The 144,179-nt window shown below is 39.5% G+C and overlaps 6 protein-coding genes across 7 annotated transcripts in view; 3 read left to right on the top strand and 3 right to left on the bottom strand.

Annotated features, from left to right (window-relative positions):
- The window catches only part of ndufs1 (NADH:ubiquinone oxidoreductase core subunit S1), a 14,833-nt gene extending 1,670 nt beyond the window's left edge, over nucleotides 1-13,163 (top strand). The window contains exons 2-19 of the mRNA XM_053637473.1: nucleotides 3,196-3,278; nucleotides 3,558-3,649; nucleotides 3,765-3,872; nucleotides 4,996-5,072; nucleotides 5,159-5,240; nucleotides 5,358-5,488; nucleotides 6,256-6,441; nucleotides 6,552-6,686; nucleotides 6,856-6,970; nucleotides 7,130-7,275; nucleotides 7,406-7,534; nucleotides 7,758-7,887; nucleotides 9,340-9,500; nucleotides 9,851-10,005; nucleotides 10,732-10,907; nucleotides 11,661-11,795; nucleotides 12,390-12,462; nucleotides 12,936-13,163. Coding sequence (XP_053493448.1) covers nucleotides 3,200-3,278; nucleotides 3,558-3,649; nucleotides 3,765-3,872; nucleotides 4,996-5,072; nucleotides 5,159-5,240; nucleotides 5,358-5,488; nucleotides 6,256-6,441; nucleotides 6,552-6,686; nucleotides 6,856-6,970; nucleotides 7,130-7,275; nucleotides 7,406-7,534; nucleotides 7,758-7,887; nucleotides 9,340-9,500; nucleotides 9,851-10,005; nucleotides 10,732-10,907; nucleotides 11,661-11,795; nucleotides 12,390-12,462; nucleotides 12,936-13,027 — 2,202 coding nt within the window. The 5' untranslated portion in view covers nucleotides 3,196-3,199 and the 3' untranslated portion in view covers nucleotides 13,028-13,163. The remainder of the gene's footprint in view (nucleotides 1-3,195; nucleotides 3,279-3,557; nucleotides 3,650-3,764; nucleotides 3,873-4,995; nucleotides 5,073-5,158; nucleotides 5,241-5,357; nucleotides 5,489-6,255; nucleotides 6,442-6,551; nucleotides 6,687-6,855; nucleotides 6,971-7,129; nucleotides 7,276-7,405; nucleotides 7,535-7,757; nucleotides 7,888-9,339; nucleotides 9,501-9,850; nucleotides 10,006-10,731; nucleotides 10,908-11,660; nucleotides 11,796-12,389; nucleotides 12,463-12,935) is intronic.
- A 109-nt stretch (nucleotides 13,164-13,272) lies between these two features.
- ino80db (INO80 complex subunit Db) lies at nucleotides 13,273-23,533 on the top strand. The gene is made up of 10 exons (XM_053638059.1): nucleotides 13,273-14,302; nucleotides 15,770-16,016; nucleotides 16,104-16,774; nucleotides 16,852-16,942; nucleotides 17,896-18,114; nucleotides 18,303-18,400; nucleotides 18,997-19,130; nucleotides 20,941-21,173; nucleotides 21,253-21,410; nucleotides 21,598-23,533. Exons 2-10 carry the CDS (start codon nucleotides 15,799-15,801, stop codon nucleotides 22,305-22,307), a joined length of 2,532 nt encoding a protein of 843 aa, XP_053494034.1. The 5' UTR covers nucleotides 13,273-14,302; nucleotides 15,770-15,798; the 3' UTR covers nucleotides 22,308-23,533.
- A 14,644-nt stretch (nucleotides 23,534-38,177) lies between these two features.
- On the bottom strand, nucleotides 38,178-63,348 carry kcnj3b (potassium inwardly rectifying channel subfamily J member 3b). The gene is made up of 3 exons (XM_053638382.1): nucleotides 62,009-63,348; nucleotides 58,228-58,444; nucleotides 38,178-40,394 (listed from the first exon to the last, which is right to left on the bottom strand). Exons 1-3 carry the CDS (start codon nucleotides 62,675-62,677, stop codon nucleotides 39,679-39,681), a joined length of 1,602 nt encoding a protein of 533 aa, XP_053494357.1. The 5' UTR covers nucleotides 62,678-63,348; the 3' UTR covers nucleotides 38,178-39,678.
- Nucleotides 63,349-86,441: 23,093 nt separating this feature from the next.
- On the top strand, nucleotides 86,442-86,753 carry rprmb (reprimo, TP53 dependent G2 arrest mediator candidate b). Its single transcript, XM_053638058.1, has one exon. The coding sequence runs from the start codon at nucleotides 86,442-86,444 to the stop codon at nucleotides 86,751-86,753; it is 312 nt and encodes a 103-aa protein (XP_053494033.1).
- A 3,397-nt stretch (nucleotides 86,754-90,150) lies between these two features.
- arl6ip6 (ADP-ribosylation factor-like 6 interacting protein 6) lies at nucleotides 90,151-104,923 on the bottom strand. The gene is made up of 4 exons (XM_053638428.1): nucleotides 104,368-104,923; nucleotides 96,734-96,787; nucleotides 96,142-96,274; nucleotides 90,151-91,840 (listed from the first exon to the last, which is right to left on the bottom strand). Exons 1-4 carry the CDS (start codon nucleotides 104,636-104,638, stop codon nucleotides 91,747-91,749), a joined length of 552 nt encoding a protein of 183 aa, XP_053494403.1. The 5' UTR covers nucleotides 104,639-104,923; the 3' UTR covers nucleotides 90,151-91,746.
- Nucleotides 104,924-109,259: 4,336 nt separating this feature from the next.
- Nucleotides 109,260-140,120, bottom strand: fmnl2b (formin-like 2b). Of its 2 annotated transcripts, XM_053638267.1 has the most exons (26): nucleotides 139,940-140,120; nucleotides 136,052-136,135; nucleotides 132,836-132,916; nucleotides 131,680-131,756; nucleotides 129,556-129,639; nucleotides 129,304-129,453; nucleotides 129,055-129,163; nucleotides 128,870-128,946; nucleotides 127,597-127,690; nucleotides 127,366-127,440; nucleotides 127,172-127,282; nucleotides 126,509-126,658; nucleotides 125,590-125,691; nucleotides 125,072-125,429; nucleotides 124,653-124,838; nucleotides 123,215-123,339; nucleotides 121,831-122,033; nucleotides 121,291-121,525; nucleotides 120,334-120,402; nucleotides 120,164-120,244; nucleotides 118,940-119,069; nucleotides 117,351-117,514; nucleotides 115,399-115,500; nucleotides 114,860-114,961; nucleotides 114,488-114,611; nucleotides 109,260-110,526 (listed from the first exon to the last, which is right to left on the bottom strand). In XM_053638267.1, the coding sequence occupies exons 1-26, from the start codon at nucleotides 140,054-140,056 to the stop codon at nucleotides 110,420-110,422; spliced, it is 3,297 nt and encodes a 1,098-aa protein (XP_053494242.1). In that variant the 5' UTR covers nucleotides 140,057-140,120; the 3' UTR covers nucleotides 109,260-110,419. The 2 variants fall into 2 exon arrangements, with proteins under 2 accessions (XP_053494242.1, XP_053494241.1); XM_053638266.1 differs by lacking the exon at nucleotides 109,260-110,526 and having other exon boundaries at nucleotides 113,222-114,611.
- Between the last annotated feature and the right edge of the window lie 4,059 nt (nucleotides 140,121-144,179).

The following is a 144,179-nucleotide window of genomic DNA, read 5'->3' as shown; positions in this document are numbered from 1 at the left end:
TCCCAATTCTGCACTAAAAGTATGTGCTCCCTTTTGTAAAGGAAAAGTGCATGCTTTTGAGTGCTTAGGAAAAGAGTATGCAAGTACTAAGACATACAGTTGCAATCAAAATGATTCAACCCTCATTGCAAATCAGGTTTATTGTCAAAATGTACAGACTTTCAGCTGTTTGCAATGAATAAATCAAACAAAAGCAATTGAAATAGTTCAACACAACGAATGCTTCAAGTGGTTTCCACAAATTCAACTGAAAAGGCAGCTTATAATGACTTCTCCAGTCTCAAAATTATTCAACCCCTTCATGGCAAGCATCTTTAGTACTTAATAGAGCACACTTTTGCTGTTATGACCTGCTGCAAACGAGAAGCTTAGCCAGACACCAGCTTCTGGCAGCGTTCCTGAGGAATCTTAACCCGTTCCTCGTGAGCAATGGCCTCCAGGTCAGTAATATTCTTGGGTTTGCGTGCTGCAACCGCCGCCTTCAAATCCCACCAGAGATTTTCTATGGGGTTCAAGTCAGGTGACTGTGATGGCCCTGTATAGTCTTCCCGGACTTCTTCTGCAACCAAGCCTTGATGGAATTTGAGGTATGCTTGGGATCGTTGTCCTGTTGGAAGATCCAATGACACCCAAGCTTCAGCTTCCTCACAGACGGCATGACGTTTTCTCCTAGGATTTCCTGATACTTCAATGAATCCATCTTGCCTTCCACATGCTGCAGGTTTCCAGTGCATCATTTTGAGACTGGAGAAGTCATTATAAGTTGCATTTTCAGTTGAATTTGGGGAAACCACTTGAAGCATTCATTGTGTTGAACTATTTCAAATTCTTTTGTTTGATTTGTTCGTTGCAAACAGCTGAAAGTCTGTACATTTTGACAATAAACCTGATTTGCAATGGGGGTTGAATAATTTTGATCACAACTGTAAGCTGCATTCACTCCATGTCGCGTCGCAATTGCCGTAATTACGAGATTCCTACTCGTAAAAAGCATTCACGTCCTCGTAGAGCTCAGTTACAACTTGTAAACTAGGAATTTTCTGAGAGCTCCGACTTGTACCACATGACCTCCGCAACGTCATGTGGAAACACTCAAAATGGCGGCGGCTTCAGCGGTAAAATGTAGTTATCTCGTAATATTTTGTATAATTGACTATTATTAATGTTTCAGTAATGCAAGATTAATGTGAAAATAAACGAAAGACATACAATACAGTTTCATGTAGCTAGCACAGAATTGGATAATCATTTAATGTATAATTCGGAGTCCGAGGATGTGAGCAGCTCCGAGTAGACCGTCCAGGTTGTCGTCTGGTAATAACGGTAACATTTCCACATGGCGTGAACGCAGCCATACCAACACACCATGTAACGGAAGAGAACCTAGTCGCCTAGTTACGTACACTCACAGTAAACAAACTCCTCGCCGTGTTTCAGCTTTTCTTCATTCATTATATCATTTATGCCATTTAATTCGTCATTCCCTTGATTTATTTTTCATTTCACCTCTCTAAAATGCGTCCCCGACGTTACACTCCTCCGCCATGTATGCAGGTTGAATTCGGTGTAGCAAACCATCACAAAACTCCTCCTCCTTCACGCAAGGAGTTGTGGGCAATGTTAGCTGAAAGTGTCCATGAAGTGACGCTTCAAAAATCTATTGGAAATAGTCGACCATCGGGGGTACCTTTGGGACACTCATTTCAACATACTTCTTAGGACTCGGGAACCACTAATTCTTATCTCGGGTGCTATTTAGGATGGATCGTAGGCGAATTGGGACGCAGCGCACGCGCATTCATTAACACACGTTTACAGCATTCATTCATTCACTCTTAGTAACTGCTTGGTCAGGGTCTCGGTGGATTACGTTAGACTGCAAGTTTACATTTTGAGAAATAGAACCAACGATATTTACTTGAGCATGTCACAGGCAGGTGCAAACAAATATAACTACGTGAACAAGATTTAAAAAAAAAAAAAAAAACAGTCCTGCATACATCTGTAGTTGAGACTAGTTATGACTTCGAGTGATGTAGCTGAGGTTGAGGAACTGTCAGAGCCACAATTCACACATCATACTGACAGTGCTGGCATTTCTGCGTTTTTTTCTAGTGTTAGTAGAGGGAATTGTAGTAGGGTTCATATTAAAGAAAAAATAAATAGTTTCCAGTTTAGGCTGTTTAGGGTGTTGTCCGATGTTGTCCTTCAAACATCGTGTAAATTGAAGACTATGAAAAAGGGATTAAATGTATCTATGGGTTATACTATACATAAAAAAAAAAGAATATTATATTTAGAAAACTAAAAAAGAACCGATTGTCCACAAGCTTTAAACAGAAGTTAAATCACTTTTAAAAATGCTAAAAAAGAAAAACAAAAGCACAAACTAGGTGTTCAGTGGAAAGAGGCTGAATGTTCTGCAGTAACACACCTTCACTCATCTGAACACAGTAACATGTTCCTTTTATTCTGTAAACGGATGACACTTCTTATATTTCTATACAACTGCATGTTCTAACCCCATTACAGTTACTGCTCTCATAAAAACACACTTGTTTCTAAATATAGCATCAAACAACATATTAGATCAAAATGAATATTTTACTCGGCGTATTTGCGCTTCCTTTCTATTGCGCTGTTTCACTGACGCGTGCGCGTGGACTCGCGCTCATTCAGTGACGTTTAACGGAGACTCGCTCGCTGTCAGGACGAGGCTTTATGTGAAATAGAAATACTGGCGTGAATTTCGAACGTTTACAGATAAGGATATAAAGGTAAACATGTCACTTCTGCACTGAAGAAAACACGTCTGGAACACATTAAACGGATTAATCTGTCGCAGCATCCGACACGACAAGCCACGTTAATACACTTACGAGTTTGTTTGAAGCGCTTAATATAAAACACTCATGTTTTGGACGACCTGGATCGTGCAGTTTTCCCTGAGCAGCAGCTCGCTCTGTGATCTCCGCTGTTTTACAGATGTGTTTTTCAAATGCGTTGTGAATTGACATAACTGACGGTGGTTATCCACAGCGACGTCACAGACACGACTAATCCATAATGAAATTCGTTGTCGATTATTTTACTTATTCATTATTATCGATTAGTTGTTGCAGCCTTAGTTACATTCCTAATGTGTACTACTATACATGCTGATGATTTTTAAAATTTTTCTTTATTTCTCGACAGCGTCATGTTGCGTTTGCCAGCAGTTGGTCGGGCCCTGGCTGGGGCAGCCCACTGTAAAGGGAACCTCACCACCCCTAGCAATGGTAAAACTACACACATCTCTGACAACATGCACAAAGTATGTTTAAAAAAAAAAAAAAAAGCTGATAAGCTCAACGGCTGAAAAACAAAATGAATGTTTCTATGTGTGAGCTTAAAGCTTTGCATCACATCTTAGTTTCTATATCCTATGCAATTTCTTTGCTTCCTTTGCCAATCCTTTTCCTTTCCGTATTCTCTTCAAAGCTGACTCAGAATTTGACACAGAACAGAAGCGCTTTATTGTTGTGAGATGAATTATGTCGTGCTTTTGTTGATCACAGTAAGGACATCAGTCCGGGCCTCGAGTAACCTGGTCGAGGTGTTTGTAGATGGCAAGCCTGTGATGGTGGAACCCGGGACGACTGTACTTCAGGTGAGAAGCATCACTGACCTGTAGCGTTCACTGATGGGCGCTAGTTGGCCATTTCACGCGTAAACATTTAATAGGTGACCTGAAACGTATTAAACCGCTCGTTGTTTTCACTCAGGCCTGTGAGAAAGTTGGAGTGCAGATTCCTCGTTTCTGTTACCACGAGCGTCTGTCTGTGGCAGGAAACTGCCGTATGTGTTTGGTGGAGATCGAACGAGCACCAAAGGTATCATTTTCTTAGAGTAACCTCATAACTCTAACAGATGCAGTGTGTGTGTGTGTGATTTATATATCTATCTATATATATATATATGTATATATATATATATATATATATATATATATATATAAGCTATCAAACTGGACAGCAAGCACATCAACTACAGAACAACATCGTCCACCGTCTTGTTTGTTTTGAGTCGAATGGGTCACATGACCCGAAAATACGTCACTGTTTTGTTTTGTTTTTTTGTTTTTTTTAAAAAAATATCTCAGTTTTCTCAGGTCCACGCTACAACGTGAGAACAGCGTTTTCAAACGTATCCGCTTGGGAGAGCGTTTTCGAAAAGCCCAGTGCTTGGCGTGGACGGAAGGCCAAAACGTAGAGAAAAAGATGCGCTTTCAAATTTATCCAGATTAATGAATACAGGCTCAGTTTTTACCCGTGTTTAAACGGGAATAGGTCAGATTTAACTGATGTTAGATTTAATTAAAGCTTTATTTATGAACATAGGTGAGCCAAACGTTCCATCCTGAACAAAAATAATAAATATTTCTTATGAACAAGACTCCAAAAGAATTGAATCATACACCTGAAAACAGCGAATAGAATTATCTCGTGTTTTAGGGACGACGTGAAATCATGCCTGTACAATAACCTCAAAAACATGAGCTTCTTATACGCAGATCTGCTTATTACACAACTGTACGACGAAGAAGCTGATAAAGATCCACATATGAGCATTTTGATTCATATCTTCTATCTAATGTCGTTGTCATTACCTACATTTAGTAGGTTATTTAGTAGTGATTTATTAAGATTTATTTGATATACTCCACTTATTCTACGTAATGATAATATCGACTCGTATTATTTAACTATAAACATTTTTCAGGTTGTTAAAACAGTGCAATCAAGTTTACACACACTCTGACCAGATGTGAGTTTGAACAAACAGATGATGATGATGAAGCAGGTGGAATATGCGCTTGGTCGTGCTTTTTATTAGATTATCACTATTACAAAAATATTATACTATTATCAGAGCAGCTCTTGTTCTAAGCTCCAGGTGAAGTATGATCGTTGTAAAGATTACTTTCTTTAAAACATCTCTGTTCTTTACTTCTAGCCGGTTGCCGCATGTGCGATGCCCGTCATGAAAGGCTGGAACATACTGACGAACTCTGAAAAGACGCGAAAGGCCAGGTATTCTTTCACCTGTAGCTTTACAGCCATGTTTGTTAGTTCTTGCTGAATCATTCGACTGATTTAATTATTTCGTTTTTTGTTAGAGAGGGAGTCATGGAGTTCCTTCTTGCGAATCACCCTCTTGACTGTCCAATCTGTGATCAAGGAGGAGAGTGTGACTTGCAGGTGGGAAGACTTTTTAATGGTCACCCCTCTCTCTCTCTCTTTTATTTTTATTTATTTATTTTTTGTAGTAGTAGTGAATCTTTCCCCTAATGGTTGAAAACTGGCCTTCCATTGTAGGATCAGTCAATGATGTTTGGCTCGGACCGAAGTCGATTCACGGAGGGGAAGAGAGCAGTGGAAGACAAAAACATTGGTCCTCTTATCAAAACGATCATGACGCGTTGTATTCAGTGCACTCGCTGTGTCCGGTGAGTGACCAGAGTTCCAGTGTCATATACCTTTTACTTATTTTATTCTGTTTTGTGCAAGTGAAACTTTAAGGCATATAGATGTACTGAATTTATGTTCCTGAGATTGATTTGATCAAACCCAGAGTCTCATTTATCAACCATTTAGTAAAATTGGGTGTAAATGTTTTCATAAGCCCAATCACGCAGGAGTTTTTACCAAAACATTTTTACAAACGTTTCGATATTGCTGATTGATTTGATTTTTTATTTATTTTCCTTCGTACTCTTGTATTTTGATAAATTGGCATTACCTAGTGTGTTGATGGCACAGCTGATGTTCGTTTAGTGACACCCACAAAACTGGACAAAAGGCAAGGCTGGTCACAGTGGATAGCTTCCAAAGTAAAAATCTTTTTAGCCCATCAGGTCACATGTTAAGGGTATGTGAGAAAAATAAACATTGAGGACAGAGTTTTGATGGAAAAAAATTAGCAAATGTGAGGAGACATTCACCGGTAACTCAAGTATGACTGCATTCACTGGAGTCGCATCGGCAGGTCCTTCTCTCGAGTTTCTGAATTAGATTTTTTTTTAATTTACTCATAATGATTAATCTATGTAGTAAGCTTGGATAGGTAGTTAACTGATATAAGCTAGGACTGGTAAGAATGTTATGATTATAGTGTGCAAGTAGCTGCTTTTTACTCATATAGATTAGGTTTACAAAGAAAACGGATTTCCATTGCCGGATACCCGAGTAATCACGAAAATATTGTTTGTCGCAGCTTCGCCAGTGAGATCGCCGGTGTGGAGGATCTAGGAACCACAGGACGTGGAAACAGCATGCAGATTGGCACTTATGTAGAGAAAATGTTCATGTCGGAGCTGTCCGGGAACGTGATCGACGTGTGTCCTGTTGGAGCGCTGACCTCAAAACCCTACGCTTTCACATCCCGACCCTGGGAGACAAGGTAGTTTAGAAAGACCAGATTAGAAACGGAAGGCAGATAAGAATGTTTAGTAAGCCTCCTATAAAGAGCAGCACCTGGTGATTTATTGTGTGTATTATTTCTGTTAACAGGAAGACCGAATCTATTGATGTGCTTGATGCGGTGTGTTCTAATATCGTGGTGAGCACGAGAGGTGGAGAGGTAATGAGGGTCCTGCCTCGCCTTAATGAAGACATCAACGAGGAGTGGATCTCGGACAAAACCAGGTCAACTTTCCAACAGACTCAAAAATATGAAATTCCTCGATTCTTCTATTTAATTCTGTAAACTTTTATGAGGAGCATACACCTAAGTGTAACACTTGCTTGTAATTTAGTTCCCACTTTTTTCCTCTTTTTTTAATGTTTATTTTTAAAACACTGTTCCTTCTTTCAGGTTTGCCTATGATGGACTGAAGAGGCAGCGCCTGACCCAACCCATGATCAAGGATGCCAGCGGTCAGCTGGTGCCCACTTCCTGGGAGGATGTTCTTACACGTGTAGCTGGCGTGGTAATTATCGTATATAGTTTTGGAGATTTAGTTTTAATGTTGTGCTAAATATTTGCGTGCAGCGTAGGTGATTGTTTATTTAAACTATGTATATGTATATACCCTTGTTTTGTTTTGTATTTTTCGTTACATTTTGTATGCATTTGAATGGATTTGCAGCTCCAGGGAGTCCAGGGCTCTGAGATTGCAGCTATTGCTGGTGGGTTGGTAGATGCAGAGTCTCTGGTAGCCTTGAAAGACCTGCTGAACAAACTGGACAGTGAAGTCCTCTGCACTGAGGAGATCTTCCCTATGGCTGGTGCTGGGTGAGTTCCTTTAGTTAATCTGAAGGGATAAACTCCTGTTATCCAACTCTGGTTGGACACATGTTATTATTTATGAGCCCTTTAGGTGATATGTGAATGAATTACACTCTGAACTCTGTCCCTCACCCAGAACCGACCTGCGCTCTAATTACCTGCTGAACACCCGTATAGCTGGCATCGAAGAGTGCGATCTGCTGCTTCTGATTGGAACAAACCCACGCTATGAGGCTAGCCTCTTCAACGCACGAATCCGGAAGAGGTGCCTGTCTGTCAGCATGGCACTATTTGCTATAATTCATTTTAATGTATTTGAGTCTTTTCATTCTTGGTTCAGCGCTGGCATGGGTTTTATACAAACTACCAAGCCATTTTTACCTCATAACCTTTTTAATTTTATTTTTATAACTCCTCTTGGTGTGCCAAGAATTCTGGAGCTGGTCTAATGTGTAACATTTTAAAGTAATGTTTTTATCTCTTCCTAGTTGGCTCCATAATGAGTTGCAAGTCTCTTTGGTGGGTCATCCAGTGGATCTTAGCTACTCTTACAATCACCTGGGTGATTCCACTCAGGTGCTGCAGGAGATCGCTGCCGGAACGCACCCATACTGCCAGGTAACTCCACCTTTCTTCTTACTGCCATTGTAAATAGTATATCTGTTTTGGTGAACATCTAGTTGATCAGGGTTTCTATCACTTTTTTTTTATTTATTCTAGCTTAACATATTACCTGAATTCTACCAACAATGCTGGTGCTATACCCCTTTTTCACTGCTAAGGTGCTGACTCTGGTTCCAGCAATTGGTTAATATAAGAAATGGCCAGATCTGGGGGTTTGATCGTGCACAGTGTGGAAATAACAACCATGAATGCATTCACAAGTACTACCTGTAGCTTTCTAAAAGCACATCCTTCATACTAAATGAGTCTATACATGCACAAGCATATCAAAAATTATGCATAAGAAAAAAAAAATATGCAAAAATTATGCATAAGATGGCAGATGCAAGATTTACTTGCTTTCAACTATTTAATGCAAGTGCCTCTGCTTTGCAAAAAAGTTTAGCATTAGTAGAACAAGTCCTACTTAGTTTGGTGCAAATGCACGGGAAAGGTGGTTTCTTTCTCGGACCATGTTTGCTATTTTAAAAAAATCGATAACCGTGGCGCTCATTCATTCATTTATTCATTTATGCAGCTTCACTGGACAGTAGAGGTTTGGACGATTTGGATCGATGCATCAATTTAAAAGGCAAAGATTGAAATTAAGTGAAAGCAAACATTCACTGATTCTCAAGAGCCAAGGGGGGTGGAAAAGTTTGAACATGATGATTGGTGTAAATTATTACTTTGTCTTCTGGGAAACATGTAACAAAAATAATAACAATTTACACTGATCACCCTGTTCAAAAGTTTACATCCCCCTAGGTCTTATTGTATCGTGTTGCTGCCTTGAGCATCACTGAATGTTTGCACCTTTATGTAATAGTCGTGTACGAGTCCCTCAGTTGTCCTCAGTGTGAAAAGATGGATCTCAACATCATATAGTCACTGTTGGAAAGGAGTCAAATATGCAGAAGATGCTGAAAAAGTAAAGAATGTGCAGGACCTGGAGGATTTTTCTGAAGAACAGTGGGCAGTTTAACTGCTCAGGACAAACACGGGACTCATGAACAACTATCACAAAAGCATAAAAACAGTCGTTGATCGTCCAGGTAACAACACAGTATTAAGAATCGAGAGTATGTAAACTTTTGAACTGGTTCATTTGTGTAAATTCAGTTATTGTGTCTTGTGGACTATATGTAAACATTTATGTGAAATAGCTTATTCAGGGCAGCACTAAATAAACAACAAAATGTACTTTTTTATGTTCCCTCGTTGTTATTATTATTAATAATAATTATTATTTTTAAATTATTAACATTTTGCAGATTCTGCAAAATATGTAAACTTATTACCTCAACTGTATCAGGATTAGGCAACACTTTGGTGTTGAAAAAGGACTAACTATAAGATTCATCCATGATGGCACTTAATCCTGATAAAACTGTCTCCTGGTGTTAGGTGCTGGCCCAGGCCAAGCGGCCAGTAGTGGTGGTTGGAAGCTCTTGCCTCCAGAGGGCAGATGGTGCTGCCATCTTGAGTGCTGTATCTACAATTGCTCAGAATGCCCGTGTCAGCAGTGGGGTTGATGAGGGATGGAAGATCCTCAATGTGCTGCACAGGTTTGTCTAGTTTCATGTCTGTCTAGCTTTTTGTAAAGTAACTGCCTTGTGTGCGACAACCTCTGTGCCAAGTGCATGTTCAGACATTGGAGATCGATTAGATAGAATGTGCCTAGTCAGTGTATTAGCGAGACGACTGCTCATTAATATCATAAATCATCAATTATAATCGTAGAACAGTTTAGTTTTCCTAAAAGAGATTTTTTTATTGTTAAGTCAACTGTTCAATCAAAGGTAATCTGAATAGAAAATTAACCAAGTGTCTAGAAATGAACTGTTTTTCAAACTTGGACATTAATATCTGTAGGCTGATTTAATGCAGAGGTGTGTGTGTGTGTGTGTCTCTGTAGAGTGGCCAGTCAGGTGGCAGCACTGGATCTGGGTTATAAGCCTGGTGTAGAGGCAATCAGGAAGAACCCCCCCAAAGTGCTGTTCCTGCTGGGAGCTGATGCCGGCTGCATTACTAAAGCAGATCTGCCCAAAGGCACCTTCATTATCTATCAAGGTGAATCTTTCTAGTCTTTCACATGTTACCTCACCAGGGCAGAGTTGTCCAAAAAGACTCACCATTACAGTGAGGGGAAACAAGATCCCCCCCCCCCTTTTTTTTTTTTTTTTTTTTGTATTTGTTACTTCATATACCTCCAGTCCATATATTCACGCAGGTCTTTTGACTTTGTATGTATAAGTATGAACTAAAATTGATCTATTCATAAGCATAAATACAGTTATGTTTAAAAAAAAAACAACAAAATTGATAGTATTGACATTTATATTTTATACGTTTTATGTATGTAAAGGTTACATAAAATAGATCAAGTTCCTGATGTAAATGCTACAAAAAAAATTTATCAGGCAAATTGCACTTACTGTCATTATTAAGACTTAAACATCCCTGCCAATACAATTCGACAGAGTTTAATAATATGCAGGTGGAAAGTTCATTGAACCACACTAATATTGGACATTTGTGGAGTCTGAATTATTTTTTTTTTCTCCATTAATTTCAGTTGCAGTCTTTTTAAATAAATACAATGTTCATGCTTATGAATACTTTATTCTTTTTGTTCCTAATTACAAGTACAAAGTGAAAAACCACTGTAAATTTGAAGAGGATATACTATAGAGGATAATTAACTGACTAAATTATACAGTTCTTGTGTACTTTACATTCACTGCATTCCCAGGGCAATGAGCGTCACACAGCCAACACCTCTCTCTCCTGATGCAGGTCACCATGGTGATGTAGGAGCCACCATGGCAGACGTCATCCTGCCTGGTGCAGCATACACTGAGAAGAATGGCACATACGTAAACACAGAGGGGCGTGCCCAACAAACCAGGGTGGCGGTTACCCCACCTGGTTTAGCTCGCGATGACTGGAAGATCCTTCGAGCGATCTCCGAGGTGTGTGTGCACATGATTTAATATACAGTGTATACTTATTAGTCTGTTTGCAGAGTCTGAACCAGAGAGAAGTAGATACTTTTGGTTTGGTTTAGTTTCACACTGCACATAATTAAACAAACCATAAAGCGCAAAAAAAAAAGTTGTCTGAGGGAAACAAAGATTTGCCAAGTGCATGCAGAAATCACAAAAACTACCCAAGGACGGAGAACATGGAACCGGCACTCAATAAATCACAAGATTGAATAAATAACTATTTAAAAACATACTTTATGTATCGCATCTTGCATTTTTCTATTCATCTTTCCAAATATCCAGAACACATGCAGCTACTGCTCTGCCGTTTGGCTCAGTCTGTCCCTTGTGGCTCAGTTTAGCAGCTCATATCTACAAGAAAATGCTGCAAACAACCCAAAATACACAATATGTTTGAATCAACCCATTTACAGGAAGTGAACCAGAGTCTAATTGCTTTCTCACTGCAATTGATTCACTATACTTTGCTTAGAACTGGACTAAAGGCACCTCATTCAGAGAGACTTGGACTGGCTTTGGGCCACACTAGAGTGCAAATATTGTATTCTCACCTACAAAAGCGAACTGCACCAGGTGGGAAAACACACCGGGTTTCGACTCAAACAGACTAAAAAGCACCCTTCGTGACTTTATGAATGGCAGACCTTCCATTCCATATAAATTTAGTTTTATGTTGGATTTTTTCCCAATTTGTACGGTCTGTTTTGTGTGCGCTAGCTGGCCGGAGTCACTCTGTCCTACGAGACATTAGACGAGGTGAGGAACAGACTGGCAGAGGTGGCCCCCAACCTGGTGCGTTATGATGATGTAGAGGAAGCAAACTACTTCAAACAGGCTAATGAGCTTGCTAAGGTTGGTGTATTTTCTTTTCTTTTTTTTCCCCACTTTGGTTTCTCTCCTTCATTGGGTTTGAATGTATGAGCAGTCTTTTTTTTTGGGATAGTGTTTGTGAGAAACCTGTAAAATGTGCTCTTCCCTTCAGGGGTGGACCAGTCATAAATCCACTTGCTAGCCCACTGGGCAAGTGAAAACTAATTAAGAAGTCTAAATGATGGGGGAGTAAAAAAAAATTATAGCGTAACAATGTAAAAGTATGGCGTACAGGTTACATAGTACAGCACAAGTATCGTGTGCTATAGTTACACCACCAAATTGTCACACCACTGTGAACTGCATGTTGCTTAAATAAACATACCAAATTACATTTATTTATTTTTTAAAAATTTTTTTTCCTTTCTTTCTTTCTCGTGTTGCTGAATGAGAGAGGAAAAAATGCTGGTGTTCAGTAGCCTATGGAGCTTACTCGTCCACCAGGCAACTATCAATTAAAAAAACAAACAAAAAAAACGCGCGCACACAACTAATATCCTAGACTACCGATTTGTCCACCCCTTCCCTTATATTCATCATTGACAGGTATTTAGATGATCTATCTTCTGTTCCCAGGCTGTGAATCAGTCCCTGCTTGCAGAGCCTCTTGTTCCTCCTCAGCTTTCAGTGAAAGATTTCTACATGACAGGTAATCAGTAACTCATTTTCTATAGTGTAGTGTAAACTTTATATACAGTATCTCTCAAAAGTGAGTACACCCCTCACATTTTTGTAAATATTTGATTATATCTTTTCATGTGACAACACTGAAGAAATGACATTTTGCTACAATGTAAAGTAGTGAGTGTACAGCTTGTATAACAGTGTAAATTTGCTGTCCCCTCAAAATAACTCAACACACAGCCATTAATGTCTAAACCGTTGGCAACAAAAGTGAGTACACCCACTTTTGTGAGATACTGTGTGTGTGTGTGTGTGTGTGTGTGTGTGTGTGTGTGTGTGTGTGTGTGTGTGTATATATATATATTTATTTATTTTACAAAGACTAAGACTTTGATGGTATGTCTGTGTGTATAATTCAACAGTTTACTTGAATAGCACTGTGCTTGAACTATAATCTGACAATATTAAAGTATATATATTTTTTTCTTTTCTTCATAGACTCCATCAGCAGGGCCTCCCAGACAATGGCAAAGTGTGTAAAGGCTGTGACCGAGGGAGCGGCAGCAGTAGAGGAGCCCGCTATCTGTTAAAACCCGAACGAATTTAACGTCCGACCCTTCTATTTAAACGCTCTACATGTTGTCCACGTTTAGTTCCCACGCTGAGATCGAGGGAGAACTGCTTTGTTATCAAAAGCTCGTAATGAATAAAGTTATATGATGTACACTTCGTCCTCATGTACACTGTCTGCACGGGTATAAGCACATGAATTCAAATCACATCAAAGTTAAGGGAAACCGCGATGTGGTTTGTGTTACACGTATTGTTTTATTTGTCTTTCACCTTCTAATGTTGTGTATGAGCGCTCAGTTCTCTACTTATAATATTTTAGATGTGACTTGACCTTTTTATTTTTTGTTTTAGTTGCAGTCAGACTACGTAAAGAGAAATATGAATATTACTTGTAGCACTTTATTGTGTAAAGATGGCGTTATATAAAAGGTTGATATAGGGGGCATCCTCTCTTACACTTTCCTTCTATGTTGAAGCATGCACTTGCTTAGATGACTTGGACTTCATTTTTATTATCCGCATGGTATACTAGTATGATGGGAGAGTTGTTAGGGGACAGTGTTGTCATGGTTACTTGAGATTTGTGTCGCATTGGCTTTAAAGTCAAGTTCAGGATTTGACTTGAAGCCTGAATGAGACGTGCGTGATGATGATGATGATGAGGAGGCTGCCGGGGAAGACTTGAGGGAGATCCCGTTCAAGTTTTAAATCAATGACCAGGGCAGTCACTGCGAGTAAAAGTCAACATGTGTGCACACTTCTAACACCATCACCCTACTGTCTTCATTCAGGTTTCAGCTCTGAGAAACGAAGTGGCTTTAAAATAAAGCCGAACACACAAAGTTGAATTCCAAAATGGTTGCGGAGGTTGTTGTTGCACTGCCGCCTGTTGTCATGTCCCCCCGGTGCCTGTAGTAGTGCTGTAAGAAGCCTCAATCTGGCGACCAAACCAACACCCTGTGCTCCATGTATACGCGCACTTTTAATCAAAATAACCGACATCCAAACGCGAGCGACTTTCACCCAACGGTGCTTGCGAGAACGAAATCAGGACCATCGCCGGATATCCGCGGAGAATACGCCTCGGGATTAATCCGGTCATCCGTAATAGCCGTCGATAGTGGGTGAGAAAGCGAGCCTTGTCGGGCTAACGCTAACACTAGCGGGCTAAGCTAAAACCGGAAGCGAGCAGCTGGCGCAGCACGGGAGTCGGAGTGAGTCGGAAGGCCGCGCGAGTGCGAGGCGGAGCGGGTTGCCTGCTACGCGACTCGGGAGGATTCCGTAGGCCCACGGTAACTCCGAATTTCGCTTTAACAAACATTTAAAACGGAAACATGCTGGAAGAAAACCTCGGTTGGTTGGATCAACACGACAATAATCCTCCCCCCCCCCAAAAAAAAAATAAAATATAAAAATAAAACGTTCGTATGCTCTTCCGTTTGAGATTTTTTTTAAAGACTTTTTTTTTTATTGCTTCACGCCACCATTTTTGCGCATTAAAAACAACAACTCACGCCACATACAAGAGCATATAGGCTACCACTTATTAATGTACCACGAATACAGTTTGTTAATACAATGTTTTTGTTATTGATATCCATCCAACTCCAGCTAGCTAAGCTAATCAGCTCGTTTCCCGTCCTTCATCCACAGCAAAATGATCAAACGGTGACCGCGCGCGCTACTTTTAAGCGTCTCTCCTAATCCTGGCCTCTTAAGTAACTGATAACGCGACCCAAGTGTGAGATAGAGCAGGAGGCGGGAAGTTTTGGCCACCGTCCCCTTGCACGTTTAAACTCGCTTTGCATGTCAAACCTACCGTGCTTTACTCTTTAACATTTTAGGATGTAGTCCTTCATCTGTTTAAAGCACCTGCTTGACCGAGCGATTATAATGTGTAGCTTTAAACGGAACCGCGAATGATCACAAGTACAATTTCAAAAGATTCATTAATTTTTTATAAAAAAAAAAAAAAAACTAATGCTTTTAAAATTGCATCATGCATTTGATTCTCATTTCACATTCCATACCCATCTTGATCATTACTATAACTCCACACTGGCGAAAACACACCTTATGTTTAAACCCTAGGCTTGGTTTGGGAAAGGAAAATGCTCTAAATACAAGCACACAGAACTTCTCAATGTTTATTAGCCTTTAATTAGATACACAAAACTGACTAGGATTATCACACGCACACACAACATGGAGTGGGTGATGTTTGATGAATTATTATTATTAAGATTAAAAAGACAACAAAAACAACAACTCTTTGACACTTTCCCCTCAGTGATCTAATCAGAAACAGTGTGATGGAGATAAATCGTGAAGATTTTTTAAAACATTTTTTATCCAAAGTGGATTACAGAGCGTTCCGAGAGTTCTGCTCAGGTTATTTGAGTTCCTGTTGATGGCGATAGCTTCCTCAAATAGTTGTCCTGATTAGTACTTACACAGTTTATAATAAAGACTATAACGTAGTAAACTGTACCCTTCCTGGTCACTGGAGTGGTACCGTCATTAGTGTTTATCTATTAGTGTACCCGTTGACGTAACAATGACATAAGGTACATAATTGGACCTTTTAACGACTTTTTAGAGTAATATTTTACATGCATTTCATAGACACAATATACTAAAGGTACTGTTTAGTACCCTTTGTTCTGACAGAGTAGTGTATTGTATAGTCTTTATGTGAAAACAGAATACTCGGGCTTGTGCTTTACATGAAAAGTTCTAACCAGATGTTTTTCTGCCAGCTGATGTTTCGGAGTGTTTCAGCCCTGGGATGTATGAAGGGAAACACATTCACTATTCGGAGGTGGACCACAAGCCTCTATGTTCATACAGCCCAAAGCTCTGCAAACAGCGCCGGCTTAACGGCTATGCTTTCTGCATTCGTCATGTTTTGGAGGACCGGAGTGCCCCTTTCAGGCAGTGTGAATATGTAGCCAAGTACAACAGCCAACGCTGCACCAACCCCATCCCCAAGACCCAAGACCGCAAGTAAGTGTGTGTTACATATTATGTAAATGTACCAAAACGAACACGTATTATTAAATACACTTACGTCCATTTTTTTAAAAAAATTAGATTTTGCAGCAGTCACCTGCAAGTTATGGGTGTCCTGCCAAAGAAAGAGAGAAAGAAGAAGCAAGACACTCTTGAATCTCTGGCCCTCAACATCACTGTGCCCTCTCTAGCTCTGAAAGCTCCTAGTGACCTGGACCACTTACTCCCATCTTCACCCTCCTCACTCACTCGCCTGCTCCCGTTGGACCCTTATGCCTTCTTCAAGGTTGATAAAGTGAAGAAAGAAGGCCCTAAGTTGGGGAAGAAAATCACAAACCGTTCATTTAATCCTAAACATAAAGATCACGCCACAGCCCCAGCCGTCTCCCCACATTCCGTCACCCTTCTTTCTCAACAGGCTGTAGGACCTCCCCAAGCTCCTTTAGTATCCATATCCCCTCTTATATCCATCTCACAACATCCAAAACCTAAATCAGGGCCAATATGCACAACATCTCCTGCTCAGGCTGGTCCTCGCACCGTGACCACCACCAATCCCAAGCCAGAGATCCGTCCAGAGCTGGCTCTCACCAAGAGAGTTGTTCCTCCAACTCCAAGCAGTGCAAACATGTGTATGGGCCCAGCAAAGGATTCAGGAGCACCAGTACAACATCAGGCTCCATGTTTGTTGCAGCTTCACAGGCTGATGGAGCAACAGAGAAGAAAGCATGAAGATCTTAGGCCTCATTTCGGTGTGTAACTACTGATTTGTACCCTTCAGTAGATGATTTAAGATGCCTTTAAGCTTTACTAACAGTTTCTATTGCAGAGCTGGACTGGTCCGAGGACAGCGGAGAAGAAGAAGAGAGCCAACTGGAGAAAACGACATTATCTAAGTATCAGAGCCCACAGGACAAAAGGTATGGATAAAATAATCCACCTCATTCATGTCCATTACACCATGACTGTATTTTACCTGCACCTTCTCGATCACTGCTAACAGATGTGTCAACAAAGTGGGCGGAAACATATTTGCCCAAATGCACATGTAAGGTAGTGAGCGTTTCACTCTGTGTAATCACGTGACATCACTTGTCACTGATAGGCTGCAGGAAGAGGTTACAGTCTGGGTTAGAAAGAAATCAGCCCCAGCCACAGTGGCAATGATTTTATGCCAGTCAAAGAAATAACCCTTTTCTATATTTTTGTATGACGCTTGATAGATCTGTGCAATATCACGATGTCACATATGTTTACACTGATTATATTATGTTACCAACCCTGCTAGCCTTTACACATTTCGTGTCGGCGCGCTGCGATCTAACATCGGAGTCCGCCGGTACGAGCTGTCACTCAGTAAGTTGGAATAGAACAGGAGATAAGCCAACCAGCATATAAATCACAAGTTGTTTTTTTTTAAATTCTCTGATATTGACTGACACCACCTGGAAGCCCCGCCCCCTTCCCTTCATCTCACATTAGTGCTTGAAATTAGCCCTAACACCCTCGCTTTCTGTCATGATAAAAGGAGAATTTGTATGTAAAGACTATGTAATGTCGAAGCACCTAAAAATTCACCATCCAGCTGAGTTTTCTAGGCTCCTGGATGATCATCGTTTAATCATCGTTCCTAGACGATTAAATCATTTTTAAAATGGCAAATCGTGAGCAGGGAAAAATCAATATCTCATAAGCCTAAAGGTTAAGTTTTTGACATATTAAGGATTTTATTTATTTATTTATTTATTTATTTATTTATTTATTTTTTGAAGCCTTCTTGAAACAGCTTGTTTGTATTGTAGAAAGCACTATACTCATCTCACCCCTGAGACAAGCTAATCTGAATCTAATCTCTGTTTGTTTTGCACAACAGTTGTATTGGTTCTGGTTCCCGTGGGGAGCGGCTGGCAGGGCTTTGCAGCTATTTGAGACAAAGGCACAGACAAATGCGTAGGGAAGAAAGAGGCTTCGGGAGAGAGAGAAAGTCCCAGCACGCTCTCCGCAAAGCTTTGCTTCAGGCTGCCACACACGACCCTGATCACACTGCTCAATTAATCCAGCAGCGTCATACTGAAATTTCAGTAACCTCAAGGTAAATACACAGCCAAGAGCACTAGACCACCGTGCTCCCCGCCTCTTGGTTATTTTGAAATGTTTAATGATATTATGTGAAGATGACTGGGCTTACTACTAGTATACACACATTAAATATGTGACTCATCTTCTGTGTCAGTGAAGATAAACACGTTGCTAATTGCATGTGTCTGTTTTGCTATACAGTACTGCAGGCAGCTCAGACTCAGGACTGTGTGTGGCCCAGGTTAACGAAAAAGGCTGCACTAACCACTCCTTGCCTTTCACCAGACTCTGCCTCCAACGTATCCTTTCAATAATGTCCTCGCAGCAACGTCTAATGGTGGACAGAAGGGGCTGTCGTTGTAGATCAAGCACTAATTTAACTAAAGAATGAGCTTTGCCAGGTGACCAACAAGACAAGGAATACGTTCCCTTTACTTCAGCCAGGGAGAGAATGTGACAAGCCAGAAAAGGAGGATGGAGCGGCATGTGTAAACAAAAACATTGCACATCTGTCAGCGTATGTACAAGAAATCATAATTATTGATCACAGAGAACGATTTGCCGGTCGGAAGAAATAATAATAATATCTGTCGCCACCTGTTGGCTGCACAGCTGTAAGTGTAGTACATTTATTTGTGTTTATTTTATTGAAATGTAGGACTCTAATCTAGTCATGTACACACCCATTCACTCTCGTGCTCATACTGGCATATTCCAGAGCCATTCTGCAACCAAACAGCTCCACATTTGTATACTGCCATTTACAACAAATACAAGGCCATGGGCCATGCCTATCACTTGGGACAGCCCTGAGCTGATGTATTCATCCCACAGTGTATTACAGTGTTATTGTACTGTGTTGCACACTGTGTTGGTCCTTAATGGTGTTGCTCAGATATCCTGCAGAACAGTTCACAGCAGCTGTTCTCGAGCTGCACTGCACGTTTTGCAGATGGGGCACAGTGTTCCGTCCCAGTCTTCGACATCACACATCAGACACCACTCTGTCAGGAGCATGCCAAGAAAATGGTGTTTGTTTGTTTTTTTGTTTTTTTTTTTCTTTCCAAAATAGCTCTGATTATCTGCTAAGTACAATTGGATCAGACTATCAGAGACCATATGGTGTTTCTAAATCAATTTAAAGGGGCAGTTTGTGATTAAAAAAAAAAATAATAATAATAATAATCAGATAAATTAGACGCACTGACAATTGCAGCCGTACCTTCCTATGGATCTTGCTTGTTTTTTCATTTTTTTCATTTCACGCTTTTCTCTATATTTCTTTGTCCCAGAATTTAGCTCCACCTTCACCTGAAGCAGCGCTGATTAGTTTTGGTCCCTTTTCTCTAAGAAGAGATCAGACCTTGTATATTTTTGACCAGAAATGTTTTGATCAAATGAGTTTGTTATACAATGGCAATGTCTTGGGATAACCCTTGTGACAAATTCCTACATGTAATTGTGTGGCTCCTAGTGGTATTTTAATCAATTAATCAGAGGTGGTGGAGTCAGTAGTTTAGAAAGGGAAGGTGAATCTGATTGGTCAGAAGGTGCTGCTTAATTTTCTTTAACAGCACAGCTTTGACAGTAGTGCCGGCTGTACTTCAAATTACAGGCTTATCCATCCATCCATCCATCTTCTATACCGCTTATCCTTTTCAGGGTCACGGGGAAACCTGGAGCCTATCCCAGGGAGCATCGGGCACAAGGCGGGGTACACCCTGGACAGGGTGCCAATCCATCGCAGGGCACAATCACATACACATTCACACACCCGTTCGTACACTTTGGACACGCCAATCAGCCTACCATGCATGTCTTTGGACTGGGGGAGGAAACCGGAGTACCCGGAGGAAACCCCCGCAGCACGGGGAGAACATGCAAACACCGCACACACAGAGCAGCGGCGGGAATCGAACCTCTAACCCTGGAAGTGTGAGGCAAACGTGCTAACCACTAAGCCACCGTGCGCCCTCACAGGCTTATATTAATGCTAGTAATAACGTTATAATATCTGTAGTAACTTCTCATTCACAGGGACTTGTGTAGTGGACTCCACATAGTCTAAGGCTAAGAATAAATGGAAAAAAACGTGTTGTTATTTAACAACAAAAAAACTTCTAATAGTTCCTATAGTTAGGAGATGTTTATTTGACATTTATGGAAGGAGTCTCCAGTTTCAGTGCTTTGTAACAGTAGGTTTTCTGCCACGGGAGAGTCTTCCAGTCAGCTTTCAGGGTTCTCGGAAAAAAAGAAAGGCTGGTGAGGGAATTTATAGCTGCAATGATGTAAATAACAACAGGAAATAAGTTGTCTTTCCTATTTTATAACATTAAATGTAACTATAAATGGTTTTTTAAAAAAAACCGCTCATTAATGAAGGAACAATTGTTAGTACTGGTGAAATTGCTGTGGTGGTATAAGAACGAATCATTTCAGAACATTCTACTGTTGGGAAATAATCGCTGTTGTACCACACCACCCCTTCATTAATTATTTGCCCATAATAGCCCCCCTGTTGTGTTTAACTTCAGGTTTTCCTCCAAACTGCTCCTTTTATGCTACTTGTTTAACGTTTGGGTCCAGAAAGGGATCAGAATTATTCAACACTGTAGTACTTATTACCCTCGGATCATTCGTTCATTCAAATCATGACTGTGACCAGGATGCAGTGGTTACTGAAGAGGAATGAATGAATTATTGTGTTTAAGCACATACTGTAGTTAGTGAATAGTTTTAAGTAAGCAAATCCTCAGCTATGTCTTTTAGTATACAGGATGTTTACAGCATGGGTGAAGTATATGTGCGTCACATGTGTATTCTCTGGCACACGGAGCAGGATAACTTCCTTCGTGGAGACGTGAGCCGCAGAACGTACCATCACCAGCAGCAGCTGCAGCAACGCCGGCGGCTGAAAAAGGCCAAACTTCCATCCCTGAGCAAAAAACACAAGAAGAAGGGCAGAAGAGGAGCAGTGCGCCGACCTCAGAAACCCATCCCCCCTGCACTGCCCCAGGGTATCCTGGGAATGCCCTCTGTCCTGTGCCTACCATCACAACCCACTGGGATGAGGTAAGATTCTTTGTGAGTTTGTGTGTCAGTGTTCGTATGTTTGGTGTGTACCTCATTGCCTGAATTTTTATATTGACAGGAGTCCCTTGACCCCGGATCTGAGTGCCGATGAGCTTCCGGACGACATCACTAGTGACATCAGTGACATTCCTCATGACCTGGAGCTTAATCAGGAAGATTTCTCAGATGTTCTGTCCCGATTCCCAGATGACCTGCAAGACTTTGATCTGTTTGAAGGTAGCAAAACTTTAAAAAAATAAAATAAATAAATACATGCCTTAAAAGAATTCTTTGGTCGTGAGTTTAGATCAGCAGTCTCACATAGCAGTGTCAGAAATGTTTTGATTAAAATCTCCGAGTGTGACCATGGCTGCAGTGCCCAGTTAGCTTTTTCACCATAATAACGATATGTGTTTGATCACAGGTAAACAAAGTGAGCTCTTACCTACGTCAGAGGAAGCTGAGGAGCTGGTGCGGGTCCTGCAGGACATGGGGTCCTACCCGGAATCCCTGGCATGCCTGAGCAGTATAGCCGAGTTCGGTCCGGTGGAGGGATCAGACTGCCGTGGTATGGAGGGCGGCGTCATGGACCTGCTCGGTGCTCGTCTATCAGCCGAGACCCTGTCCAGTCTGGAGCTAGACCCTAGCCTGCTTCCTACCACAGAGGACACCTTCCCCCCTTACCCACGTTCCCCCCCTTCTTCCATAATTCACCTGAGGGACAGTGTGCGCGCACAGAGGCGTTACTTATCACACATTGATGACTCCAAAGATGATCTGGTGGACGAGGACGTGTCCCACGGCTCCTGGGGCGTCCTCGCTTTGCCTCTCAGCGACTCGACTCAACTCCACAATCTCATCACCTCAGACGGACTGCTCATGTCCACAGCGTTGTCCACGCCACCGACTCCCATGCCAACAGCCCCTTACCAACCCACCACCACACTTTCCGCCCTACCTGAGAGCAGCCTGACCATCCCCGTCACTTCCTCTTCCTCTTCCTCTCCCCGACTAGACTTCCTGTTCCCAGGGCAGCTCAAACACACACTTCCCTCTCTGTTCAGCCACTGCGGAATTCCTGCTGACCTGCAGCCTCATCACAGCGCTCCAGCGCCCACTATGGACCAGACCTGAGCGGCCATCTGGAACATTTACAAGTGCACATCTCTTAGTATTCAGGGAAGGTTTTCATTTTATAACTTGCATGGGTTCTTCAGTTTAACTACTTCTATCTTCCCATATCCGGATGGGTAATTTTTTTGGTCACTTGCACACCCCAGAGCAATAAGGAAACCCCACAAGCAAGAGTATATGGCACGCTTATTTTCTACAACAGATAAATTAGATGGATTTTAGCCATGGATGCACACCACTTGTATTCTTATATATGCATATTTAATATATTTATAGAGTAGTGATGTGCACAGCTAGTTTATTGATGAGTCCAAACGTGTGGTTTACTGGTGGAAATGTGGTTACTCGTCTAGAAATAATATGGAATGGTTATATGATGGAAGAAAACAACGGCACGGAAGATGTCCCAGATGTATCAGTTGTCCCCTCTTGTCCTGTAATGATTAAAGTGGTTATATTGGCGGCTGGTGTTCGTGCTTTTCGTAGCTGTTCTGCTGTTGGGTTCTGCTTTTTAGTGTCAAGTGCCATGAAAGCTATGTAAACCTTTCATAATCAGTGTGCTGCAAATCAATAGTGTCCTTTAAAGAAGAGCTATAGATATGCTTAAAATGTCTTTGTTATGAACATCTCATCAACATCCTGTATATGTAATGTAACACCGATGCCAGGAATCCATATTTTTCTGGCTCTCATGTTCGCAATCCATTTTTCGGAAGACGTTTTTTTTTGTCGATCATGTTAGTGTCATGCGGATCGTGGATAAAAGCTTGGTAATGCTTGCATCATCTCAAGGCCTGTGTAATAATGGATTGTATTAATTATCTTCACACCAATCGCCTGTTCTCACATCACATGAATTGTCAGTCGAAGGCAAGTTGGTGTCTGATGAGAACAGCGAAAAAGTGTGTGTTGATTCGAGTAGGCCTGCCAGTGTATCCGATAATGCTGCTTTCATCAGTGTCAATAACAGTATATTATTCCTGCGTAAACAGAAGAAGCTGGGATCGGTCATTTTTATGTACTTGTATTCACTGAATGTATTGAACGATGGAAGGATTTGTTTATTATAACCAATAGAATTTTATCGCCCCCTCTGCTTTGTGTCTTGACTTGTCTACTTTTTTGTTACTAAAGTGTGTGGATGTGGATGTTGGTAAACACAGATGTATCAGATTTTTTTGTTTGTTTTATCAGAAATGCATAAATTAAATCTGCTATGACTATTAGACAGTGTCTGTTTTGTTGTTGTTGTTGTTGTTGTTGTTGTTGTCAAGCAATGCGCAGTGGCATGGTTTATATAGTATACTTATAGAATGAAATCATGGATAGTTTGTTTAATGCTATTCCTAAAAATAAATCAGTCTATTTTCAGATCGTTAGAACCAGCAAAAAACTCACTCCAAAAGAAGTTAATTATATGTAAAATATCCAAGTATTAATGAGAAAACATGGGTATAATTTAGACTAGAACATCAGCTAGTCCAAAAATATTAAATATTTGCATCCATGTTGAAGTTGTGCATATTATATATATTTTTAAGTTACACCTTTAGGAGTATTAGACGTTCCATCTAGCACCTGGAAGTGCTCTTGAGCTTGTTCCTCTGGGGGAACCTGTATGTACATTTCCACTTATAATTGTTTTGCCCCGAGCTCAACTCCCACATTGTGCTTACTACTAATAGTTCAAACAAACAAACAAAAATTCTTTCCGCAAATATCAAGGTGCAAAATTATTCAACCCCCAAGGTTAGTATTTTGTGGAGCATCCTTTTACACTTTCTAACCACCAATAAACTTTTCCAATAGGTGCTCACAAACTTCTGACGCCTCTCTATTGGAAACTTTGCCCATTCCTCATGTGCAAAAGCTTCTAGATTGTTAATGGGAATTGGTTTCTGTGCATTCATAGCTTTCTTTAAACCCCACCAAAGATTTTCAACAGGATTTCATTCCGGGTACTAACATGGCCACTCAGTGAAATTCCAGGATGAGCGCTGAACCAAGTCTCGCTGGAAAGTCCAATGATGAGATGTTCTTTTTGTCACAAGCCTTGCCTTCCTTACGTCAGACATACCACTGATCCATGGGTCAAAACAGTTCCGGTTTCATCACTCGATAAACTCCACGTGCCTATCCGAAATCCTTCATCCATATTCAAGTCGACATTTTATGCGCTTGTTGGTAAGAGTGGAGTGTGGCGAGGTGCCCAGGCATGAAGTCCTTGCCTTGTTTCCTGTTCTTCTTATACTTATAAGTGTTCACTGATACTTTAGTTCTTGCCATCATCAGGCCATACTGAAAGCCTTTGGCATTCATTTCTCGGCTGTTCTGTTCAAATGTCTGATTCCACTTGGTGACATTTTGCCCTTTCTTCCACTCCCAGGTAGGTTTCCTGCTGAAAGCATGAATTTTCAACTTGCATATGATGCTGCCAGCTGTGTGTGTTGGAACTTTAAGTGTCATATAGTGTTCATATAGATGTGGTAGGACACGAGTGAAAAATGAAGTATCTTATGACTGGTCAATAAATGCATTTTGAGTCAAAGTAACAGCAAAAAAAAAAAGTTGTGCTAACTGTGTAAAGAGTTTTGGGAAAACACGAATAGCCTGATCATGACTAAAGCTTGTTAGCCATTTTAAAACCTTTTTTTAAAAATCACCACACAAATACCTGCTTTAAATGAGTTTTAGTTAGCCCATCTTAGCTCCTTCTTCTTCTTCTTCTTCTTCTTTTTATTGTCTATTTATTTATTTATTCATTCATTTGTTTGTTTATTTATTTATTTATTTTAAAAGAAATCTTGAGCTGGTATTAAACATGTGACCGGCACGGGACGGGAATGGATGAGGTCAGGGTTGGGGTTGTTTGTGATTTGCATATTCATATAAATCTGGATTTATATGAAATCTGGAGATTAAACGTTGGTCATAACCTGCTGCCCTTTTCTGTTGTCCAGCATTTGTTTATTTATTTATTTTACACATCATTTACACAACCCTACTTAATAATGTACCTGTACCATTATGGAAATCATTTGCAGCAATTGTGGTATAATTTGCAACAAATTTGCTATGGAAATTGAAAGGGCTAGGACACGCCTACCTTGTCGGGCATATGTGTACCCTAAGGGCCTGTCTTTATCCAACATCACCCTTTCTCATTATAAATAAGTGTGCAGAATTACATTTCTTCAGGTTCTTGATGTCAGATGTACCCAAACTTTAATACCCTTGTCGCAGGGAATACCCATCACATTTCACACATGTTTAGGGCAAGGCTACATTCACAGAATATTTCATATGTTCCTTGGTGCAAAATGAATGGCCATGCAATGGCTTTTCTTTACTGGATTCATAGTTGCTCTATCTTTTATAATATACAAGGGATTCATCAGAATATCAACACTGCTGTATAATAATGCATGCAACATGAGCTAGATGTGATTCATTAAAGGAAAACTCCACCACGAGACACATTAAGAATGATTATTCTTAAATATTTGTGATGCGCTTAGTGATTCCCTTCAGAAGTTAGCGTTTGTCTGCGGCTTGGACGTCACAGGAGGACATTGCTAGTGCAGTTACAGTGGCGTTCAGTAGAAGAAAATGGTCTCGTACACAAGGAATGACAGACAGATTTCACGGTTAGCTCTTATATTCCAGCAGCTTCAATGGCATATTAATGATAAATCTATTAAGTAGCAGAGAACGTTTCAGGATGTGACGCAGCTTTATGACATAGTCGTGCTGAGTTACAGCAGAGACTGGGCTCGGCTAGTTAGCGGTCTGTGACACGACCCGCACAATGGCGTTCAAGTGTACAGGGTGTACAGACCAGGAGGCAAGAGAGCTGGACTTAGTAAAAAACTAAAGTGATGCTGCATCTCTGTAGGTAGAGATGAATTCCCACTTGCGCCACTATCAGCAGGTGGTCGAACCGAATTTTGGATAATGTAAGAAGAGACAACAGATCAACTTGCTGATGAAAGAAGTTTAAACTTTAAAGCACACCTATTATGGTTTTGTCACAAAAACGACTCGTTAAATGATCCGTTCTAAAAGATTCATTCTAAACTCCTCCTTTCAGAAAGCATACTCTGCTCTGATTGGTCAGATGTCCCCGTCTGTCGTGATTGGTCTACCGCTGTCAGCGGGCAGCCGATGAAGTCCAGAGGCGGGGCTTTTTGTTACAAACCTACGTAGGTTTGTACAGGAAGTAAGTCTGGAATCACTAACGAGTCGTTTCAGCTGTTCAGAATCGGTTCCTTCTTTTGGGAGTCCATAACTCTGTTTGTTGTGCGCTTTGATTTTTGAAACTTTGCAGATGTTTTACTTTCACAAACAGCTACATAACACACTCCATGAAAGGTAATATCTGAAAAACCATAATAGGTGCACTTTGAGTCAATCTATTGCACAATTGAGGATCAGAGATTCATTATAACTATTGATATGCGAGTCATTCTGAGTGGAGTTTTCCTTTATTCCTGCATGAATTGAATAGGTGTAATAGACCTGTCTAGACTGTCAGACCTGTGCGTCAGCTGGGGTGGCAAGGCTTATTTCAGGGGTGGCAGCTGTCATCGTATGCATCTAAGTGGCCACGCCCCTGAATTTAACTCCGATGAGAAAAACTGTCTCCTGTTAAACAACCTGACGTGAACTAGCTGTTATGCATTGCACACACAGCAGGGGGCGCCAGAGTATTGCGCGTGCACGAATTGAACAGGACTCGTACCTATGAATAAGTCAACTTCTGGTGTCCTTAACAGACAGAGCCACGCAGAACATGATGTAGAACCCGAGCTGAACTCCCACACCGAATCCACGCGTGTGTGGGAGTGATGAAGGCTCGCTTTCCCGTGAGTAATAATGCGATATAAGCAGCGGGAACTTCGATGATGGCGGTAATGATGCAAAGCTGCTTTCCGTCATTAGAGCGCGCGCGGGGGTGTGAGAGCGCTCACTGACTGGCTCAGGCGTTGCCTAGCAACGCTCTTTCGCGCTGTACTCTCTCTCTCTCTCTCGTGCGCGCGCGCGCTCAGAGCTGCGCCGCGGGTGCTATTTTGGTGCCGCGCGCTCCGCCTGCTGAAACATTCATGGCGCGGCCATTTCCATTTCTATCCTCTCAAACCAGCAGCCTCTTTAACGGCTTGTGTTCGGTTCAGGAGAGGAAAAGCAGCCCAGTGACTCTTGTACCGCCTTCACCAACCACTGAACGGCTGATAAATGGCGCGCTGAGTCCCGGGGGACAGGAGAAGTTAATCACGCGCTCCCCTCCAGAGACTCACTGATTCACTGTAATATAATGAGTAATGAGTGTAATGATGACAGGACAACCGACAACATGTCCATGATGTGTGTGTGTGAGTGTGAGTGTGTGAGAGTGTGTGTGAGAGAGAGTCTTTAAAATGATAGAATGATAGGACAAATTTCACCTTTTAATGGTGACATTTTCTTTCTTTCTTCCGAGAAAAATATCAGCTTTTATTTGAAGAAATGTGGTGTGCATGTATGTGTATGAGAGAGAGAGAGGGAGAGAGAGAGAGCGTGTGTGCATGTGTGTGTGTGTGTGTGTATGAGAGAGAGAGAGATTTTTTTTTTATTGGGACCACAAGCCTTCAAAATGATAGGACAAATTTGAATGTTGATATTTTCTCTTTTTTTATTTCTTTCTTTCCTTCTTTCTTACTTTCGAGAAAATTCAGCTTTTGAAGAAATGTGTTGTGTGTGTGTGTGTGTGTGTGTGTGTGAGAGAGAGAGAGATTTATCTTTTTATGGGGACCTCAAGTCTTCAAAATTATAAGACAAATTTTAATGTTGACATTTCTTTTCTTTCTTTCTTTCTTTCTTTCTTTCGAGAAAAATTCAGCTTTTGAAGAACTGTGGTGTGTGTGTGTGTGTGTGTGTGTGTGTGAGAGAGAGAGAGAGAGAGAGAGAGAGAGAGAGAGAGAGAGAACGACAAGGAAATAAATGCATTGGCGTGTGGGTCTGTGTGAGAGTGACATTTTGCATCACCAATGTTTGTTTTTCTTTTTCTTCTTTTCTTTAAAGAGAAACTACAGCCTTTATTTTATGAAATGTGGTTTGTCTGTGTGTGTGTGTGTGTGTGTGTGTGTGTGTGTGTGTGAGAGAGAGAGAGACAGAGAGACAGAGAGAGAAACAGAGACTGTATGAATTTATGTGCAAGGACATTTTTTTAGCTATGTATCTGATTGTGTGTGAGGGAGAATATGAGAAAGTCAAAGAGATTGAAATGAACCGTGTGTGTAGGAGGGTCATGTTTTTAGATCTTGGTCAGGACCAAGGATACGAATATCCTAACAGTACTGACCTTGTGGGGACATTTGGCTGGAAAACTGCCTTTAAAAGAAAAGAAAAGAAAAAAAAAAAACACAAAATCTGCAGCAAAATAGTTCTTTTTAGTTATTGAGTTCATGATTATGGTTTAATGTAGTTGAAGGCATAGTATTAATTAATTGCTATATTAATAATTGTCAGTGGAAGGTCCTTACATGGATAGTAAGACAAATGTGTGTGTGTGTGTGTGTGTGTGTGTGTGTGTGTGTGTGTGTGTTATAGGGAACAAATAAGAATATGTGCCAGTTTTGACCTTTTAATCTAGTGGTGACATTTGGCTGGTCTTTCTTTCATTCTTTCTTTAAGAAATATGGTGTATGTGCATGAAAGAGAGCGAGAGAGAGCGAGAGAGAGAGAGAGAGAGAATGAGAGAGAGAGCTAGACTGAGAGAAACATGTAAATGTATGCATTGTGTATTTTTGTGGAAGGAGGATTGCATCGGTATGGTGTGTGTGAAGGAGAGTATACGTAAGAGAGTGAAAGCAATTGCATGTGTGTGTGCTCGTGTGTGTGTGTGTGTGTTGTGGAGAGTCTGTGTGTGTGAGTTAAAGTGAGAGAGAGAGAGAGAGAGAGAGAGAGAGAGAGTGCCTTTCTCAGTTTCACTTATTAGCACTAAAGACTGTATGCGAGACCATAAGAGACCATTCCCTTTCCACCCTATAGACAGCCTGAAATCAATTATTTTAAAAAATGTTTTTTTTTTTTAAACCTTCCTATGTAAAATGTTTATGTATTTGATCACATTATTCATGATTTATCAGTGCCAATCCATTTTTTAGTCTTTAATCAACATGAAATGACTTTTGATCCTCCTCAAATCTTCTTTTAACTTCCCTTTAGCCCTTGTGTGTGTGTGTGTGTGTGTGTGTGTGTGTGTGTGTGTGTGTGTGTTGAGTTTCCTCTGTGTTCTCTGGTTTCTTCCCCCCTGCCAAAAAATAAATCATGTCAGATCTTTTCCAACCTTTAATGTGCAGTTGCAAAGAATATTTGGAATTGACCTCATCAGACCATAACACATTTTGCCACATGGTTTGGGGTGATGTAGTTGGGCTTGGATGTTTTTTTGTGAGAAAGGGCTTCCGACTAGAATCCCTACCCCATAACCCAGAGATGTGAAGAATATGAGAGGTTGTTGTCACATGCAGAGAGTAATCAATACTCGTCAGATATTCCTGCAGCTCCTTTAATGTTGCTGTAGGTCTCCTGGCAGCCTCCCTGGTAAGTTTTTGTCTTGTCCTTTTGTAAATTAAGGAGGGACGTCCTGTTCTTGGTGATGTCACTGTGGTGCTCCATTTTCTCCACTTGTTGATGACGACCTTCACGGTGTTCTGTGGTACATCTAATGTTTTGGAAATTCTTTATACCCCTCTCCTGATCAATACCTTTCAACAGTGAGACCTTGTACAACTACAGGTTTTGTCAGCTCTTTGTGGACCAGAGCTTCAGCAGTCGGATGAAACCAAGATGATGTCAAGCAAATTCATTCTGAAGACAGCCACATCCCCAATTATAAAAGGGTGTTCACACTTATGCAACCAGGTTATTGTAACTTTTTTTTTTAATTTTTCCTATTCTTTCCTAAAATGCATGCATAACCTCTAGCTGTACTTTGCAGGGCCTTTAAAAGAGAAATCTCTCCTTTAATTTACTCTAATAAAAACAGCATTAATTCAGTTAAATTATTCATCCACACCGGAAATGATGCAGTTCACCCAGCTTATTTGTACAAGAGAGTTCATTTTGAAGCATTTATTTAAAAAAAAAAAAAAAATCAACACAGCTTTCCATGAGTAAGAGGTAATTCTTTCCAGAATATGTTTTTTTTTTTTTTTGTAAATTCCATCATGGTGCACACATTTATCTTATATAAAACCTGATATCTTATATATTATAATACATATAGTTTTATATATTTGGTTCTTTAAAATCAACTACTGATGTAGGAAGAATATTTACATCTTATGTGTTTATTCCATTCTGTTAGGGAGCACAGGTCTAACAGGATTGAACTGATGAGTTCTGATTAGTTGTGATATCAACAAAATTAGTCACTGTGGTAGAATAATGGTTGACCTTGAAGATCTTTATAAATAGCTGTATCTCACACATTAAAAGAAATCCATCTAGTTTTGCCTAACAGGATGGAACATACTGTACAGTAAATGAGGTGAACATGCAAGCATGATAAAACAACAACAACAATAATAATAATAATAAAAGCATGACAACTATGAATTGATTTGTCAAATTAAAAGTACTATATACTAACGGGGTGGAAATGAAAATTTGGAACAGTCAAAAACAGGAAATATAAAATGTGTAGTTAATACAATTAATACTAGTTATCAAAGAGGAGATCAGGCTATTTTATTCATTTTTACAGCACTGTATTGTTTTGATATATACCGTGCATCCGGAAAGTATTCACAGCGCTTCACTTTCCCCACATTTTGTTATGTTACAGCCTTATTCCAAAAGGGATTAAATTCATTATTTTCCTCAAAATTCTACAAACAATACCCCATAATGACGACGTGAAAGAAGTTTGTTTGAAATCTTTGCAAATTTATTAAAAATAAAAAACAAAAAAAGCACATGTACACAAGTATTCACAGCCTTTGCCATGACACTCAAAATTGAGCTCAGGTGCGTCCTGTTTCCACTGATCATCCTTGAGATGTTTCTACAACTCGATTGGAGTCCACCTGTGGTAAATTCAGTTGATTGGACATGATTTGGAAAGGCACACACCTGTCTATATAAGGTCCCACAGTTAACAATGCAACAAAGATTGAACTCTTTGGCCTGAATGGCAAGCGTCATGTCTGGAGGAAACCAGGCACCAGTCATCACCTGGCCAATACCATCCCTACAGTGAAGCATGGTGGTGGCAGCATCATGCTGTGGGGATGTTTTCAGCGGCAGGAACTGGGAGACTAGTCAGGATCGAGGGAAAGATGAATGCAGCAATGTACAGAGACATCCGTGATGAAAACCTGCTCCAGAGCGCTCTGGACCTGTGAATACTTATGTAAATGTGCTTTTTTTGTTTTTTTATTTTTAATAAATTTGCAAAGATTTTAAACAAACTTCTTTCACGTTGTCATTATGGAGTATTGTTTGTAGAATTTTGAGGAAAATAATGAATTTAATCCATTTTGGAATAAGGCTGTAACATGACAAAATGTGGGAAAAGTGAAGCGCTGTGAATACTTTCCGGATGCACTGTATATTACATGTCTTCTCTTAAAGCACCATATCTGAAACTTTTCATAAACCATACATCAATCAGGCATCCCTGAAAAGCGTTACTTGATATGTTTGTCAATTTAGGTGTCATTATGATATGCACATGTTAATTTCCTTTATAAACCTCAAAAATCACACTAACTAGAGTGGAAAAACATTAACCCGAATTGTTTCACTATAAGTTTTTCTCAATATCACTTTTTTTTTTTACATTCAGAGGCAAAAATCTCTGTTGCTATCTATCTATCTCCCTGATTCCTATATTATATCAAACTGTTGATTATTGTTGGATTAATCAACTGCTAAAGATTGATCGTGATGTCTACTGTTTACAAAAATTATCCTATTTATCTGTAATATCTTGCTAGTTTTTATATTAGCAACTAGCAAGACATTCACAAAACTTTTTTTTTTTCACCAAATGTTTAATAAAATAAGGGATTAGAAACATTACAGGAACAAAAAACAAAATGGAACAAAATGTTTTCAAAGAATGTAACTGAAAACAATGATAAAATCCCCTGACATTTTCACAGTGTGAACCCTATATTTTTTAACTGGTTAACAGCCTTATTTTTCTGTTCCAGGTTAATAAAAAAAAGTATAGTTTAAACCTTAACATTTTCCCAATTGACCTCATTTCCTGTCCAGAATTTGTCATGGTCTTCATGCCTGGTTACAAGAAAATATTATAGCCTGATAGCTGGTATAGGTTTTCAAAGATGGACCAATGGCAGGAAAATCCCTGTAAAAAGTATTTTCCCTACATTTCTGCAAGCATAAATAAATAAATAAATCACCATGCAAAGAAGAAGGATGCTCTGAAAATGTGAAACATGAGCACACACATATTTTTGATTAAATGCAGTGGTTTTATTTATACCCTAAGCTTCCGAAAAGCAGAGTAGGATATCATATATAAAGAACGTTATTATCATTCTAACCGGTTTCCAAATATAGCAGGATATACCTGCACAAAATATTGACGTGCATTATATGAGATGTACTGTATATTCAGGTAATCAATGCAATAAATAAATAAATAAATAAATAAATAAATAATCAGGTATCAAATAAAAATCATGTATAAAATGCTTGAAATAAAGAGCTAAGAGAAGAGAGCATGTGAATCCACCCTGTGGACTTCTTATTACTGTGGTGGATATTAAGTAAAATGTCAAGCATTTTTAAATCTGTAAAAAACCCCCCCACTAAAATAAATCTAAGATATTCACCCTTGATAGAATCCAATTATGTTAAGTCATGTGTTCAGCCATTTTCTGCCTGCAAAAACCAGGCATTTGAAATAATCACTTTTCCCATTTGATCAGAGATAAAGCCCAGAGCATAGCCTACTGAGGCAGCGAAGTAGGCAGAGCTGTGCCGCAAGAATTTGATTAGTTTCAACAGCAATTAGATAAAATGTCTTGATAACATGAAGCGCATGTTTTCCTAATCCTGTGTAAACAATGTACTCATTTACCACAAAGGCCAGCAGAGCGAATGTGTTATTTCTTTTCATTCATCTCTTTCATTCCATGTTTCATATATGAAAGGTCTTGTGCGTTTTTTTTTGTCTGAAAGTGTGTCTCAAATTCTGAGCACTCCTTGCCAAAGTATCATTTATGAATAAATAGCCTTTCAGCTGAGAAATGAACAGAAACATACCATAAAAATGTCCATAAAATGTCTGATTAAAGGACACACTGTAGTCAGGTTTTAAATCAGACGGTTATGCTTTTAAAGTAGTCATGAATAATTTACCAAATATTCACACACGGGCTGTTTTTTTTTTTTTTTTAAGTCTTAATTATGCCTAGGAAGCATCTGTAGCTTCATGAGCTATGGCTTAAAATAACATGCCTTTGTGTATGGTGGATTCAAAAACTGCAAAAACTAACTTAAAAACTTCCTTCTACTTAATTCTGATAAAACAGAAATACTTTTATTAGGCCCACGTGTAGCTAGAAGTAATCTTTCTGATCACATGGTTACTCTGGATGGTCTTTATGTTTCATCATGTACAGCAGTTAAAGACCTTGGAGTGATTATTGACTCCAGCCTATCATTTGATGCTCATGTAGATAATACTACTAGGATAGCCTTCTTTCATCTCAGAAATATTTCTAAAATAAGAAACATATTGTCACTACATGATGCGGAAATACTAGTTCATGCATTGGTCACCTCTAGATTAGATTACTGTAATGCCTTACTGTCTGGATGTTCCAGTAGGAATATAATAAGCTCCAGTTAGTCCAGAATGCAGCTGCTAGAGTCCTAACTAGAACTAGAAGGTACGACCATATCACACCGATATTATCAATACTGCATTGGCTCCCAGTAAAATCTCGCATTAACTATAAAATACTTTTATTAACCTATAAAGCACTAAATGGTCTCGCGCCACAATATCTAAGCGACCTTTTGGTTTTATATGATCCGCCACGCCTACTTAGATCAAAAGATGCAGGCTATTTGACGGTACCTCGAATAGTGAAGGCTACAGCAGGGGGAAGAGCTTTCTCTTATAGAGCCCCACAGTTATGGAACAGTCTTCCTATTAGTGTTCGGGACTCAGACACAGTCTCAGTGTTTAAGTCTAGGCTTAAAACGTATTTGTTTACTCAAGCCTACCCTGACTAGATTCTGTTCAATTACTTCGCAGTCATAATTATCTTTTTTCTCCCTCCCTCCTTTCGCCGAGCCCCACACGAATTTATGGAGATACTAGAGATCCAGATCCTTTCTGCCTCTGGATGGAGCTCAAATCTTCTTTAATTCCAGACTGCTGGGACTACGGCTGCTCCTAAGGCCATACAGACTTCATATAAATCCATAATGAACTTTTTCACACTAACTGTTGTTACCCAGATGAGGATGGGTTCCCTTCTGAGTCGGGTTCCTCTCAAGGTTTCTTCCTCTTAAAACATCTTAGGGAGTTTTTCCTTGCCACCGTCGCCACTCAGTGGCTTGCTCAGTTGGGATAAATTCACACCTTTAATATCTGTATACCATGTTGATATTTCTGTAAAGCTGCTTTGAGACAATGTCTATTGTAAAAAGCGCTATACAAATAAAATTGAATTGAATTGAATTAAATAAAGGATCTAAAATGGCTCCTGTGTGTGCGGGGTTTGTATGTTTTCCCCATGATTCGGGGGTTTCCTCCGGGTACTCCGGTTTCCTCCCCCAGTACAAAGACATGCGCTGTAGGCTCATTGGCCCGAGTGCCCCGTGTCCCCTGGGATAGGCTCCAGGCTCCCTGTGGCCCTGTATAGGATAAGCGGTACAGAAAAGGTATGGATGGATGGATGTGGGAACATTTTCCTAATCAGCAGGAAACTAGAAGGCAGCACCTGTTTGTGCAGAATTTTTGACTGTAAAATCCGTTTATCAAGCTGAACCGAGATTTATCTCTTGCTTTATTGTCTGTAATAAAGGAGGCAGCCATGTATGGTACGAAGTAACTCTTTCATAAAGGCTGCGATTTGATTTTCATCTGAAAGCAAAAATGCTCCATAAAGACCTCATTAACTGCCCATTGATAGTACATTAACGGAGTTGGCATGTCATGAAGTGAATAGACATTAAATTGGTAAAATTATGTACAAAATGGTTGATATTGTGCTGGAGGGAAAAGAGTGTTTCATTAGGTGTGAAAACTTTCCCTCAACAGGTCACAGAAATAAAGGTCATAGTGCTGTCTGACTTTCAGGCACATAACCAGTATCATTTTGTGACTAGGGCTGGGCGATATGATGATATAACATCAATATCGTGATAAATTATCTCACAATATGCTTTTCTGAGATATCGTGGATATTGTGATATCATATTATTCATTTTGTAAACGATTTCAACATTGACTAGATGCAGCTGACGTGCTATTAATATTTGTCATCTTTAAAATTGTAAAATGTTACAATTTTTATTTTTTGTTTTTGCAGATTTTTACAAACCTTTCTCCTTTACAATGTTAAAAATTTATTTATTTATTTGTTATCAATTAAAAGGATATTTTTAAAAAGTACAAAGTAGTCCTCAAGCTGTTTGTGTGTGTGTGTGTGTGTGTGTGTGTGTGTGTGTGTGTGTGTGTGTGTGTGTGTGTGTTAAAGCAACAGTACTGTATTGCTGGGAAATTGTTCTCAAACCTATATATCATGATACAGATCCTTTATCGTAGAAATGCCTGAAATTGAGAATCGTGATAGGATATTTTTTTTTCCCATATCACCCAGCCCTGCTTCTGACAAGATGATCGTGAGCTCCAGAATTATTGGCACCCCCGGTAAAGATGGGCAACAAATATGTATGCAAAATGTCTTTGTGTTTAACTAGCTTAATCTTGTACTTTAAATATGAGAGAAATCTAGCCTTTAATTGAAAGACAATGGTCAATAGTTATTTTCTGATTTCAATTACTTTTGAGGTAAAACTAGTACTACTAGCCATCCAGCTGGTCCTACTGCAAGAGGATAGTGATGACCACAGCAGAATTTTTTTTTATATACTTTTCCTCATTAAATAAGATTATGTTGAGGTGATCACCTAATCAGTACCTCAAATTAATTGGTCAAATTATTTGTTTTCCGGAGCTGTATGTATTTTCTGAATAAAACACATGTCACAATTACTGTCATGCCGAGGAATTCTTAACCAAAATTTAACTGAAGCACAATTTAATTTATATTTAACTGTTCTAAGTTCACCAGCCTGTTTAGGAACTCTGAAATGTATTTATTTATTAGTATAAATATGCTTTTCATTGCGAGATTAAGCTAATTAACCTAATGACATGTTTATAACCCTTTCTACCCTTCTTTACAGGAGGTGGGGGGTACCAGTAATTCTGGAGCTGACTGCATTTTCTCCCTCTGTAACTTTATCTGTCTCTCACACAGACACACCGAGACATTTTCATAATTAGCTCCCTGCAGATAAAGTTCAGGATATTGGCCTCCTGTGGAGAGGTAACGTGTTAATAAGTCTGGGGAATGGCACCATGAGATTATTTTAGTGCAGAAGAACTTTAAAGCGTTTATTTTCCCTTCTCAAAAATGCCTTAGAAAGATTTTTCATTCACTTGTCATCTGTTCTGCATCCAGTTTTTTGGAGAATGGTGTAAAAATGAACTCAAAGAACACGTCTTAGCTATTGGATTGCATGGACATTTGCTCTTTGGTTATGCAGTTTCTTAATAATAATAATAATAATAATAATAATAATAATAATAATAACACACTTAAGATAATTATGGTATTAGTCTAACTGAAGCATAAAGTCATATTCTATGTTGCATAGAATTCTGTTAGATGCTCGATAGTTAAATGTATTAGTCAGTAATCATTATGCGGTATCTAAAAATGTTTATATAACAGTTTTTGTCCACTTATAAACCTTACATACCCAACAAACTAGACCGGAAACACATTAAACCACAATGTATTTTCTACATTCAGAACCGAAAATCTCTGTTTTGAGATGACCTGCATTCATGAAATTTTTGATTATCCCAATCCCTAATTAGAAGGATATTACAGATGAATTTCCCAAAATGTTGATTGTTGTTAGATTTATATTGATTTACATATTAAAAATGGCATATATATATATATATATTAGAACAGTGCATGGTATTTTTCTTAACTAAACAAGAAAGAACCTTTCTGTAAAACTTTCAAGCAGTAGGTAAATATTTTAATATGAAGGATTATTCATGTAAACAGAGCTATCTGGTATAAATGGGCTAATAGGCCATTTAATCAATACATAAAATAAGGTTAAAATATTTGACATCTATATAATCTTATTTGCTGCTAAAAATGTTTTAATACTGTGTTAATATTTGAAAAATTTGTGTGAGCAAGAAAAGTAAAAATACATCGAATGGTATACTGTATAGTAGAGATTGGCTCGGATTTCTTTCTAGTCCAGATTGTCGAAGGCATGGACTAAAACATTAGGTGTAATAATCCTGAACGCGATGGATTACATTCTCAGTCACATCTCTTTACAATGTGAAGAGAAACTAGACTAGAAAGTAAACAGACTAAGCCAACATTGCCCAATCAAAGTACAAATTGCACGCAAGGACAGATTGCACAACCAAGTTTTATATGGCTTAAACAAAAGAGCTTCTCTTTTTACCATGCCTGCTATTCAAATGTATTCGAAAAACATGACTTAAGTCTTTCAATGAGCGTGTTCAATGATTGTGTTCCTATGCTACAACATTCAGTCATAAAAGTGTTAACACAGAGCTGATCGATAAGTGTAGGTAGTAGAATTGTTTTAGCTGTCCCATTCGATATTGTGACCAGCTGTCACTAATGTAAACAAGGTTGTTATTAATTAGTATTAATTATAACAATGCAATCCTGACACTCAATTGTGTTTCGAGTCACATGCTTATTAACACAGAGGGGCGACACAGTGAAAATATAAACAGCTTTATGAATAAATGAATAAATTAAATACAGTAATGATGTTGGTAAGCTAGTCACAATAACAATCTCTGACTAATACTCTCATTAAAAAGCATTCATTTAAAGAAGGTGTTAGATTAATGATTAAATGAGTAATTTGTGGTGTTTTGCTTCCATAGTTTCTCGATGTCTTCAAAGACACAAGATAAATCTTTTGATCTCCTACAAAAGTGCAGTACCTTATTAGAAGACATTCAAAGTTATGACATTTTGACTTGAAATATGAAAGGGAATTAACGGGCAAAAATTCTTTTAAACAATATTTAAGGAAAAGCTCTATCATTTGGAAAGCTGTCAATCATCCACCAGCTGCATTCAGACATGTACATTTATTCCAGTGTTTATAAACGCTGTAATTTGGCACATTCAGTTTTGCCAGAAGTAGATCTTAACATACTGCAACTGAAACGTTAACAGAACACAGGTACAAGATTGTTCAGTCAAAATAATCACGGAAATCCAAAGGATTATTGCTTCAGCTTTCAAACACAAAACCATAACAATGTCATTACAAGGTTAGAAGATATTTTTTTTTTAAAGATTTGTGAAAAACAAACACAATTTTAAACTCTAGACTCATATCCAAAAAGCAGCCCATCACGGTGAGTAAATACATCACACATCAATGTGCCCTGTCACACATCAAACAGAGAAACACTATCCTTAACAAAACATCATACAAGTTAAGGCTTATTGTTAGATTTGAGATCATATGTTTTTGGTTATGAATAGATATTGAACATGCAATAGAATAAACACGAGCCTGAGGCAATTTGTTTGATACCGAAATGTCAGAAGTGAATTCATTTCTTGGAAGTGACCAATTGATATCAAATACTAATCTGTGTGATTGTGTAATAGATGGAGAACGCCGGACTGGACGCAAAGAGCGAAGGATAAGTCAGGCATACAAGGAGTCACTGACTTCTTGAATTTCTTACCATACAGTAAATTGATGAATAGAGACCATCAAGAATATTTGAATATTTATGCTGCGAAACATCATAAACATAATAGTAAAAATTGGATAAGAATAGTGAATAATTGAAAAGCTGTGGACTATGAGGTTAATAATGTTTCTTATGTTTATGAATAATGTGTTGGATATGTGTCTTTATTTCATGCTCTTTGTGAAAAGAAAAAAAAAAAACATGCCAGATTGTGTTAAGCAATATTAGGTGAAAGTTATATTCATTTATAAATTGTTCCATATATAACATTATTGTCCAGTTTACAAAGGAGGTAAACAAAGTACTGAAAGCAAGTCGTGTTCATTTCAGACTTAACCCCGTGAATCTCTCAGAGTTCATCTTTCGCAGTTTGGGAGGCAGGTGGCCGTCCATTCGTCCTCCAATTCCGACCCCAACTCCTCCTATCCCTCCGGCCAATCGCTGCAGCTTCGGTGGGAGGTCCGTCACTGATTGGCTGATAGGGTCAACTCCGCCCCCTATCAGACCTAGCTTGGAAGGTAGCTTGTCCTCGACCGGGCTGAGCAGTGAGCTGATTGGTGGCAGCCTGTCCTCGGCTACACCGGGGGCTGAGCTGATTCGCTGAAGCCTGACGGGCAGCTCGCCCAGGTTGTACGTGATCTCAGAACTCATGCGCATCAACTTGCGTGGCATGCCGTCCCTTCCTGTAAGCTTCTGCAATTTAGCTGGAAGCTTGGTGCTGCCCAATGGGGCGGCCATGTTAATCGAGCCAGACTCTGCATCACTCTGAAGGGCTTCTAGACCATCCACAGTGCCGCTGCCTTCGGTCAGGCCTCCTGTGCTGTGGCAGAGTGAGGGGGCGGTGAGTGGTGAGGACAGCAGCAAGCTTTCCTCCTGCTCTTTGATGCTGTGTGGAGGCGTGGGCACCTCAAACGTAGCGTGGAACTGCGAGTAGTCCACCTTGAAGAAGCCCTCCTCCAGAGAGATGACTGGGTAAAAGCGGTGACCCCAGAGGACCTCATCCTCTGTGTATGATGTCCTTGCCTGGCAGGTCATGCCTGACACAAACCAACAAACATGCATGTAAACATAATAAATGGAGTGACACAGCACAGAGCTCCAGTAAAGACAAGTTTAGACTTTTAATTAAAAGTTTGCCAGTGTGTAGTTATAAATGTCAAATCTTCTCAAGTACAAATGTTCTCCTAGTAATTTATGCAATTTAATTTAACCACAGCTTGCCCATATACAGTCCCCTCCAAAACTATTAGAAGAGCAAGGCCAATCCACTTGTTCTTGCTGTAGACTGAAGACATTTGGGTTTGGGATCAAAAGATGAATATGAGAAGAGAGTTTAGAATTTCATCATTTATTTCTTGGAATTTATATGTAGGTGTGTTAAACAATATAGAACATAGCACATTTTGCATCAGGTCACCCAAATTTGTAGATGAGAAAAAATATTGTGACAAATGACTGACAGGCATTTCTTGTCAGTCCCAGGTGTGTCCCAGGTTGATTGTTTAAACAATAAATAGCTCTGAACAGCTACTCTTGGTTTTAGTCTTCAGTTTCACCTGTGAATACTGCATTTGTTGTTATAAAGGATAAGCCACCATGAAGATCAGAGAGCTGTCTATGAGAGTAAAGCAAGCCATTTTGAAGCTGAGAAAAGAGGGAAAATCAATCAGAGGCATTGCACAAACACTGGGCATAGCCAATACAACAATTTGGAATGTCCTGAAAAAGAAAGAAATGGGTCAGCTAAGGAAAACAACAACAACAACAACAGCTGATGACAGAAACATTATGAGAGCTATGAAGAAAACCCCCAAAACCACATGAAGTCACCAACAACCTCCACAGGTCAGGGGTGAAGGTTGCACAACCCACCATTCGAAGAAAACTTCAAGAGCAGAAATATAGAGGTCATAAAACAAGATGCAAACCACTCATCAGCAGTAAGAATCAGAAAGTCAGATCGAAATTGGCAAAGAAATACAGAGATAAGCCACAAAAGTTCTGGAACCAAGATTACCCAAAGTAATGGTTAAAGGCCAAAGTGTGGAGAAAGAAAGGATCTGCTTATGATCCAAAACATACAGGCTCATCTCTGAAACATGGTGGAGGTAGTGTCATGGCTTAGGAATGGATGCCTGCTTCTGGAACAATCTCATTACTTTTTATTGATGATGTAACTCATGATGGTAGCAGCAGAATGAATTCAGAAGTTTACAAATGCATCCAAATTAATCAGGAGTAACTTTACCATGCAGCAGGACAATGATCCAAAACACACTGCCAACTCAACAAAGGACTTTATCAGGGGAAAAAGTGGATGGTTTAAGACTGGGCAAGTCCATCACCAGAACTTAACCCAATTGAGCAGCATTTCACCTCCTGAAGAGGAGACTGAAGGGAGAAACCCTCCAAAAACAAACAACAACTGAAAGAGGCCGCGGTAAAAGCCTGGAGAACCAACACAAAAAAAATTTGGTGATGCCAATGAGTTGCAGGCTTGATGCAGTTATTGCAAACAAGGGATATGCAACCAAATATTAAGTGTTATTTACTTTAATTTACTTCAAGACTTGATCTGTTCCTATACTTTACCCGCCTAAAAATTGGGTTGTCTGATACAAAAGGTTATATGTTTTATGCTGTTTAACACATCTAGATGTAAATATCAGGAAATAAAGCCCAAATGTCTTTGGTGTATAGCACACACAAATGAATTGGCCTCACCATTCCAATAGTTTTGGAGGGGTCTGTAAAACGAACGAATAAACTGCAGAACACACTTAGTACTGTTTTTCTGTATTCTTCTACACTAGTATAATGTAATGATTTATAAACCTGCTGACAGCAGTGGCTCATGACCATAGATTTTGGTGGGGCAGGGTGACATTAATAACGACATGGCTTCAAACAAAAATAAGTCGAGATGCTCTCATACTTGACTTATGATTCAGGCTAAGATCTGATGAATTTTTAGAACAACCCTGTAGTAGGCAGTTGAGCGTTTGACAACACACAGTCATCCAGTGTGTAGCCTAGTAGCTTGCTGTAAGTGGTTTCATGAACCAGGGTTGCCAGGTTGCAGCAAAATTTCTAGCCCAACTACAGTACATCTCAAAAACCTCACAAAAGACCTTATAGTAGCTAAAAAAGTTCAGGCATTAGAAAACGGAGAGACATTTTTCTTCTATTTATCAGCCTTTGCGTGGGAAACAAGGTCACTGTGGTCCTCATGCATTTCTGATGTATGCACATTATCCACTTCATACCTCCCCTCCCTTCTCCCAATCTTTGCAATATACTGTATCGTACAATAGAAACGGTTGTGTACATCACAGACACACAGTCTGAACTTACACTTGGCCTTTGTTTGTGGAAATTTATTAGATGTATTTCCAATTATTTGCTCTAAAACAAGATCTTTGTAAAAACTGTAAGTCTAGTAACCCTGTAATTGACTGTCCTGTCTGCTGCTGTTCCTCCACTTAAAACGTTCATAGAGAGTAAGCATATGGCAGTGTATTTCCTGGCCTAGTGGGACTCTATTAGTGCTTTTTGAACTTACCATTTTTGACCACTAAATTTAAAGACAACTATATCATAATAAATGGGGAAATCAGCAATGCTTCCCCTTGATGACACAACATCTAAAAATGTGACCAAATCAATGGAACATTGGTTTAAATCTGTCAAAAAGCACCATAAAAAAATAAATTATATAAATTATATATATATATATATATATATATATATATATATATATATATATATATATATATATAAAATATTATACACTCACTATCTATTATATTAGGAACACTTGTACATGCATTTCTCTAATTAGCCATCATGTGGCAGCAGCGCAGTGCCCAATTCATGCAGACACAGGTCAAGCGCTTCAGGTAATGTTCCCATCAAACATCAGAATGCAGAAAAAGTTAGATCTCTGTGTGATCTCTGTGACTTTGATCATGGCATGGATATTGGTACCAGCCTGCTGATCTCCTGGGATTTTCATACACAACAGTCTCTAGAGTTTACTCAGAATGGTGCGAAAAATAAAAAACATTGAGTGGGTGATGGTTCTCTAGGTAGAAACACCAAGTTGATAAGAGGTTCACAGGAAAATGGCCAGATTGGTTCAAGCTGCCAGGTGGGATACAATAACTCAAATAATCCCTATTTACAAACGTGGTGAGCAAAAAAGCGTCACAGAATGCAAAACACATCAAAACTTGAGGTGGATGCAACAGCATACGACCACATCAGGTTCCACTCCAGTCAGCCAAGAACAAGAATCTGAGTCTATCATTTTTTACAATAATCTTCAACTGTCCAGTTTGGGTGAGTCTGTGCCAATGATAGCACAGTTATTGTTCAGTCTTGTTCTTGGCTGAGAGTAGTGGAACCTGACGTGGTCTTCTGCTGTTTTAGCCCATCCAATCTGCCCATTTTCCTGTGACCTCTCTTATCAAAATGGGGTTTCCACCCACAGAACACACCATTTAGCTTCCACTGTTATGCTGATGATACACAGTTGTATGTTTCAGCGAAGCCAGAGGACACACAGAAGCTTAGTAAAGTTGAGGATTGTGTAAAGGACATTAGACGTTGGATGTTAACTAACTTCCTTTTACTTAATTCTGATAAAACAGAAATACTTTTATTAGGACCACGTGTAGCTAGAAGTAATCTTTCTGATCACATGGTTACTCTGGATGGTCTTTCTGTTTCATCATGTACAGCAGTTAAAGACCTTGGAGTGATTATTGACTCCAGCCTATCATTTGATGCTCATGTAGATAATATAACTAGGATAGCTTTCTTTCATCTCAGAAATATTTCTAAGATAAGAAACATATTGTCACTACATGATGCGGGAATACTAGTTCATGCATTGGTCACCTCTAGATTAGATTACTGTAATGCCTTACTGTCTGGATGTTCCAGTAGGAATATAATAAGCTCCAGTTAGTCCAGAATGCAGCTGCTAGAGTCCTAACTAGAACTAGAAGATACGACCATATCACACCGATATTATCAGTACTGCATTGGCTCCCAGCGAAATCTCACATTGATTATAAAATACTATTATTAACCTATAAAGCACTAAACGGTCTCGCGCCACAATATCTAAGCGACCTTTTGGTTTTATATGATCCGCCACGCCTACTTAGATCAAAAGATGCAGGCTATTTGACGGTACCTCGAATAGCGAAGGCTACAGCAGGGGGAAGAGCCTTCGCTTATAGAGCCCCACAGTTATGGAACAGTCTTCCTATTAGTGTTTGGGACTCAGACACAGTCTCAGTGTTTAAGTCTAGGCTTAAAACGTATTTGTTTACTCAAGCCTACCCTGACTAGATTCTGTTCTACTACTTCGCAGTCATAATAATCTTTTTTCTCCCTCTCTCCTTTCGCCGAGCCCCACATGAATTTATGGAGATACTAGAGATCCAGATCCTTTCTGCCTCTGGATGGAGCTCAAATCTTCTCTAATTCCAGACTGCTGGGACTACGGCTGCTCCTAAGGCCATACAGACTTCATATAAATCCATAATGAACTTTTTCACACTATCTGTTGTTACCCAGATGAGGATGGGTTCCCTTCTGAGTCGGGTTCCTCTCAAGGTTTCTTCCTCTTAAAACATCTTAGGGAGTTTTTCCTTGCCACCGTCGCCACTCAGTGGCTTGCTCAGTTGGGATAAATTCACACCTTTAATATCTGTATACCGTGTTGATATTTCTGTAAAGCTGCTTTGAGACAATGTCTATTGTAAAAAGCGCTATACAAATAAAATTGAATTGAATTGAAAAAATTGAATTCTGAGTAAACTGAAGAGATTGTTGTGTATGAAATTCCCTGATGCCCCCTGATGTTTGATGTGAACATTAATTAAAACTCTTGACCTATATCTGCATGATTTTATCCGTTGTGCTGCTGCAACATGATTAGCTGTTTAGATAACTGCATGAATGTACAGGTGTTCCTAATAAAGTGGATGGTAAGTGTATACAGTAGAGCTCTGTCCAACCTGCTCCCAAGGAAATGCCACCATGGCCCACTATCCCGTGTTACCCAGAGGAGGATGGATTCCATTCTGACTCTGGTTCCTCTCGAGATTTTTTCAGGGACATCAGAGACTTTTTCCTAATTGCCTCTGACTTAGTCATTAGAGATTTAAATATTCTAAATTGAATTGAACTGCATAGAACATTTGTTAATATTAATCTTCAGTATGATACCATTCTTTGTTGCAAAGAACAAATTGGTCTGTTATTACAAACACACACACACACACACAGAGTTGCAATCAAAATTATTAAACCCCCAATGCAAATCAGGTTTACTGTCAAAATTCAGCTGTTTGCAATGAACAAATGAAACAAAAGCAATTGAGATAGTTCAACAGAACGAATGCTTCAAGTGGTTTCCCCAAATTCAATTGCTATATTGCCAAAATTTCAAAATTATTCAACCCCCTGAATAGAATCCCTCACAACAGCACAAATATGCAAAACGGGTGTTGTCTCAAGCACACGTGATGCATCTAATCAAGGGCTTCGTTAGTAGCACCAGGTGTGCTTGAGCTGGAACACATGAAATAGCTGAACTGGCTAGGGGTTTGTTGAGTGTACACTACCTGGACAGGGCATAAAAAGGAAGCTCTCAAGGGCTGCAACCAGATTTCTAAGAAGGCAGGTTGTGAAAAACCCACGAGGGACTGCAAAAGACCTGCAGCAAGACTTTGTGGCAACAGGCACTGAGGTTTCAGTGAACACAGTAAGGCGAATACTAAACTCAGGAGGTTTCCCTGCCAGAACTCCAAGACGTACACCACGACTGACCCAAAAGTACAAGAAAAGTCGGCTCAAAATCATATAAATAAGCCACAGAAGTTTTGGGATTCTGTTCTGTGGAGCGATGAAACAAAACTTTTTGGCACGATGGATGAGTGGTATGTCTGGAGGAAGAAGAATGAAGAAAGTACACTGTCCACAGTCAAGCATGGTGGTGGCTCGGTGATGCTCTGGGGCTGCTTTGCATCCTCTGGCACTGGAAACCTGCAACGTGTGGAAGGCAAGATGGATTCATTGAAGTATGAGCAAAGCCATCTGTGAGGAAGCTGAAGCTTGGGTGTCATTGAACCTTCCAACAGGACAGTGATCCCATTTTCAGTTGAAATTGGGGAAACCACTTGAAGCATTCATTGTGTTGAACAATGTCAATTGCTTTTGTTTGATTTGTTCATTGCAATATATATATATATATATATATATATATATATATATATATATATATATATATATATATATATATATATGCATGCACATGGGAGTAACATTTACTGTTGAGCAACACCCATGGGAACATCTGTTCACAGTCCATTTGGTTACATGAAAACAAAAGCTTTGTCAGAGGGAAACTCGTTAGATCTGTGGATCAGCCACATAAAGCAAAGACTATTAAAAGATTCATCATAGAAATCCAGAAACAAAACATTTCTGTACTTAATTAAACATGGAGCAAAAATTAAACAAAACAAAACAAAAAATGACACTGAGAATGTGCAGAAGAGGTGTAGTATGCAAAAGTTATCTCTTTTCATGAAAAGACCATTAATGGAATTCTATATTCCGAGCTGTGGTCTGGTCCCTTCATCAACATTTGCTTGTTCTTACGGTCAGACAGACGATGTAGGATCTATCGAGAATACACGAAGGTTCTCAGCAATCCAGACAGAGTCAGTGTTAGAACAAATCTAATGGGAGGGTATTAGGAGTCCCGCAGGGGAGTAAGGGCTGCTGTTTAATAAATGACTCAGTGAAGTAAAACTGCACTGACAAATGAGTTTTCTAGACCAACCAACACACAAACTACAAATTTGCACACCCTCTCGCTCTGCCTCTCCTTCTGCTATATTAACGGTGTGTGTTGTAGTGCAGCGAAGTAACAGGACATCACGCTGTGTGATATTGATAGGTTTTTAGCCTCTATCACCATCTTCCCCATCCAATCATAATCAGCCATATTATGACAGACAATATTTCAGATTATTTTTAATATCCGCCATTTTCTCCCCAATTTGGTCTTGCCAATTCTCAGCCACTAGCTAACTTTCCTCATCACAAAGCAGCTGGCAACTATGGAGAGTGGAGCAAACACATGCTTCCACTGAGACAAACAAAGCCAACGTCCGCGTCTTTTCAAACTGCTGCTCATGCTGTGTCACAGGGCAGCATAACCCACTCGGAGGAAAGCACTGTCCACCTTATTCTGCGTACATGAGCTCACAGACGCTCAGTGTCACTCTGATTGACAACTTACGGAGAGTACGCCATCCGTCCCACCCTGACAGCATGGACAATTTTGTTGCCTTGACTCCCGGCCATGGATAGCTGAGGCATCATTGGGATTTGACCTTGCAATCACCCAACAATAGGACGGACACTTTTCTGTCCAAACTACTTCTGAGAACAAAGCTGTAGATGGAAGAGGCACTGATGGAACAGCACAGTGGAATTATATCCTTCTGTCCATTTTTCTAGCAACTGCATGATCACAGTTAAAATGTTAGTGACAATGCAACTGCTAATTCAGAGCACTTTGTGCATAGTGGAGCAACACAATATCACTATCTGTGTCTAAATAATCTGTTTAGTGCTCCAAAGATGCATATCTGTATTTGGGTTTAAATCCAAAGTGGACATGACTTAAACCAGACGGTTGTTTAATTAAATATGAACCCTAATGCTATTCCCCTGGAAACACTGGAAGAAACCCAGAGGTAAAATCGCAGCACTATTAGCATGGTCAGTGAATTCTGCCCCGAGAGTTCCTCAGCTACATCACTCGAGTTCATAAAAACCCGTTTTTAGTCCCACTATACCTTTTTCTAACAAACTTTGGTTCTATTTCCCAAAATATAAACAAAATAGTAGCCTAATTTAAACCACCACGTGAAACGTTAATGAATGTCCCATAGGTTCCTAGTCCCAGTGCACATCTATAGACCTCGAGTATCAACCAGATGCCCTGAGAACCTTTCTGACCAGCCTTTTAAAAAACACACACAGAAGACTACATTAATCTGCTCAGTCCGAATAATACGAATATACCTTAACAGCCCTATTCCACTCAATATAAAATCCAAATGTAGCCTAAAAGATCAACAGAATTTAAAGGCATATCTGTCATTTTTAAATGATGTAAATTATATGGTATGGTATTAATACTAACCAGATCTCTGAACACCTATGGGAGATTTTTGAGAGACCACCATCATGAAAACACTAATTGAGGGAAAATCTTTTGGAAGAATGGTGTTCATCCCTTCAGTGCAGTTCCACAGATTTGTAGAATCTGTGCCAAAGCTCATTGACGCTGTTCTGGCAGCTCATGGTGACCCAACACCTTACTAACACACTATATTTTGATTTGACCTTTTATTTAAAAAAAAAAAAAAAAACTTACATAAGTAAACAAATATAACATCATGGCAAATAAAATATAACAAGATACCTGCTCTTAATAAACTGACATAGACCTACTGTGAACATTTGTAGATGTAGTATCAGCCTGCATGTGATCAGAGATTTGAGAAGATTTTACAGAAAGCACAAAAATGAATAGGCGTGAGGGGTAACCTTTATAAATCATGCCCAAAACAGAGGAAGAAAGAACAAACCGATTTTTTTCTTCAGTAGAATGGAAGAATTGACTCAGTGTTCACAATCAGTACCACACCCAGACAAGGAAATACTTATTGTAATGAAACAACAACCACGTCACTTTAAATTCACAATAGTAGTAAGTGAGAGCACCTGGATGTGTGTTAGAGGTTTGGGTGAGGAAGGGTTCTCTGATCTTGTGGCAGTGTTAAAAGATGTGAGCAGAAAGGGCTTTTGGATTGTTTGGGGATCACTGAATGGGGCTCTGAGCTGTTTAAAGTAGCCCTTAAAGCCATTTGGAGAGCAAGTCTGTCTACAGCCTGTTCCTGCTACACTGGAAAGCAAGCTCAGGATGGAAAAGACAGAGGATCATCTGAGTCCCTGCTGTCTTCTGTAGAGAACACACACCTCCAGGCTACATAAACTAGCTCAGACCATGATCTAACTATCACACACGCACACACGCACCAATCACCCAGTCTAGCCGATGCACTGTCTGTCTCTCACCCACACCGTGTGAGAAAGTTTACTGTCCGTGCTTGCCCATTGTAAAACCGACGAGAGTGCGAAATATTATTATTCAGCTCATGAAATATTAAACAGGCTTTCTGATGTTCACCTAAACAGTGCGACCGTGTGTGTGTGCATGGCAAGTGAGGTTCCAGACTGATTTTCCTCTAACGGTGCTTACATAATCACCCCATATTCACCCATCACAATGAAATTTCATTACAGCAATTGTTTGAGAAGCGGTTGAGCATATTACATTGTGTTCAGATTAAAAACAAACAAACCAAAACATCATATCACTACACTTCTCCAGATGACAGTTACGAGGGCAATTTATATTTCCAACAGAGATAATGTGTTTCTATGGTGACCGTCATTAAGCGCTCTGTTCGCTTAGCACAGAGGTGCTCTCGCTGACCTGTTTCTGTCATCTTTTTCTCGCTATGCTTCACCATCACTCGCTTTTTTCTCGCTTGCATTGTTTTGCTGTTGTGCTCATGCCAATCTTTTGCTCTCCCCTGAATCCTCTGAAGGGGGGTAGGCTCACTTTGGGTACTTTATGTCTCTTTTTAAAAAGCTAGATGTATCTATCATCATTACCACCATTATAATCATCATTATCTGTATTGCGCTATCATTCTGTGTCCATTCATCTAACCAGTGGTAGTCTGTTTCTCTTTCCCTAACTGTGTGTGTGTGTGTGTTAGTGTGTGTATGTGCGTGCTTACTTACACGGCACTACACTTTGCTATCGGCTGTAACAGACCATCCAGCTGATCTCAGTTTTACCAGCACACTCACTGACACAGGGGGCGAGACTTCAGGGGTTTGGAGGACAGAAGTAGCCATGTTCCTCCAATTTACCACAGTCTTGAAGGAGTGTAGGACAAAGCCAATCGATTATTATTTATCATTCAGTGTGCAACGCATCGTAACCTAAACTCCAATGAACATCCATCTGTGGAATACACGAGTAGTAACACAGGAGGCCGGAGACTTCAACACATAGTATGTATTGTACTTCATCTAAACTTCCTCTCCAATATGCTAATATAAGTCTCTGCATGATCTGTGCCATGTGCTCCTCTGAGTCAGGCAGTTTTCAAAATATTGGCTGTAATATAATAGGCATCAGCTCTGGAGGAGCCACAGAGGAGTATCTTACAGTTTCTGAGAATGCACTGAAGTATGAGAATGTCTCAGACTGGAGGCTGAAGGCAGGCATGAGTCCCAGTTTGTAGCCAATGAAATAAAGAAATTTTCCAGCGTTCATCAACCGAATTGTTATCCACTATATGTGTAGCCTGTGAGCAGTAAGGACACGAAATTCAGTACATTTCCTTGAAAGAATGGAAATTTGCTGCTGACTGACTTAGATTTTAAAATTCTGGGGCAAAGAAAATTCTGGGGCAATCCTTTAATTCTTCCTGCGTTTATAGCAGGGACATGTGGCTCTCAAAGCGGCATCTGTTGAGCATAGCTAGGGGGTCCATGATTATTTTATTTTGATACAGTAGTAGAAATCCATCCATCCATCCATCTTCTATACCGCTTACCCTTTTCACGGTCACGGGGGAACCTGGAGCCTATCCCAGGAAGCAAGGGGCACAAGGCGGGGTACACCCTGGACAGGGTGCCAATCCATCACAGGGCACAATCACATACACACTCACACACCCATTCATACACTACGGACACTTTAGACACGCCAATCAGCCTACCATGCATGTCTATGGACTGGGGGAGGAAACCGGAGTACCCGGAGTAAACCCCCGACGCACGGGGAGAACATGCAAACTCCGCACACACAGGGCCACGGTGGGAATCGAACCCCGGACCCTGGAGGTGTGAGGCGAACGTGCTGTAGTAGAAATCACTACCCACTACTATCAGTGCTAATCTACATTTCAACAATGCATAAAGTCATGCAGATACAGGTCAAGAACATGAGAATGGGGAAAAATGTGATCTCACTGACTTTGATAGGGCCATGGCTGTTGGTGCCAGACGAGCGGGTATGAGAAGCTGCTAATTTCCTGGGATTTCCACACACAACAGTCTCTGGCTTTTTATACAGAATGGTGTGAAAAACAAAAGCATCCAGTAAGCAGCAGTTGACCATACTTTACAACTCAAATAACCGCTTTACAACCGTGGTGAGCATAAAAGATGAACAGGAACTGACAGGATGACAGGAATGGAACCCGATGTGGTCTTCGGCTGTTGTAGCTCATCCTCCTCAAGGTTCGATGCACTGTGCATTCTGAGATGCTTTTCTGCCCACCATGATTGTAAAGAGTGGTTATTTGAGTTAAGATATCCTTCTTGTCAGCTTAAACCTGTCTTGCCATTCTACTCTGACCTCAGCAACAAGGCGTTTCTGCCCTCAGAACTGTCACTGCATTTTGTGTAAACTCTAGAGACTGTTTTGTGTAAAAATCCCAGGAGACCATCAGTTTGTAAAATACCCAAACCAGCCTCTCTGGCGTTAAAGTCACTGAGATGACATTTTTTTTCCCAATTTTGTTGTTTGATATGAACATTAAATGAAGCTCTTGACCTTCATCTGCACAATTTTATGCATCGTGTTGCTGACACATGATTGACTGATTAGATAACTGCATGTGTTCAGGTGGACAGGTGTTCCTAAAAAAGTGGCCAGTGACTGGTTTCTTTTAGTTATTGGCACTGTTCTTTTTGTTATTTGCAGGTTTGACTGGAGTGGAGTGGAGTGAATGGATTGAATGGATTGAATGGATTGAATGGATTGAATCCAAAGTCGGTCTATAAATAAGGTCACCAGACTTAGTGTGTTCTGTTGGTGGACGGTTCAGGAATAAAAAATTGTATGGCTCCTACAATTAAATAGTCAACATGTTATGAGACTAATATTTGAAAAGCTTTATTTAGGTTTGTGGAATTTATTTTACAGAAGCCGGGGGGTCTGTGGCTGTAAAAACTTTTGAGAAACCCTGATTTAGAATATGCTTACAATCCCTTCTGAAACTATAGGAACAGCAAGGCCATTTCTATTGTTTTCGCTATAAATCAAAAGATGAATATGAGACGATAGATCAGAATTTCAGCTTTCACTTCCTCATATTTACATCTAGATGTGTTAAGCAACTTAGAACATGGCACCCTTTGTTTGAACCCACCCATTTTTTCAATGATCAAAAATACTAGAACATGTGACTGACAGTAGTTTCTTGCTGCCCAGGGATGCCGGTTAAATTGATTGTTTAAAGAATGAATAGCTCTGACTATCTACTCTTGTTTTGAGCCCTAGGTTTTGCCTGTGAAGACTGTATTTGTTATTAAAAAGGATAAACCATCATGAAGTCCAGAGAGCTGTTTATGGGAGAAAAGAGAGTCATTTTGAAGATGAGAAAAGAGGGAAAATCTATCAGTGGCATTGCACAAACACTGGGCATAGCCAATAGAACAATTTGGGATGTTCTGAAAAAGAAAAAAACCACCGGTGTACTAATAACCAGACATGGAACAGTTTGGCCAAAAAAAACAACCAAAAAAAACAACAACTGCAGCTGATGACAGAAACACTGAGAACTGTGAAGAAAAACCCAAAAATAACAGTTAGTGGCATCACCAACAAACTTCACAGGGCAGGGGTGAAGGTATCACAGTCCACCATTTGAAGAAGACTTCAAGAGCAGAAATATAGAGGCTATACCACAAGATGCAAACCACTCATGAGCAGTCAGAATCAAGATTGGAACATTTGCAAAGAAATACAGAGATGAGACACAAAAGTTAAGGAACCAAGATTAACCTCTACGAAAGTGTTGAAAAGGTCAAAGTGTGGAGAAAGAAAGGATCTGCTCATGATCCAATACATAGAAGCTCATCAGTCAAGCATGGTGGAGGTAGTGTCATGGCTTGGGCTTGCATGGCTGCTTCTGAAATGGCCTCACAAATCTTTATTGATGACGTAACTCATGATGTTAGCAGTAGAATGTATACAGAAGTTTACAGAAACATTCTGTCTGCCAGAACTTCATCATGCAGCAAGACAATGACCCAAAACACACTGGCAACATAACAAAGAACTTCTTCAGGGGAAAAAAGTGGAAGGTTTTAGACTGGCCAAGTCAATCACCAGACCTTAACCCAATTGAGCAGCATTTCAGCTCCTGGAGAGAAGACTGAAGAGAGAAACCCCCCAAAACAAACAACAACTGAAAGAAGCTGCAGTACAGTACCGGAAAAAGCAATACAAAAGAAAAATGCAACAGTCTGGTGATGTCAATTGGTCACTGGCTTGATGCAGTTATAACAGGCAAAGGATATGCATCCAAATAATAAATGTTATTTACTTTACTTTAAGACTATCTGTTACTATACTTTTGCTCACCTAATAATTGAGTCGTCTGCCACCAAAGGTTTTAAGTTGTTTAATGCATCTAGATGTGATTATGAGGAAATGAAAGCTGAAATTCTGATCTGTTGTCTCATATTCATCTTTTGATCTCAAACCCAAATGTCTTCAATGTATACAGTTGCAATCAAAATCATTCAACCCCCATTGCAAATCAGTTTAATTGTCAAAATGTACAGACTTTCAGCTGCTTGCAATGAACAAATCAAACAAAAGCAATACATAATTCAACACGACGAATACTTCAAGTGGTTTCCCCGAATTCAACTGAAAATGCGACTTATAATGTTTTCTGATGATTACAAGAGTGCATAAATTAACATACTTTTCAGAAGGTCGGCAGTTCTGTATTATAAATTCTTTTTTATAATATTTTGTGATACAGGATTTTTGATTTCCATGAGCTGGAAGCCGTAATTGTCAAGAATATTAAAAAAACAGGCTTGAAATATTTCACTTTATGTGTAATGAATCTAGAATATATGAACGTTCCATTTTTTGAATTAAATTATGGAAAAAAAAATTACTTTCCCATGATATTCAAATTTTTTGAGATGTACCGGTATGTTTATATATATCCTAACCAATGTCATATTTGCATTATTATTATTATTATTATTATTATTATTATTATTAGTTACTTAATCACTTACTTTCACCTCTTTGCAAATATAAATCTATACCGTGAAAGTGAAAAGTGTGATACTGAGCTGTTAAATTGTACCATCCCTAGTTTATGAATTTATGTAATACACACGTAGGAAAAAAAAAACAGATCAGTGTTCCTCTCACATACTTCTCTGTACCTCAAATAGGCTGTGCGACTTTACTGTACTGAGCCCACTTAAGGAGGAGGAGATTTAGTTGCTATGGAAACTGATTCACAATGGGGAGAACAGAGTGCTGACTAACTGTACATAATTCTGTTTTTACCCACAAATCCGCTCGCTTTCTGTGGGTGGAATATTCAGACTGCTCGCTGATGTGCGTGCACCGTTCATGTGGAAGACCTGTCAGTGTAACACTACTGTACACTGTGTGGAGACTGTGTGAAACATTGAGACTGTGTGTGTGTGTTTGTTGGAGTGTGGGTGTTTATTGGTCTTGGTATGGCTAAGAGTGCTTTGTATATATTTTTTTTCATGCTGCGCTGTGTGCCTGGTGTATTTGCAGGACTTGGTGCACTCGAAGCCTGAGGCACTAAAGGTAAAGGTGAATGCTCTGACTGGCAGGTTTGCTGATCTTGCATCGTGTTAGACCACTGCGATGTGGCATGCTAAATAAAGATTCCCTTTATGTTTCACACATCTTACATAACAAGGCTGGTGCTCTCTCCCTTTTGCTTTTTCTCTCTTTTTTTAGTGTTCTTCTCGACATTAACAGCTCCTTTACAGCATGAACAAGTCAGTCTAGTACTTCAGCGATCAGCCACCTACACCCAATACCTCAAACCGTGTACACCCACACAAAACTCCCCAACAAACAAAACACTGTTGTCTTTTTTTTTTTTAAGAATAGTGCAGAGGACAAAAATAACCTTATGGCTAACTCGGCATCATCTACATTCTCTCTGCAGAATCCCTGAAGACAAATATTTCAGAAGAATTGGAAGACTCAGCTTAACTAAGAGCACTTGGTAGAGTGTGGGTGTGTTGATGTTCATATCCATCTGGCATGTTCTTTGCTATACCATTACGGCGTTGTGATCCTGATCCTGATTTCTGCGGCTTTTTGTATATCTCATATTAAATTTAGATCTTCAAACGAAGTACAACATAAAATAAAGGCAACCTGAGTAAACACACAATACAGTTATTTATTTATTTATTATTTGTACTGAAGGAAAAAAAAAAATAAATAAATATCCAACACCTATCACCAATGTGAAAAAATAATTGCCCCTTTAAAATTAAAATCTGGTTGTGCCACCTTTAGTAGCTGGACTATTCACATTTATGGCATTTGGCAGATGCCCTTATCCAGAGTGACTTACATTTATCTCATTTATACATCTGAGCAGTTGAGGATTAAGGGCCTTGTTCAAGGGCCCAACACTAACAGCTTGGCAGTGACCTTCCAATCAGTAGCCCAAGATCTTAACCACTGAGCTACCACTGCAATAACTACAACCAAACGCTTCCGATAACTAGAGAGCAGTCTTTCTCTTACTTCTAGGACTAGGACTTACTCCTATGCTTTGGATCATTGACTTGCTGCATAATCCAGTTGCGCTTGAGTTTCAACTCACAGACCGAAGGCAAGACATTCTCCTTTAGGATTTTCTGATAGAAAGCAGAATTCATGCTTCCCTCAATTGTTGCAAGTTGCCCAGGCCCTGAAGCAGCAAAGCATCCCCACACCATCACACTACCACCACCATGCATGACCGTAGGTATGACGTTCTTTTTGTGGATTTCTGTGTTGGGTTTATGCCAGACGTAACGGGACCACTGTCTTCCAAACAGTTCCACTTTCGACTTATCAATTCACAGAACATTTTCCCAAAATGTTTGAGGATCATCAAGGTGTGTTTTGGCAAAATTCAGATGAGCCTTAATGTTCTTCTGGGTTAGCAGTGGTTTTCACCTCGCCACTCTTCCATGGATTCCATCTTTGCCCAGTGTCTTTCTGGTAGTGGAGTCATGAATAGTGACCTTTATTGATGCAAGAGAGGCCTGTAGTTCCTTTGATGTTGTCCTTGGCTCTTTTGTGATTTCCTGGCTGAGAAGCTGCTGTGCTCTTGGAGAAATTTTGGAAGGTCGGCCACTTCTGGGAAGGTTCACTACTGTGCCGAGTTTTTCCATTTGGAGATAATGGCTCTCACTGTGGTTCTTTGGAGTCCCAGAGCCTTTGAAATAGCTTTGTAACCCTTCCCAGACTGATCTATTTCAATCACCTTCTTCCTCATTATTTCTGGAATTTCTTTCAACTTTGTCATAGTGTGCTACTGGGTAAAACCTTTGAACCAACCTCATGCTGTTGAAAAAGTTCTACTTGCGTGTTGATTTGATTGAACAGAGTTTGCAGTAATCAGGCCTGGCTGTGTCTAGTCCAGCTGAGCCCCATTATGAAGGCAAATACATTTTCACACAGGCCCAGTTTGTATTGGATAACTTCAACAAATAACATTATCATTTAAAAACGGTATTTTGTGTTTACTCAGGTTGCCTTTGGTTTATCTTAGATTTTGTTTTGATTTAAACTTAGTATGAGATATACACAACAACAGAAGTCAGGATGGGGTAAATACTTTTTCACAGCACTGTACATGGTAATGTAAGTGATAACCCTTGTTATGATTGGATGTATATTTCAGCACTTGACTGCAAGTTCATCTCTTATTAAGTATGTATCATTCATATATAGACGAACTGCTTTATATCCACACTTTGTAATAATTCTTTTTATTCTTTGTAACAACGCCAAAGCAACTGCTTGTTTCTACTTCATTTTTCTGGCTTTATTGTGCACATTTATGACCGGTAAGTGACAAGTATGTTCAAGTGACAAAGAGACAGATGACCATTAATTTCTGTGTATGTGCATGCCACGGAGCGACAGCAGCAAACAACAAAACAACAACAAGACATTTGAAATGAGATTTTCTTAATTGTATGCAAATTAGGTATGATACAGTGAAGTGACAAATACAAAAGCCTGACTCCTTAGATCAATCCTATGGCATGTGTACTTTGACATTTCTTCAATTCCCCCACTCACAACTTTAGTACCTACCTCCAGTTAGTTCCCATTTACTGTTTGAAAATAAAAGAAAAACTTAACCATAACCATGGTTTCATTTTACACCATGAAATAAAATGGGTATAAAGGCGTTATGAAGAAAAATAAAGAGTAGAAGTAGAAGAGATCGTTTGTGCCTCTGTTGAATATATGCAGCTTTTACATTTAGCTTGCTTTGCTAATCTGCAAATGCTAGTATGAAGCCTAGCATGTAAATAAAACCAAATTTCACACTGATCAGGGCATTATTTAATTTCTGTTTAACTAGTTATCTAGCTGTATATAGCTACTACTATTTTTTTTTTAAATCTAAAAACAAAGAAAAAAAACCCTGGACAGTATAAGCGACAACAAGAGTAGTCCCTACATGACCACAAAAGTCAAGCCCCAAGCAACATGAGCAACGGGTCATTTGCTAGTGTGAACTGAGGGTTATTTCAAGTAATTTAAAAAAAATAATTCGAATTCATAAATGTAAAATATTCACCTAAACCATAACAAAACAGCCAGTAGTCATAAGTGTGTTTTTACATACATGTGTATTGTCTTACCTGTGGTCTCCACAATGCCTTCCAGGATCACCACAATCTCAAACTGATCAGTCTTCATGGACCGCAGAGAAAGGTCATAGAACGGGCTCTTTGAGTCAATTACGTGGCAGATGGTGAGAGGCGACACAAGAAATAGCTGATCGGCTCCTGTACTGAAGCCAACGTCCAGCTCCAGCTGGTCCAGAGGCAGGAATTCGCCTTCAGGAGTCTGTCGAGACTACAGACAGAGAAGGTCTTACTGCACTATTCATTTCGAAAATACCATTTCAAAAGGTACAAAGCACTATTGAGGAGGTTCACCAGACGGCTTACACTTTCATCTAGACATGTTAGCAATAATGAAATAAAATCCACACCCAACTATAATGCTAAAGAGAAAAGGAGAAAAAAACAAAGTGACAACATAAACCAACAGAATAATAGTAATTTTATGATGGATCACAATAACTTTACCATACTGCTTGGCTGAAAATGTTATTTCACACCAAATTATTTCCATATTATTTACTCTAACATAGTGTTTCTCACTCCTGGTTCTGCACATTTTGGTGTGCTCTGACACCCAGTTTAACTCAGTTCTGGCATTTTAGTTAGCTGATGAGTTGAATCAGGTGAAAACACTGACATTTGCAGGACGGTGATAGTCCAGGACCAAAATTGAGAAACACTGCTCTAATGTAAAGTGTATGTTCAAATTACACAGCACAATCTCCAGTGTTGAATTAACTTTTAGCATTCATTTATGCTGTCAAATTTTACAGTATCTATAATTATGGTTAGGTACAGTTATATATCAAAAAAACAAACAAACAACAACAACGAAAAACAACCTAGGCAATCAAACTAAACTAAACTAAACTAAAGAAATTGGGCAGTGTTATAAATACTCTAACAATACCCACTATGCTATCTAAGATAATATGTTTCATGCACATAGAAGAACCCATGAATAATTCATGATTCATTAGAAGTTTATCTTTCTTCATAAGAAAGATTCAGAGCTATTAAAACAACAACCAGTCTCAAATGAAATCTGCATATGCAAACAACTGGATGCCAGCCTGTTATGCACTTATCTTGTTTCGGTTATTTAATTTTTTACGTTTCTCATTTTGTCCCTGGAACGAAACAAATATTGACGTCTGTTTTTCCAGAGGCTTTTTAAATGCACTGTTTTGCTGTTATACTGTGTTGGTCCAACCCTCAGAAAAAAATACTAAAAATGTATTATGAATTATATTATGATTATGAAAATGATTTCTAGCAACACTATTACATACTCTGGCACTTCAAAAGCAATTACTCAAATGCTTTGTTACTATGACTAATTATTTTCATTTATTCATTCATGTTCAATAAATGTTTTCATCCTGGACAGAGTCATAGTGGATGCAGAGACTATCCTGGAATGTCAGGCCATTGCCGAACACTGTGTATACACTCATTCACAGTTAAGGGCAATTTACAGTAACCAATACACCTACTACTAGCATGTTTGTTTTTTTTTGGAGGTTAGAGGAAGCCAGAGAACCAAGAGGAAACCCACAAGGACATGAGCGGAATATGTGAAAGTCCGTACAGACTGTGTACCCCTAAGTTTAGGATTGAAACAGGGATCCTAGGTCTAGAAGGTGGCAATGCGACATGCTGTGCCACCCTGCTGCCCACTGTGCCACCCACATGATTAATACATAACACAGCATGCATGCCAAAATAGAACGACACACTTTCTTAAGATACAAGGCTTGACATATTTTCATAAAAGTATTTAATTGGTCAAGAGTCTGCTTCTCATCACAGAGATGTAGCTTCTCCACAGATTTGCCACTGTAGTCACACAAATTCTCAATAGGATTGAAGTCAGGTGACTGTGCTGTCCATTTCATAACTTCAATCATTTTACTTTATGTGCTGAAAGGCACTACATATTGTCTTATTGGAATACCCGGTCAATAGGCACTGAATGATTTTGGACAGTTGGAATCAGGGAGTCGAATATAAGAATCACCGTTCACTTTTGCCAAAAACCTGACATCTTTGGCTGTGATGCATCCCCAGACTCTATTCCCACCCCCACAAGGCTTTACAGTTGCCTGCATGCATGTCTCCATAAACTCCTTTCCTAGCATCCTTCTCACATGGACTTGTCCATCAGTTCTATGGAGAAGAAAACGGATTCATCAATGAAGTTCATTTTCTCCCATTCAGCCAGTGATCGGTCTTTGAGCTCTCTGGCTGAGTCTTTTCATGTCAATGTATGTGCAACTGCAAGCTTTGGTTTCCATCTTGATTTATGATCAAACTATATTCTTTGGGTGGTAGATGTTGAGGTCTGCACTCCGTACCCATGGAGCCATCTCCTCTTTTAATCTGAGGACCAGTTTTACACCTATCAGTCTCCTGTCTTATAGTGGTCTTTCTCCCAGGTTTTTTTTTTTTTTTAATCTGTCACTAACCAACTCTCGCTATGTTTTTTTCAGGATGCCACTCACACTGCAGCCAACTCTAATTACGAACAGCCTTCCTTTGCCAACACAACAAATTTCCTATGATTTTCTCAGCTTATTCTTGGTTTTTTTTTTGTTTTTTTTAAACCCATTATGTCACTTCTGCTCAGCACCAAATCACAAATAAGTCATCGTTTATTTATACCCAACAGCTTGTACTTTCAGACCTCAGGTTGGACTCTGTATTGAGCAAACCTGCACTCAGTGATTATGACATATGCTTTTGAGCATAGATTGTGTCATTCCTATGCAACCTATAAAAAGATCACACCAATAACCACCTTACAACACTTATAGATAACGCAGTCTCATTTATTATGGTTTTCCTCCTTTAAGTGAACAGAAGGAGTCGGATTACTCTTCCTATATTGTGTCTCCTCGCGCCCTCAGGACCTGCCTGATTCATCATGATACTTCTTCTGCTTGGAGCTTCTGCACTTGTGAATCACTCTCTGCTGCTGTACATGGTCCCACATGGATACCCTAAAGCAGCGTTCACCAACCCTGCTTCTGGAGATCTACCTTCCTGAAGACTTTAGCTCCAACCATAATTGTGCCCACCTGACCATCTATCTAATCACTGCCTTAAGACGTTCTTGATCAACTAAAACGGGTGTGTTAGATTTTGGCTGGAGATAAAAAAACAACCTGTAAGATGGTAGATCTCCAGAAACAGGGTTGGTGACCACTGCCCTAAAGATTCCACTTTATACCCAAGTCTCACCCAGTCTTCCGAGTGTAATCATCTGGATACTGTAGATTTGTACCTAAGAACTGCTGCTGTAATCATAAAGACTCTGATGCACCTACTGAGCATCTTTTCTACACACGTAGTACTGTTTGACTGTATGGAATACAATTGTTGACGAGTAATGAGTTATAATTTAACTATCCGGTGAAACGCAGAAGAGGACGGGTTCTCTTTTAAGTCTGGTTCCCTATCAGGGTTTCTTCCTCATGTTATCAGGGAGTTTTTCCTTGCACCTCAGGTTTGCTCATCAGGGATCTAAATATAAATCTGTAAATTCTGCAAAGCTGATTTTGTGACAGTGTGTACTGTTATTGAATTGAATCAATATATTTAAACATGCCAAAAACAGCTGTCAGAATAAATGGATCAAATAGCAGTGTAATTAATCAAACGGCTGAACTGCTATTACATATGTGCATATCCTGTGCGTAAAGTAACATAACACTTGTTTTTATGAATTTAGCTCTCACATGTTCGTCAGGTAGAGTGGTAGAGAAGTGGTCGAAAAGTAAACATAGCTCACTTTGAGAAGTTTGCATCGGATTTGCGCGGACACCATGTGGCTGTTCCTCAGGTTGCCCACCCGGAACATGAGCGTGAGCTTGCCGTCGCGCATTGAGATGACCGCGTGCTCGCTGAACATGAGCGTCTCGGCGCGCTTCTTCGGCTGCGACATCTTGATGAACATGCAGCCGATGAGGAAGGCGTCGACGATGGAGCCTAGGATGGACTGGAAAAGGAAGAGGATGATGCCCTCAGGGCACTTGTCCGTGATGTAGCGGTAGCCGTAACCGATGGTGGCCTCGGTCTCGATGAAGAAGAGGAAGGCGGACGGAAAGTTGTGCACGTTGGCCACGCACGGCGTGTACTTGTCATCGCGCGCGCGCTCCAGGTCACCGCGCACGAAGGCGATCAGCCACCACAGGAAGGCCATGAAGAGCCACGCTACCGTGTACGTGAGCACGAAGATGAACAGGTTCCAGCGCCACTTGAGGTCCACCAGCGTGGTGAAGAGGTCCGACAGGTAGCGGCTCGTCTCGCCGCCCAGGTTACCGTGCTGCACGTTGCAGCGGCCGTTCTTGTCCACGAAGCGCTGGCGCTTCCTCTTCTTCTCCTGCTTAAAATCACCGCCGCTCGAGGACGTCGTCGCTACCTGGAAATCGTCCCCGAATTTCTTCCGCAACGCGGACATCGTGTTGAGGATGAAGTTAGGGCAGATCCGGCTGAGCGTTGTCGCGTCTCTCCCTGCGCACAGTCTCCGATCTCGGGATCGTTCACAGCTTTCCCGCAGACGCCTCCGTTTCCCGCATGTCCAACTCCGACAGTAAAAAAAAAGTTGCGTTTGAAAGAGACGTTTAGAATGCGGCTCGAGTGAAGTGTGGGTGTTGGAAGTGATGGGAGTCCGAGCGCCTCAGCTCTCTGCGCCACAGGAGTTTCTCTCCGCTGTGCCTCTGTCATGGGACGGGATGATGCATTTCAGAACTGCTTTTTGACTTTCAGCTCGAAATCTCTCAAACCCCAGTTATGATAACAGCTTGAAAACAACAACAACAACAACAACAACACACGAAGAAACTGCGCTCTCGGATCAATTAAGCACCGCAGGCGCATCAGTAGCTATCCAGACCTGCTTTTTCAGTTGATGGTAAAAAAAAAATGTTTAAATCTCGTGATAAGACACCCGAGTCTGAACCTTCAGAAACACCCGGTCCAACTTTCACTGTGAGAGCACTAGCGCAGTCTGTCATCCACCTCCTCTGCTCCACTGCCTTCTCCCCGCTGTCAAGTATACTGAAGGGCCATTCGGGAATGAATCGGTTCTTTTTGAATGACTCTTAGATGAGCAAGTCAGGAGAATCGATTCCTGAGCACGATTCCCGAAAGAAAGTTTTAGAAGTTGTGCTTGACGTGTGGTTTTACAATATGCATTATTTATTAACAATTGAAGTTCACTTTGGGAAGGCATGGTGTCTTAGTGGTTAAAACATTTATGTCACACCTCCAGGGTTGGGGGTTCGATTACCACCTCCACCCTGTGTGTGTGGAGTTTGCATGTTCTCCCTGGGCTTTGAGGGTTTTCTCCGGGCACTCCGGTTTCCTCCTCCAGTCCAAAGACATGCATTGTAGGCTGATTGGCACGTCCAAATGTTTCTGTAGTGTATGTGCTTGTGCCCTGCGATGGGTTGGCACCCTGTCCAGGGTGTCCCACGCCTTGTGCTCCTATAGTCCCTTGGGATAGGCTCCAGGCTACAATGTGTAGGATAAGTAGTACAGAATATGGACGGATGGATTGAAATTCACTTTGAAATGCATGGACCCTGTAGGAATGGATTCTCTGTAGGACATATCCCCTTCTCGCTAAAATGCAGAATGCCCATCCCCCCCAATCACCCTACAGAGGCACTGGGATTCAGATACCCATTGTGACTCCCTTGCTTCCCCGAGCTACTGTAATGACACAATTTGATTTTCTTTGCTAGCTATTAAAACCATGGTGAATCCATGACTGTCAGTTACTATAGAGGTCGAAATGAACAGTGAATCAAACGAATCAAAACTCGCCTACATGGATTCATTTGAGCGCGTTTACTCAAAAGAACCGAATCCGTGAAATGAGTCGTAATGCCCGTTGTTAAACACTTAACGGATCCTGCGCATTGCGCGCCTCCCGTTCTCCAACTCCCTCCACTGCGCAGCTTCAGCACAGTAAATAAACTTCTGGGAACGGAAAGATGGAGGGAATAAGTAGGTGTATGTTCACTATGATGTTATCCTTTCTTATTTTAACTTAGTTAAAATGCTTATTATTATTATTATTATTATTATTATTATTATTATTAAGTCTCTGCCACTTAATTTGTGCCACATAGTCTGTGAGATAAGTTATATGGCAAAAATGCTTTTTAAAACGTTGTTATATCTGCATAAACAGTTCTTGATGCTTTCAAAAACAGAAATTAAGATTTAACTCATAATAATAATTATTATTATATCATAATAATTTAATTCTAATAATTTGAATGAAAAAAAGTTACATTAAAATCTACAGGGTGTCCCATAAGTCTCAATACATAGGGGAAATTAACACTTTTTTTACATTTTTTTTTTTTTTTTTTTTTAGAGAAATGTCTTCTAAAACTTTTCATACATAGTTTATATTCTATATATTTTTTTATGTAATTAAGAATGCCTTTGAACAGGAAGCTGCAAGGTTGCGATACTTTAACAGGAAACATGGCGAGCACATCACACACACAACACTGTTGCCAAACATATGAACCAATTCAAAAAGACTGGAAGTGTTGCAGAACAACCGAGACGTGGACGTCCACAAACATCTACTGACGAAGGCACAACCTATGTGGTGCTGGCAAAGACAGTCCCCTATATATGGAGACTTTTGAGTCACCCGGTATTTATACATGGCACATCTTAATTACAGGGAAAGCTGCAATTTTGATCACACTGTTGATAGTTGATACCAATACGTGAGATTCAGTCATTAAGTACCAAAATAATGGATGTGCCCTGATATATGTACGTGATTTAATTGTCCTATTTGTGTCTGAATGAATGGAATAAAGCAGAGCTGAGTACATTCATCAGCTTGCAAATGCCATTTGTGACGCAGAGTCTAATGACGTTTGCTTATATTTCCTGTATGGGCTCTGTGTATGTGTTCACCTCTGAATCTGCCTCTTCATTGTGAGAGAGCAAAAAGATAAGCACAACCATTAGTGTGTTATTTTAGAGGCATTTAAATGGCCTGCCTTCTATAAAGGACTGATTGTGCAGCGCTGTAGGTGTGGGTGCTATCCACTGGGATGAACTGTTCTGGACTGTGCTTAGATATCACCATTGTCTTTCATCATACATCATCCATGACTGCTGTCTCACCCACCCACTCGCAAGCTCCTCACTAGCCCAGCCATTCTTTCGTACTATCGCTGACCTTGTACGTCAAACCAAACAACATTTTTCACAGTTCTTTGATTTAACCCAAAAGCAACTACAAGACATGCTTTCTACTTCTTTAAGTAAGGTGCTCTTGTTACAGGCCATCTGTGAAAATGTCTTTTGAGGCAATTGTCAGAAACACAAGTAGCAGAACAGGAATGCAATGGCAACAGGAGCACCTTTTTTATAAAAGATATGGGCTTGGGAGCTTTGCCGCATAGTGCATTGCAATACAATGTTTTATGTAAAACCCTGCAACCCCTTCAGAATTTGTTCTCAGTACAACACTTTAAGGAAGCTAATCATACAAAGAACCCTTAAGAAACGCTTTTCCTGGAAAGTAATGACATACCTCAGCAATGTCCACACAAATCAGATATACTCTATGTGCTTTTTGAACCCCCACCCCCCACCCAGAAATGTATTTTGTAACACTATTGATGTTTCCGAACCGATATTGTTAGTTTGTAATAACAAATCAGCTAAAAATACTAAGAGCCCTCCTCCACTGCACAAACTGGTAACACCCAACTATTGCCTCGCAACACAACGCTTGATTACTGCTATTTGACTGGGAGAGCACACGTAGCTTTGAAGAAGAAGAGAAGCGAGGAACAGTAAAAAAAAAAACAAACAAACAAAAACACGAACATATAAATGTAGAAGTAGGTAGGGTAATATGGTGTAATCTAGCTAACTACACTCCACATACAGTATATTGTAGCTAGCTAGCTAATTAACTGCAGTTTAGCCATAACTATCAATATAACAAGTTAGTAACAAACAGCCTTGTGTTATGTTAGCTAAATTTGATTTCAATAGTTCCAATTATTATCAACAACAAGGTTGTTCAGACTGGACATCACTTTCACACTGTGCACTGTTGGCATGTTAAAATCTCACAATAAACGATGTGTATATGTATATAAGAATGAACGATGTGCATTCGTTTGGACGGTTATTATGCCTTGTGGAAATTGTTTTAATGAAACAATCATTTGATCATAAATGCTTGTGGATGTTAGATACATAGATTAGGCAGATAGATGGATGGATGGATGGATGGGTAGATAGAAAGATAGATAATCATGTAATCAGGGAAATGATGTAACGTCACAGCCAAAGCTGGGTTTTTTTTTTTTCCAATTTATTTATTTATTTTTTAAAACTTAATTTTATATATATATATATATATATATATATATATATATATATATATATATATATATATATGAATCATACTTATTCACACATCAATTCAACACCAGCCCATGATATTAAAAACTAAAACGATACTAAAACTAAATACACACTAAAGGTGATGATTTTCGAAAGACAAAAACTAAATCTATTTCTAAAACTATTTATGCACCATTAAAACTAACTGATACGAAACTGAAATTGAAAACCAAAATAAATCATAAAATAAAAATACAATTTTGAACATTATAATAACCCTGTCCTAAAGGTGCTCAGTGGGGTTGAGGTCAGGGTTCTGTGCAGGCCACTCGAGTTTTTATGTGCCAACCATTTCAAACCATGTCTTCCTGGAGCCTATCCCAGGAGACACCCTGGATAGAGTGCCAACCCATTGCAGGGCACAATCACACACACACACACACACACACCCATTCACACAATTTAGAGATGCCTGTCAACCTAAAGCACATATATTTGGATTGGGGGAGGAAACCGGAGTACCTGGAGGACAGGGAGAACATACAAACTCCAAACATACAAACACAAGGTGGAGGCAGGGATCTAACCCCTAACCTTGGAGGTGTGAGGCAAACATGCTAGACAAATGTAGGTTACAATTGTTAAAGAAAAAACAAACTGACATTCATTTTAGGGTGCATGATTTATTCTTATTTGGAATGGAGATTGTATTGGATCTAACCCAAAGAAATCGCTTCATTCTATGGCATGGGAAGGTAATGTGTGGATCAGAAGTGCCATGCCATCAAATTATGTCAGTATAACCAAAGGAATTTATCTTTCTGGAGACCAAAAAAAAACAACAACCCTAAACTCAGGTCAAGACACAACACAAGGGAGGAAATTTTATTTGAAGTTGTAGTATATAGCCTTGGCCTCTTCTTGAAAGATAATGAAAGACAAGTTGGGGTCAGGGTGCTTCAGAATGAGTGCAGTGGTAAATGATCACTTGAGAACCAAGAAGTCCTGGGCGGTTCACATTAGATCGCTCCATTTATCCTTTAAAAGTGAAGTGAGTGGTGCAGCTTTCTGATGAAAGTGGTACAGCGTTTCTCATGAAATGTCAATAAAAACTGACGAACCCTAAAAACCTCTGGAGGGCCTCAATGCTTTGGGCGTTGGCCATTCTGTGACTGCCTGAACTTTAGTTTCATCCATGGTAACACCCTCCTGTCCCTATTAATGATAAACCATATGCTGTTCTTCAATGGAACTGGAACAAAACAAAATGTACACTATGACAAATCTACCTATCATGCCTCGGAGGATGTGACAAATGCCTGGAACAGGCAGGGGGTGTTGACCAGACCATATGGCATTATTAAATATTCATAATGTCCCAAGGTAGTCCTAAATGCAATTTTCCACTCATCACCTGCTTATATTTTTTGACCAGGTTGTAGGCTCTATGAAAGTCTAAATTTGTGAAGATGGTGGCTGATTTTTTGCTGTTCTAGGGTGAAAGTCACAAGGTGTAGTGGATAGGAATATTTCATGGTAATCTGATTGAGAAACTGATGGTCAAGCAAAAGGCCCCCTTTTTTTCTGAACAAATAAGAACCCTGCAAATGCTGCTCCTCCTCAGATCAGCTTTCGTTTTTACGACACGCTCGCTCGCAGTGTCCGTGTTTACGACAGTAACGGCACGCATCTCGTTGAACAGATCATCATAGCAGACACATAAGCTTTTACATCTGAATCTCTTTCATAAGCCGAAAGAGTATCGGCAAGACCACTGAGGTGTAAGGCACGCCAGGTGGGTTTCAAAATCGGCAGCACCTTGCGTAAGTCAGTCCACTGACTAACAGGAACATGGCTTGCAAGAACATCAGATTCGGAGCTCATCTCGCATCCCCCATACAGCATGAATGTCTGAGCATAACGCTGAGTGTATTCCATTACAGACTCGGTTTTACTTTGTTGACACTCAACAATTTTATGCCAACACTCAGTACTGTCCACAAAACCACAAATGTGCTCAAGGATACCCTTCATACATGTCTGTATCCCTCTGACCGACGCGAGTGACTCTTTTCCTTCACAGCCCTCGTAAAAATCGCTCAACTTCTCCACTTCGGTAGACAGAAATATTTGAGAGCATATAGCAATAACATCCAAAAGATGCAGGTTGTACAACTTAATTTTACGTGACATCAATGTCAGAAATGGACTCATGCCCATTTCTCTAGGATGTTTAAAATCCCATGTCATTTTATGTACTTGCTCAGAGCTCAAAGGCTGTGATTTTACCGTCACTTTAGCCTCCTCCTGCCCTTTTGGCTTTGATTCTTTAATCGACATCAGTGGCTGCTGGATCTAACCCTGTGGAGTCACCTGACTTGTCATCAAGCTCGAAGCACGAGTTCGAAGACTGCCGTGTCTTTGGTTTGATCAATTTAGTCGTAGACAACGTTTGTTTTTCCAAAACCTCGACTTTAGCCTGGAGAGAGTTATTAGCGTGTTGGAGCTGCTCACAAGTTTTTTGAGCGGAGATAGTGGCATTTATGATTAGCACATTCCTGCGTCAATGTAGCGAATTTCTCATCTCTATCTTGAATTAGGTTAACAAGCCATTGTCTAAACACTTGCACAGCTGCCTCAGGGTCGTCACGATTGACACAATTCTCCAAAGCTGGAAAACATTGCTCTGTACTGCACACTGTCTGCACTGAAATACCAAGATCTTTACACAGTTCATCTTTTTCTGTCCACACACTTTATCTAGCATTTGCCCTAGCGCTTTCCCAAAACTATTGTTATCAGCATAAGGCAAGAACACAGCTGGTGAGGAAGGCTCTCCAACACCCTTAGGATCCTGAACACTTCTTGTCATTACTAAAATAAACAACGCAACTCATTCGATCGAGAAACTTCCACTAGACTTTTAAGTCCAACTCGCTTATTTTAGCTAGCTTCACTATACTGATTCATCAAACATCCAACTAGTAATTCTGGATACGATGACCCACTCACTCACCTGACATATGCTTGTTTCAAGACCACCAAGGACAGGATCACCGAATCAGGTCAGATAGGTGATGTCGTCTGTCATCTGGGTCATCAGACAGAGTACGTCCTATCCGGCCGACAACACCAGGAACTGATGTAAATCTTTTCTGAATGATTAAAATGCTTCAGCTTCACCAGAAGTAAGATGTTTGGCGAATCAGGAGACCGAGAACCAAGGTATAGTCAAAGAGATGGTTTATTATGCGAGCAGAGACACGCTGGGCATTACAGCGTTTCGTGGTCTCAATCTTAGTCTAAAACATAAGTTGGATACAGTTGGCTTTTGTACGTGCAAGCAACATACCCAAGACCAGTTAAGGAAAACATGACAGGAGAACAGAAACCCAAAAACCTCATGAGACCGTGAGTAAGCAAAAATCACATGAATCATAATCATGGAAAATAAGGAAAAATATTTCACAGTACCTTGCTTCAGGGCTTCAGAGATATATTTTTCCACGGCTTTGCGCTTGGATGGGGTAAAAGATAGGTGACCAATGATAGGGTAATAATAGATATCAGATGGATTGCACAGTCTATAAAGGGAGAAGATCATGAATATCAAAGAATAGGGCAGCACAACTTAGGTTGGCAAAATTGCATCTGAACAAACCACAAAAGTTCTGAAACATTATCCTTTGGATTGATGAGATCATAGATAAGTGTAGATGTTTGGTCATCATGCACAGCACCATATTTGGCAAAAACCAAAATAAAATGCATGACCACAAACACCTCATACCAACTCTCAAGCATGGTGGTGGAGCGCTGATGATTTTGGGCTTGTTTTGCAGCCACGAGACCTGGGAAACTTACAGTCATTGAGACAACAATGAACTCCAATTTCTACTTTCTTGGTCATCTGTCCAGCAGCTTAAGCTAGGCCAAAATTGGGTCATGCAACCAAAAAATTTATCTCACTCACCCCAGCAAATCGACATCTAAATGTCTATACAGTGAGGGAAAAAAGTATTTGATCCCCTGCTGATTTTGTACGTTTGCCCACTGACAAAGAAATGATCATTCCTCACTGTTCTCATGATCATTGCAACTCCACGAGGTGAGATCTTGCATGGAGCCCCAGGCCGAGGGAGATTGACAGTTCTTTTGTGTTTCTTCCATTTGCGAATAATCGCACCAACTGTTGTCACCTTCTCACCAAGCTGCTTGGCAATGGTCTTGTAGCCCATTCCAGACTTGTGTAGGTCTACAATCTTGTCCCTGACATCCTTGGAGAGCTCTTTGGTCTTGGCCATGGTGGAGAGTTTGGAATCTGATTGATTGATTGCTTCTGTGGACAGGTGTCTTTTATACAGGTAACAAGCTGAGATTAGGAGCACTCCCTTTAAGAGTGTGCTCCTAATCTCAGCTCGTTACCTGTATAAAAGACACCTGGGAGCCAGAAATCTTTCTGATTGAGAGGGGGTCAAATACTTATTTCCCTCATTAAAATGCAAATCAATTTATAACATTTTTGACATGCGTTTTTCTGGATTTTCTTGTTGTTATTCTGTCTCTCACTGTTCAAATAAACCTACCATTAAAATTATAGACTGATCATTTCTTTGTCAGTGGGCAAACGTACAAAATCAGCAGGGGATCAAATACTTTTTTCCCTCACTGTAGAAGAAGAAAAAAAATCCAGGCCTTAACTCCGGAGAGATGCTGTGCATAAACAAATGTCCTTAAATATCAATGACCTGAAGCAATGACGTAAAGAAGAGTGGGCCGAAATTTCTCCAAAATGATTTGAGAGCTCCTACAAACTTAAACCCTTAAACTATGGAAAGTATTTACTTTAAGCTATTGTTGCTTAAGGTGGTTCTATATGTTACTGAATTATAGGGTGTACTTATTTCCCCCCAAATGGTATCTGAATCTTAATTTACCTTTGGGGGAAAAAGACTACATACTGAAATCTGCCGTGATTTTTGTTCTCATCTGAGGTTATTTGTTTGTTGGTAAGGAGCACACTATTGTTATTTAAGAACTGATCACTAAAAACATAGAATTTGAAGGAGAGTCTACCTTCTTTTTCCCATTAACGTATACATATATCAAATCCACCTCAGGGCTTTCTACTGATGTAGAAGCTATGATTATAACTGGGGGAGATATACAGGTAGGATGACATTCAGGAAGCAGTGATTTCAAGTTCAAGTTAATACTTGGGTTATTGTTCTGCAGCCATGGTAATCCCAAATGATGGGGTAGTTGAAGGATTCAGTGATAATAAAGGAGGTCACCTCAATGTACATGCCACTGGCATTAGTGTGTATGGGGATAGTCTGGTGGGTTGATGACTGCCAATTGGGTTTCCATCCAGAGCTTGAACATGGATAGGGGGTTTCAAAGGTTGTGCAGATGGTGAACTGTGTTCATGTCTATGAAATTTCTGTGTGCTCCAGTAAGTAAAGCTTTAGTAAGTTACTGGACTACACCAGGAACAAGATTTTTTATTTTTATTTTAAATATGCAAAGTCCTTAGATTATGAAGTATCAGTGCTAAAATTACACACTCCCCAATCTGCAAGGATGTATCTCCACCTAGCTTTAACATTGTCACTCTGAGTCAATTTACACCCATTCCCTGAGAGGATTTAATTGAGACTGTGAAGCATTTAAAATGTTCTTCTAGCTGTTATGGTGACAGCCCTGCTAACTTTTATGAAGAAGGTATTAGGAACTGACGATGCTTATCTACAGACGATCGTTAATGAATTTTTAATGTTCCAGACTAGTTGAAGATAGCATGTGTTCAGCCTTTCCAAAAAACAAAAAACAAACAAACCCTGACCTTAATCAAACTATACACAATAACTATAGAGTCTCTGATACAATTGATGGTGGTACAGTAGGCTTAGTCAGTGGGCTTGTATTTTGGGATCTGCTCTTAATTGTTTTTATCTTATTGTATTTATCTAATAGGAAATTGTCAGTTTATGGTGTCAGTTTTTTTGTCAGTTTTTTTTGGGCCCATTTTATTTTCACTCTATATGCTTCCCTTGGGTATTTTTAATTGAACATTATTATGTCTCGTTTCAGTTTTATGCTGCTGTACTTGTTTGTAAAATGTGACAGTTTTAGGTTGGCCAATCTAACTAAATGTTTTTAGTCATTAAGGACTAGATGTCTTAATTAGGTTAAACTAATTAGATTAAATGAAAATAAAGCATTCTTGTAATTGGCCATGAAAGTATTTGAAAGGATTTCAGGTAGCCCTTCTGTACTGTCCAAGGTCTCTTGGAATCTATTGTTAAATCCTTTGCCTAAAATGTAGCAATAATTAAAAAACAACAACAACTCTTTTACATGAATAAGTAGTTCAATCCTACATTGTACTTTTTCAATCCTACATTTTATAAGAAATATTACTAAAATTAGACATGCATTGTCCTTTCAAGATAAGGAGAAAAAGATCCATGTATTTGTGTAATCACATCCAGATTACTGCACTTCTTTACTTGCCTTATTCAAAGATTTCGGGCTCGTATCCAGTTAGTCTAGAATGCAGCGGGTCATCTTATTATGAAAACCAAACACAGGAATTTTACATTTTAAATGGCTGGCCTTATGCATACCAGGCCTTGCATGGAGAAATTTCTAAACAAGACAAGCTGTGCAACAAGGCAAGCAGTGATATCTTGTGAGATTCTGAGAGAAAATATATAGTGAGCATTGTAACAAAAATCCTTGGCACTTGGCACAAAAATCCTTGGTTGGTTCTCCATCATATTTATCAGCAATTAGGAGACCAGTGCGAGGACCGAGCACAGCTGCTGCAGGGCCAGACTGTTGGAGTTTCTAACATGACCGTGATCTGTTATTGATCTGCAGTGTTGCTCGCCAAGAACATAGCCCAGAGCTGTGACTGCTTGATGCAAGTCCCTACAACTCTTTGCACCCATACTTGCAATGAGGTCTTCTTGTACGTCAGGCAGATCCAGGGTTGCAAATGCAATTTTATTAAAAGAAACGATGGCAAAAGTCTGGCAATCGACAAACAGACATAAACTAGGCATAAAATTGTCACGGTTCAAAGTACAGAGACGGAAGCAAGCGCAGATTCTTAAACACTAAAAGACTCTACAACGAGGAAACAAAACACTGCGGCAAAGACAAAATACGGCAGCATAGACAAATGTATAGTGAGACGATAACATGAGACAGATAGTGCACTGCAAACTGTGACTATATACAAGAGTGCTAATTACCAGGAAAATCAGGTGCAGGTGGTCATGTGACAATGAAGCAGTGGCTGTTGGGAACTGTAGTTCGGAGTTCCCTTATTGATTTCATGACAAAAATAAACCTAATGCTAATTTATAACTAATGTACAACTGGTATTTTATGATTCTGATGAGAATCCCCATTCTTATAAAATTCTAATAAATGGTATCTGCATATTGCATTATGACTACAAATATAGTCATAACATATCTACAAAATGTCTTATTCAGTTTATCATAAGGCCCATGATAGCCTACTTTACTGGCACTGACATTAATTGGACCTCATGTTGAGAGACAGCAACAACAGACTCCAAATGGAAATGTCACATTTAGAATCAGCACTAAACCATTTGTACATGTACCATAAACACAAAGCTGTCCAATTAAGAAATTGTTAGTCAAAATAGATTTAAATAACCTCAAATTAAAGGCAACATTCTGCACTTTAACTTTAAACTCATTGCTTCATTGCAAAAGCAGTATGTTGTTGTAAAATCTCCGTGCGTAAAGGGCAAGACCGAAAGCCACTTCTGAACGCGCGTGATCTCCGATACCTCAGACGTCACTGTCTTATAAACCGTCATGAGTCTGTAATGGCGATCCTGACATGGGCTCAGGAATACTTTGGTAAACCTTTGTCAGTCAACACCATTCGCCGCTGCATCCACAGATGCAAGTTAAGGCCTTACTAAAGCAGAAGCCATACATCAACACTGTCCAGAAGTGCCGCCGACTTATCTGGGCTCTGTCTCATTCGAGATGGACAGTAGCACAGTGGAATCGTGTTTTGTGGTCTGATGAGTCAACATTTCAAATAGTCTTTGGACAAAACAGCCAAAGAGGAAAAGGACCATCCAAGCTGTTATCAGCGTCAGGTCCAAAAGCCAGTGTCTGTCACGATATGGGGGCGTGTCAGTGCCCGTGGCATGGGTAACTTGCACATCTGTGAGGGCAGCATTAATGCAGAAAGATACTGTATGTACACATTTTGGAGCAAAATATGCTGCCATCCAAAGCAGGACAACGCCAAACCACATTCAAGCGCATGGTTGCATAAGCAGAGAGTGCGGGTGCTAGCATGGCCTGCCTGCAGTCCTGTCCTGTCTCCGATTGAGAATGCGTGGTGCATTATGAACGCAAAATAAGGCAACGAAGGCCCCGAACAGTTGTGCAGCTGAAGAAATGCATAATGGATGAATGGGTGGAAATTCCGCTTGCTAAACTTAACCAACTGGAGTCTTCAGTGTCCAAACTATTAAAAGAAAAGGTGATGTTACACAGTGGTAAACAGTCGACTGTCCCAACTTTTTTGGAGTGTGTTGCAGTCATCAGATTTGAAATGAGTGTATATTTTCAAAAATAGCTTAAATTCACAAAGTAAAACCTCAAATAATGCGTTAATAATGTGTTTTCAGCATAGTACAGGGTAAACTCAATTTTAAAATGACACTTTTTTTTTCCATACTGTCCCAACTTTTTGAGAATTGGGGTTGCACAGAGACACGAACTGCACTGTAGAATACTGAAAAAAAAGACATTCCCTTTAATCTGTTTCACTCAGTGTGGAATCATATCACTAGCCTCGCACTTGCTGTGTGGCTATGCCAATATCAATCATTTGTTTACCCAGCAAAATTCCAGACCAGAAGGGGACTGTAGTGTCATCCTCAGATGTCCACCCTCCAGACCTGATGCACCACTTGTCTCTGTCCTCTATTTGAGATTTTTCCAAAACACAATAAACTGCTCGATCCCTGCTGCATAGAAACTTAAAATACAAAAAGCATCAATGTCAAATGCTTGAATGTCAAATACAGCTCACCAGGCTTCTCCTTGCTTCATATGAATTTCTCAGTACAATATAATGACATATAAATGTTAAAGCAGCTCACTAAATACAAGTATTTACTACGGCTGCTTCTAAGGCCAAACAGACTTCATGTAAAACCATAATCAACTTTTTCACACTATCCGTTGTTACCCAGATGAGGACGGGTTCCCTTCTGAGTCTGCGTCCTCTCAAGGTTTCTTCCTCTTAACATCTTAGGGAGTTTTTCCTCGCCACCGCTTGCTCAATTGGGATAAATTCGTACATTTAAAATCTGTATATCGTGTTGATATGTTTCTGTAAAGCTGCTTTGAGACAATGTCTACTGTAAAAAGCGCTATACAAATAAAATTGAATTGAATTGAACTGAAAATATGTTATGTTTCCTGCTTGCATGAGCCCTAAAAGCTACATCTCTCGTTAGTGTTATTAGTAGAACAGCAGCCAGTTTAAGAAATGACCCGAATGCTAAAACGTAGAAAATGTGTTCTATCAAGATTTTTCTATAGTCATCATTTTTAGTGTGCACATGACCCACATGTCAACCATACTTTAATTATTTCCACTAAAAAATATCTACAAACAGGAAGTTGGCTTAGAAATGTAGCATTAACATAAGTGTATACTGAATTAATACATATGAGGTAAAAGAAGCAGAGTTATCCGTATGTGCTAATTAAACTATGAAGTAGATAATTAATAGGCTAATCTACATAATGATGCACTATCATTTGGTTCCTATTTGCTAAAATGAATTCTTGCAAAAAAAAATAAAATGTTGTATTAAACACTGAATAGAAATGTGGACAAACTCTACGGCTGAGTGCAGACATTTTCATCTCTTAGGGCTTTAGAAAAGAAAACTGTCCTCAAAGTATCAAAACCAACTCCAAGAAGGTAAACATTTAATTATCATTACATATAACATATAACACTATTTGACCATTATACATTCATGAAATATAACACACTAAATGAATAACTGTGAAACAAAAAACACTAAATGTCATGCGTTTATAAATAAATTGGCTTGATTCCTTTTGTCCTAAGGGTATGCAATTTTTTTTTGTGCACATGCAGAAGGTGAAATTTATTTCCTATAATGTGATAAATCTTTCGATGGCAGAGGAGTTTAAAATAACTTGGATTTAAATGTCATTACATACAGTATGCTGCTTCATATGCCAGTGTTTGATGCACTATATTGGAATGTCCTACAGGTAGAGGTAATACATTACATTAGCATTTAGATTTTATATTAAGTGGCAAAGAGGAAAACCCTGCTAGGAAAAAAAAATTAACAAAATTGACTCTCAGATTGAAGAGATCTGTATTGGACCACTTTGTATCTGGTAATAATAAGACATGTGAACAAAATACTGTGCAACATCTGGTCTGCAATCAAACAAAATGCATGTTACACCTGCCCTACACTTCACTGGCTCCCCCAGCATGCATCCACACTCAAATGGGCCTACTGATCAATAGCGTCTCAGAGTGAATAGTGCACAGTAAAACCCCCTCCTCCTCAAAATTTAGTCTTGAGGCTCTGAGTGAAATACCCCATCTGAAGCCCTTTGCAAAATAATTCAAATACAGAAACATTAGATGTATAGGATTGCCTAATTCATAGTGTGACTGACTATGTTGTGACCAGTGTTGGTAAATACCAGCATTTACCCCAACACTTGTTCTTAGATGCCCTCAGTTTTGTTTCTTCCTACGACTATCTCACACGTTGTTCTGATCGGTTGCTGGAAACTCTGTCTTGCAGCACTGCCTCACTCATGTGACTTTGGATAAATCCATTCATTTTCAGTAACTGCTTTATTCCAGTCAGGGTTGCAGTGAATCCAGAGCCTATTCTGGGAACACCATGCATGCACACATTCACACACTCCTTCACACAGTGGCAATTTTGCATAGCCAATCCACCTACTGGCATGTTTTTGGGAGATGGAAGGAAACTGGAGGAGACACACACACGGACATGAGGAACTCATCAAATTCTGCACAGGAAGTAACCCAAGCCTAGGATCGAACCAGACACCTTAGGGACGATGAGGTGGCATAATGGCACCATATAAAGTCTTTTCAAATCTATTTAAAACAACAACAAAGCTCCATATTTAAACATGCAAGATCTCAAATTGCAGCGTCAAATCTGTCTAAAGCTGCTCCATTCTCCTGCCTCTGCAAATAGCTTTCTTTTCTCTCCTACATGTCTCTCTACTGCTCCTCCCTCTTCTCTACCCATCTACACCTTTTCCTCTCCATGCCTACACTATCATCTTTTTTTGTTTCTCTCTCTCTCTCTCTCTCTCGACCACACACACACACACACACACACACACACACACACACACACACACAGTGAGATACACATAAAGTGCTGAGAGAGGAGAAAGCTCTTCACAGAGGCAGCTTTTGAAGAGAGTGTAGTTTGGCACTGCACAGAAACACCCAGACAGGAATAGCACTATGTCCTTGGTGCTCTCTCTCCCTCTCTATTTCTCTCTCTATCTCTCTATTTCTTTCTTTTCTTTTGCGTTCCTCCCCCACTCTCTCTGTCTCACTCCCTCTGGATTGGACTAATGAATCATGTACACATGGAAAGGTTTGCGTAGGAGAAAGAGCATGCAAAATAGACAGCTTAAGAGTGGACCCTCAGTGTTTAAAAAAACTGTTTACATTTGGTACACTCCAGTTTATTGGCTGTTGAGTAAAAGGACATGCTTTGGTGGAGCTAAGCACCTTTCATGCTTAACCTGGTCGACCAAAGGAGCATGAAAAAGTATATAGTATATCTTATAAAAGACCTGTTTTAAATAAGCCGCTGAGCACTGAAAGCTTGTGACGCCTCAGATCCTAGAACCCCCGCAGTTTTAACTGTCTTAATATGAAAAGAAAAAAAAAAAAGAGATTAATGTTTATACAATTTCCTCTCTGTCAGCAAATTATTTGCCCAGGTAAAAAAAAACCTATAAAGAAAATATTATATTATATATGCGTTATATTAAATACATTATATGTGCATAGCAACAACATTATATGCAATAAACCTGAATACATTAACACGACGGATTGAATGGTTCATGAATTAAGACATTGTCAACATTATTTATACCACAGAAGGTGAGTAATTTCCTGTAATACCACTGCATGGACAGTAGTAACAGCTGTAATGCAATTCACGGGATTATATAAATGCTTGCTTTATATATACAAATCAGGATAGGGTTTCTATAGTAACAGCTCATTCACAGAGACTGGTATAGCAGATGCTGCACATCTCACCTAAGACTAAGAATAAACATATTTGAAAATGTGCTTTTATTTTGCAAAGAAAAATATATCATCCTTGACATGGTGAAGCCTTCTCTAAGCGGAAGGAGTCTCCAGTATCAGCTTTTGTAACGGTCAGAGGGAAAGGTTTCTTGGTAACAAGCTGGAATTTTTTTTTCTGTCTTCTGATTTTAATCGCGTGAGAGAACAAATTTGTAAACTGAACTGTTTGACGTTAAAAAGGTGATGTAATTAATAGTGCTGGATCGCCTTCAGTACAGCAAATGTACAGTTCATTACCAGTTTGTAAACACTTTTAGACATGCCTCATGTGCTAATTAGTCTGTAACTGCTAATGATAATCCATTTTAGCTAGGTTAGAAGACGGCTAGGTAAATATATTTCTAACTCAATGCTCTTCTTTTAATTAACATGACTGATATTGGCTATATTAGGTAACTTTATTCGATCAAGTAAGCATAACTAGTATTAGTAGCTCGAAAAAACAAACAAAACATAACTAAATAATGACACAGCCTTATCAATGTACATGTGCAAACTGTCACCTGGTCTTTTTCCAGTCTTCAGTGGTCTATTGTTCAACGTGTTGTGCATTCTGAGATGCTTTTCTGCTCAGCAAGATTGTAAAGAGTGATTATTTGAGCCATCAGCTCAAAAGAGACTGGTCATTCTCTGACCGCTCTCATTAACAGGGCATTTCTTCCCACAGAACTGAATTTTTTTTTTTCCTGGACAATTTTGTGTCAATTCTACAGACAAGAAAGAAATCTATTCAGTTATATAAGGTATATCAGCAGGATAGCAGCAGTTTCTGAAATACTTAATCCAGCCCATGCGGCACGACGAAGAATGCCATGTTCAGTCACTGAGATCACATTTCCCCCCCACTTCTGATGTTTGATGTAAGCCTTAACTGAAGCTTTTCACATGGTTCTATGCATTGGCTGATTGGTTAATTTCAAGAAGAAACAGATGTACAGGTGTTACTAATAAAGTGGTTAGTGAGTGTAAGTATTGTGAAACTCTTTAGACTAACAGGACAAACTATCCCACAGGCACTCATCTTGGTTGTTGTTGTTGTTGTTTTTTTAAGCTTGGCTGTAACCTGGTTAGTCAGGTGATAAAAGGTGATTGACATTCCGCAAGGCTTTTCTGAAATCTTTTCAACTTTTCCTCTCTGGTGAAAAGAATGCTGGTGGCAGTGCTTTAAAAATCTGACAGGCCTGCTGGATGCTTTGCATAGGATTACGTAAGGTAAATATATACTGGTGGTTGAGTGTGAACATACTGTAGCCTTCTTACATTTCGGGAGAACAACAGCACCCTCTGCTGTTACACCTCTGCTACTGCTATTGTCACCGCCAGGGATTCTGCCAACTCAGACAATTTATTTTCTTTTTCAATCAAATGAAAAGAATATGTTATATTACGCAATTGTATTATTTTATATAGCATATATGTATAGTATGAAATCAGATCAATTGGGAGTGTTTGACATAGCAGCATTTATTTTCTGTCCTGATAAGTGAATGTCGAAAGTTACTATGCCCTTGCAATGGAAATGCTTGATTTACAATAATGACTTAACTGATGTGACATTATGTAAAGGTTGTGGTCAGCATCAAATAGGAAGTTGAATCAAGATATCCCAAATTTGAACAAAGCAAAAACAAAACAAAACAAAACAACAACAAAAAAAAAACATGACTTGGACAGCATGGTTCAAGTTAGTGGAAAAGTGCAGGGATGTAGTGGATGCATGAATGAATGAATGGATGGGGAGGTCATGGTGGCTTAGCGGTTAGCATGCTTGCCTCGCACCAGCAGGGTTGGGGGCTTGATTCCCACCTCCACCCTGTGTGCGTGGTGCTTGCATGCTATCTCTGTGCCTCTGGGATTCCTTCTGGGTTACCTCCCCCAGTCCAAAGACATGTGCTTTAAAATGATTGCCATAGTGTGTGAATATGTGTACGATTGGCATCCTGTCCAGGGTGTCCCCCGCCTTGTGCCCACTAGTTCCCTGGGATAGGCTCCAGAACCCCATGACCCTGTGTAGGATAAGCATTAGGGAAAATTAATGGATGCATGAAACATCCCACAGTATAGTTACGCTATACTGCAATACGCAGTTACGCGATGCATCAATGCAGTGCATGTGCATTAAATGGTCCTTTAAAAAGCAGGGGAATGAGTTAGTCTCTTCGAGTTAGTAAATATAGAATGTTACTCATGGAGTATGCAAATATTTTTACTCAGTATACTGTGTTCATATAATTTTAGAGATTAGTATTGATTTCTTAATCCCACGTTATGGCCTTACTGCAAGGAATACATCATAAAATGCTACCTTTCAGTAATGTTTTTTACAGGTGATTTTACTGAATCTGTTCATACTGAATTTTAGAAAAGATTAGCTATGAATTTTGGATAATACTGAAAATTTGTGTAATTTGAAAATGACATCATTAAAAGAATTTTCAGTCAGTCTGAGCCATGCTTCTTTAAAACATGTATGCGCCGTGCTTCTTTAAAATATGATATAACCGCATTTTTCATTCATGTACATAATAAGCACCATGAGGGTTAAAAAAAAATGTTTCATTAATGGCAACAAAGCTAAGGCAAAAACATCCATCCATCCATCCATCTTCTACCACTTTATCCTTTTCAGGGTCACGGGGAACCTGGAGCCTATCCCAGGGAGCATCGGGTACAAGGTGGGGTACACCCTGGACAGGGTGCCAGTCCATTGCAGGGCACAATCACATACATACTCTCACACCCATTCATACACTACGGACACTTTGGACACGCCAATCAGACTACCATGCATGTCTTTGGACTCGGGGAGGAAACCGGAGTACCCGGAGGAAACCCCCGCAGCACGGGGAGAACATGCAAACTCCTTAGGTTATTTATTATTTAAAAATGTACAGTCGACCGCACCGGCTCTCAGCGCCTGGGCTGGTTATCATGGGGCGTGGCCACAGCTAGCGAACCACACATTCTCAGAAAAAAAGGGTACTAAACTGTACCTTCCTTGTTGCTGAGGTGGTAATCGTGTTGTGTACCTTTCACATTTTTTGCATTTTCAACTTGTCTAAGTTTTCTTGCTATTAATAAAAACAAATCCCCCCCAAAAATACATGATACATTTCTGAATCCTCAAGGTGTTAACTGTCTAAAGGTGCAACAATAACAACAATCATGTGTTTGCAAAAAACAAAACAAAAACAAAACAAACTAATTTTTTTTTTTTTTTTTTTTTTACACAAAAAAACAAGCAATGCAGTTAAAGGGGAAGATAACACAGGGACTTATGAAGCAGCAAAACAAGTGGGTACACCGAGTGCATACGCTGTTTATCCTTACACATGATTTTATGGAGATGCCAGTGATCCTGACCCTTTCTGCTCTCTGGACATGCCTGATCCATCTTGATGCCCTACCTCTGGATGGAGCTCTCATCAACTGGAAGCTACAGCCTGCTACTGAGGATGACCCCAAACAATGCAGCCTGGAGATTGCTGAGATTGCTGAGGATTCTGAGATTGCTGAGGATGCTGAGATTGCAGAGATTGCTGAGGATGCTGAGGATGCTGAGATTACTGAGGATTCTGAGATTGCCGAGGATGCTGAGATTGCTGAGATTGCCGAGGATGCTGAGATTGCTGAGATTGCCGAGGATGCTGAGATTGCTGAGATTGCCGAGGATGCTGAGATTGCTGAGATTGCCGAGGATGCTGAGATTGCCGAGATTGCCGAGGATGCTGAGATTGCCGAGATTGCTGAGGATGCTGAGATTGCTGAGGATGCTGAGATTGCTGAGATTGCTGAGGATGCTGAGATTGCTGAGGATGCTGAGATTGCTGAGATTGCTGAGGATGCTGAGATTGCTGAGGATGCTGAGATTGCTGAGATTGCTGAGGATGCTGAGATTGCTGAGGATGCTGAGATTGCTGAGGATGCTGAGATTGCCGAGATTGCTGAGGATGCTGAGATTGCTGAGATTGCTGAGGATGCTGAGATTGCCGAGGATGCTGAGACTGCCGAGATTGCCGAGGATGCTGAGATTGCCGAGGATGCTGAGATTGCCGAGGATGCTGAGATTGCCAAGGATGCTGAGATTGCTGAGGATGCCGAGGATGCTGAGATTGCTGAGGATGCTGAGGATGGTGCCTCTTGAAGTGCCATGGAAATGGTTTTGGACCTTAATTTCACATGAACTGTTGTGCTATGGTGCTGGGACTATGGTTGCTGCAATGGCCTTAGGACTGCAATTACCACATGCAGTTTTGCACTCAGGTCTCCTTTAGTGAACAGTGGACTAGTTCAACAAACAGACTTCATATAAAAACCATAATGAACTTCCTTTTACTCTCACACTATCTGTTGTTACCCAGATGAGGACGGGTTCCCTTCTGAGTCTGGTTCCTCTCAAGGTTTCTTCCTTTTAACATCTTACGGAGTTTTTCCTTGCCACCTTCGCCACAGTCTTGCTCATTAGGGACAAATTCACACGTTTAAAATCGGTATAACGTGTTTATATGTTTCTGTAAAGCTGCTTTGAGACAATGTCCATTCTTAAAAGCGCTATAGAAATCAAATTGAATAGAACTGAATTAGAAGTCATTATACGCAAACAGCCCTGGGGAAAAAGTAATCATCGACAAACAGTAAACAGCGACAACGCCGTATTAAGTTTAAACAACTAACGTTTAGTTAATTCCTATCACATTTCCTCTAAACTCCAGGGCAGTTCCAGGCAAAAAAACATCTGAAGTTACACTAAGATTACCCCTAGCGACGCCGGCATTAGCTGTATGTTGCAGTATGTTGTGATGAAATGTAAGAAACAATCTTAGTCATCGATTAAAATTGACTCAATATAATTGGAACCAGTGTAACACTTGAAACGCTATCCCATAAAATGTAAAACTCATAATTGAACTGTGTTTCATTGTAGCTATTTGGGTATGCAAATCCCTGCAAGCCGTCTGGAAAGAAACAGCACAATTTCCAAAATGATTAGCTAGGGCATCCCTGTCTGCACTAAGATTTGTATTCTTGGTCTTTAACATCCCATTAACATTGTCGTTAAGATCTCATGACTAGAAGTAAATCTCTGTCTGTTATAGGCTATTGCCATCTATAGGAAAAGTGAATGGAGTCCTTTTTTGTCTCTCTGGATAAGAGATCTTTCTCTACACTCTAAACCCTAATGTTGTCTTTACTTGACTAAACATTTCTTCAAATGTTGCGTTTTGAATCCATAAATCCAACATCTGAGTTTGTTTAACTTACAGTATTTACCTATAAAATACATAAACTTAAGATTTCAAGTGTTATGAACTCAAAATCATGATTTATTAATTCATTTATTTAAAAAAAAACAAAAAAAAAACACACCCTCACTCTGGTCTTTCTTTGACATGATTGGCCATGCAAGGAGTTCTGCCTGGCAACATTGGTAGATCATTGCAAAAGGCGGTCCTCTTCGACTGGCCTGTTGCTGGTTCCTGCGTAGTGAAGTTGAAGAGTGCATTATGAGCGGGAGAGACGACGCCGTGTGTGTTTACAAAGAAATGGCAGTCATGTAGAGGACGTTTTGTAAATCAAGTTACTTTTTTTTGCTGGAGATTTTTTGGGACACCCTGTATTACAGTGCACTTGAAATGAACACCAAGTCACGTGAACTTAAATATATAAATATAGTTTTGGGAGACCCCATTACTCAATTAAACTGAGGGAACGAGTTTACTCAATCGACTGAGTTCAGTCAACTTGTTAGGGTTTGCAGTGCATGCTTAGCAACTGAAAGACTTGCCTATAGGCCTACAATCAAACCGAAAAGTGATGTATTCCATTAAATGTGGGGTCCTTTTCTTTAGTCTTTGGAAGACAATGATCTGACCTGAACTATTCCTTTTGACTGTGACCATTTTATTTACATTATTGTAATTACATTTATTACTGTACAGAACAACAGATTAAGATGGCTCTGATGATAGTACTTTAACTCTCTGCGGGGTCTACCCCCTGATTGAGGCCCCCCCCCCCCCTTTTTTTTTTAAATTATTTATGTTCCTTTTGCCTTTTTTTTTCCCATCTGTACTAACTGGATTGGGAAGGGTTCAGGATGTCCTTTTGTTCTTGGTTGGCTGGTTACATGAGGAATAGCTGTAGCGACATGTTATTCTCTTTCTGTTTTGTTTTTTTTTTTTTTTAATTAGATTTGTTCATTTGTCTACTGGTAGAAGAGGTGAATTGCTCTAATTGTATTAAAGATAAATGTTTTTTTCCTAATAAAAATAAGATTAAACAAAACAAACAAACAAAAAAAAAAGATGATGGGGATGGGGAGACCATCTTGGTGAATTTACATCCATCCATCCATCCATCCATCCATCTTCCATACCGCTTATCCTACACAGGGTCGCAGAGAGCCTGGAACCTATCCCAGTGAACTCGGGTCACCCACCACAGGGCACAATCGCACACACATTCACACACTATTGACAACATGGACAATATGGAAATGCAGCCTACAACGCATGGGAAACCACACACAGGGTGCACACAGAGTGGAGGAAGCGTTCGAACCTGCATACCCAGAGGTGCGACGCAAAGGTGCTAAACCACTAAACCACCATCCCTCCCACGGGTGAATTTTTCATTTGGAAATTATTATTTTTTTTTAAAAATGAGAATGAGAAACGTGACTGATCTGATTTACAGCCTCAGCCAAGTCCTGGGATGTGCATACACTATTAGACAACCTTTTTAAACAACTGATTTGGCTAAAATGCCTTCATCACAGTGCCTTGTACCTCAAATTCACATCCATACAGTATATAGGATGTGGTCTATTAGAATCCTTCTGCACCAACTTGATGGAAAAAAAGGGTGTGGGGGGGGGGGGTAAGGAGGGGCATTCTGGTATGTTTATACTGTGCTGCTTCATAAGTAAATACACAGCAAATGATCACACACCACTTTGATGCTGTACAGAGATATCAGAAATATTTTTACATGGCCAAGAGTGAGTCATGACAGGAATCTGATTAGGCAGACGATGTTATGGACTGGACAATGAACCAAGGACAAAAAAAAAATGAACAGAATGCAGCATATGTGAGATTATTCCTATAGGGGGCGACATTTGCATACCCGAGCTGAGACGCTCCCACTCGGACCACTAACACGTGCACGGACTCAGACAAGTCACACAGATTTGTTGTCATCCAGAATGGACACACACTTCACCGCTGCTGGTTTCATGCGCGAGCTCTACAGGAATAATTCCTCCAAGCCTCGATAAGTTTCTAAGAAAGAAAGAAAGAAAGAAAGAAAAAAAAATAAAGGTTATTTCTCCGACTTATTAAATATAAATAAGCAAAGGCAGAATGAACTGGACGGCGTTGAACGACACGGACGGAGGTTTCCACGCCGGGAACACTGAGACTTTACCCGCATGCTGCACTTGGTCCTCAGCTGTCACAGACTCCGGTTTGGCGCAGAGCGGTGCGCACGAGCGCGACTCCTTCGCCCCGAACGTGGTGCAAGTCGCCGTGATGTGCGTGCTCGCGCTCACCGTGGTCTTTGGCATCTTCTTCTTGGGCTGTAACCTGCTCATCAAATCCGTAGGAATGATCAACTTCCTCGTCGCGGATAGAAGATATTCCAAAGACGTCGAGGCGGTTATAGTGAGCGCGTGATGGATCTGTACCTGGCGAGGCTGAGACCTCAATGTGATCCTTCCCTAAAGCTGTCATGGAGACTGTTTGGACTTTAGTGCATGGAAAAGAAAGAACTATAACATCCACAGCTGAAAGAATATGGCATGATGACATTCCCTGCAGTTCTGCATTAGATGCTTTATTACAAAAAAAACAAACAAACAAACAAAAAAACTGTTAAATAATTACTTTATTTGAACACAGCCTGGAGTGAAAAAGAGCTTCAAGATTAGGATTATACAGATTATACTCCAAGTTCACTCATTATACAATCCTTATAGTATATTACGCCGTGTTAGTTTGATTTCGAAACATTTTATGCCTCTTAAAACTCTATAATCTAGTCTGCAATAGAACTACTTCATCCCTGTATCTGCATTATTTGTATTCGATTGGTTGCAGTTTAAACTTTTAACTCCAACAAATTGTCACAATATTTACATTTTACCGTTGATAAAGGATGATAGTGATGATTATTCTTCTTATTACTGGAAAGAAAAGGTACACCGTTCATTAAGAGTTCCCATCATGTCTGGAATTTTGCATCTCATATGCTGGATAGATGATCTATCAAGGTTCCTAAGTTAAAAAAAAAAAAACAAAAAACAAAAAAAAACCAACAAATATTTAAAAGAAATCTACTTTTTCAGAGTAGTTTTTACTTCGCCAACAGTACTATAAGTAGATTAGGGTTTGACTCACTACGCTAATGTTTATTGGTTGCCCTACTGTACCAGTTCACTTATATAAACTGATTTCTCAGTCTGTTCATTTATAAAGAAATGATATAATACATGTGTAACCTACTGGATTGCCAGATTGCTGTATAAATTCGAAAACCTGCATTGTAATGTACAACCTGTTAACCGTAGCACAAACATAAATTCATTTCCATAATACGTAATCGTTGTGTTCTCTCCTTGGCTTTAAGGTTGTGATTGACAGCGATTCAGCATTAATTCACTGCGATTTCTTTGTCATCGTTGCTGTAAACGGGGCCGCAGGACGAAGGGAAATTAACTTGGAGTTGAAATAAAATTAGTGGTCATGGCAACTGGCCAAACACAATTAGATGTCTGTAATGATTAGAAATGACCATTGTCTCATAACAGATTATTGCTAAGAATACAACAAAACTGATGTAACTGTTAAACACTATTAGAATCAGAGAGCAGCCATAAAGTTGCAGGTGGTTTCAATGGCAATAAAAAGGCTATTAGGAATACAAGAAAACTGGCCAGATTGCAGGCATTTACTGAACGTACTGTAGTCCAAACTAATAAACAATTCAGACACCCCAGATGCAAGACAAGCTACTCTATAATTCCACATATGTGAGTCACTTTTGTATCAGTTGTATCTGACATGTAATCTGGTCTAGCGTAAACACTGCTGAGTGAAGAGTGTACAAATGCGTCAATGCATGAGGTCGTCCAGGGGCAGCATCTGAGATTGTACAAATGTAAACAGATGAGAAGCATGGAACAGCATCTATTTAAGGCCAAGTACTGGGATGTGTATAAACTATTGACAGTCTTTTTAAACTCAAAAAGGACAGCTATAGTACCTGAATATGTACTTGTTCTTATTTCTTGACATGTATCATATTTCTGGACAACTTCCTTTTGGAAAAGAGAAGAAAAAAAAAACTCATCTTGTGCACTTATAGTTAAAACAAGGCTCAGATATAAAACCAACTGATTTGTCTAAAATTCCTTGTGCTACAAATTCACAAGCATATACTGTATAGGATGTGGTCTAGTAGAATCCGTTTGCACCAACTTGGTGGGTGAGTGGTGGTAAAAGAGCCACTCTGGTATGTTTATACTGAGCTGGTTCATTACTTTATATGCCTAAATAAATACACAGCAAATGATGACACATCACTTTGATGCCGCAGAGATATCAGAAATGCTTTTATTGGCCAAGAGTGAGGAATTAGAGGAATCTGGTTAGGCAAGTTGCGGTCATGGAATGACACTGAACCAAGGACAAAAAACAAAAAAACAAACAAAAAAAACCTAAGTCATTTAGACATGCATTAAGAAAAGAACAGAATGCATATATGGATAATTAAGCATGTACTAAGAGTCATTGCACTTCACTAACCTATATGCTCTATCTTTATGTGGCTCCTTATTTCAGCAGGACCAGTGATACTTGGTCAGAATGCACTGATAAATGCTGCATTCAGCCGACCTCAGAATTCGAGCTTCAAAGTGAGGAAAGAAAATGGATTCCTCCTTTTGTACATCTTTTATTAACAGCAAGCGAGCCAGCTAACTGTTGATTGATCTAAAAGAAATACTTGTATATACACCGTCAATCATTTAAAGGTAAGAAGTGCTAGTTTGGTTACTGTTGATGTTGGGAGCAGCCATGTTGATTTGACGTCACTCGCCGAAATCAGAGGAACTTGTTCACCCTAAGCGCCCAAGTAGGAAGACCGAGTTGATGTGGTGTTTTGCTCGGAGGTCACGAATGATGAGCTACAACCTCTATTTGAATGCAGGAGAATATGTTCTTTGAGAACAGCTCTGAGAGTAGAGCCGGCTGCAAGGCAGATCATAGGTTTATATTAAAGAACTTGTTCTAATGTACGTTGTAGTTTCTATAGTAAGAACTTTTTTGTTTTCCGTGAGGAGACGGTTATTTAATATTTGGAAATGCAAACTCACAGCTGTCCCACCTCTGTTCATGTTCGTATATCCCATAATGCAACTAAACAGATATTGCACATTATTATTTTGTACATCGTCTCTGCGCGGCCAATAAGCTGAGTGTCAAATTAAGTTTTTTTTTTTGTTTTTTTTATGTAAGAACCAGAGAATTGACTGGTCTGGATTGAGGATTACATGGGGCTTATGTTCGATAACGTGTGCAAGTTTGACTTTGATGGTGCGCCACTGTTATGTAAATGTTTCATGCTGTTGATCTAAAGGTAACCGAACACAACTTGTTTAAAGTTACAATAAAATTTCAAATCTCAAAGTTATTCATTAACATTTAACCAAGTTGTGTGTGACTATAATTGCTTTACTTATTACTTTAATTAGTAATGTTATACATATATATTTTTTTTTCTTTCTTTCTCTTTATATATCAATTTCTGTCTTCTGATTATATTATAATTTAAAGTGTCTGAATTATTGATTAGCCTCATCAGGATTTAAATACATGAAATGCTTTCAGAAATACTTTTTTTTTTTTTGCATTTGTTACATGCAATATCATAAAAGTAGAAATGACTGGACGCACAACTCTCTTCTATTTGTGGAAAATCTGCCTTGGGGTGGTCAATAAAATAGCACCAACCAAATATTTTATATTGACTGCATGTCTCAATAGCAACCCATGCTGTCTCTGATTACAATGTCCACAATAACCATTAAACTAAGTACAAAACCAAATCTATTATTCGACTGCTGTTTTCCTTGTGGTGTACAACTGAACATTATGTATAACTAATGATGTCACTAATGATTCTTTAAAAAAGGTGACAGTACAACACTTACTCGGGCATTTGTGTTTATTGACCTTTGTTCTTTTATACATGAATTAAATGAGAATGATAAAATGATACACAACCTGAGGTCTAAATCAGTAATTTTTTTTTAAATGTTTCTGAGTGGTCCACGGGTATAATGCCAACAATGAAAATAAGACAAATAATAATACATCACAGAAGAGGATAGAGTTTATTCTGAGGAACTGCTGAAGGTGTGAATTTGGGACTGTTCTGCAACTAAAAATACAACAAAAGGAGGACAAGATATTTAAAACAAATATATATATATATATATATATATGACAAAAATAATATCACAGAACATGAGATAAATGTTCGAGACATCCCGTAACTGCATAGATGTAAGCGTCTGAAGGTTATTCTATGTCTAGGAGCATTTAAGACCTTTACAATATATACATCTTAAACAGGAATGATCACCCATATTTTTAGCATGCGATTAGTATGTGTACAGCTGAGATGGTCCTGTCCTGCTCCAGTGCAATGATTTGCATACCCTCCTGATGCAAGTTTGAATGCGAGACCAGATCCGAGGCCCTTTCTCTGATGACTAGGACGATTTGGACATTTGCTGTAACAGCTTATCAGATTTACAGCGTGGGAGAGAGGAGCATGAGGTGTTTGGAATCAAATCAAACCAGACTAAAACCCAGACGTAAATTCCTTCTATTACGAGACAAGAGTTTACGAGGCTGTAGTTTAAGAGTGCACAAGGTTCATGATGTCCTTTCCTGGCAGATGCAATAACTCAAACCAAAACACAAACAGAAGGTAGAAAGAAAAATGTTCTAGCTAAACATGACTAAATCTCAGCATCAGCTGAAGCAGTGCATTAGCTAATTTAGTTTCAAACAGAACGCTCCTGCTGAAATCGAATCACTGCAAAAGATGTTAAATCTCCATCTCTTTCAACAGCCAGATTATTAACTATTTATTTCATTACAAGACTGTCTGCTTTAATAAAACACAAGAGAGGCCAGATACCTGCATTTCATTAAATCACATAATATGCGCATTTCATGCACATCACAACTAAGTGATGTCCTGGACCGATGAGTCCGTATGTGCGGCAAATAAGCAGGTTGTGTACACTATTCGCATTGTGTACGTAATTATCCTATTTTAATTAGAGTTCTTTTAGTACACAAACCGAGATTTGCATTCCAATAAATAACAGGAGCTTTCAGAGATCGGAGTCCTGATCCTTAAAAACACAGATTTAGCAAGTGGAAATCACCAATTTGCGTTAAAATTAGTAACAGATTTGTGCTTTAACACTTTATATGATTAAAAAAAAAAAAAAGTTGAAACAACATAACAATGGGCATAATTTGCATTGTACTTTTTTTTTTTTTTTTTAATTACCCATATGTGCCTGGTGATCATGACGATAAGGTGAGGATAGTGTCCTAGGCAATGGCAGGGTACATGAGTGTGTATGTCTTAGATAAGACACCAGAAGAAAGTGAGTCCAGCCACGATGCCATTGAGTATAGCCATGCTGTAGCCCATGTGAAAGGAGTGGCCAGTCATTTGCCTGCAAACCAGACACACACAGACAACACTTTAATCTTCCACCACTCAATATGTCTGCACAGGACTGGAGCCTAGTGTACATTATGGGGAGAAAAACATTAACTCACACCAGGAAATGACAGGATGCATCACTCCTGTCAATCCTACAATGGACATGTAGAAAGTGTGGTCATTGATCTATAAACCCAGAAGCCTATAAAAACGCTATTACAAAACATTGTGGCATCCCATGATAGCACTCTCCATTTTGGTAATGGCCAATTTATCTAATGCTTTTAGAAGAGTAGGATCCACTTTGACTGGTTCTCGATTAGATCTTTAAAACATACCGAGTTCATACACCAGTGCTATCTTTAAATGTTTTTCTAATGGGCTTTGATTTCATCCAATTTAGCTGACGGCAATTCCCAATCCTTGTAAATCTGTTCCTGTGTTGTGCAGTAGTATTGCTCAGTTAGGCCTCATTACAGAGAAAACTATAAAACCATCTCTTTCTATTGAAGAGGGTGGATAAGGTTATGTGACAGGCACTTCTCTGAGGCCTTTGACCAAATTGCGACTCTTCAGAGAATATAGAATATTTGGGTTCCTCAGACCGAGTGAGAACATGATTCCAAGTTTTATTCTATATGCCATCTTCTCCATAAGTAACTAAAACGCTCTCACTAATCTCTTCGCTATCTTCCATAATTAGATAGCTCGCTAAACTACTGTCAGGGTTCTTTAAATTCGGCAGGGGTATGGTGTGGAATCTCTCAAACGATATTTTCTGCTGTGCAAGTCGGGTAAGGACTCCAACACTTCAATCCGACTTCCTGATTCAGAAGGAAATAACATCATACGGAATGAAACCGCAACTTTAACTGTAAAATAAATTTCATGGACCATGTCAGCACAGATTTATTTTACGAACTCAACTACTCAATTATTCAAATATGAAGCTCGTTATTTAAATATGAGTCAAACAGTGGTTCTCGCAGCACTGAACCTTCTGGTCATTAAACCAGAACCTTGACATGTGAGAAACCACTGCTTTTTCATACTTTAAAGCTTGAATTAACCAAATGCATTGATCAACAAATGAATTTCTCCACCTGCGCAGGAAGGGGAGGGCAATTTGTTTCAGGCCAGAAGTGCCTTACAGGCTTTGTATCTTTTCTTTTATCTTTTACTTTTTTAACTTTTGTAAGTCACTGATGTCTTTTTGCAGAACGGGATTAGCATTCTGTTCTTGAATTAATCATCACTGATGTTTACTTTGTTTATTCATGTAGGCTTATTAAATTACCCCCCCCCCACATTTTAGAATAATAATGAAGTAATCAAAACTCTGGAATAACACAAGTGGAACTATGGGAATTATGTTGTGATATAAAATCCAAAATAAATAAAAATAATTGTGTATTTTATCATCTTCAAAGTAGACCCCCTTTTTGCCTAGAATTTCCAGAAATGTATTCTTGGCATTTTCTCGACCGATTTCTTGAGGAATTTCCCTGAGATGCTTTTTAAACAGCATTAAAGGCGTTCACACCTACTGTATGCTGGACTCTTATTGGCTGCTTTTCAGAAAATTTCGCTCCAAGTCATCCATTAAAAAAAAATATATTTTTGTTAATAAAATGTTACTTTTCTAATGAAAGAGATGAATATGTTGTCACGATTATATTTTTGTCTCCAACACCGATTTCACACATTTAATCATATACCTTCAGACCAAAAGGTTTTTAAGATCATGAGAAACATTTCAGTCAAGTGTCTCCAAACTTTTGACCGGCTGTGTGTGTGTGAGATATATATCAGCCCAGTGAGTACTGAATTGTTTAAGCCAATTTACGTTCATGACTTTAAAACTGTGGTCTGTGATGTATATCTAGAGGGTCATTAACTATATCGCTTTATTAAACTCACATGACACTTATGGGAATTACTATCGACTTGTAACATATTTATTATAATTATTATTCAGTTATAATGGCTGGAAGCCTAAGCACTGGCCACTGGTAACTGACCGTTCACTTGGCTGAATGTTCTGCTTGTTTTCAGGTCTACTGAATGTGGATAGATGTACAGGAACGTGAGAGGACATGAGGATGTCTTTGCTATTGTGTGAAACTATGTTCAGGGTCAATCAATAGGGATCCGACAGGCTGGTCAATAAGCTGTGGAATCGGTGTGCGTAGGCTGGTTAGGGCCAGAGGTGTGTGATTATACAACTCGCTCACATGACTTTGCAGTTTATTACCATCCCACAGACATAATCAATAATGTTCTACTACTCTAATGGCCAATCAGGTGCAGGCTCATGGGTTTTTTCCTCCCATGGGGCATGACTGTTGTATCTAGCTGGTTGTACATACAGACTTTGTGTTGGTACAGAAATGAAAATGCCTCATTATTAACAATAACCCATTCTCATAAAGCGGATGTGCAACATCAACCATCCTTTAATCTGTAAACCACCGCACCTGAAGGAGGCTTGTTTTTTTTGCACTTCTGCAGTAAAGTATAGCCTTTCCAGCAGTTTTTCCCTCAGGAAGCACTAGTGCTCCTGATTTGAGGAAAAAAAGGAGCACACAAAAAAAAAAAAAAAACAGTGAGCATTATTACTTTGGGAAGTTTGCATCAATCTCACCTTTATCGATCGACAAACTTTTAAACCTTATCCAAGAGTAAAAACTTTATCGGGCTTTTCCATTAGCACAAATGCCCTGGATGTATAACCTCAAACAGACTGGAGAAAGAATGTGCTCAACAACGTGAGCGACAATGTGCAAGCATGCCCGAGGTGAGAACTTTTGAGCTCGTGACGCAAATATGGAGTCAACTTCGCCCAACCTTTCTAATATCTCCGAACTTTGCATAAACAAACCTGTTAGTTATAGAAGCATAAATGTGAAGCAGAGCGAGAGAGAGATAGCGAGCGAGCGAGCGAGCGAGAGAGAGAGAGAGAGAGAGAGAGATTGAGAGAGACAGAGATTGATTGGTGGAGAAAAGAGTCTTGTGAAAAGGTTCTTAATCAACATAGACCTTTGTTTATTAAATAAATATCACCACATCAAACTGGTTGGCTATTGGGCACAAAATCTGGTGTGCATGCATGCTCCAAATTCAACTTTACTTAAAAGAAAGGAGCAAATGTGCCTAAACAAAAACACTCGCACTGTAGAACACTGCAGACTGAGTCGATCAACTCCTCACTAACGTTCATGCCTAGAGTAATTACTGCACCCTTTTTGGCTCTGGATTTAAAGAAGTTGAGTAACATCAACTTGAGCAGTCAGTTTGAATATTAACTGGAGGTGCAACATGATTTCAGTCACTTGAAATATCTAGCAGTAAGTGTCAGGACATGTACAGTAATAATCTTAGTGGCTTCATCAGATCGGAAAGAAAATCTCATCAGAAGCACCTGGGATGGGTGGCAGAAGCACCCGAGATACAAGAGGGTCTACATGTCAAGCCCTGTCAGTCACACCAAAATGGCAAATCTGCATGTAAGGCAAGTAACTGAGGTGTGCGTGGAAACAGCAGGTCTTGCTTAACATACATGAAGCTCCTCCATCTGACGGAGCTTCACTCTCGACATTTAATACGGACATCACAGGACCTACGTGTTCTTATGGGATGAGATTGCAATGCGACGGAAGAGAAATCTTCTGGAAACTAAACATAATTAACACTGATACAATGATGGCACTGGAAACATCATGATATGCGTTACCATTGTCCTAGTTACGGCTGGCCCAAATGTTCCACTCTCAACAAGCACATCATGTCCCATTTAACTCCATCAGTCCCTCACAGACAATTCACTCGAGGGGCAAGTACACTTCAATAAAAGTGTACTGTTATTTTAAAAAAATGAACCTGAATCAATGGTGCCACCATATTATAATACTTATGTGATTTTTAACTTTAACTGCTGTAATAGCTGTTATATAGTCAACATACAGTTACTGTAGCTATAACCCACACGATGCACAGCAAGAAATATGTGCCACAGAATACTTGTTGAAATGGAAACCTGCCGGACATGGACGTTGCATCAGTGTAAGAAAGCCTGCCTTCTAGCGCGTATTACTTTTAATCCTCCAGATATACAAGAAGTATATAGACGAGTGCAAGAACACTGCTGTTTGTGCACCTACTGTGTCTGCACAAGAAATCACACATTCAGTATAGCCCTAAAAAAAACCATGTTAAAACAGTATTTAGATGTGAAGATGAGTTCAAATAGATTTGGTTTTAATTGTGAAATACTGGCTGGGTTAATGGTGGTGTTTGGCTGACTAAATTTACCTGTATTTGGCTGGAGAAAGTGGTGTGGGGGGGAACATCCCAGGCTCAAATGAGTCAAAGTAGGTTAGAGTCCAGGAAAAGCTGCAACATAACACTCCAGCCAAGGATGAGAGAACCAACATACTCCAAAAGCCTGGAAATCAATACAAAAGTGCACACGTATTGGTCTTAATCATGTTTTTAATTTTCTTTAAATGTGACCTGTTGAACACGTGCCCCATAAGAACCAAATAAGCAGTTAGGAAATAAATGCGAGAGTAGAAACAGGGAACGTTAGACAACATAGATTCTTTGATTGGTCCAAGAAATGTACTCCTTGCCTTTCAGTCACAATCCAATAGTGTCATGACTTTTAAAAGGGGGGGGGGGGGTAACACGAATAAATAACACCCTCTTTTTGATTTGAGACTTTGCACACTGGCAGCCTCACATCAGCATGTTTATTCTCCCACTGCGTTCACTTCAACTATAATTTGACACTGTGAATGTAGTGTAAATGTAAAAAGCTTGCAACCCCCCCCCGGCCCCCCAAAAAAACCCAGAACAACAAAACCCAACAACAAAAAAACATAAGCAAGTGACTTGGACCTACCTAGAAGTCTTACGTCTGTTCCATCTTCAGTGGGAACTCTCTCTGCCCGAAGATCTTGCGGACCAAAAAAAATGTATTAATTAAATTATATATATATATATATATATATATATATATATATATATATATATATATATATATATATATATATATATACACACAAATTAAATAAAGCCACAATTACATACAATACAAATGTTTACAGTAATGACCCCATGACTGCAAATACATAGTTTCCATTTTCTTTAATTAACTTTGTGTACATGCGTCTTCGTTTTCTAAAGTAAAGTGCTGTGAAAAAGTATTTGCCCCATCCTGCTTTCTTCTCTTTTGGTGTAGATCTCATACTAAATTGTTTGAGAAATTAAAACAAAATCTATGATAAAAACATAGGCAACCTGAGTAAACACAAAATATAGTTTTTAAATGATGTGTATTGAAGCAAAAAAAAAGTGATCCAATACCAACTGGGCCTGTGTGAAAATGTATTTGCCCCTGTAGTTAGTATTCCCCAAATCTATGAAACTGCATTCATAATGGGGTTCAGCTGGACGAGACACAACCAGGCCTGATTACTGCAAACCGTGTTCAATCAAATCGACATGCAAATAGAACTTTTTCAACAGCATGAAGTTGGTTAAAAGGTCTTACCCAGTAACACACTATGCAAAAACTGAAAGAAATTCCAGAAATGATGAAGAATAGGGATGTGACAGTGAGGAAATTTTCCCCACCGGTTAATCGACGTGACAACACTGGTAATACCCGTATTTATATCACTTATAAATTGCTTATGAATGGCCATGCGTATTTCACGATCAAATTAGCGGCAATTCAGGGGTTTAAATCCAAAATATTGCCAAATAGGTGCTTTTACATTTTGCTTTGAAACCAAATCTTCTGCCATCTTCTCGTCAGTCAGCTCGCCTCACCCTCGTCACGTGATAAATTAAATCCAACTCCTGCTGATCTGTGCTGCGACTCGGACTCATTTGGCTCATGCTTAATTGAGCAGACGTGTTCAGTTTTTACTTGTAGCGTCCGTTCTCTAAATGAACTAAATGATTTTTTTTACTATAAAAAAAGCAAAACGACAGTGGAGGCAGTGCCGCGGTGGGCGAGGGATGTATTCGGTGTGTGGCTGAACACCATGTAACACCGGTAACACAGACTATCGCAGCAAGCCTAATGAGGAAGAAGGTGATTGAAATACATCAGTCTGGGTTACAAAGCTATTTCAAAGGCTCTGGGACTCCAAAGAACCACAGTGAGAGCCATTATCTCCAAATGGAAAAACTCGGCACAGTAGTGTACCTTCCCAGAAGTGGCCGACCTTCCAAAATTTCTCCAAGAGCACAGCAGCTACTCAGCCAGGAAATCACAAAAGAGCCAAGGAGAACATCAAAGGAACTACAGGCCTCTCTTGCATCAATAAAGGTCACTGTTCATGACTCCACTTTCAGAAAGACACTGGGCAAAGATGGCATCCATGGAAGAGTCATGCTAACCCTGAACATTAAGGCTTGTCTGAATTTTGCCAAAACACACCCTGATGATTCTCAGACCTTTTGGGAGAACGTTCTGTGGACTGATGAGTCGAAAGTGGAACTGTTTGGAAGACCGGGGTCCCGTTACATCTGGCGTAAACCAAACACAGAATTCCACAAAAAGAACGTCATACCTACGGTCAAGCATGGTGGTGGAAGTGTGATGGTGTGGGGATGCTTTGCTGCTTCAGGGCCTGGGCGACTTGCAATGACTGAGGGAAACATGAATTCTGCTCTCTACCAGAAAATCCTAAAGGAGAATGTCCGGTCTTCAGTCCATAAGTTGAAACTCAAGCGCAACTGGATTATGCAACAAGACAATGATCCAAAGCATAGGAGTAAGTCCTAGTTCTAGAAGTTAGAAAGACTGATCTCCAGTTATAAGCATTAGGTTGCAGTTATTGCTGCTAAAGGTGGCACAACCAGATTTTAAGTTTAAAGGGGCAATTAATTATCCACATGGGTGATAGGTGTTGGATAACTTTTTTGCTTCAATAAAATAAATAACTCAAAACTGTATAATGTGTTTATTCAGGTTTCCTTTGTTTTATGTTGTATTTCATCTGATACACAAAAACAGAAAAATATTTTTTCCCCAGCACTGTATATCAGATCATTCACAGGTAACTTCTTTTAATATTTTAGCTACATAGATGCATAAAAGTGCGAAAATATAGATTTTATCTTATTCTTACAGATTTAATAGCTAAGTACAACAGATTTCTTTTCACACACAAGTGTAAAGACATGATTAACATTAAATAAGCATCTGCTTTCATTACTGAGCCCTGTATTTAACTCCGCCTTTTAATTCGAAAAGCCTCTGCTTAGTTATTATAGTCTCGATTACAACAATAGGTCAACCCTGTTACTGTATACATCAACTCTCATTGTAATCTTATCAGTCCGTACAGGATTTCACAGGGGTTTTTTTTTTGTGATTGTTGCGGCCAAAAATGCTTTTTTCAAAATGAGTTTTTTGTGCTTTTTTTTTTTGGTGGAAAACTACTTGAATTGACAAAATTGCAATTGCACAAAATTGCACGAAGTGATGTTTGTTGGTAAATGAGACCTTTTAGCTGTACTTATGCTCGATGCATGTGAATCGAAGAGGGCTTTGGCTGAATGCACGTTGTGACGACGTCACATGACGCATCTTGGCCCAAATCTGTGGTAATTCTGAAGCTCCTCCGAATATTGCAGAGTTTGAATGATTTTGCGTTAATTCCTGCAATCGCAAAACCGCACAAAACAGTCCTATAAAAGTTTTGTGTCGTTCAGATTTTTTAAAAATATATATATAGCATCTATAACGTGCACTCACAAACTCTAATGTAATCAAAATCAGAAAAATGTCCATTTCACAATTTTTCTCAAAATCACTTTTTTTAATCTATATTCAGAACAAACAAACTCTCTTTCTAAATGACCTGCATTCATGAACGTTTACTGCTCCGAGCCCTAATTAGAAAGATATTACAGAAGAATTTCCCAAAATGTTGATTATTGTGGGATCTAGTTGAGATATTATGCGGAAAATGACATGAAATTGCTTTTAAACCAGTATGCGCTCTTTTCTCAAGTAAACAATAAACAAACAATTTTCCAACAAACTTTTCGATGAAAGTCATTGTCTTTAAAGTGAAATAAATATTTTAATTTTATCAACATAAAACAGTGTTTCTCAAACTTTTTCACACCAAGGACCAATGAACCAATTAAAAAAAATAATAATAATAATTCACGGACCACCAAACCCCCAGTTTCGCCCAAACCAATATGCAATTGAACAGTAGCAAATTAGCCTAATGTTAAATGAGTTTTAAAACTCATGTCTTCTTGTTTCTGTTGCTGTCTTAATGGGAAGAATGGAGCTGCTTTTGCCAAGACATCAGTGAGGCAATGTCTGGTTCAAAACCGGAGAGTTTTAGTCTCATATCGGTGGCGACGTTGATCTTGTATCGCTGCTTTTATTTTAGACCAACAGTCATGGAAAAATCCAACTTCACAGTTGTAGGTGGTTGGAAACGGCATCAACAGTTTCAGAGCAGAGTCAGCCAGCTCAGGATGCTCAGGTTGGATGTGGACCCAAAAGTCCGTCAAAGATTTCTCTCCAAAAGTCATCTTCAACTCTCCATCTGATGAAATTTCCAACAGGCTGTCAACCTCTCTTGCTGAAAGCTTGGAACTGACATGTACGATGTGCCTTTTGTTCAGAAACGGATTTCTAATCCACTCAAAGCCTACATCCAATTCTGGGAAATATCCTCCCAATTGCGAGTGAAGGCCTTGGAGATGTTCCTTGAAGGCCGCAACTGTATCGCCATCCAGCTCCTTTTGAGCAGTGAAGAGAAAATCAGTAGGCGTTGGGAAACAGTCGAATTCTTGAAGTTTGAGACGGGCACACCACAATTCCGTCTTGACGTGTGCGGCTTCGGTTTTGTCCTGGACAGTAAAGATGGTGACGGCTTTTCCTTGCAGCGCTAAATTCAATGCGTTGAGAGTGGTGAAAACTTCAGCCAGGTATGCCAATTTTGTGAGCGATAGGAAGTCATGGACTCGGTCATACAGTTCGTCACTTTGATGCAGGAATAACCTGACCTCATCGCGCAGTTCAAATAGACGGGTGAGAGCTTTCCCATGCGAAAGCCAGCGGGTTTTGTATGTTCACTTCCCATTTCTTCACATAACGCTTTAAAAAGACGCGTTTTCAGCGATTTTGATTTTATTAACCATTTTCACTCCTCCAGTATTGTTTTGAGACACTCGGGCATGTTTTTCACAGCCAGTTGTTCTCTGTGAACGCAACAGTGTGTTGCTGTGGCGTTTGGTGCTACTGCGCTTAGATAGTCCCTTGTACTGTTATCGCAGTTGCACCGTCTGTGCGTATGCCAACACATCTTATCCAGTCGAGGTTATGCTGCACAATAAAATCCTTAAGTGAGTCAAAAATTGCTTGCCTGTAGTGTTGGTTGGCAGTGAACGGCAAAAAAGAAATTCATCATGCACTCCACCAGCATCAACGTACCGTACAAAACAGAGCAGATCTGCCTCATTCCCAATATCGGTGGACTCGTCCAATTGGAGGGAGAAATACTGGTTTGGCGTAAAAGTGTCACCAGCTGATTTTCAATGTTTTCAGCCATAGCTGCTATTCTCCGCCGGACAGCGTGATTGGACAGAGGTACCTTGTTAATTTCAGTGCTTGCTTTCTCCTCCGACAATATATCAGCCATAACTTTGGCAGCTGCTTTAATTAAATTCTCACCAATGGAATGAGGTTTTCCTGCTTTCGCAATCAACAGTGATACCCTGTATGAGGCCTCTGTAGCCTTCGCATTTTCCCCAGGTACAAACTGTGAGGCCTTCTTTGTCATGTGTCTGTCTCGTTGTCCAGAGTTTAGCTGGTTTCATAGCGTCGTTAACCAACGAGTCGTAGCACAAAACACAATGCGGTTTGGGATCCTCCTCATCCCCAGTCTAAAAAAAATCTCAATTTTATATAATCGCTATGGTATTTTCATTTCATTTTTGCACCGGATTTTTCTTCATGTCGAGTTTCACAGCTTTTCCTGTAATCTGGTGGCAAACCATGGGACTCTCACTGCAATGCTAGCTCCACTTCCATCAACGCGTTGCACCTTGCCTGTAGTGGCAAATGTTTCACTTGATTTTCATTTAACTGAGTCTGTCTTCAGCCACATACCCATGATCTTCACAGTTTGATAAACGTACAACTGGAGAAATTTAGTAGGCTGACTGTACACGCAAACAGCAGAATTTTCTTTAAGTCAGGCTTAGAGTTTTTGACGTAAATTAAATAAACTGCCGTCTCTAACCAGGCAGTGTCACAAAACGGTCAAGTATATTTGGAACTGATTGTGTACTTTGAGAAACACCGTTTTTAAAATGATATTTTAATACATTTACTCACAGACCACTATGGGTCTCTTGTTGACCACACTTTTGGCACTTTTCCACTGCACGGTACGGCTCGACCCGACTCTCCTTGCATTTTGGGGGGTTTCCACTGTGGATAGTACCTGGTACTTTTTTTTAGTACCACCTCGGCCGAGGTTCCAAGCGAGCCCAGCCGATACCAAATGTGAGCCATGCCCCGAGGGAGTAAGGATTCTCCTTAACTCCTGGTTCTGTATTGTGCCTGAATAAACGTGTGCCATTTAATACACACTTTGCGTATGGTAATATTCTGTTAATTGATAATCATGCATCATTTATCTCATTATAGATAAAATTACAACAAAGGTTTCTGTCTTAGATTTTCACATCTCGCACGTTACCGATTTCCAACCAGGCGTTTATCGAAGTCACGTGTATTTGTACAGGGCTTCGATAATACAACATTATTCCTGCATGAAGGTGAGTGGAAGTTGGCGCCCGAGTTGGAGCGGCACAAAACTGCAGTGGAAAATCAAGCTCAGAAAAGCAAAGCGAGCCGAGTTGAATCGAGTCGCGCTGTACTGTGCAGTGGAAAAGTGGCCTGAGAGAAACACGGTCATGAAAAGACTAGTTCTTGTTTGTTTCACTAAGTATGCAAATGTATGTAATGTATATTAAATTCGACAAAGACTCAAGTGCAAAAGTGTACGTAAGAATAGCAGCAATCAAAGGGCAAAAATAAACAGGGATGTATACTGTTTGAAAAAAAACCCCCGACCTATTCACCGGTTTTGTCTAGCCTTAAATAAGAAACTAGGCAAGTTTTGCAAGAAAAAAGAGAGTGATTCGACATATCTTGTTAGCTCTACTTAGATTTTAACACCCCACAATCTATTAATGAGAATAATTTATTCAGTATTAGCTTAATAACTCCTACTTCTTATGCTGTTTCCCAGACAGTAAGCTAGATGTTGCTTTTAGCGTAACTTTATTTAAAGCAGTTTATATTAAAATAGTTTTTTTTCCCTTTTTGATGGCCAAAGATTTATAAATTTTCCCCTTTCAGTACGAAAATTGATGTTGAACTCAAACTGTCAAAAGCATTAGGAGTCAAAACCTTGACAATCCCTGAATGTGTTGAAGTGAAATACCAATCATTACTGTATATACGTCAAGTGAATTCTATTAAAGTGCACCAATTATGGTTTTGAAACATGCCTAATTTTGTTTTAAAGGTCTCAAAACAGTAGATTTACATGCATCCAAGATCAAAAAACACTTTAATCTGCTCATCATTTAAACTGCAGCGTTACCTTTTCCCCCCAGGGTCACAAACGACTCATTAAATGATCCGTTCTAAAGGATTCATTATAAACTCCTTTCGGAGAACATACTCTGCTCTGATTGGTCAGATGTCCCAGTCTGTTGCGATTGGTCTACCGCTGTCAGCGAGCAGCCGATGTAGACCAGAGGTGGGGCTTTTTGTTACAAACCTACCTAAGTTAGTACAGGAAGTGAGTCTGGAATCACTAACGACTCGTTTCAGCTGTTCAGAATCGGTTCCTTCTATTGGGAGTCCATAACTCCGTTTGTCGTGCGCTTTGATTTTAAGAACCTTTGCAGATTTTTTACTTTCACAAACAGCTCTATATATATACACACACACACACGACATGAAAGGTAATACTTGATAAACCATAATAAGTGCACTTTAAAGCATCATCTGGTGTACTTACCATTCGGGAAACAAAATCCGGAATAAAAATGATAAGCTAAACAGCCAATAAATTACTCTAATTAGATTGTCCAGTTTTACTCATTACGCCAAATCAAGGACATGTCAAGGTAATGAGATAACTCAAATTAACAAGACATTAAGTCTAAATAAAGCGATATTAAGTGGAAATTACAACTAGTAATGAAGTCAAATAAAGGACGTGATACTTAACAATAGTTCCATAACAGAAAACATACTATATTTCTAGATATTATGATGCCATGTGATGTAACAAACACGTCGGTGAATAGTTGATATCGATATCAACCGTTGCAAAGGCCAATATCGTGATAACGATATATTAGACAAGTCCTGCAATGTACAGTAATGTAAACGACCTGTTGCACTCTGTGTGTGTGTGTGTGTGTGTTGATAAAGCAGCAAAAGCGATATGATTTATGAGGTCTTACCTTTGAGGATGATATAAAGGAAGGAAGAGAGTATAGCAATAAATGAAACAACGACCAAACAGCACAGCACGGAGCAGATCCGGGCTGGCCAATGGCTTCTCCAGTATCTCTGCACCGGAGACCTGAAGCGGTGATACCGAGACTTAACGTGGCTCCACCTGCTTTCCTCTGAAGTCGTGTTCAAACTGGCTTGATGTGTAGCATCATTCGTATCATTATCCTCATCTTCATCCCCTGAAAACGTGTCCAGCGACCGAAAACTCAACGACATGGCCGCTTCCCGTCGAAAGTTTCGAACACTCTGGCTCCAAATGGTCACCACTAGCCTTCTAGCTAGCTCGTTTACTATGCTCACGTCTTACAAAGCTAATCTTGCGGAAAAGTTGTGCTTTAGTAACAATTGTCTAAAACTAGCACAATAACGCGAACAGTCCATATGACTGCTGTGAACGGTCGAAAAAAAATTCAAAAACTTTCGCTGCTTTCAAAACATCGCGGTTTAGACTTCCGCATCCGTGATGGGTCCCGCCCACTCCCATATTTGTCTAATCCAAATCGCACGTTGCCGCGCCTCACGCAAACGATTGGATGAAATGACTGTCAATCAAACCTGAGGCTTAAACCTGCGTGCAAAACTTTCCGTGCGAGTGAGGAATGATTCAGCGTGAAAACGTTGCAGAAGAGCATTTAGACATGTTTGTTCCTGTTTCGTAAGACTTGTGAAGATTAGACTTTATTTATTTATTTATTACTTTTTTAAATACAACTGTTTTTTTCCCTTCGATTGTTTGAAAGAGCAATGAATAAGGAGTATTACGGTGACTGCCATACTCTTTCTGAATAGGGGTGTGCATAATTATATGATAATATAAGAATATATGATTTTTTAAAAAATAAAATGATTGTGTTTTATTTATTTAAATATTTGTCTCATTTTATTGGTCTAATCCAGTGGTTTTCAAAGTGGGGGCCGCGGCCCCCTTGGAGGCCGCCAGGGGTCGCCCGGGGGGCCTCAACAATTTGATGTGGAAAAATAAATAAATATATGATTTTCTCTTTCTCACTCTCAGACAAAAACACACACACACACACACACACACACACACACACACACACACACACACACAATCAATTCCTAATGTAATGTAATGTAAAGATGTGAGATGTAATTATAATTTTAAAAAAGGGGGATATATTCAGAAGTCTGTATTTTTAACATGTTTTAAAGACATCTTGCAAAAGGGGGGCCTCGGTCAAATGTTAATGCCATTTGGGGGGCCTTGCCCTGGAAAAGTTTGGGAACCCCTGGTCTAATCTCTGAAAGCCTGTACATTTTTGACAATAAACCTGATTTGCAACTATATATAGTATATATATATTAAAAAACAGCAAGTATTTCATCGACCTTGGTGTATTTATTTCACTAAGAGCAATAGTAAGGAAGGCAAATGTGACCAACAGTTTGGATTCAGACACGTCAAACTGAACCCAGAGCATATAAAACCTTTACAATAGAGCAGAAATGATCACCCGTATGTGGTATTATTTGGTACCATATTTGGTATCACTTTGACTGAAATAGATCTTTTTATTCTACTCTAGTTCCCATGCTATAATTTGGTTGACTTCCCGGTGTAAGTGTGAAAATGACTTATCACCTTACGGCTTACGGGGACAGGAACCTGAGGTGTGTGGGTTGAGATCACAACAGATCAAAACCCACTTCTCAGCAGACTCTGTAATTTTAATTTATTTATTTTACAATATATTCAATAATTCTCTGGTGCATTGTTTCAGATGTAACCACTGTGTTAATTTTTTTTATTACCATTGTCGAACACTCTTGAATTTGATTTATAGCAATCCAGACTTTGTAAGCAAAGCAAACACCAGTTGTTCATTTTCATAGCACATTTGCTAAACTTCCCTGCGATGGATTGGCTCCCTGTCCAGGGTGGCAGAGGCTCCCTGTGATAGGCTCCAGGTTCCCCGTGACCCTGAAGGATAAGCGGTATAGAAGATGGATGGATGGATTAGCTAAACTCCACTTAGCAGGATTGGCAGTGATCATATATCTTCCCACATGTTGCCTGCAGTGACAGAAGGTGTCATCTCCCATTTTTAACATATTTTTCATTGCTAGCATGTGTGCAGCTCTGGCCTTCAGGATCAATGAGCCAGATTAGAATTCCATCCATCCATCCATCCATCCATCTTCTATACCGCTTAATCCGTTTCAGGGTCACGGGGAAACCTGGAGCCTATCGCAGGGAGCATCGGGCACAAGGCGGGGTACACCCTGGACAGGGTGCCAATTCATCGCATACACATTCACACCCATTCATACACTACGGACACTTTCAGCCTACCATGCATGTCTTTGGACTGGGGGAGGAAACCGAAGTACACGGAGGAAACCCCCGCAACACGGGGAGAACATGCAAACTCCGCACACACAGAGCCACGGTGGGAATCGAACCCCCGAACCACTACTATTGAATTGTAGTGGTATGTTAGTGTCTGTGGTGCTGGTATGAACTGGTTTAAACACAGCAGCTAACAGCAGTTGTGGTCATAAGGGTTAGAAACATAACATCTACAGTAGATGGTACATCCAGGCTGCCAGAAGGACTAGGCAATACTCAGGGTGTATCTCAGTCAGCTCCCTCGGTCAGTAATCAGGGCACTGATCAGGAAGGGGGCCATTTTAATGGCTGTCTCAATTGCAAAATCCTTCAATGGAATGTTCGCTCCCTAAAAAAATCCCACAATGCACTGCAAAAACCCTTACTGGAAATGACGTCATGTTTTCTGAAGCCTCTCAGCTCGATTGTGAAGCTCAAAGCACATGAATGTGTGTGTGATTGTGCCCTGTAATAGACTAGCACCATGTCCAGGGTGTACCCTGCCTTGTGCCCCATGCTCCCTGAGATAGGCTCCAGGTTCCCCTGAAGGATAAGCAGTATAAAGGATGGATGGATGGATGTCCTTTTGATAAAGCATTACCAGGACTCTTCTTGTGATTTCTCATCTGTCATTACACTGCTGCCATCTGCTGGTTAAAACCCGTTACTGCTAATATTTTAAAACAATAATTTGATGTATAACGTTACGATTTAATGAACTCAAAGTTGCAGAAAACAGTATAGCATGTTTTTAGATAGCACGGTATAGCCTCATAAAAGTTTTACTTATATTTACCAGTAGACGAACATTTATTATTTGTTTGTTGAAGTCTCTCCATTAACTATCTTTTTAAAAATATTTTTTTGTGTCCTAACATGTTGACGAGCAAAACCTTTTTTTTTTTTTTTACTGTCTTCTATATTTTAATTACACTCTCTGACCTTCCTATATTGTCAAGCGTGTATTTATTTATAAGTAATAAGATGCTGACAAAAATGAGCTTTTTTCACCAAACCAGCGACTGTAACAGAATTTACAAAAAAGTTTTTTATTCAAAATTTCTGATGGTCTCGTGCATAGATATAAATACCCAGATGCTGCATATAAACCTGACTGCAGCCTGAGAACAGGGTGGGGCTGCACGTATTCAGGTGTGATTTTGTCCCATTCTTCTAAACATATTGTCTTTAAATCTTGTTCAATTGGATTCGAGTCAGGTGATTGACTGGGCCATTCTAACACCTTGATTTTTTTTCTCTGAAACCAATTGAGAGTTTCCTTTGCTGTATGCTTTGGATCGTTGTCCTGCTGGAAGTCCACCCACGTCTCATCTTCATCATCCTGGTGGATGGCAGCAGATTCCTCTCAAGAATCTCCCAGTAAAGGGCTCAATTCATCGTTCCTTCAATTATATGAAGTCTGCCAGTACCATACAATGAAAAACAGCCCCACACCATGATGCTTCCACCTCCACACTTCACTGTTGGTGTAGTGTTTTCAGGGTGATGTGCAGTGCCATTTCTTCTCCAAACATGGTGTGTAGTATGACAGCCAAAAAGTTCAATTTTGCTCTCGTCTGACCAGACTACACTCTCCCAGTATTTCACAGGCTTGTCCAAATGAGTTGTAGCAAACTTTAAACGAGCTTCGACATGTCTTTTCTTTAGTAATGGAGTCTTGTGGGGTGAGCATGAGCAGTGGAGTGCATTGCTTATTGTTTTCTCTGTGACGATGGCACCTGCTGCCTCCAAGTGTTTCTGGAGCTCTTTCCGAGTGGTCCTTGGCTCTTGGGCTACTCTTCTGTCTATTCTTCTGATTCCCTGGTCAGAAATCTTGCGAGGAGCTCCTCTGCGTGGCCGGTTGATGACGGAGTGATGTTGCTTCCACTTGTGGATAATGACCCCAATGGTGCTTACTGGAAGATTCAGAAGTTTTGAAATACGTCTGTATCCGATTCCATCAATATGTTTCGCAACAATAAGGTTGTGAAGGTCTTGGGTGAGTTCTTTGCTGTTACCCATCATGAGATGTTTCTTGTGTGACACCTTGGTAACGAAAAGCCTTTTTATAGACCATCAATTTACTAACCCAGCTGATATTAATTTGCACAGATAGAGGGTGTAATTACTTACGGATTTCAGCTGGTTCCTTGCCTTACCGAACTGCTTTTTCTTAGCGTGTTCGATACTTTTTTCCTGTGTCATTCCACTTCATTACACATAACTTTATTTATGGGCTTTAACGTTGTGAATTCTTTATATTTCCGGATTTCTTGTGAATAGCCTCATTGGAAATATATGTACTGAAAACAAATGTTGATGCGTTCAGTACTTATTTCCCCCACTATGTGTGTGTGTGTGTGTGTGTGTTAGTACAGTTCAGACTGCATTACAGTACATTTCTCCTTCTTCGTTCTTTTTCTCACATCACATTAGCTCCTTTCACAGCTCAATGCTCTGATTTGATTTAGTTTTATTTGTAATGAAGACATCTGCTTAGTGAATAAATGTAAGTGTGTAAGTACATTAGAGAGGAAATCTAAGACAGACTCATCTCACTGAAAACACAAGAGCAACATGGTACAGTTCTGGTGTTGTTGTTTTATTTTCCATTGATTCCAGTTTGAACAGTGTAAACCAAGGAATGCTATATTTGCCACTAACATCCTAACATCCGCCCAAGCTTTTTGAGTGTAATGTGCAACCACAGACTATTACCATTACCATTACGTGTGATGAGAGAGATATTTAGCACAGAGTGACCAGGTTCACTTGTTTCACCACTGATCTAAATAATACTGCGATACACTGTGACATAACATTAAAACTGATATCAGAGGGAGCGAATTGTTTCGACAATATGTACAATATCACAATGGATGGTCAATGTAAAAAATAAGGGGTTCACTTTTTGTAGCAAAATATCTGTATATTTAAAAAAGGATCCATTTTTTTTTTTTGTTTACTCAATGCAGTGTTTTTCCTTTAAAAAGAAGACAGTAAAAAGTCCTTTCCACAGTTCACGAACATCACGAGAGAAGCCAAGCAGGAGAAGTAGTGTGTGCTGACATACATTTATACACCGAGCTTCATGGATTACACTGAGCTTTGTGAATCGTTGGTAAGAAGGAGATTGTCCTCCATAGCACCAGTGAAGGAGACTGTCCTCCATAGCACCAGTTGTCTGTCTTCCCTCTCAACTGTCTCTCTTAAAGCTCCACCCAGTTCTCTTTGCAAGAACGTTCATTACGTCAGCAGAATATTAAAAAAGCAAAGTGCGTCGTCGGTTGCGTCCTAAATCAGACAAACACTGCTAACAGGATAGTTCGAACACCACAGTAGTCAAGCGTGTGTGGATCGCCCACACGCGGTCACTTTCTTTCCGTCCTCTGTTTGCCACAGTCTCTAAAAAAGCTGTTCCTAGAGCCACTTCCACTTGCAGAGTGCACTGGATGAAGACTACTCACTTCCAGTCATCTTCTGTGCATTGCATGTGAAATCAGTTCCAAGTGCAATTAATAAGAAATAAAAAGGACATGAAACTTTTTTCAGCTCCTACTTTTCTAAAAATTTTGGAACCAGTGAGAGGTGCAACACAGTGACCAACTCTTTCTTTTTTCTGTAATAGTTGGTCGGGACCCGCCTTCTCAGCAGATGGTGGCCACTCGGAGCAGATGAAGGCTCTGTCTGTCAAAGTTATTCCTCCCACTCCTTCTGACGGCATCGGCCCGGCGGAAAGGGTGACTGCGCAGGTCTGCACGGGCAACACAGCGACAGTTAGCTTTAAATATCTACAACCTGGACTAGATCACAGCGTCCAAAAGTCTGAGTCCGTTACCCAGAACTGTTTTTATTTCGTCAGTAATGCAACCCGATGCTATTTCGTCAAATCAGATTTTTCGAACGGTGCTAGATCTTCAATAACATCTCCAATAACAATCTTCAGTGACTTCACTAATCAGTAATAAGTATCTGGACCTGGATTTATAAATTTGGTTTTGCTTTTGATAAATAATCACATCCAAACAGTTCTTGGTTATTGACTCAGATTTTGGACGTGACCCCAGGGGACACATTTGTTGTTGCAATTCAACAATTGGCATTCATGCATGCGTGTCATGGATGAAATGTCACGAACAGAAGATAGGATTCATGCAGGAATATGAACCTGTAGACATCATGCTCAAAATAATGCAGAATGTGTAAAAAAAAACAACAAAACAAAACAAAACAAAAAAAAACCCAAACAAAAGAAAGAGACAGATATGAAGAGGGATGGACAAAATGAGAGTCAGATGGGTGAGAGAGAGAAAAGCCACCTTTCTGAGGGAGAGAATTTAATTTAGTAATGGAAGTCCTCGGAGTGGGTGGGGTCACAGAAGAAGCGTGAGCCGCGCTTGGCTGATCGTGCGGTAAAGGGGACGGTCTTCAGCACTGTGGCAAAACAACATCCAATCACAACACAGGAAAACTAGGAATGTTTTTAGATGTGTCCCAAAAACTAGATGGAATTGTTTTGAATGAGACTCAACTGATAGAAAAAACTGGGGAGTTTTCCTACAGTGTAAGTCTGATGCTCAAGGATCTGTGTATATTCCCAAGCTGCTTTGCAAGCACCTGTCAACTCCGTGTGGTTTGCCAAATTGAGATTTTACAGACCGTGTGCACCAACAATGATTCTATTTGTACAGTGCGGTGAATTCTTCTGTTTTTGTGTACATCTCATACAAAATAGTTTTAGATCTTCAAACGAAATACTACATAAAACCAAGGCAACCTGAATAAACACATAATTCAGTTTTATTATTGGAAGCAAAAAAATTTATCCAACACCTATCACCCATGTGAAAAATGAATTGCCCTCTTAAACTTAGACTCTGGTTGTGCCACCTTCAGCAGCAATAACTGCAACCAAACACTTCTGATAACTGGAGATCAGACTCGTGCTTACTTCCAGGACTAGGACTTACTCTTATGCTTTGGATCACTGTCATACAGGCAATCCAGTTGCGCTTAAGTTTCAACTTACAGACTGAAGCCTGGACATTCTCCTTTTAGATTTTCTGGTAGAGAGCAGAATTAATGTTTTTTTTTTTTCAATTATTAAGTTGCGCAGGTCCTGAATCAGCAAAGCATCCCCACACCATCACACTTCCACCACCATGCTTGACCGTAGGTATGACGTTCTTTTTGTGGAATTCTGTGTTTGGTTTACGCCAGATGTAAAGGGACCCCTGTCTTCCAAACAGTTCCACTTTCGACTTATCAATTCACAGAGCATTCTCCCAAAAGGTCTGAGAATCATCGAGGTGTGTCTTGACCAAATTCAGATGAGCCTGAATGTTCCTCAGGGTTAGCAGTGGTTTTCACCTCGCCACTCTTCCATGAATGCCATTTTTACCCGGTGTCTTTCTGATAGTGGAGTCATGAACAGTGACCTTTATTGATGCAAGAGAGGGCTGCAGTTTCTTTGATATTGTCCTTGGCTCTTGTCATTTCCTGGATGAGCAGTTTGCTGTGGCTCTCACTGTTGTCCTTTGGAGTCCCAGAGCCTTTGAAATACTTTGTAACCCTTCCCAGACTGATGTATTTCAATCACCTTCTTCCTCCTAATTTCTGGAATTTCTTTCAATTTCGTCATAGTGTGTTACTGGGTAAGACCTTTTAACCAACGTCATGCTGTTGAAAAAGTTCTATTTGCGTGTTGATTTGATCGAACAGGGTTTGCAGTAATCAGGCCTGGTTGTGTCTCGTCCAGCTGAACCCCATTATGAATACAGTTCAATAGATTTGGCGAATTAGTAACTACGGGGGCAAATACATTTTCACACAGGCCCAGTTGGTATTGGATCACTTTTTTGCTTTAATACATAACATTATTTAAAAACTGTATTTTGTGTTTACTCAGGCTGCCTTTGTTTTATCTTAGATTTTGTTTCATTTCTCAAACAATTTAGAATAAGATCTACACCAAAACAGGCGAAATCAGTGAAATACTTTTTCACAGCACTGTACTTGGTCATTTCCTGTATCTTGTATCCGGACTGAATCCTGATAATATTTTAACAACATGCATTTACACACACATTTTCTCCCCAATTGGGTCACCCTCCAATTCCCACCCACCAGCTCTCCCCTATCATACTACCAACAACTACCATTCAGGGAGGCTGAAGGCTAACATTCACTTCCTCTGAGGCACATGAAGCCAGCTGATTGGATCTTTCTGAACTGCTGCTCATGCTGCATCACAGCGCAGTGTAACACGCTTTCAGAGGAAAGCATTATCTACTATCTTCCTCATACATGAGCTCATAGAAGCCTGCGAATGGCTAGTGTCACTCTGACTGACAGGGAAGAGAGTGCATGCTATCCCTCCCACCCAGTTTTGCTCCCTTGGTTCCTGGCTAAGCATGGCTGTGGCGTCTTTGGGATTCGAACTCACGATATCCTGGCGATAGGGTGAATGATTTTCTGTTGCTCCTCTTGTTTAAACCAGTTGTACTCATCTAAAATTGTTGCTTATAAATCCCCGGATAAGCAAGCTAAACGAACATGACCGAATGGCCACAACAGTTACCTTTTAATGCTTATCCATTAACGATTAGATCACGACTATAAAGAAGACTACTGTAAGTGGTTCTGTTTTGTTTTCAGCTGAAGAACTGTTTTCAATTTGAATCGGGGGAATAAACACGTGCTTCCTTGTCCATACGATCTGCTTCAGAATATCAATCATCGTATGTTTCGAAAACTGGAGTAGTTGAATGCTGTGAGCTGCCAGTAATAGGCTTTTTTTTTTTTTTCTTCCCATGATCACTGTAAGGTGGACATGGAGGTCATGGAAGACGTGATGTAATGTACTGGGAGAGGTTTTGGTTGTCAAATGTGGCTTGGAGAAACCCTTTAGTCAAAGACAAAAAGGGTTTTCAAGACTGCAAAAAAAAAAAAATATTCTCATCAATACGCCACAGAGATTAAGTTGATTTATTGTGACTTCATTTAGCCTCTTTTACGCTTAAAACCCAGGACATTTTTGGAATATGCATACAGGTAATGTTACTTACTGGTACTGGTAAGCTTAAAGACTTTAATCAGCATTTTACCGGATAAACATGTTCACATTTGCCACAAAAGTCCCATTACACAGGATGTGATGTGTAACATGTGAATGAATTTGATGGAATTTATGTCTCAAAGACCCGAGTTTATTCATAACTTGGATTTTCTCTCTACATTCTCAGAATCTGCTGATTTCTTCATTTGCTCTAATGACCCATCTTATAAAATGTACCGTGCCATTTCAGATCCCTGGGAGAAATAACCAATGGCATCTTCCTTTCTAAACCATTTACATTTTCCTGATATTTCTCCGGTTATTGACTCCTGATATTAATTTTAGGGTTTCCTTCCGTTTCCTTCCTTTATGTGGTCTTATTCTGGTCGATTGCTGTATTAATGCTGTAAGAATTGTAGGTCTAGATGGCATTCACACTTAACCCTGCATTTTGTATAATATCTGGCTAAACTGCTTCTTAGACCTTCTTATGATGTGATTCAAAAATCTTTTGTTTACACCTGCATTTTCACACACATAATCGCTATTTGGATATAATCTTGATAATCACGATGCCTGTGAGGTCTATGTACACTGCTCCCAACGGCATATTCTTTTATCCTTTGACTCCACACCTTAATCTTTGCTAGGGCCGCACCTGTAATTATGTCTTCGATGGCGCCGTCTTTGCCCTCGTAGACATGGCGGCTGTCCTTGCCCTGCCTCTTCCTTAGCTCGGCTATCAGCTCCTGCTGCTGCCGCTTGCCTTTATGAGATGGAGACTAGTGTGTGGGAAAGAAAAAATACGTAAATCGCATTACAAGTATACAGTGCAGGTGTTTTCCGTAGTTGTTTACACTGTTATGAATTAAGACCGATATACAGCGGGGCATTTTAAAATAAATGAAAGAATGAAGGTTTATAAATATGAGTATCAAGTAGAGGAAATTTTTAAGTCCTTTAAGTTAATTACTTTACTCTAACGTCTGCATGACTGGATGCTTGATGCTGATCGTCAGCCCAAACTTACCTGCTGATCCTCCTGCTCCTCCATCATGGCCTCCTGTTCCAAAAGCTTCTCCATCATCAGCTGCTCCTGCTTTTTCTTCTGCTCATTCTCTTCATCTGCTTGCTGAGGAAGAAGAGATAAACAGACTATGATGCAGAGGTGGGTGTGAATTCATTCAGATGATGGCGACTTTAGATGAGATCAGATTAGTGGGAGTGGGAATCTCTAGGCACCCCAATTTGAAATATACAGCGTTGATATGTTAATATAAAGCGATTATTTATGCAGCTTAATTTTTTTGTTTGACTTCTGTAGTGTACCATATCACTTTGTATTTCCAGGACGACAACCTGCTGATTTTAAAACATAATATTAACTTCCAATCATCCTTAAAAAAAAAAACTAAAAAAAAAAAAACACTAAATGTATATTGTACATACACTAAATGGTGCTGATTAACATATTAACATAACACCAAAACCTATTGAAACTTTAGGATTATGATTATGCCGCATTATCGTTCAAGAGATCAGACGGAAAAAAAAAAAAACTAGACTCACCCTGTAGGCCTTGACAAAGCGCACAAACACTGGGAAGAAGACGGAGGGGGGCATGGTTTTGGGGCTTTCGCCGAAATACTTCACAGCTTCGTCAAAAGCATCCTGTATGAACACACATGATATCAACTGACTGTCACATATCCTCCTGTTATACCACAACATTTTAAAACTCTGAATGGTCAGAAGGTGTTATCTTAATTAGTTTATAAGGACTTGTATGGAGGACGCTCCACATAATCTAATGTCTAATTATAAACAGATTAAAAATGGCATGTTATTTAACTAAGAAAAAACATACAGGCCTAATTTTTTGATATAGTGACATTTTCTGTGAGGAGCCGTTTATTTAACATCTAAGGAAAGGAGCCTCCAGTCCCAACACTTTGTAACAGTCAGATGTAAAGCTTCAGGATGGAGGAGCTTGTGCTTGTGGTTTCTCTGTAACAAACTGCATTTCTTATTTGTCTGTTTATATTTCTCATAACCTACGAGATAATATGAACTTGTTTCGTGGACATTCCGCAACATTAAATGTAAGTATAAATGTATAAAAATTATGACCTGGCATTCTTTAATATATACAAAATTGTAATAGTTGGAATATTGCTGTGCGGAATAAAACAGTTTTGCGATGTTCAGTTATAGGAAAATAATGATCTTCGATGTTGCCTCACACCAAAACGTTATTTTCCTATAATAGCAACCCCTTTCATGTTTTATTTTTTAAAAAGCTTGGAGTTTTATTCCTTAATGACCTATGATTATCTAGTGCAGAGGTTCTCAACCTTTTGCAACTAAAGCCCCCACAAGCCTTCCCCATCATGTGGCATGCCCCCCCCCCCCCACCACGGGAGGATACCAGATATAATGATTACCTGTTCTATATCAAATATATATATATATATATATATATATATATATATATATATATATACTTTTTAAATTACTTTTCATAACTTGTGATTTTTAAAAAAAATTACTTTTATAACACTATATAACGGACAGTTATGCAACATGAATGATCAAAAATGTTTCTGAACACTATAACTACTTTGAACAAGAGAACTAGGCTGTAATAACCTGGACTATTTTACACGTAAAACATGTTCCACTCCATTCGTCTTGCGTTCTAAAAACATTCACATAAGAATGATGTAAATTGGGACGAAGGGCGCGTCTCGTTATCCAGGACATTGTTAAATCTCCGGCTCTCGGCCCCTCACTGAACAGAGCAGACGCAGAGAGAGGTGAGAGTGCAGCGGGAAAGCAAGACCTCGCGCTTGCAGGACAGTACTGCCGACATCTGTAAAGTCGCTAAGGTTTGTCCAAAAAGCCGCTAGGAGCTTTTTTTTTTTTTTTGCAAAAAAAAAGTCGCTAAAGGGGTCTGAAAAGTGGCTAAGTTGGTAACGCTGGTCTGCACTGACGGCTACATAAAAGGCAGACTAAGCTCCGCCTCTCCCCAGCAAAAACAAAATACTTAAGGAGAGAGAAAACAGAGTTTTTCAATTTATGCACATCCTATTTGAAAAGCAATAAAATACACAGAGGATCCAAATGATGCAATGTCTGTGAATCCCCTTCCGATCTCTCCACGCCCCCTCAGGGTTGAGAACCACTGATCTAGTGCATTTACATTCACTTCTATTATAATCATTTAAGTGTGCATGTGCATTTACCAACACCTTCATCGATCTCCTAGTCTCCTTAGTTTCCCAAGTCATGTGGTTTCTAATTCCCATTGTCTATCATTTCCTACTGTAAGTGTCTGTTTTCCCATCACAAAATTTTGCCTGGAAAACAGAGGCTTACAGTAGGGAATGATAGACAATGGGAATTAGAAACCACATGACTAGATATGATTGGAGTCTCTGTAGATATAATGCAGGGTTCAATATGTCTTGTCCAGCTCAGTCTGTACCAAACAATTCACAAAGATCAAAGTTTTTCTGTACCTGTGAGATTCTAGCATCATCCTGTAGTTTTTTCAGCCTGGTCTCGTTGTGGTGGATAAAGTCCTTGAGCAGCGAGTTGTGCCCGTGCATGCTGTATTCACGGCGAGTCAGATCCATCCCCCTCTGCAGCTCCCTCACGTCCAGCAGAACATTCTCCAGAGAGACTAAAAAGGCAAAAATGACAAACAGAGAGATGCAATATTCAATATGAATATTAGATAAACTTCATTTGAATGGGACCTACTTTAAATCTTAAACAGATTTTTAAAAAAAATTTTTTATGAAGCACTGCTAGAATAATTACATAAGGTATTTTATACGTGTTTTACAAGGTATTAGTTTCTCTTTCAATTTTATATATGTCTTACAAGGTATTGGTTTCTCTTCACTAACAAGACATGCATTAGTGTTGAATGGTGTTGAAGTCGCTACCTGTTATATTACCGTACCTATTTATCCACTTCATATAGGAGCTTGGATGTAGATGCTGCTCAACTAAAGGGGTGGTCCATTTCCATTTGTAGTGAAAACTATAATGAAGTACCATTCCAGCACAAATTCACCTACTTAAGAAGCTCAAACGTTTTCATGTCCTCAAACTAAAGCGACAATCACTGTCAGATGATGCCGAAAGGTTTAGGAATTTGTTGTTAGTAATAATAAGTGAGACCTCTTCCATGTTTTCCCCCACAAAAGCATCCAGCATTGCTTTATAAAAGTTTTACGAAACGTTCACAAAAGTGTTACGAAGGACCACTAATTATAACTGCTAATTGTACAGCTCAATATCAGACTATATACTCATACTGGTACCTGATTACAACCTTGTGCATTTGACGAGAGCCGACAATAAACTGTAAGCCTTAGATTATTCAATCAATTATGTGAAATATAAGTGTTTCACTATTTTATTATAGAGGAAAAAAAAAGCTACAATTAAACACAAAAAGAAAATGTACATATCAACAATAAATTCAAAAACAATTCTTTTATTATAGTGAATAAATTATATCAAAATTGTATATCCAAAATATGTATTTTTAAGGATTAAGATCTCTAATAATTTCTAATTAGTTTAATGCTGGTTATTCTGTGTACACAAAATGCTTATTTTGGGTTAAGCTTGCCTAACTTTTACTTCACCAATCACAAAGCTGTTCCTCCCTGTGTCATGTATCAAGGAAGGAACTCTGGACTTCATTTCCCAGCAGCCACTGCACCGTATTACATCAATGCCACATGACCACCTGCACCTGTATCACGTTTCTGTTTAACGAGCGCTCGCGCACGCCCTCGGGCAGGGGAGATCGTGACACTCCCACAGTTATCAAAATGATTTATTTGCATTTACAGTCTCTAAAAATAGTTTAAATGAAAAATTCTGTTTAACTGTTTAAAGTGTGGTGCAACAGAGGAGATTTGGTCCTCTATTATGTATGCGTAGGCCAAAAGCTTAAAACTGCCAATACTCCCAGCCATGGAAGTAAGCGCTTAAATCAAAAGCACCAAATATAAATACAAATCCATCTATATCCATCTCTATCTTTTCATTGCTACATACACATTTCTGTGATAATAAAGAGACTTACCAGCAGCAGCTTTCTCGACATAATGAAGTTCATTGTAGAACATGCACACAGCGGCGTATTTCTCCCTCACGACATTAGCGATGTAGTGCAGAAGAGTCTGCTTCCTGTCTGTGGACTTAGTCTCCAGCAGCTGCGAAAAAAAAAAAAAAAAAAAAAGATTCAGATTTGACCACAGTGAGAATAAGTGTAAATAGTACAAAAGGGACTGCTGCACGCGAAACATGCTTGCTTATATAAGTGATTTCACACCTCTGAGTCTGTTAGCTGGGTCTGTACCAGAGCGAAATTTTTCATTTTGTTTTGTCTGTTTAGTTTCACAGAGAACATATCGGCTGTAAGGTTGTAGCACTGAAAATGTGCTCAAATAGTTTTACTCATTGGTCAGAAATACAATGACGGAAAAAGGTCAATAAAGTTTTGCCAAGTGTGTACAGAAACATGGAGTCAGCGCTCAATAAATTACTAGACAATTATATGAATAAGTACTTTACTAGACAATTACACATATAAAACATTTTATTTATCAGACCTAGCATTGTTATTCTGTTATTATAGTGTAATCATCCACAACACACTGCATTTGTGCAGTGCTACAGCTCTGTGCTTTGGCTCAGTTTGTACCTCATAGTAATGATAATTTATGTAACAATACACTTTCATGAGATATCATAGGTAACTTTTTTATGTGTATGTTTTAACAATTACAATCTCTGAAAACAGCTGATTTGATGTGAAAGTTTTCTACTATTTTGAATCTTTAAAATGGTAAAACGTCACAGTTTTATCCCCCCTTCTTTTCAGTGTTAACTTATTTTTGTAGATATGAAATGAATGTTTTATGGTTTACTTTTAAAATGCAACACAACTACTTTTCCGGCAGTTTGTTGGCAAACCAAAAATTTGTGATCTATAGGGATCTGATTTGCTTTTTGACATAACGCCCATCTTTACTTTAGTTTAGTGGCTCACGTTACTTTAGTTTAGTTCAGTTTAGCAGCTCACATTTACAATGAATTCTCTAAGCCCAAAATACACAGTACCTTTGATTCACTTCCTGCAGTTGAGTCGACTCAGAGTCGAATCGCTCTCGGACCAGTTGTTTTTGCCTTGTTCAAAATGATCCGTGCCAAATAGGAAAAAGCACCCGAGCTGATTCAAATGGACTAAATGCGGCATATGTGAAAGCACTCTAAAAACCGAAGTAGCGGGGGACTGCAGACTCACCAGATCTAAACTTTGAAGCTTGAAGCCATACACAGCTCCTCTCTTACTGCTGTTCATGTAGTTCCCCAGCGCCAAAATGATCTGATAAATCAGAGATAAAACATTGTGTAGAGTGAAATAGGGAATTGTGGGTACTCTAAGTGCTGCTCTGTATAAAGTGTGCGACTCACTTCAAGGATTTTCTTCAACTTCTGGGAGGATTTAATGGACACAGATGCAGCGATGATCGCATGAAGTTGCTAGAAACAAAAGGATGTAGATATAAATGTCCATATCCATTGTAGTTTTACATAAGGATACATTTCTTTTCATCTATCCATCATCTTCTCCTTCATGTACATGCTTTACATTCCTTCTATTCCACCCTCCACCTGTAACTCGATCCATCATTCCATTTACCCATATCAAGATTACAGTGTTGCATTTAATCACTGGATCTATGCATTTTATATTTGATATCATTTACACAGTCTCTTTTCCCATCTCCCTGTTTAACCCACCCTATATCCTGCCCTCTAGCACATCCTCCATACATTTATTCATCAAGTTACAATGTACCCTGGGGTGTTTACTGATTGTTTCTATGAATTCCAATGTATTGTCTGAATGATGTGCATTTCCCAAGCCACTAATGGTTTCATTCATTTCTACCCAATGCTTTTTTTCTAATCTAACATCTTCTCAATGCATCCCTCTACCTTCCATCTAACTCCATTTACCATTATTACCCATTCATTCATCCTCAGTAACCGCTTTTTATTGCTCAGAGTTGCGGTGGATCCGGAGCCTATCCCAGGAACACTTGAGGTGGGTGAACTCACCCTGGATGGGATGCTAGTTCATCTCAGGGCACCAGGCACACACACACACACACACACACACACACACACACACACACACACTCATACCTAGGGGCAACTTAGAGTAGCCAATCCATGTTTGTGGGAAGTGTGGAACTTGGAGGAAACTCACAAGAAGAATATTGTAATATCCATGTTCATTTTAATCATTGTTTCCTGTTTCTACATCCTCTGCCCCACCCTGCATCCCTTCTTCTGTCCACTCCATCTATGCATAACACAATTACCACACTCTATCTCTGCCTCTATCGCGCCAATTCTTCTCACCGGTGTGAGCATCTGCAGACTGTCGCTAAAGTTGCCCATGAAGGCCATGATCGTCATCCTCTGAGGCAGCCGTTCGATCTTGCTGAACGTCATCATGAATCGATCTTCGTCTGTCAGTTCCGCCAAGGGCCGTCGCTCCCTCTCGTACTGCCGCAGTGTCTTCACCTCTGCTTCGGTGGGCATAAAGCGCATCAGACACTCTGCAAAGTCCACAGGCACGGTGCGCAGGTCGAACCTGAGAGACAACGAACAGGAAGGGGTTATTCCGACCAAATCGAATCAGCCCAGCAAAAATGTTACGAGAATGTAAAGATTTTGCATCTGTAATGATTGTTGATCTGCAAAACTGTGATCACCGAAAGAAATCCAAATACTTACCATCTTGAGATATATTACACTTCAGGCTATTTTGGTAGATCATTCTTGTTCCGCATAATAATGACCGTAATGACCTTACTATCATTTTACATCTTTGAAATATTTAAACTTTAGTCAATACCCTATGGAGAAGTGTACTGCAGTGCAAAGCTGTATACGCACGACTGAATTGCTTTGCAGATCTCCTCAGGGCTCTTTCCTGCTTTGCGTAGAGTGATGGCCAGGTTCTTGGCTCTGTTGGCCTCCAGTAGTGACACTTTACTGGGACCCTTCTGTGGAGCCTTCTGCTTGCTCATGGTCATATCCACTGAAGGACCCTGGGCTTTGGTCTTAAACATCTCCTCAAACTCATCCACATTCAGGTCCTGCCAATTACAGACAAATGGAAGCATGATATATCCCATATAATATAATTCTTTATGACTGGGCTATTCCGTTATTTATTTATTTTTTTAATTAATAGATGCCCGGTGGAACAACCATCATTGCTTTTGTTCAACAACCTGAGAAAAAAAACAAACCCGGCTCACTGACTTTCACGAAAACCAAGGTTTTTATTGAGCATGTAGCTACAGTATGTTTAAACTTAACGTACTGTTACTATAGCACACACTTCTAGCTCTGAATCCCACCTGGTGGTTACTAGACAGTATAAATAGTGTTCACAGGTCACATGAGATCTTCTCAGAATCAGGAACACACGGTTATGTGGAAACACTGACAAAACTGAGCGAAATAGAGTACAGTGTAAAGCCACCATATAACTCTCCTACCAGCACAACATACGGTCATCACAAGGGTAAGCATTATGAGAAAAGCTAGAATTTATTCCTAAATTATTTGCAGGAGCATTTACACAAGAAATCTAGTTAGTTCAGTTCCTGAATTATCTTGCATAAATTTACATATAAGGAGTCTAATTTGACTCTTGATTGATGCACTTCAAATCTTATAATCGGCGATGAGTTACTGCACGACAGGTTATGCCGTCGGGATTAAATTGCTTATTTATTTCCACTGCACACAAGAACTCAATGAAAATGTAAGATTTAGCAGATTTCTCACTTAGGATGCACTCTTTCACCGTTTAGTCATCATTTTGTTTGTTTTTTGTAGCTCTACGGAAACATTTACGCACAACTTTACTAAATGAGGCCCGTTAACATTTTTGGCGAAATTTGAAGAAAACCTCACAGCTCATAGCCAAACACTGCTAACTTGCTGAAGGTTACGGATGCAAACACAATGTGTTCCCTCAGACGCTAGTGACTATGGTTGAGTTGTCCTCTACATAGGAATTCATATAATCGTGTGATCTGCTTTGTGAGAAAATCTACCATTTTCTCAACCTAGTCATTAAAAGGTTTCTGGCCAACCTTATCCAGTGCTAGCTATTGAATCATTTGTCCACCCCTGTAGTATCATGCTAATTTAGGTTTACATGGCAAAGTCATGACCTGACATGTAATAATAATAAGATTTAAGCACATCCGTGCATGTTGGTATGGTTGTGAGAGGAAGGTAAACGTTTCAGATGACTTATTACCTCCAGAATCCTTTCATCGTCAATCTCGTTAAAGACTGTCCCATTGATCTGATTAGGTTTCAGAGCCACCCAGTTAAAGACCGGCATCCGGAACTTGGTTTTGATTGGCTTTTTAATCTTCACCGCTGGAATAGGGAAAAGATGCAGATGTGACCACCAGACAGTTTTAATTCATATTTAATATATATATATATATATATATATATGTGTGTGTGTATATTAGAGATGCACCGATGTATCATTCAATAATCGGTATCGGTCGATAAAGGCTATCTTTCCCCGCTATGGGCCTTCGGCCGATAGTTTAGAAACATCCGATGATCGGGGCCGATTATATCCTGTCAATCAAAAGAGGGCGGGAAAACACACCGATTTCGTGCTGTGTGTAAAGATGATGTCTCTTGTGTGGAATGACGACAAAACTGCAGTTTGTAAGCTCTGCACTGCCAAAATTTTTTCGCCTTGTTAATTTTAATTTTTTCGCCTTGTTAAGTCTAATTTTTTTTTTGTTGCCGTGTTGCTCAAGCTGCTCGCACTGAATTAAAGCGCCAGTACACGGATGAAAGATTTAAATGAAGATGAGTTGACAAAAAAGTATATATAGCACAGAAAAATATATTTGTAGAGTAGTATTTTTCATATCCAGTTAATGTTAATATATAAAAAAGTTGATATTATATATTACCAGTGTGATGTTCAGTGATGAAGTAGAAATGCTTGTGTTTGTGGAGAGTGAACGTGAGACTAACAGGAGGTTTTTTAGAATTCAGTCAATGTTAATATGAATTAATAACATTCAATAAGTTACAAAATCTTACTTTAATCTTCAGAATTGAGTTCATGTGTTAATGTTAATTAGAGGAATGTGCTTTCTGTTGATGAGACCAGTTACTGTGGAACAACGTGTTGAAATGGAGAGAATAAAGTTTGTATTTGTATTTCTTTCAGAATTGTTGAATTAATTATTATTCATTTAAAAGAAGGCATAAAAGGCAGAACTATGGGTATCGGCCGATATCACTCTGAATAAACTATCGGTATCGGCTGAGAAATTTTGTATCGATGCATCTCTAATATATATATATATATAGATATATCAGATCATGCCATTGAATAATTTATGGCCACAAGAAATAAACACAGCAGAGATCACCAAAACAGAGGAAACCTACAGAAGAGCTTGATTGGTCCATCTTTGAGGGCAGGAAGAAAAAGAAAAGTAAATAAAAGCAGAAAAGTTTAGAGAGTAAAACAAACAGATTCAAGCAAGCAAATTCAAGCAAGCAAAAACAGAAACTGGCAGTGAAAAGTAAAGGAAATAAATTTGCTAAGGATTCGAATAATTCATTCAGCAGAAACAGAAATAAATAGCTTGGCCATTTACACAGATACGTAGACTTCACATATACATACAGATATATACACCTACATTACATACCTGTTAGGCCAGAGTTAAATATTACAGTGGGCGTGCCACAGCCAGGGAGGGGAGGGGCTACGGGGGGAGGAGGCGGGGGTAGTTGGGTGGACATCTCCATGGCTCGCCCAAGGGGAGGGGGTGGAGGAGGGGGCGGTGGTGGTGGAGGAGGAGGAGGGGCAGTAGCAGCTGATGGTCCGTTTGGCACTGCATGACAGAGCGAGAATAAATTATTTACAAAACCAAAAAATATAAATGTTACAAATATCTAATAAAAAAAATAAGGTAAAATTGTTAGGACCATTAAAGACATTTTCAGTGATGCAATAATATTTGTTAGTGTTCTATTAAAATAAATGAAATACACTGTACAGTATATATTGTTTTACTTAAAGTGTCAAAAAGCATTCTAGTTCGTTTGGCTGATATGTTTTACTCACAGGAGGAGTCAGGCATGGGTGGTGGTGGAGGAGGCGGTGGTGGGGGTGGAGGAGGAGTGGCAATCTTCCTCAGGGTTCCAGTTTGTGAAGTAGAAGCATATGAGCTGCCGGCACCTGCGCCAGCCTGGACCATGGCATCAGGGCATGGTGAGAGAGGCATGGGCTGAGGAGGAGAGGGCAGAGGGGACGTTTCTCCCTCACCATCTCCCTCTCCTCTCACCTGGATCTGCAGACTACCACGCCGCTCAAGCTCATGAATCTTCTTCTCCAGCCTGGACTGCTTCTGGATGGCTTCGTCCTTCTCGCGCACCATACGCCGGAGTGAGTGTACCTGCGAGCTGGCGTCCCTGTACACAGCCTGCATCACAAACAAAAAACCCCCACATGTTCGACTTACTCTCCAAATTTTGCTCATCCTACAAAAGAATGAATAAGCTTTAAAGCTTGGCTGAACACTCAAGTTCTGTGTTTAACACTCAAGTCTGCAGTGGGTTACGAGAATGTCGTTTAGCCCTCACCCGTAGGGAGTCCAGCTCCTTGTTCTTCTGCATCAGCTGCTTTTCCAGCTCCACGATCTTAGACATGGCCTCATTCTCCGTGTCCAGCAGCTTGTCCGTCATCTAGCAACAGAGAAACAACGGACATCGATAACAGAGTTGATTTCAGAACAGTTCTAACACTATTCTCAAAGCTGTCCTTTACAGAGGAAGAGAACTGAGATTTCAACTACAGATAAAAAAAATGCATTAATATTATAACATTGTACTAATCTGTCCATTTAATGTCGTTTCCTAATTAGACAACTCATATTGCACTCACGCACGCAATTAGCATAGTGTCTGTTAAAGCAATGCATTTGATTGTCAGAGTGTAGTCACAGTTTACAGACTTGCTAATGTGCAAAAGACTGTACTTTTTATATACAATGTTCCAAGACTTACACTGACAATCAAATGCATTGCAGTAGGTCAAATCTCTTCTACTTATTATTTATTGCTGTAGCACACTCATACACTTTCGCCGTCTCACAGAGACTTCACGTATTTGTGGATTGCACGGTATCGAAGAGTCGACTGGTAAAAGTCTCCTTGTCTTTCAAAGATAAACAGACATCGATATAAAGTTTCGTTTTGGCATCCCAATACTTGCTGTTAATAAATGTTAAAACATATAAGTGAAATATATTAGACTTTTGTGGAACCGTGTGAAACAGCACCACTCATGATCGACAAAAATATAAATACACACAGTGATATGTAGATGCAAGGCTTGGGCTGATTTCTTTCTACACCAGACTGTAGAATCATGCAGTCTGTTAACAGTTATAGTTATGTGGTCTAATGTATGTATGTATGTATGTGTTGTATATTGTATTTTGCTGCACATACTGTATATGTTGTGTTAAAATAGGGGTGAAGATTAGATTATTCTTCGTACGTGTGACAGACTCTCCTCCAGCTCCTCCACGCGTTCCAGTGCTGCGTTTTTGGTCTCGGCATCCTCCAAGAGCGTGCCCACATCGAACAGGTTATCCAGGTACGCCTGGATCTGCACCTGCAGCTTATCACTCTCTGTGTGCTTCAGTCTCTACACACGCACAGAAAAGTGACATGAGTACGAGTGTGCGGATGTGTTTATGTTAAGGCTGCGCATATTTTTTTCCAGTTAAAAGTTAAAACTTGTTTTTATTGATTCTGGTGCGTTATGCTCTGAATATCTTTCATTATGTGTATATTTTTTTGGCCAGACAGAAATTCACCAGACAAGGTGGTCACATGCCGATTAATCGAGTGGTTCTTAGCTGATTGCCTAATTGTGCTTATATGCAGCGCTCAATGAATGTAATTAATACCCATGCTTATTTATGCCTATTATGCACTATATAAAAGGAAAATACGTTTTCTGTGTGTATAGGTGCAAAAAATTGTTCCTTAATTGTCTTAATACCTGTAGTAAATCTTTGATTCCAGAAATAACTGGCAGGTTTAAATCACAGGTAACGCTGATTATCTTTTCAGTCAATACATGTAGCCCTAATATAATGTAGGTTCTTAGATGAAAAAAATTCATTTCTATTTAGAATGACTAAAAGTGTCTTACTTCAAGATAATCATCCAGCGCAAGCTTGGTGAAGTCGTACTGAAGGTGCACTCGGAAATTCATGTCTTCTACCGAGTGCACCACGATGTTGATGAACTGCATGCACGCCACCTACGGAGCAGTGGCGCGAATCATTAGTGGTGCAAATGCACACAGAAAGACATTAGGACGAGAGTGTTCTTACAGTAACCCACCATGAAATCAATATTGTTGTCTTCGTTTTTAAAATCCTCCATTAGCTTCTCAAACCGCTGGGACTCTGAACAGACCTAGAAGACCAAAAACGAGCTTAGATCAAACAAAAACACCATTAGCTGCTAATCTTGAACACAAAGGCTCATACGAAAAAAAAAAAAATCACTACATTAATAAGTGGAGTTAAAAAGCAAGTGAACTGAGGTGACTAAAGTCAGCAGCTCAAGTACCTCTTTGAAATGGTCGAAGGCAGCCAGGATGATCTCATGCCCTCCTCTCACGAGACACACAGCAGCCAGCAGCTCCAGAACCAAAGCTTTGGTCCTAGCCAGTACATGACACATGCAAACTAGAAATAATTAGCTCCGGTCTCTTATCACGTATCATGACCCATGCTCGAGAAGAAACTACAGCATGTACTACATCACAGTGAACTGAGCCCAACCAATCAGTCTAGCAACAGTCCTGCAAATCAGATGACCTTATTAGTTTAAGCTCAGATGGTTGCTGCCCCACCCATAATGGGACCCACTGATAATAGTTTTGTGCAGCAAGCTGATCAGGAGTATTTCATCTTAATGGCTTAGTGAGATAAATCAGGGTACAAGCAGTCATCACTCTGATTAAATCAGCATGTTTACGATATTCAGATACTCAGAGCTTTGACTTCATTAAGAGAAGAGGCCATAAGTGAACACTTTGATCAACTGAGATGGACTGATCAATGCCATCCACTCCCACAGAAAGGTTGACCAGTCACATCCACTCATGCAGAAAGGTTGACCAGGCCCATCCTGCTACTGCAGAAAGTTTGACCAATTCCACCTGCTCTAGCAAAAAGTTTGACCAGTCCCACCCACTCCGGCATAAAGTTTGACCAATCTCACCCTGCTACAGCAGGAAGTTTGATCAATCCCAAACACTCCCACAGAAAGTTTGACCAACCCCAAACACTGTAGCAGAAAGTTCGACCAATTGTGCCTGATACATCAGAAAGTTAGACCAATGCTGATTGCTCCAGCATAAAGTTTGACCATTCATGCCTGATACAACAATCCCAATCTCTCTAGCAGAACATTTGACCAATCCTGCCTTCTCACACCCATAGAACGTTTGACTATTCTTGCCTGCACCTATATTTATTATTTTTGTTTGTAACAGGCTGCAATATTTTCTAATGAACTGGGTTGGTTCTATTTCCGAATCTATCTCCCGAGTAGATCCAACATTGTGAATTGAGTCATTTAAACCACATCGACCCTGACAAGGATACTAAAAGGTGAAAGAATGAATGAGCAAAGCCTAATTCACACCACACATGTCAGTCACATCCAATACATTCCCATATCTGACCGTCCACTACCACCACAAACGTTTAGGAAACATGTTTCAACTTACGTTAAGCGACTATTTACGAAACGTTTAAAAGTGTGATATTTGCTCTGGAACCTTTCAAAAAAATTAAATTCATTCTGTTAGGCCTATTGTGTGAATGTGGCTTACCTGGGATTTTTGTTGTTGAGGCTCAGAGCAATTTCGTTTACTGCATGCGGATGTGACATAACCATGTTGAAGCCGTACTACATACAAAGAAAATGTAAGGGAAAGGATTCGATTTCACAACTGGCTGTTTGGTCACCAAAAGCTGACCTAATCCTTACAGAATACGTTCTTTCTAATGTACATACCTGGTAGTTCATAATGGCTCTGAGACACATGACACAGACGTGCACGTCATCCTTCTTACAAACCAAACGTGAATTTTTGAGAGTCCTACGGCTGGGAAGAGTGTTGGACCTGAAAAGCAATGTTTGATTAAGTGTCTAACCAAAATACTAACATGAATGAAAAGAACTATTTAACGTTCTATGGAGAATTACTAGCTATACAAAAGTAACCATGTGCCCATGTGCCTATGTTTTTCCTGTCTGGTTTACCTTAAGGAGTGCCGCGTGGAGCGTTGAATACTGCTGCTGCTGACTGGTGAGGGCAGATTGGTGTCGCCATGTAGATCTTCTATAGATCTGCTCCATGGAGTCTCCACAGATGCCTCTCCACTAGCGCTCTCTGCTGCATCACCATCAAAGCTGAAGAAGAGAACCAGTGATGTAAAAAATACCCACGAATCCACTCAAGCTAATAGATGAAGAGTGTGATACAAGAAAAAGGACAGAAAAAAAATTACTCACGTAACGGCATATTGTGCGAAGGATAGGTATTCCACCAGCACATCCAAGCCTTGGTTCTCTTCATTCAGAAACTCTCTCACCCACCTGAGCACACAGGAAGAACATGATCTCAAAACCGCCATCATTTCTACCAGAACTTAACCACTTTACATTTAAAGTAGATCCAATAAAAGATACATGAAACAGGAAAGAAGTGGACAAATACAGTGGTGCTTGAAAGTTTGTGAACCCTTTAAAATTTTCTATATATCTGAATAAATATGACCCAAGACATCATCATATTTTCACACAAGTCCTACAAGTAGACCAAGAGATCCCAATTAAACAAATGAGACAAGAATATTATACTCGGTCACTTATTTATTGAGGAAAATGATCCAATATTACATATCTGTGAGTGGCAAAAGTATGTGAACCAGTTTACTTTGAAGGTGAAATTAGAGTCAGGTGATTTGAAGCATTGGGATGACGATCAGGTGTGAGTAAAGGACAGGGATCTATCAGAGTCTGATCTTCACAACACATGTTTGTGGAAGTGTATCACGGCAGGAACAAAGGAGATTTCTGAGAAACAAAGGAGGACCTCAGGAAAAAAAAAAAAGAGTTGTTGATGCTCATCAGGCTGGAAAAGGTTACAAAACCATCTCTAAAGAGTTTGGACTCCACCAATCCACAGTCAGACAGATTGTGTACAAATGGAGGAAATTCAAGACCATTGCTACCCTCCCCAGGAGCGATCGACCAACAAAGATCACTCCAAGAGCAAGATGTGTAATAGTCCATGAGGTTATAAAGGAGTCAGGGTAACATCTAGGCAACTAAAGGCCTCTCTCACATTGGCTAATGTTAATGCTCATGAGTCCACCACCAGGAGAATACTGAACAAGAGTGGTGTGCATGGCGGGGAGAAAGCCACTGCTCTCCAAAAAGGACACTGCTGCCCGTGTGCAGTTTGCTAAAGCCAGACAAGCCAGAAGACTATTGTAAAAATGTTTTGTGGATAGATGAGACAAAAATAGAATGTTTGTTTTAAATTATGTTTGGAGAAAGGAAAACACTGCATTTCAGCATAAGAACCTTATCTGCGAAACATGGTGGTGGTAGTACCATGGATTGGGCCTGTTATGCTGAATCCTGGCCTGGATGACTTGCCATCATTGATGAAACAAAGAATTATTAATTATACCAGCGAATTCTAAAGGAAAATGTCAGGACATCTGTCCATGAACTGAATCTTAAGAGAAAGTGGGACATGCGGCAAGACAACGATCGTAATCACACAAGTCGTTCTACCAAAGAATGATTAAAGAAGAATAAAGTTAATGTTTTGGAATGCCCAAGTCATGATCTTAATCCAACAGAAATGTTGTGGAAGGAACCCACCAACATCCCAGAGTTGAAGCGGTTCTTGGAAGGAGTCTCCAGAGTCAGCGCTTTGTAACACTGTAACTTTACGTTTCCTGACATGGGATAGAGGACTTTATGGTTTTTCGTTATTTTGAAGAGAAAATAAAAAGAACAGCTGATTACAGCTGCTACATATAACACTATACACTGGCCGAGCGTTTGTGGACACCTGACCATCATGCTCATTTCCCATTCTATTTTTAGTCCCCTTTTGTTTGGGCCTGCTAGTTCCCATAAAGAGTAATTGTAATGCTACAGATTTTCTAAACAATTGTGTGCTTCCAAATTTGTGGTAACAGTTTGGGGAAGACCCACATAAGGGTGTGACGTTTTGCCATATAGCGTAACTTGTTTCACAGATGTTCTACAACATTAAACATAACCATAAGCAGTAAACTAAAATCTACTACATGTCATTCTTGAACAAATATAAAATTGTTATTGTTGTCAAAATGCTGCAGGATAAGAGGAATAAAACACTTTGTAACAGTAACTCTGTTGCATCCCTCCACTGTGTGGTTGATTATTTTCCAGAAGAGCATGCACATAATAAGCGGTGTATTCCTTATGTATTCTGAGTAATTCTTTGTAAACCTCTGCTTAATGGTGTTATAGAACTTTATAATTAAACCAGAGTGATCCTTTGCAATCTTTAAATTGATCCTCTGCTTTATAACGGAAACCATAAGCCAGATTGTCCGACAACCACTAACTCACCCGATATGATTGGTTCGGAGTGAAATTTCCAGCTCACGGAGCACCTGGGTGGATTCCTGAACTCTCCTCCTGAATTTCTGCAGGAAAGGCGCATTATTTCAGCAAATTGAAGCAAACAATATCAGGCATCACACGAACACACACATCTTCGCCGAGATTTTTAAACAGGGAGAGCAAGTGAGCGGCCTCACTTCCATTACTTACACATGCTAAATGAACTGAATAATGCAGGAGCTCTGCAGCAAGCAGAGCATGCATGTTATACACACACACACACACACACACACACTCACAGCAAAAAACCGGTGACATAAAAATATCATATATAATATAACTCTCTTGCAGACATGATAAAAGATGTTTCAGAGTTAAAAGGTCACAACATTAGTCATCATAGAAAATAACGCCACATTCATAGTCACTTTGCACTTCTCACTATACTGATGATAAATTCAGTGTTCCTGGGTTTTCTCAGCTGGAAATATGAAACTGACATAAGCACAGCATTAAAGCACAACAAGCCACAGCAATTCTGCGTAGGTGCATTTATTTTTGTGCTTATTTTCACTACGAGTGAAATAATTCGGCTTTTAAAAAATGGTGTGTCTCGGGTTCATGCGATTCTTGGGCTTAAGCCCATTTTTCTTGTACGATATCATGTCATGCAGAGAACAGTATTAAGTCCAGGGCCACTGAACGTTGTGGGCTGTAAATACAGAAAAAAAAAACCCTATAGAATGCCACTTGAAGGCTGAATGGATATTAAATACATACATATAACACTATTAATGAATTCATTTCAAGTACTGAATTTCTTTTTTATGGATGAAACAATGAATTAACTTAAAGTGATGAGAGCTCGGTCAGCTTATCCTTCAAACCATCTGCACATTTTCTTTACAGGAGAAGCATAGATAAAAGGCAAAATAATACAATGTGCTTGATCAGGTGCTATTTTATAAGCTGCATAATTTGTGTCTGAATATGAGGAACCTTCCTTGTGAAAATTATTGACGTATCGACTGTAACATGACTGTGTGTGTGTGTGTGAATGCATAAGTATACCTTGCTGTACATGGCTGGTATAAAAGGCAACAATGATTAACATAATCATAATCTGTTTCTGCTTCTGGTGTAAAACAGGCTTTACACCTACCTTTCTTGTGACAGCAGGGTCCAGAAATCCTCTTAGCTTCTGGATATAAGTGTGCGGAGGATTCTTCACCTGGAATCGTTCCTGTTACATACAAGCAGACAGTTTTGAATTACACTTATTACAGTAGAAAACTTTAGGATGCATTAAACTCAAAGCTCAACCACAATTAAATTATTGACCCCCATGTATAACCTTGTGCTGTTACCAACAATTGTGTATTAGCAAACCATTTATTAAAAATACATATATTCGATTATCTTATACTATATATAATATATTAATATCATTCTTTATTTAAAATTAAAGTTTAAAAGTTTGTTATAATATAATGATCATTTTTTAAAAGATATTTTATTGAATAGATATTTTATATGGAACCATACTAGTTCAATCAACATAGTTATCATCGTTAGGAGACTTTAGGACAGGGGACATTAACTGGTGGACTGCGGGCCATATGCAGATCCAAGAAAAGTATTTCGGTGAATTGAACAGAAACAAATACTAGTAGTAAACATGAACCATTGTTGCTGCTGTAGCACAACGTACGGCTGGGAAATACGACAATATAGTCTGATGTCGATAGCAAGATAAAATTCAGTCATAATCTTTTTTTAATTCATTTCTTTCTTTTTTTTTTTTTAATCATTACAAACGGACAGGAAGAGAAGGAGTAAAATGTATGGATACATAAGGGGTCAGAAAAGTCAGGAACCTATGGGAATATTTTTGAGCAAATATGTCGATCTGAAAAATAAAAACCATGGATACAGTGGCTGAGAAAATGTATAGAGTGCAAGGGTGAACATGGAAAGCAAACATATATAAATAATAAATACAAAATTAAGCATACGTAGTTTTATGTATATGTAGTTTTACCCATCTCCATATATATATATATATATATATATATATATATATATATATATATATATATATATATATATATATATAGAGAGAGAGAGAGAGAGAGAGAGAGACAGAGACAGATATATAGATTGCCATCATATGTCATAGAAATGTCTTTTAAAAGTTGTGATGATATTTTAGTCATCTTGCTCAACCCTAGTCGATTCAACATGCAGTAATGTAAAGTTCATCAAGAAAGAGAACTGTTTTTTATTTCATTCACCTTCTCTAGTCTAATTAGCGATGTGACTACATGGCTTGTTAAAAGGTTGATGAGAAAAACGGAATGCTTAAAGGTGACTGGACAGAGAAGTGTCTGTGTAACAGTTCACAACAGATCTCATCTGTGTCAGGGGTGATAATCAAAAGTCATTATTTAGTACAAGTCATTAAATGTTTCTTTTCATTAGTCTCCAGAAGGCCCTTTATGTAGCTGGATCTCCACAAACGTTAGTTGAATACCCCTGCTTTGGGAGATGAAAGCAATTAAGTAGCATGCATGTGTTACCATACAAACAAAACAAATAGCTATAAATAAAATAAAGCTACTGAGAAATACTGGATATTTAGGAAGATTTGAATTTCACCCGAAACATGGATTTGTACTCTACAGTATTGTTCTACAGGCATTCATCAGCAGTAGGTATCATCTGCGTTAAATCTTTATTAGTTTTTGATGTTGGTACTAGATTTTTAAACCCTATGGTACATTACTCAAGCAATATCCAATTTTTCAAGCACTCCAATTTTATTTTCCTCCTTCCAGCATCATCCCGCATGTCTCATGAGAGAAATATGATCATGCATTATTAATACCTCATTCGCTCAGCCACCTCAGCAAACACATCCACCAAAAAAAAAAGTCAACCATGCTCTCCTTGGCTCACATGAGTGTAACCATGGCAACATCACATGCGTATGCAAATGCGGTGGGTGTGTATTATTTCCTAGTGCAAGTTACAATCAGTGTGGGGAAGTGTGGGAATCTGGAGAGAAGTAGAAACAAAGACTCACTTCTAAAGCACAGCATATAAACATTATAGTTCCTAGGCTTATAATTGCATGCTTCTCTATTTGGACGGTTTTGTGTATACGACAGAAAATTTCATTCATGAAAATATACCCAGATTAGCCATCACGCTTCTCGCAGCTTCCATATTTCAGCAATGCCGTTTAAAACTCTTACACGAGTCAATCATGACCATTTGCTTCAATCGCTATTAACCATTAGATTTTACAGTAATGTTTCCATATAAATATTCTCTATGTAGTTGGTCAAGCAGAATATGTCAGCAAACAACACGCTTATTCACCTTCACTGGTCCATCACTACAATCAAATCTCAATGCGAACATATTTTTAAAATGTGTCTTAGTTGAGCGCTTTGACCTGTTAACTATTTATAACTATATTCTGTTGTGTAACAGTATTAATTACCTGAAGTCTAACTAAAACTCACTGGACATATGTACAATGCTTGGCTATAGTACATTACTTATGCGCATAGTTTTCGCAGTAGCACATTCTTTATTCTTTAGAGAACTCAATTGTTAATTGCAATTGTTTGTACATCAATTAATCATCTGCTACAATTTCATAATTTCACCATTGTAACAATTTATTAAGTCGTTTGCTGATACACCATATTAATACTACTACTACTACTAATAATAATAATAAAAGTAAGAAGAAGAAGAAGTGCATCAATATATTTTAAATATAATATCATGAAAACACCATAATCCATGATAGAAAATTAGGCAATTATTATATCTCAAGATACCGACTCCAGACACTCAGCTCACTTCTCTGAGCTTCAACTCGTATACTTTACTTTTAGAGGACAAATGCAGTAAAATATCCCATTCCCCACAGTAGGTCATTAGATAATAATTGGTTAAATGATGTATCACAATATTAATCATGTACAATATTATTTCTGCCATAATGTCATCAATACTGTTCCATGTTTCTAAGATGGCAAGGTGGTGAATGGCAGCATGTAAACAAATGTCACGCACATAATATGCTAGAAGAGATCATCTACACAGAGTCCCTAATGAAATGCTGTCAAGGCTTCATTTCAGTTCAAATTCTGCCCCATGGGAACAGCTTTTAAATACGTTTTAGTGCTTTAGTGATTAGGAAATTATTGTGTTCCACACCTACTGCAGAGTTATCTGGCTCTTCCTTCTTAAATTTTGAGAGCATATCTTGAGCAACTATTTCCAGCAAGTTTGATGGACAGGAAATTAGTGCGTTTGCGGTGATTTTTAGCAGGCTTTGGGCATCAGTCAAGTCACTCACCTGATCGCAGATGAGTTCCCACTTCTTCTCGTTATCGTACTGCCGCAGAAGCCTCACCTTGTCTGGCGGAAGGTTCATGGAGTTCTGCAAGACACAGACACCGTCATCCATCAATCCGCATGTCCATTTTAGTCATGCTTTGACTAGACATTGTGGCTCACACCTACTTATTGAGTTTGTCCAGATGGATTGTCCAGATTTGGAATAATTGAGACTAAGCACCTGGTAATCTCATAAACATATGGCAGGGCCATATGTAAGGGATAAAACATATTAGGAAGTGCTACAGTAATCAGTGACGGGGGTGCATGATGCAGCCCACCGTGAAGTGGAGTTACTGGTAGCATTTGAAAATTGATTGTTTTCCAATAACAGCACATCTCAAAGTGTCTTACTCCTAGTACTTATTTAAAAACATACATTTTATCCATTTATAGCTACATTTAGTGTAACTAAATGAAACAAGTTAGTTCCTATCGTCACTTACATTATAGCAGCTATAATCAATCGTTCCTTCATCAGCGTCTGTTTTTTCCCCCCTCTCTTTCTTTTGTTAAAAGGACAAAAACAAAAACGCAGCTTGTCATGTCACCAAGAAACTCCAAATCCCTGAAGACTTTCCCCACAACAAAAAACCTACACGGACAGCTTTACCTCTGACTGTTACAAAGCGCTGACGGTGGAGATTCCTTCCAAAGATACAAATACATGTCTCCCCAGTGAAAGCTTCACCGCGCCAGTGATTGCATGAATATACACTGTGTATTCATTTATTTGTAATTTGAAGGATTTTTTTTACGCCCTCGGGTCAAAACACCACTCTAAACTTAACCCAACCCTCACCCACTCAAAAACCTTTGCTTTCATTATCATTATAAAACAATACACTGGTTTGTTTCTTTTGACATGTATTTGAATCTAGCATACGTTCTTACTGAGCACGGTGTTGCACGTGTTGATCATAGCATTTGTAAATTGTCCTTGGGTGTGAGAGTCATTATAGAAAGTAAAACTACGAGTCTAACAGATCTCTGGATTTACCTGGAGGTGCGTACACGTTTGCATGTATTTCCTTGGCAAAACATTGAACTGAAATGACTTGTAAGTCACTGAATGCATTTGCAGTAACTGCTGAACATTACAAAAAAAAAAAATGTGTGTAATTGTTGATCTGGTGAAGATTTCTGTGAGGAGATTTTTTTAAAAACATTTTTTGGAAGGAGTCTCCAGTGTCAGTATTTCGGTAACAGCTTTCAGTCCCGCCGGGATTTTGTGATCGCGGAAATCAGTACAAAATCAAGCAAACGCGATCATTTTCGGAGGAACTTTGGCCAAGACGCGTGTCATCACGACGCACGTTCGGTCAAAGCCCTCTTCGATTCACGTGCGTCAAACACGAACACAGCTAAAAGGTCTCATTTACCAACAAACATCACCGTGAAAGACCGTGCAAAACAATTGTATGCGATTGCAATTTTGCCAATTCAAGTAGTTTTCCCATTAAAAAAATATGCAAGTTGAATCGCAAATTAAAAAAAAAAAGCAAAAACCCGCAGCAAAAGCAAGCATTTTTTAGCTGCAACAATCACACACACACACACACAAAACCCACTATGAAATCCTGAACTTTAAGTTGTCTGAGACAGGAAAGTCTTCAAGACGTAAGTCTTATAGCATAACAGCAAATAGCTGTGGTATAAGATGAATAAAACACTTTAGGACAAGTTGTCATTGGAAAATAACAAACACTGATTTGGTTATAGTATCAGTTATAACCGTCAAGTTTTGTTCTTTACTTAACGCATTAAACTACAATGACTAAGAAGTGATAAAGCAACAGCACATGGTGTTAGAAAGTCAGCTGTTGTGTAGGAGTCATATTATTTTACCGTGACACATGGCGGACATAATACGATGTGCTATCATCCACCTACAGTGTTCTCCATAGACTTTACAAGCATTATATTGAGTACAGGGGCGGCACAGGGAGTTCTGGATGTAAGCACAGATGTATTCCGACTCTCTCGGGAACAGGAGGCAGGCGCGCAGATGATTAAATGGCTAATTGGGGAAACCAGAACAACTGTGCTTCTTATTTAAAAGAGAGTTCAAGGAACCTTAGACTGGTGCAGTCGGGCTTAGTCGGGTAAAATTTGTGATGCAAAGTAGTGGAACCGAGTTGGTGATTTGCATTCCCTCCATTTTGTACGTCTCTTGCTCTACACCCTCCAAAAAACACGCAAGGATTTATGGATTGTAAGTCTGAGTAGAGTTCCTGTGAGGTTTCATTCAATCTTCCGTGCTATGAATACACATCATACGGCGCCTGTCGAAGAGAAATTCTTCGTGCTAATCGGATCAGAGCCATCAGTCCCGTAACGTCTACGAGGACACCCCAAGACTTGTCAAAAGGACGTGGCGATGTATTTCGTTATATAAACTGGATGTCTTAGAATCGCTCAGAAGAGCATCGCCAACATGAATTAAAAACCTGTCCTGCCAAGCACAACGTGAAAAGCAGTTTTGATGTATGTACAGGATTACTATTTTATGATCCAGTTTATTCCATTCATATTATTTTAGACATATTAATATTTTTTTAGATATAGGCATACCCTATACCACTCTATAAACTTGAAATAAAGTTAAAAAAAAAAACAAAAAAAAAAACAGGAAGCAATTTTGGATTGTGGTTTTATGGCTGCAGCTTAAATTATTATACGTTACGTTATAAATTATTGTTATTAATGAAGAACGTTATAAATTTGCTACCGATTACTGCTTAGTGCAGTGTTTTGCGGATTTTGGGTGCGGATTGTGTTTTACGAACATGTCGCCAGTTATAATGTATTATACATTGGTGGTGTTTTAAGTGTGTTGCCAATGATGCCAAGTTATACACAGTAGTGTACGGTTTTAAATCGTTGCAACATACCTTCAAACAGAAATGGTTGGTTTGCACTAGCAGATACACTCTCTGCACTTACACTTTCCCTTTGTTTGCCGTAGACAATGCCTGATTGGAGTTCATTCCGACCGTTTGCTTTAAAAAAAACATTACTCAGTACAGCATTGCTTTTCAAATGCAGTATTATAAGTCGTGTTGCCATGTTTTGAAATACCATTATAGCTGTTTTGCAGTTTGTGCACACGTCCTCTGCGTTATTATTGTGTTACCTTATTATTGTGACATAGTATTTCTACGATAAATAAATAACAAATACATTTTTAAAAAGGTACGTGTAGTAGTATACGGTTTATGGATTGGATGCGTTATGAGTCGTTGGTAATGCAGGGTATGTTGTCAATTGCTAAAAATCATTATACAACTTTTAAAAAAAATTAATTAATTTAAACTGGAGTGGTTAAATACTATTTATGCAACATCGTAACATGTAGTAATAATGCAGCAGCCTAAGTGCACATCAATGATTACTTTTCAGTTGACACGCTGTGCACACATAGCATGTGCCTTTCCTGTACTTTCTCAAATGGTGAATATCTAATTAATCAAAAACTCAACAGAACAGCTGGCATGGACGGGCACAGGTGACTGGTGATTGGATTCCGCATGGGGTTCTCCATTCGCATGGAACTGAGAGAGCATGCACACGTCCGAGCAGACGTCAAAAAACAGCCATTAGAAGTAGACGATCGCGTGTAGCTATTGTGCAGCCGCAAACATCACCAATCCAGCCAACCTCCACACAATAGACGCGCGCGCGCGTGTGCGTGTGTGTGTGCGCGTGCTGCTGCTTTCACGAGCGATCTGGCCAAGGGGGGGCGGGGGGAGTGCCGTCTAGAAATCCCACTCTACCATTACTATGAGATATTTCTTTTACTGGTTTGTTTTTACACAGATTGCAGGATGGGACAGGCAGACATTACCAACGCGATGGAGAACCTCTCCTCGAGCTCGGCGGGGTCAGGCATGGGCAGTTTGGGCGGCTTGTTTCTCGCCCTGAAGTCTGTGAGCTGCGCGTCCACGCTCTCTGCGTTGCCCATGTTTTTGTTTGATGATGATGATGATGATGATGATGAGAATAAGGATGGCTCAAAAAAGAACTGTTTTTTTTTCTCTCTCTCTCTTCAATCAAAATGTATCCTGATGAAGAACAATACAATACTCGAGGAAGATGCGAAGATCCAGATTTTTTCCCCCCTCATACGTCACTACACGTTTCCATCGATGTGGATCAGACGCGCTGCATCGCTACATTGTTAATCCGTGCTGCTTTTTTTTATTTTAATTCTTGATCCACCGCTCGGCCTCGCAGCGCATCTTCTTGCACGGAAAGCATCGCTTATAGACACAGACAGCGTCTCAGCGGGACGTCGTTCTCCGCATCTAGCGCCGTTAATGTCTCGTTCTCGGTTAAACACTCGTCTGTGTGCATGGCTCTGCCTCCATGTAATTTACTGTCCTGTTAATCCTGCGCTCTGGCGATAACACACGAAGTCCGAGCAAATTCAACCCCCGACACAATGAACCCTTTCAGCATGAGAAATCCCGCTGAGGCGTGACGAGAGTCGAGGGGGTGGAGGCGGGGGCGGGGTGCGGCAATGTTTTCTTCCGTTGCATTGTGGGGCGTGTAGTTTACAGACATGGTCCTATGGGGTTAGATATGTGGCAGAAAAAAAAACGTAAATTTTCAGGAAACGAAGCAAATATACAATGAGAAAGAAGAAAAACACTCTGCAACTGAAAACAGTGAACTCAGCCGCATCTTGGTTTATGAACGCTGCCAGATTATTTCATCTTCCGCTTCGTAAATTTACATACGTGTGTGGGCGGGGCTTAACAACAATTCACACTCATTGGCTAGTGAGATTTGAGGAAGTTGAAACAACTTCGTTCTGGATGGTTCTCTGTATAGTTATAGTGTTTGTACTTTGTACTGGGAATTACTTACGTACTTAGTCAGTATATTAGTCCGTAATTAATATTTGACTTTTGGGTAGTCTCATACCACTATTTTAATTAAAAAAAAGATTTTTTTTTTTTAGAAGAGCTCTCAGGAGCGGCATGGAGCGTCGTCGTCATCATCATGGACTACGTTTACATGGACAGCAGTAATCTAGTTATTGACCTTACTCTGAGTAAGATAATATTGTGATTAAGGTGTTTACGTGAGTCGCTTTTAGAATACTCCTGTCATGTTCCCGTTTTACATGTTATAGAACATAATTAGATTAACGGCACACGTCATTATGTCACCGCGCCACGCCGTCCGACGTCCCTCCAGAATTTCACGTATCAACATACAGTTCGTCTTCATTGTGGTACCGTATACAGTTTTGGGTGTTTTTATTAATTTTTTTTTTAACGAACGTGTTCAAGTGCAGTTAATTATTTGTCATGCTGTACGTGCTAATAGACGACTGCTTGAAGCCGTGGGCTGCGTCCCAAACCGCGTACTTACTTATAGTAGCCGAGATACATGTATTTTTCCCCACTACAGGCCTATAATAGGCAAGTACGCGGTTTGGGACGCAGCCGTGTTCTCTTGTTCGACGTAAAACGTAAAACTGCCGTGTGTGATCGTGTCCTGTCGCACAATGCGGTGAAAACTCTCACACGACGTTCATAATGTGATTAAGGTGTTTACATGTCTGTAATACACGTCCATAATGTGACTAAAACAGGAGTACTCCACCTGTCTTAATTCAGTTAGAGCTTAATTCGAGTATGACCTTAATTAGATTAAGGTAAGTAAAAATAGCTGTTTACATGGTAGTTTCTTAATCACAGTATCGTCTTAATCGGGTTAATAGTGGATTATTGTTGTCCATGTAAACACAACTAGTGACATTATCCTCCTCCTCCTCGGTTGGACATTTGAGCTGTCAATCCAAATCTCACTAGCCAATGAGGGGATATTGTTGTTAAGCCCTTCCCACAGGTGAAATTTGTGCCAGAATGACGGCTGAGCGTAAATGAAAATCTTGAAAGCGTAAATGAAAATTCATGAACCGTGATTAGTGAAAACGAAGCTTAAAAAAATGTGTTACCAAAGAATGCTGTTTATTCAAAGACCATATTACATTTTTGCCACTGAGTTCACTGTTTATAGTTTCAGGGTGTCATCCCCCCCCCCCCCCTCTCACTGTATATATTTTAAAATGTCACCTTCAATACTTTTGGCACAAATCTAATCCCACGTGGTTTTCAACCAGGATTCGGGAAGCACAGGAATTCATTTCAGCTGGAATCAGAATTGCTCTCAATAGTCCTACATGAATAGTCTACAGCTGATAATCACAGTCTTTACAATAACAATACGTGAATATTAACGCACTAATTATGCACTGAATGAATACTTACTGAAATATTAACTAATGATAAGTAATGATTTAAGTAAGTATTAATTCATGTAGAGCATGATTATTCATTGTACTGTTATTGTAAAGTGTTACCAGAATCTCAGCCTTGCTTCAGCGAATAATCTCACCTACATACTGTAGCCTTTTATCTAAGAGCTGTAAGCTTCACACTCATACTGAACATCCTTTCAACACACTCAGCACTACTTGCTTTTGTAAAAGACTAATGATTAACACATAAGCACACTAAACTGCTGCGGTCCGGCACGGCCACGCTTATTTGCATAAAGATATGCCCCAAAATGACCATAAATGGTAAACAAGTTCAATTTAAACAGCACAGTAACCTGCATCCTGCTTGTTGTAGACAACATGGAGCAAGGCTGGCCGAACGGTCTGTGATGCCCTAGAAGAGATTAGACCATGGGCCCTTAACAGAGGATGCTGCGTTACAGGACACAATTCTAAAAACTTGACAAATGAAATGAATGAAAGATATCATGTTAGAAATATCAAATGACATTAAAAGAACTTACGTAATATACCATTGCACTGGTCTCAGTTATTCACAGTCGGCACATGACTTCCTCATGCAGTCTCACTGTATGCGTGTCCGGTAGGTAGAGATACTTTGGGCCACAGTAATCAGGTTATTGGTTAGGGGAGATGAGGAGAGGGAGCCCATTCTGCTGTGCAGCATAGCACATACCCTTACAACCTGCCATACATTTGTAGCACTCTCATCACACACATCCAGACAATGCCATTGCCCTATAAGCAGGCCAAAGGTGTGCTCTGCTCCTGAACTTGCTAGAGTAGTGTCTTTCCTCTATGCTTTGTGGGTTAGGGAATGGAGTAAGGAGCATTCGCCTGAGGGCATAGCCATAGTCACCTGCAGGAATATTGCATTTTTTTTAAGGTTAATATGATTGGATGAGAAAGACACACACACACACGTGTTGAAATCCAGTGAAAGTTGAAACTAGTTTAACTGCTATCTTACCATGAAGTTGTGGAAGAATTAAATAAAATAGCCAAATCAAGCTTTGATAAGCTACTAGACTCTGCTTTATTACAAGTAAAAGGTGCTTTAATAGTGTATTAGTTAAGGAATGCGCACACTTATGCAATGAGGTTATTGTAAGTATCCTATCCCTCCTTCCCAAATGGTTCTATTAGTTTTTTTTACTAGAACTTTGTTGGCTGCTATGTCACAATAAAAATGGAAACCGATCTGAAAGGATTTATCTTGATTTAATGTTTTTTTTTTTACATCACAATCAAATCTGCTATTTTAACATGGGAGTGTAGACTTTTTTATCCACTGTAATTCTCTCTTTAAGCAACTGGTTGCCAGGAATCCAAGGATTGTCAAGACCTGTAAGTGGACCAGTATTATCTGGTTTCACAACATTATTCTAAACCTGATCCCAAATCGTCACATACTGTAGTTCCTGTTACTGTAGAATGGCTCCTGGAAATCTAAATAGGCCCATTAGCCAGTCATCATCATTGGGGAAGAAATCTTTGTGTTCTCTAAAAACACGTTCTCGCCTTGCTTGTCAATTGGTTTTGGTTTTCTAACAATGGTAACAACACAATTGTGCCATTGACAACACACCATTCTATAGACTATTTACAGTATATCATTCTGTAACTTACTTATAGATCTGCGAATGTATGAAAATGATGCACAGCTGTTTGCAGCCTGTAATTTCTCACAATGAATATAATTGCAATTGTAATTTGTAATGTAATTTCTGTAATTTGTAATGTAATTTCTCATAATGAATATAATGAAATA

The sequence above is a fragment of the Ictalurus furcatus genome, chromosome 12, assembly GCF_023375685.1.
Source record: "Ictalurus furcatus strain D&B chromosome 12, Billie_1.0, whole genome shotgun sequence".
Taxonomy (NCBI): Eukaryota; Metazoa; Chordata; class Actinopteri; order Siluriformes; family Ictaluridae; genus Ictalurus; species Ictalurus furcatus.
This window is presented reverse-complemented; position numbering and strand designations above follow the sequence as displayed.

Bases quoted from the DNA above. Each gene is read 5' to 3' on its own strand.
- ino80db (XM_053638059.1), top strand. From the start codon at position 15,799: ATGTATGAAGGGAAACACATTCACTATTCGGAGGTGGACCACAAGCCT. The intron at 16,943-17,895 runs GTATGGATAAAA...TTTGCACAACAG, and splicing joins CAGAGCCCACAGGACAAAAG to TTGTATTGGTTCTGGTTCCC. The intron at 18,401-18,996 runs GTATCCTTTCAA...GGTGTTGCTCAG, and splicing joins CACCAGACTCTGCCTCCAAC to ATATCCTGCAGAACAGTTCA.
- arl6ip6 (XM_053638428.1), bottom strand. From the start codon at position 104,638: ATGTCGTTGAGTTTTCGGTCGCTGGACACGTTTTCAGGGGATGAAGAT. The intron at 96,788-104,367 runs GTAAGACCTCAT...TTGGTCCGCAAG, and splicing joins CCTTTATATCATCCTCAAAG to ATCTTCGGGCAGAGAGAGTT. The intron at 96,275-96,733 runs GTAGGTCCAAGT...ATTGATTTCCAG, and splicing joins AACAGACGTAAGACTTCTAG to GCTTTTGGAGTATGTTGGTT.
- kcnj3b (XM_053638382.1), bottom strand. From the start codon at position 62,677: ATGTCCGCGTTGCGGAAGAAATTCGGGGACGATTTCCAGGTAGCGACG. The intron at 58,445-62,008 runs GTGAGCTATGTT...CTCTGTCTGTAG, and splicing joins TCCGATGCAAACTTCTCAAA to TCTCGACAGACTCCTGAAGG. The intron at 40,395-58,227 runs GTAAGACAATAC...GGTTTGTGTCAG, and splicing joins AGGCATTGTGGAGACCACAG to GCATGACCTGCCAGGCAAGG.
- fmnl2b (XM_053638266.1), bottom strand. From the start codon at position 140,056: ATGGGCAACGCAGAGAGCGTGGACGCGCAGCTCACAGACTTCAGGGCG. The intron at 127,441-127,596 runs GTACTTGAGCTG...TTGGTCTTCTAG, and splicing joins CCTTCGACCATTTCAAAGAG to GTCTGTTCAGAGTCCCAGCG. The intron at 117,515-118,939 runs GTAAGTCTCTTT...TTGCCTTTTTAG, and splicing joins TGTCGAGAAAGCTGCTGCTG to TCTCTCTGGAGAATGTTCTG.
- rprmb (XM_053638058.1), top strand. From the start codon at position 86,442: ATGAACTGGACGGCGTTGAACGACACGGACGGAGGTTTCCACGCCGGG.